General features: G+C 37.3%; 2 protein-coding genes across 3 annotated transcripts; one reads left to right on the top strand and one right to left on the bottom strand.

Annotated features, from left to right (window-relative positions):
- The first annotated feature begins 25078 nt into the window (after positions 1-25078).
- On the top strand, positions 25079-38515 carry LOC149798092 (alpha-N-acetylgalactosaminidase-like). Its single transcript, XM_089963185.1, has 9 exons — positions 25079-25171; positions 26986-27165; positions 27630-27804; positions 29763-29937; positions 30264-30358; positions 32156-32317; positions 33692-33889; positions 35999-36097; positions 37540-38515. Exons 2-9 carry the CDS (start codon positions 27017-27019, stop codon positions 37702-37704), a joined length of 1218 nt encoding a protein of 405 aa, XP_089819311.1. The 5' UTR covers positions 25079-25171; positions 26986-27016; the 3' UTR covers positions 37705-38515.
- Positions 38516-43640: 5125 nt separating this feature from the next.
- LOC149798093 (alpha-N-acetylgalactosaminidase-like) lies at positions 43641-89599 on the bottom strand. Of its 2 annotated transcripts, none has more exons than XM_089963182.1 (9): positions 89520-89599; positions 76481-76643; positions 73620-73794; positions 67988-68162; positions 61478-61572; positions 51529-51690; positions 49648-49845; positions 48832-48930; positions 43641-44967 (listed from the first exon to the last, which is right to left on the bottom strand). In XM_089963182.1, the coding sequence occupies exons 2-9, from the start codon at positions 76633-76635 to the stop codon at positions 44803-44805; spliced, it is 1224 nt and encodes a 407-aa protein (XP_089819308.1). In that variant the 5' UTR covers positions 76636-76643; positions 89520-89599; the 3' UTR covers positions 43641-44802. The 2 variants fall into 2 exon arrangements, with proteins under 2 accessions (XP_089819308.1, XP_089819309.1); XM_089963183.1 differs by lacking the exon at positions 89520-89599 and adding an exon at positions 89240-89376.
- Between the last annotated feature and the right edge of the window lie 14121 nt (positions 89600-103720).

The following is a 103720-nucleotide window of genomic DNA, read 5'->3' on the forward strand; positions in this document are numbered from 1 at the left end:
GAATACCGGGACAAACAAGGAGAAGTGCACACGACGTGCAAAGTGAAAGGACTGACTCTGAATCATCGTACCAGTCGTGTGGTCAACTTTGGGGTATTGAAAGAAGCCTTGCAATCGGGAGAGGATGGAAACTTTAAAGTGACCACTCACCAACCTAACAAGATTGTACGTTTACCCACTCACCACATCGTCAGTCGACCCTTGGAAAAAGTCTATCAAATTGTATACCAGAAGCGAGTGCGACTTCCCAATCACTTTACCTTACCGTACGGTCACGTCGGTATTGGTCTGTATATAAAAAGGAACCCTAGGCAAGATCGATAGTTCATTGGGACTACCAAGACCGAGCGAACAAGATGAATACTTTGAAAGAGACATCGTTCCAGTTTGGGGATTGTAAAAAAGTTGTATCTTCCTCTAGTGTGACTAATACTGGATGGATAAGACCCAGGCATTGCGACGGAAAATGTCCGGAAGGAAACTGCGATTGTCCATGTGGTTACCATTGTAATTGCGTAACGGAGTTTGCAGACGAGTGCGATTGTGAGCCTTGCGATGTGTACGATGCTGTACGTTGTGACCTGAGCGATGCCGTAAAGCATCATGGGAACTTTAGTGTCCCTACCCCTATCATGGAAAGCGATGCTGTGCGTGTCAAACCTGTGGGATGCGAAAGTGATGCCGCTCGTCCTCTTGGACATTTTACTGGGTTTCGTTTCAAAGGGGAATGTTCACCTTCACGTCTACCCCCCTACGGATGTCATCCAGCCCTGAGCAAACTCCTACCCATGTCACTCAACCCTCATCGAAACGAACCTGTGAAAAACGAATATTCGTTTCCTGTGCGTTTGTCGGAATACTGCGACTTTGAAAATCGTCTTCAATCGTTCAAAGGAAAATGGCCTAAGTATCTGGGAGGACCGACCCCCGAAGAATTAGCCAGAGCCGGATTTTTCTACTTGGGCGAAGGAGATAAAGTCAGGTGCTTCAGTTGCGATGTGACACTTCACCACTGGGAACCGCAAGATTCGGCCTACGTAGAACATGCTCGATGGTCACCGAATTGTCATTACTTACCTTTAGTGGGACCGAGACATTGAAGTAACTTCTTACCATAATAATCTGTTCATGAATACTTTACAAGAGAACATTCGTGCTTTGCCTGTGGAGTTGAGAGAACGCATTTACCGAGAGCTGGTCAAAATACAAGTGAAACGTAAAGAACAATTGCATCCGTTACGTCACCGGTGTTTGAACCACTGGTACCTTCAGGCTATACAAGGACTGATTGAGTTGAAAGTGTTCCATTGGACAGACATTGATCAACGACCTCCTGGTTATAAAAAGGAATGGTTTGGTATGGACGATTCTATCTACTACATTGTAAACGTACTGCATCGAATTCCAGAGGAAGAGTTAACGAATTACCAACATCTTTCACGCAATGTCAACTTAGTGAAAGAGGAAACTTCTGAACGAATTGTAATGTGTAGATTAGTGGTGAAACGATTTAGATTCGACAATGAATTAAAACCATGTTTGTGCAAACAGTACATTTCTTGTGTCAGACCAAAGAGGATTTAGTATGACCTATTCATGGATACTTTGCTAGAGAACATTCGTGCTTTGCCTGTGGAGTTGAGAGAACGCATTTACCGAGAGCTGGTGAAAATACAAGTCAAACGTAAAGAACAATTGCATCCGTTACGTCACCAGATCTTTAACCAATGGTACCTGAATGGTATAAGAGAACTGATTCGTCAGAAATTGTTTCAGTGGTCAGACCTTGTTCAACACTTTGAGTTAGTGAATGATCGAAATGTTCATGATTTTGGTTACTTCGAGATTCACCTACAGCAATACATTGAGGAAGACAAGTTAAAGGATTATCAACATATTTTACGTGGAATCTACTTAGAGGAAGAGGAAACTTCTAAACGAACTCTGAAGTTTCGGTTACAGTATGCAAGATTTAGATTCCCTACTGGAGAACGAAGATCTCTGGCTAGAAAGTACGTGTATTGTTTCCGAAACAAAGAGACTATAAAAACAGGCTGCCATGCCACGACTTATGTCACATGTCATCCAACAGATTCCGTGGAAGGAACTCAATGACCATATTCAAACCGTGGATCATTACCATCGATTATTACAAGAACTGTATCCATTCAATTTGGGACGACAAGTGGTGTGTGTCTTAGTGACTTGTTTTTTGGGATTTCGTTTACCAGCCGATTCTTTGTGGACTCTTTACGATCAGTACTTACCACCTCAATGGCCTTAAATGGTCACGAAAAACTCCTTTTGCTCAAAGCCTTGCGGTTTCATCTGGATACTTCTCGACCTCAACAGGAAAAAAAGATTCGTCAACTTTTAGCTACCCAAGACGTGTATGACGATGTGTGTGTAGCTTGTGACTTACACCCTCATTGGACAGATGTTCGTGACTGGAAAAAGGGGGGTTTTGAGGCTTGGACCCAAGAAGTGGCCCAGTATGCACAAGAGTTGTTCAAGGAAAAAAGTTACTTTTCAACCTGTGTTAGTGACGGTGCCAGAAGAACCCGTCACCGAGAACAACCACTCGCTTCAGGACAGGACTGTCATGGACATTCCTGAAAGGTCATTCCGGGAGGACACTTGTGTGACAATACCTCATGTAGAGACTGTAAGAACTTTACACACTGTCCCTAGGACATCTTGGTTACCCAAAACATGCTGTACAGACACTTGTTTATATTCCACTTTGATCGCTTTGCTGTGTTTTATATTCCTGTACATCACTATTTGGGTTGTATGTATTTTTGTCTTTCGTGTTCATATTTGAAACATTCAATAAACGTGTTCTGAAAAAGTATATAAACTCTTGTCTTGTTTGTTTTTCGTGTCACAAGTGACATTCCTCACACCATGGCTACCTCTGCTGTCTCTGCTCCCTCTTCCTCTACTGTCAAAGTCATCGACGAACACTTAGATCGTGCCAGTTGGGAGGCTTTGTATCTTCGCCATCCCTTTAACATGCTCATTGCTGGACCTAGCGGTTCTGGCAAAACCGAATTCGTCAAACGTTTGATCGAACATAAACATCATTTGATCGATCGGCCCCCTCAACGGATCGTGTGGTGTTACAAAGAGTGGCAATCGGCGTACAGCCTCTTGCGAGAAAGTCAAGGCGATTCCATCGTGTTTGTGGAAGGCATTCCTAAAGAAGACGACGGCATCGTCTCTGACTCCCGTCAAACCCATTTGGTCATTTTCGACGACATGTTAGGAGAAGACGAAGAAGAAATTAAATTGTGGTTCACGCGCAAAGGGCATCACCGTAATGCCAGTGTCATTTACATCACCCAAAATTTGTTTCAACAAAGTAAAGCCCATCGCACCATCAGTCTCAATGCGCATTACGTGGTCTTGTTTAAAAGCCCTCGAGATAAATCGCAAGTGCAAGTCTTAGCCAAACAGTTAGGAACGCCTTGGCTGACTCAGGCGTACGACGATGCCACTCAAACTCCACACGCCTATTTACTCGTCGATTTGAAACCTACCACTCCCGAGGATTTGCGATTTCGTACCCACTTGTTTCACCACTGGTGCCAAGACGGAGGGCCTGTCCTGTACACGTCTCCGTCCTCGACTTCATTTCACTCCCCATCAAAAAATCTATAAAAACCTCAGACCCTTTTTCGTCTGTCTCACACTCAGTGCGAACATGACGTCCCTTCAGTCGCATCTTCCTGTCAAATTGATTCGTGCCTTGTATGGCATCAGTCGAGAAAAAGATCCACAAACACGAGCTCGTGTCTTAGAAGCTAGTCTCAAAGAAGTCTTACGATGGTTCACGGTGACGGCACGTCAATTACTACAAGGGATCATTCAGATTCCTCATCAAACCAAACGCTTTTTCGATCGAAACAAAGTCGCTTTGGTCCAACTGGCCGATCCCCGCATCGACACTCAAACCAAAAAACAAATCATTTTGAAACCTGGAGGGAGCGGTACTCTAGGAGGGGTCATCATTCGCTCACTCTTAAGATGGGATCCTAATGCCCCCAAAGTTATCCCTAAGACAAAAGTTCAACGAAGCCCCAAGAAGAAAAAGACCAGGTCCCCAAAGAGAAGAACTTCTCCAGTGGCGGGACCCTCCTCTTACCAGACACCACCCCGAAAAAAGAAAAGAAGCCCCCAGAAAAAGAAACAGAGAAAAAGTCCTCAGAAAAAGAAAAGTCCACAGAAGAAAACTAGTCGCAAGAGAGGCACTGCGGCCAGGACGCAGCCTTACACTCGCAAACCACGACCTGCCACAGCGGTGACTGTGTCTCCGACAGCCTCACGTTTATCCACTTCTCCGTTGATGTCACCAGGAACTGAAGAGTACTTGGAGACGTTAATCACACCAAGAACTTCTCCGTTGATGACCCCAAAAAGAACTTCCCCAGTGGCAGGACCTTCCAATTTAGCGGCAGTGGCTGCTGCTCACAAATTACCTTCTCCCAAAATCAAAGTCCATGAAAGATCGGGCATGTTACAAAGTTTACTGGATTTGTCCAAGCAAGAACTGACTCGATTTAGTCCGTTACGTACCCCTGCACGACGTGTCATGCCTGTCATGAAGTTGATACGACGTAAAGACAATCAGTGGCGACGCGTTCCAGTATAAAAAAGGCCTGTGACCAAGTAGGGTATCAGTGTTCTTTTGGTGCTCCTAAAGACTCAAAGATGTCACCCTCCAGAAAACCCCAAGGAAAGAAAAGGAAAGGACTGCCACCACGTTTAGCCAAACATGGGGACCTGTTATCTGTCCTGTCCAAAGCTTCTCCACCCCTACGAAAAAAACTCATTCAAACGGCCTCCAAAGAGGTCATCGATACCGTGTGCGAATGTTGTTTGAACGTTTTGAAAGGCACGATCCCTTTGTCCAAACACCAGAAACAATGCTTAGGCAAACATCGTCACGTTCTTCGCCAAATGGTTCAAAAGAAAATTCCCATTCGTCAAAAAAAGAAGATGTTGGTCCAACGTGGAGGCATTTTGCCTCTCTTGTTAGGCCCCATACTGAAAGGAGTCTTGGGAACCATGTTGGGAGGACTGGTGGGAGCAAGATAAAAAGGCCTTCGAAAGTCCCAAGATCTCAGAATCGACCCCTGACAACCCATGGAAGGACGAAAACTAGCTTTAGTGCCTTACAAACGATGGATGGAATACCATCGGTGGCAAGAACAACGCACTCCGCATTTCCCTCCCAATCCCAATTTGAGCGAAATGTCCCAGTTACAACACGAATTGCAGTCCTTGATGGATCGCCAAGATTTGTCCGAAACAGAAAAATCGCAAAAGTACGGTCAACTCTTGCAACGACTGCAACTCTTTCACCAGAAAGCTTTAGACGAAACAGCTTTACCCACTCTAAAAGATTTTAAGACCTTGATGAAAAGTCCAGCACCATCACCAGTACCAGTACCAGTACCAGTGGTCAAGACAGAAAAAGGAAAAGAAGAAGAAGAAGAAGAAGGGTTTCAAACTCCACCAGAAAAAGTACGCAAGTTAACAACACCACCTACCTCCAGAATTGGATGGATTAAAAAGATGATGGCCACCCCTTCTTCCTCACAAGAGAAAAAGAAAGTGAAGACAGAAGTGAAACAAGAACCGATATCCCCCGCTCAGACATCCTCCTCCTCCTCTTCGACACCAATTGCCGGTCGCACACGCAAAGCATTGCAATCCAAGAAAATACCCCAAGAGAAAAAGAGTAGCATCCTCCAAGAGTGGGTGTCTTATTAAGACACCAATCAACACAAAAAAATGGAAAAAGTCTTAGCCAGCATTTACTACGATCCCTCACATCCTGCAGGTTACGCAGGAGTTCAAAAATTGTATCGTGCTGCCAAAACTCGACTGAAAAGTCTCCGTTTACCTCAAGTGCAACGATGGTTACAAGAACAAGCTACCTACACTTTACACAAACCCATTCGACGCAAGTTTGCCAGAAGTCGCACCCGAGTGGAAGGCATCGATCATCAATGGCAAGCCGATTTAGCCGATGTCTCTCATTTGGCCAGCTACAATCGCGGCTACAAATATTTGTTTTGTGTCATCGACGTCTTTTCCAAATTTGCCTGGGTCGTGCCCTTGACTTCCAAATCGAGCAGCGAGTTAGTGCGAGCCCTACAACGGGTGTTGAAACAAAGCGGTCGTCACCCTCTTCGATGGCAAACGGACAAAGGCACCGAATTTCTGAACCAAGCTTTCCAAAAAGAATTAAAGAAACGTGACATTCATTTTTTTACCACCGAGAATCCCGAAACCAAAGCCAGCATCGTGGAGCGTTTTCAACGCACTTTGAAAGAACGCATGTGGAAATATTTTACGCATCACCACACTCTGAAGTACATCGACATCTTACCGCACCTGGTGCAAGCGTACAACCAATCTTACCATCGAAGCATCGGACGTGCCCCGCAAGACGTGACTCCCGACAACGAAGTGCTGGTGTTCGAGCGTCTGTTCGGTACGTCCCCGACGAGGGCTGTCCCCAAGAAAAGTGGAGAGTTGACCGTAGGAGATTGGGTGCGCATTGGCAAAACCAAACGCACTTTCGACAAAGGTTACTTACCTAACTGGACGACCGAATTGTTTCGCGTCACTGGACGAGTGCATGGCCGTCATCCTGCCGTCTATAAATTGGAAGACATGAACGGAGAAGTGCTCAAAGGAACGTTTTATTTACCCGAGTTACAACGTGTCACCAAAAAAGAAGACGACGTGTACGACATCGAAAGCATTCTCGAACGCAGAACCCGTAAAGTGGGCAAACGACGTGTCAAAGAAGTCAAAGTACGTTGGAAAGGATATCCACCCAGTTTCGATTCTTGGATCGACGCTTCGCAAGTCATCGACTATAAAAAGAAGAAGTGACCATCATGCCCTTTCACACAGCAGACGCAGCTACGTCGACCACTCCTTCTTCCCCTAGTTCTTCTGTGCAAGATTTACAAAAACAACCCTTGTGGGTGTGGTGTGGAGAACGTGTGCCTAAAACGCAAATCGTCTTTTTCTGCCAAATCTTCGTGGTGTATTGTGTCATTGGGGCAGCCATCGCCAATTTGAGTTTGCAACAAGGAGACAAACAATTGTGGACCATTTTATTGAGCAGTTGCATCGGTTACCTGCTTCCCAATCCCTCCCTGAAATTCTCCTCGAACGGGAACCACTGGAACCTCGTGTCCAGTGCCAGTGTCAGTCACCAGTCCAACCACAACCAGAACCCCATTTTGGGCGGAGACACGCCTCTGACATCCAGTAATATCCCCTCGGACAGCCACAGAACTCTGGAATTATGAGTCACCAAAACCAATTTTACTTAACCTTACCCAGTGACAGTTCCATGGAGGTGTTTCCCCACAACACGTTGTGCTGTTACACGGCCAAATTACCTCAGGCCATCCCCTTAGATCACGAAGCCCATTGGGAAGTGGCTTTAGTAGAAATGATTCACCCGACCCAAGTCCTCAATGTCCTTCCCAATCAAAATTTTTTTCATGTGGAAGTTCATGACGAGCAAATGCAACAGTGGATGGATACCCATAGCAAATATGACAAGAAAACCCGTACACCAAATCTAAAGTCGACCAGCTATCACTTGTTCATTCCCCCAGGCTATTATTTTAGTGGTCAACATTTGGTCAGTACCATAGCCACCAGATTTAATGGCGTGTTTCTGAAAGCTTTGGAAAGTGTCAAAAAAAGTGTCACTCTGGAGTACCACAGAACAGCTCGTCGCTTCCTGATGAAATTTCCTGAGGGGTCCAAAATCATGTCTTTCTTATTTTGTCCTGAATTGTTTGACATGTTGGGCGGTGACATGGAGCTGAGGAAGAAAGTAGAACAAGAAAAAGGTGAATTACCAGTCATTTCTGACAACGATTCTTTTGCCAAGTATTTTCGTATCCCGGTAGAACTGAACCAAGGACTGAATTTGATGTTCATGTACTCTGATGTGGTGGAATACAACGTGGTGGGACACACCTCCGTGCCGTTACTGCGTGTCATTCCTTCCAAAGTGGATTCTGCCACAAACGCTGACGAGGAAGGTGGAAACACTTACCACGTCCACCGCGAATTTGTCCATCCTCACTATTTGCCGGTCAGCAAGTCGTATTTGGACACGGTCAACATTACTATAAAAGGAGATCTGGGACAAAATATTCCATTCACCAAAGGAAAAGTCACGGTGAAACTCCATTTTCGAAAACGGTTTTCTCACGATTCGTAAGTAAGTCATGTATCCAGTGTACCGAGGGGTTGCTCGACAGCGAGGACACGGTTTAGGAGACATACTGAAATCGGCCTTTCGTTCGGTGGCTCCGGTGTTGAAACCGATGGTGACACGCGGATTGCACGCCTTGAAAGATGCGGCACTGACGCAAGGCAAAGAATTTCTCCAAAATGTCATCATCGACAAACAAAACCCTAAAGAAGCCTTCATGAGGGCAGGCAAAAATGTCTTGCTGCAAACGGGTAAAGACATTTTGGGCCGACGAGAGACACCTATAAATGCCCTGCACGCTACCGAGTCAGGCATTCAGCAAGGACAAGGCAGAAAGAGACGACGAAGAAGAAAACACCCTTTCACCAGACTTCAAGCTAGAAAGGCCAAGAAAAGAAGAACCGTTCGAGACTTAGACGTTTTCGATTATTGAGAAAGAGACAAATAAATGATGCACCGAGAGTCCTGTGCCTGTTCCAAGACGGAACTGGATCTGTTTGCCATGCCCCCCACCATGATGACCATGCAAGAATCCCAGTGGGTGGAATTTCACCCCGTCTCCTCATTGACAGCCTCAGCTCCCGTCGAGTTTGAAATCAAAGGACAGCCCGAAGATTACATCGATCTGAATAGCAGTTACTTGTACTTGAAAGTCAAAGTTGTCGATGAGGACAATTCGACCCTAGAAGGCGATGAGGTAATAGCTCCCGTCAACAATTTCTTGCATTCCTTGTTTAGCGGTGTGGACTTGTACTTGAACAACAAACTAGTCAGCAGCAGCATGGATACTTACCCTTATCGAGCGTACCTGGAAAATCTCTTGACGTACGGAATAGACGCCAAGAATACTCATCTCAATGCTTGTGTGTTGTGGGAACCTGACGAAGCGGGCAAGTTTGACGCAACTGACAATGACGGCTATGAGGAAAGACGAAACAAAATCAAAAATGGGCAAAGTTTAGAACTGATGGATCGTTTACATCTGGACATGTGGTTGCAAGAGAAATATTTGCTGAACGGGGTGAATGTCCGCCTGAGACTGAATCGTAGCAGTGCCGCTTTCCATTTGATAGGTACTAGTGCTTGCAAAACTGTCATCGAAGAAGCCAGGCTCTACGTACGCCGTGTGGAAGTGTTACCTAAAGTGGGTAACGACATCAGTCAAACATTGAGCAGAACGACCGCCAAGTATCCCATACGACGCGTGGAAGTGAAAACGTTCACCATTCCCAAGGGACAGCGATCCATGATCGAAGATCATCTGTTCCAAGGACAGCTACCCAAACGTTTGATCCTTGGTATCGTCGAGAATACAGCCTTCAACGGAGATTTGGGTAAAAATCCTTTCTACTTTCAACACTTTGGCGTGTCCAAGATCGAAGTCAGTCGCGATGGCAAGACCTTGTGTACCCGACCTTTCGAACCTGACTTTCAGAAGAAGAATTACTTGAGATCGTACTTGTCCCTGTACGAAGCCACCGGCCAGTTAGGAACCAACACCAGTCACGGCATTACGTACGACGATTACACAGGAGGTTATGCTTTGTGTGCTTTCGATTTCACTCCAGACCAAGGCAGCGACGAGGGACATTTCCACCCTATAAAATCCGGCCAAATTCGTGTGGAAATTCAGTTTGCAAACCGAGACCCTGATGTAACGGTGAACGTCATCCTGTATGCCGAATTTGATAATACCATAGAAATCAATAGTTTGAGAGAAGTCATTCTAGATTACTAGAAGCCATGGAAGACTGTTATCCCTCTTTACCTAGTGGAGAAACTTTGGACATGGAATGTAAGGAGACTGTGGAAGAAGAAGAAGTGATCATGATGAAATCGAGATGGCCAGAACAAGAAGCCCATTTAGTCTCCTGTTTTGCCAAACACTTGGTCGATAAAATGACGGAATTGATCAAGAAAAATTGCTATGGATGTCAAAACGATCATCCCAGTCAAATTCAACACGATAAATGCCTAATGTTAAGTCAAGAAGAAAAATTGGACGAGTATCTGGACGAAGCTTGGAGTCTCATCTCGAACAAAGACGTGTTGCACCAGTGGTATAAAGACTTGCGTGAACATTCTTGTCCACCATTAACCACTCAAGAGATCCATCGTATCGAAGCTCTCCTGAATCAGAGTGAGGAAACAGAACGAATAACGGTTTATTCGTCAGACATTTTCAAGCAAAAAGTCAGGATCGAATTGACGACTTATTATTACCTGTGAAGAAGAAAACACAAAACAATGGATACCTGGGAACTTTATTACCTTTTGAACCACAGTTCGTATACGGCTTCTTGGAATCCTGTCGTCTGTGCTAAAGATGAACTCCCTCATCGCAAACCTAAAGACCATCAAGCTTACGTGATCAACACGGACGACAGTCATCTCCCAGGAACCCACTGGGTAGCCGTCTACTTTCCTCAAGAAGGATGTGTGGAATATTTCGATTCGTACGGATTGCCCCCTTTGGAAGACGATATCATCGACTTTATGAGAAGAAATGCTCAAACCACCCGATTCAATAATGTGAAATTACAAGGCACAGATTCCTTGGTGTGTGGACAGTACTGTGTGTATTTTCTGCATCATCGCAGCCTGGGCTATTCCTTAGAACATTTAGTGACTCATTTCGATCCTCGTTCTTCTGCTAGAAACGATGTGAAAGTAGATCGATGGTTTTGTGACCATTATGCTTATCTTTTGTCTCAAGCTAGGAAACGTAGTGTCCATCAATGGCCTAATGATTTCCAACAGTGGAAATCACAATTTCATTCACAACGTTGTCAGCCCTGTTTAAAGTAGATTGTCAATTGAGAAAAAAATGTTTGTGATTTGAAAAAATTGTTAGATGTTATATTGTTGGATTATTGTTAAAAAATGTTAGAGTTGTTGTTTAGTGTTAAGTGATTTTTGAATAAAAAATGTTGTGTTTTGAAAAAAATGCCTTTGTGGTTTGTTTAGCTATAAGAATGTTGGATTGATGCTCTTTGATTTCTTACTATCCCTCTCATGACACTCACTGAACGTTGCGGGTCGAAAACCGTGTGGGAGATGTTTTCCTTCACGTCCGCGCTTTCACTTTAAGAACCGGGGTTGTTTCCAGTCTAACCATCCATTGTCGACTCATCCTCCTACGAAGATGTGCTCCAAACTAGCTAAGCTCAACGAAGCCTACGTGAATTTGCATAGGGTCAGACACAGTCTGATACCGAAGCCAGAAGAAATAGAGAATGTGAGAATGTTAAAAATCACTGAAGACCTAATAGAAGAGCTCTTCAGAGAAGAAGTGAACAGGGAAAAAGAAGAATGGACAGAGAAGTACAGACTTCAGAGACAGCAGCAACAGCAGCAACAACAGCAGCAACAACAACAACAGCAGCAGCAACCTGAAGCTGACAGAGGCTTTGTCGATTGCCGTATCGACACCAAAGAGTTCTTCTTCTCTTTCCGAAGAAGCAGACCTATTGCCAGAAAGTCTATAATCAGAGGACATCGCATTCTTAGAAACTAAAAAAAGAATGCCATAGCAAACAAAAAAACAGCCCTTTTCAGGGCTACCCAATACTCTAGAAAAGAAATAACTATTAATTTGCCAATGTGTGTAGGTAGAGTAGTGTGAAAATAAACACTAACTCTTTATTAATAGTGGAAGTGTATGTGTTGGTGTGTTAGTGTTAGTAAGAGCTCAGAATAAGTTGGTGTGGATAGTAGATTAAAATGATATCTTTTCTTAGTGTTTGAGGTGTATATTTGGGGTTAGATTGGATTGATTTGAGTATGTGGATAGTTTATTGAAGTGATTTATAAAAAATTTTAAATAGTAATGAGTAGCATAAAAAGTGAGTGAGTGTTTCTTTTAGGTCCGCGCATTGTTGTTTTTTTGGTCATGATCTAGGTAAGATGAATTTTATGTTATTAGGGGGATGTTTTCCTTCACGTCCGCGCTTTCAGTATAAATTGAAACTCGTTCGGCAGTCCAGCTACCCTTGTTGATTGATCAACACCAAAAAATGAACACGAGACTTGAGAAACTGTTGGAGCTTCATGTGCATCTGGAATATGCCAGGCGCATATTAAATGAACTGGCCGCGGAAGCCATTGTCGAGGAGGGAAGGATAAGAGAGGAGGAAAGAAGAAACAAAGAAGAGGAGGAGAGAAGATATAAAGAAGAAGAAGAAGAAAGAAGATATAAAGAGGAAAGAAGAAACAAAGAAGAGGAGGAAAAGGAGAGAAGAAATTTCAAAATCCCAGAGAGCGAAAATTGGGATTCTGAAGCGACATATCCTGCTTCTGCTCTCTCCCCCCAAAAGGTAAAAAGTAACTGGGGGATAAGATGTGTATGTGGCGCCAGGCCTGGAAGGTGCCACCATTAACCAGGTGTCCATGAAGTTCCAAACAAAACAGCCCTTTTCAGGGCTACCCAATACTCTAGAAAAGAAATAACGATCAATTTGCCAATGTGTGTAGGTAGAGTAGTGTGAAAATAAACACTAACTCTTTATTAATAGTGGAAGTGTATGTGTTTGAGTGTTTGTGTTTGTGTTTGTAACTAATAAAGTAAGTTAGTGTGAATAGTAGATTATGGGTTTCTTTATTGTTTCTTAGCGTATGTGGAGAGTATAGTTTGGGTTTGATTATATGAAATGAGAAAAGTGGGGATGTTTTCCTTCACGTCCGCGCGTTGTTGGGTCATGATCTAGGTAAGATCCATTTTATGTTTTAGGGGGATGTTTTCCTTCACGTCTGCGCTTTTCGTATAAGAACCCACAGTATTCTTCGTTCAAACCATTCTACGGAATAACAGATACAAGATGGAAGTGTCGGCGTTGTTCAATGACTTAAGGAATGTTTACTTTTGGATGATGGATGGAGAGTACACTATTGAAAGGATAGAAAGAGAATGGAGGTTGAGAAAAAGTCTTGACTATGTCAATGAACTACAATTAGCGAGGAAGATGATAGAGGAGATGATAGAGGAAGAAGTTAAGAGATTGAGAGGATTGATTAAACCAGAGTATGTAAGAGTGGGGACTATAAAAGAGTCTATGGACAAAGTAAAAGCAGTGAGATGCTATTTAGAAGAACTAGAGAAATGGTCAGAGTGGAAGTTCGTGAAAAGGGGCATTGAACAACTAAAGAAAGCGGAAGAAAAGATGAAAAAGATAATAGAGGAAGAAGTGCAGAAAATTAAGGACAGGTGGGCAAAAGATAGAAAAGAACAAGAGAATAGAAAGAAAAAAGAAGAATATGAGAGACTGAACAATAACTGGTTAAAAATCCAACAGAAGTTCCGAGCCATGGGTCACCCGGACTGGATACCGGAAAATGAAAAGAAGAAGAAAAAAGGAATTTGGGGAAAGATTAGGGGCTGGATGAGAAGATGGAGGAAATAGAAGAAGAAGAAAGCCAAAGGCCCTTTTCAGGGCCAGTCATATTTCTCGAAAAGAGATAGCCTTTCCATTGCCTACCCCTTTTTTAAAAAAAATTTTTAAAAAAAATCCCATGTCAAATTCCCCTTGTACGTAGATTGTCCCACGATTTATTCCCATGTTAAATTCCCCTTGTACGTAGATTGTCCCACGATTTATTCCCATGTTAATTCCCCTTGTACGTAGATTGTCCCACGATTTTTCGCCATGTTAAATTTCCATTGTACGTAGATTGTCCCAAGGGGTTCTGTAATGCTAATTCCCATTGTACGTAGAGTATCCCCCTTAACTACTTAGGACTGCAGAATAAAAGGATACGTGACTACATACTGACGAATTACAACCTCTGCCTGGCTTAATTTGGCAATGTAACAAAGTTAGCTGGCTCACGAAATAGCAACATTTTCAATCTGAAATCGAGGACGAAAAAAATTAACATGAGTACACCGAGGCAAGTCTGTTAATCAAATCTAGGGCTGGCAAATCGTAAATTTGTTACAACACTCCTGAAAAACTAAATCTCTCTCATAAAACAGTGATCGCAATACGGTAGTACCAAAGTTTAAAATCACTCGTGACTACAATACGGAAGTAACTAAGGACATATTTGTTGTTGGAAAGTATTTTACAGACAGACAGATCAAATTCCTTTCTTAACTAGTACAAAACACTTGATAACAAGAACAAAACAGACCGCTCCAGTGGCCTCGGTGGTTAGAGTGTCCGCCACGGATGTGGGAGGTCGCGGGTTAGAAACCTGGCTCAGTCAGACCAAAGACTTATTATTTTTTTTTAAATGATACTAGCAGCTGCCTCGCTTGGCGCTCAGCATTAAGAAGTTAGTACAAAGACTGGTGGGCCAGTTGTCAGAATAATGTGAGTGGGTGAGACATGATGCCAAATGTCTGTGGTATGATGCATCAGTGCTAGACATCACTAGAAACTGCCATACTGCATACATCGCAGCACTACAAACCTTGTTTGTATGCGATTTCATTCCCCTTCTTTAATATGCAACTCCTTTTTTGTTTTAGATTGTTTGTGTGGTTGATAAGCAAAGTGTGTATTTCGTCCTCCTTTTAACTTCTACATTCTACACATGTTAATAATATCATTGGGCTGTTGGTCAATCAAAATGGCTTGTGGGTTAGTAGGTGTGCGGTATTTGATAGTAGATAACTGGGTATTGAAATGGTGTGGCGTGACGGATTGTTATGCCGTCACTGGAGTAGGTGTGGGGTGGAGTGCTTCCAATATTTTATTTAAATTATTATAGAAGTCCCACCCAGGCTCGATTTTGGTTGGAAGTTAACTTAGTGCATGATAGATGTAAAGCTCCGAGCCCCCAGTCACCAATGCCGACGGTTAAATGATTGATTATACAAAATAGTGAAATTCAACGAATAACAATTTAATGACAATTCAATAATCAAATGATTAAAATTTCCCAAGTACTCTCCTTCCGCTCGACCCTGTGATAGCCTATTGCATCATATGATTTGTAGTGTGAGATATCTTTCCACCTGTCCTTGTATTCTTCTCATCTGTGTATTCTTCTCTCCTATTCCTTCTCCTCTTCCTCCCGACTTTCTCCTAATTCCTTATCCTTCTCGACTTCTCTATATTTCTCCTCCTTTTCCACTTCCTCGTCTACTCTATACCGACAAGAATTGTCGACTCCGACTGCTCTGCTAGACTTACTTCCGTCTCCCCTCTTAGAGACTCGGGACTTATCTGAACCGGAAGGTCTGTCCCCCCCACCCAAAAAAAAAAAAAAATCTTCCTGTGAAAATATAAGAAAACGGTACAATCTTTTCCAAAGCCCTCTCATCTCACACTACACCCAGCCTATCATCAGATAACGGCTATTAAATTTCTTCGGTCACGCATTCCTTCACATCGAAATACTCAAACGTTCTTGTATGGTAAAACAACGTCGTAATAAAAGCACCGTATTAATTACTTCTCATACATACATCAATAAATTGCGTCATATCAGTACATATTCCTAATCCCGTTATGCTAAAAAATATCACAGCAGTCAGACGCATTTCTTTACATTACAACTCATATAAAGTACACAAATATTCAAATAGCCATGCCCTGATATATCCATACATCCATATTAACTAATCTTACGCACTTCAACCATTTTCCAAATTCACAATTCAAGCATGTGTAAATTTTAACATATCACATGAATAAACACACTAATTTACTATGAAATAACCTAATAGCACTAGTTTACTACTATGTAACCTAATAGCAACTTACAAAATTAATTCTGACCACAAGCTAACAATCTACATAATTCTCTGCATAATACTCAGATTCTTGTCTCAAATACGCATGTAAATTAAACACTACAAAGGTAAGTCTACATACTAAACGATCCTAGTAATTAAGTGTACATACTACACATAATTTACAATGCCGTAATATTCTGCGAAAATCGAGCAAATAACCTACTGACCTTTACGAAGTTTTGTCTTTCCTTAGAATCTCCTCTCTGAGTTTTACCGCCAAATTACGAGTGGCTCTCTCGGATTAACCCTATATTGCTCATCAATCTTCGTAGGCGAGACTAAATTTTCGCTTACTAGTTAGAATCTATAATTCGGATCGAAATTGTTATCACACCCTCCGTCTCCATTCTGATCGGATGTCTCTTTGATTCGAGCCAATCTATTTAGCGGACAATATCCTTCTCGCTATCTGTCCACGTGGAGACGGATTTAGAGTACGCACCGGTCCCTCGCGGTTCCTCTGATCTTAGTAATACATAGGTGGGAAGTCGCTCGATTTAACGGGTTTCAATTGCTAGTTAGAAGTTATAATTTGGATCGAAATTGTTATCACACCCTCCGTCTCCATTTCAATTGGTTGTCTCTTTGATTCGATCCAATCAACTTTGCGGAAAAAAATCCTTCTCGCTGTCTGTCCACGTGGAGACGGATTTAGAACACCTACCGGTCCCTCGCGGTTGCTCTGATCTTAGTAATACATAGGTGGAAAGTTGCTCGATTTAACGCCCGTGTCGAATTCAAGATGCCGGATCTTCTCTCTGGTCACGGTTACCTTGCGTAAGAAATTAACTCTAGTATGCGGCTATGTTCAGCCATCAAACATGGCTTGTACTAATACCTTAGTTTATACACGAGTTATCAAATGGGCTGAACAAACGTGACAAATGGTATATCACTGGGTTTAGGACAATAGGTCAACGAATATAGTTCAGTAAGTGTAGTTTTAACATTCAATTTCCTGTGATACCCAGAGAGCCCCATAATATTAATCAGAAGGATGTTTTTTTTTTAACATTACACTTCCCGTTTCTCATCAGACGGCCCCATAATGTTAATCCTATGAATAATTTTAACATTTCCCATCTTTTTCACAGACTGCCCCATAGAATTAAATGTATGGAGATTTTTAACATAGGATTTTCCATATTGTTCCCAGATTGCCCCATCAAATTACTCTTATGCACCCTTCAAATATCACATTTACCTACCATTGTCACTACAACCCCAGAACATGACCTAATGTTAAATTCCAATTGTTCCTATAACGGCCAATCAGGTTAAATCTATGTACATTTTTAACACTACATTGGACCTTCGGATTGTTCCTATAGCCACCCGTCAAATTAAATCTATGGACATCTAAATATTACATTCGACCTTGTCCACAAACATGGTGGCCTAATGTTAATTTTCCATTTTCGCCCAAATGGCTTCTTGTACAACTCCTGTTTTATTAAATTATTGACACAAGCAACAATCTGACACTTTCGCAGGCCTGGGCAATACTGGATAAAATGGAGATATAAACTGAAAGACCTATTATTCGAGAAGTCTCGAAATCAGCTAAATTAAGTAATATTTTATGTATTTGAATTCTACATCATTAGTGCCTGGATGACCAATAATATATAAAAAGCTGCTCGTACGGTCCACTTTGCTGTGTAAATATTTTGGCATTTCCGAAGATTTCGCCCCAAGAAACGAACATACGGCCATGTGCTGAATATCGTGAATGCATTTACACAATCACCTATAACTGTGACCAACATTTTATCAGATAATCCAATAGTAATAATAGCTGGAATCATAATCTATAATTATTTTGACTAAAGATATATATATATATATATATATATATATATATATATATATATATATATATATATATATATATATATATATATATATATATATATATATATATATATATATATATGTATGTATATATATGTATGTATATATATATGTATGTATATATATATATATATATATATATATATATATATATATATATATATATATATATATATATATATATATACTAATTAATTGGTATAAGACATATTTAGAATGTGTCCGGACATATTTAGCGACACCTTAATTTTATCTTCCAAAAAATATCTCAGGTGCCTGTTTGTCCAATCACTATGTAATTGAAGTAATTGTCTGGAATGTTTAAATGAAAATGCCAGGAGCTCCCATTCTCCCTCCTTCGTCTAAAACTATGTGATAAAGTTGTAAGGGTACTGTGCCTGTAGACTTAATAAGTTCTCTTAATTTACATGGAAAATTGTGGTATGTTATTACCTCAACCCACTGAATCGGATTTGAACTGATACACCGGTCTATCAAACTACCCTGGATTTAGAGTACACGTTTAATTTTAAGAAACGACAGGGCAAAAATTTTGAACCTGGTATGGACATGTGAGGAAATTTTAAAACAGGTTCACCAAAGTAAATAGTACTTTTTTGCCATAAATAAAGAATAAAAATAAATTCTCATTTTAAATAATATATTTTGTAAGATTGTTTTGTTTGATTACAGTGTCTTACAATGATAGGCACAATATTATATTTTCTGGCAATAATGAGAAAGCAAAGAGAAATTAACGCGAACATACAGTATCCAAGCATTTATACAAATCCAGGTAATCATATATATGAAGCAGAATTTGAAGAGACATGGAAAGCCATCAGGGTTTATTTTAAAATTCCCCTTTTATGGCCAGACTCACCTCATAAAAATTTGCATTGTCAAAATTCAATTCAATCAGCAAATGGAGTTTTTTAAATCCACAAACTTAACTGTTTTTAAATAATTTTGACTTTGAAATCTTTTTAATAATGCCGATATAAGGGAGTTATATCATTGATAACGTAAAATGTTTAAAGCCAAATTAAGAGAAAAATAGGAAATAACTATCCCACTGTTTTTGTTTTCAAAGGATGATTTCATTTAATCTCTAAGATCAGCGTGAATCCGATTTGCTAATCTGAAATACACTGCAGACAATTGGTTTGGTTTTGTAGGGTTTCAAGCCATTTTTCAGCACATGATACCTGGTGTATGAAGAACCAGGGAATTCCTCAGAAAGAACAACCCAGCCACGGGAAGCTACTGCCAGGCTTTCTCACAAACCCACGTTGGCCGAGCGAGACTTGAACCCACAGGAACAATGATGGGATCTGAATCTGAATCTAAATGTGTACAGTGCAGGGACAGTTATGGCATAAATCTGAATGTGTACAGTGCAGGGACAGTTATGGCATAAATCTGAATGTGTACAGTGCAGGGACAGTTACGGCATAAATCTGAATGTGTACAGTACAGGGCCAGTTACGGCATAAATCTGAATGTGTACAGTGCAGGGCCAGTTACAGCATAAATATGAATGTGTACAGTGCAGGGACAGTTACGGCATAAATCTGAATGTGTACAGCGCAGGGCCAGTTACGGCATAAATCTGAATGTGTACAGTGCAGGGCCAGTTACGTCATAAATCTGAATGTGTACAGTGCAGGACCAGTTACGGCGTAGATCTGAATGTGTACAGTGCAGGGACAGTTACGGCATAAATCTGAATGTGTACAGTGCAGGGACAGTTATGGCATAAATCTGAATGTGTACAGTGCAGGGACAGTTACGGCATAAATCTGAATGTGTACAGAACAGGGCCAGTTACGGCATAAATCTGAATGTGTACAGTGCAGGGCCAGTTACAGCATAAATATGAATGTGTACAGCGCAGGGACAGTTACGGCATAAATCTGAATGTGTACAGCGCAGGGCCAGTTACGGCATAAATCTGAATGTGTACAGCGCAGGGCCAGTTACGGCATAAATCTGAATGTGTACAGTGCAGGACCAGTTACGGCGTAGATCTGAATGTGTACAGCGCAGGGCCAGTTACGGCATAAATTGGAATGTGTACAGTACAGGGCCAGTTACGGCATAAATCTGAATGTGTACAGTGCAGGACAAGTTACGGCGTAGATCTGAATGTGTATAGCGCAGGGCCAGTTACGACATAAATCCGAATGTGTACAGTGCAGGGCCAGTTACGGCATAAATCTGAATGTGTACAGTGCAGGACCAGTTACGGCATAAATCTGAATGTATACAGTGCAGGGTCAGTTACGGCATACATCTGAATGTATACAGTACAGGGCCAGTTACGGCGTAGATCTGAATGTGTACAGTGCATGGCCAGTTACGGCATAAATCTGAATGCGTACAGTGCAAGGCCAATTACGGTATAAATCTGAATGTGTACAGCGCAGGGCCAGTTGCGGCATAAATCCGAATGTGTACAGTGCAGGGCCAGTTACGGCATAAATCTGAATGTGTACAGTGCAGGACCAGTTACGGCATAAATCTGAATGCGTACAGTGCAAGGCCAATTACGGCATAAATCTGAATGTGTACAGTGCAGGGCCAGTTATGGCATAAATTTTCATCGGACGAGAGAGCCAGCTAGAAAGTTAATAATATTGTTCAAGAGCTGTCTTGAAGCTGATTTCACGCACACAGCACTGTCACTCAGATGAGTCCAGTCAACAATTGTTTTCACGAAGAAAGAATTTCTAAATTGTTTTGTTCTACATTGCTCAACTTCAGATCATCTACTATTATTTAAGACTAGTTTTTTCTACAATGTTTATACTTTCAAAATTTAGAAAAAAAATGGCTTTAATCTGGCGTTTTTGTCTTAATGGTTTAAAAAATATATTTGGTATAAGAGTAGGCACTAACCCCTCGACTACTTTATAGAGATATGTCAAACGAACCCTACTGAGATGTGGGCAATCTGTAAAGGCGAGCGCCTTAAACTGCTCGGCCATCCGGGATTAGTAAATAAGAAAAAAATGCCATTGTCCATCAGAACTTTTTCCAATGTAATATTTTTACATGCTGATGACAGGAAAAACTAATCTTGATCTTGTTTGTCCAAGTACCCCCGGATACATTTGAGAAAAAAAAATCATTTAAAGGATTCTGAACCAAGACTCTCGGAGACTCTGACTTTGAAGTGAAACTCATCGACTGCGTTTGGAAACACATTTCTCTGAGACTTAAATAATCGTGATCCTACATAAACCACAAAGTGATGTTTTCACAAAGGATAATGATTCGTTTTCCCTTTTTTTTAAAAACGGCCTTATAGCTTGACGCAAAATACAATAGATAGCAAGCAATGAACATTATTATCGCAACATTTCCCAGCCATTTCTGCTGAATGTTGGCAATGTATGCATCTGCAGAAACGATTCAATGTGGTGAAAACACTCCTCCAACTGCATTTGGAAACTTCCTTATACAAGGGTGGAAGCGTTTTCCACCATACCGATCATTTATAATCCCATTATGGAATGTACATTTTCAGCGCCTTTTAGAATATTTATCTCTTGCAATCAATTCAAAAGTCTTCATACAAAAATCTAAACTGGTCTCACGCAAGCTGCAAGAATGTTAAGGCTAACCAAGGGACATAATCTCTTTCAGAGTGAACCGTAGCAAAGAAGAGCACCAAGTAATTATCCCTTCTGATACCTCTAATGATAGCCAAACTGCATCAAAATAATATCCGTATCAATCACCATTCTGGTTAGGTGGAGACAACCTTTATAGAGAGCTTCATCAGTTCCACGATTTCGAATTATCTCCCCTATATTGTAATAGGTTTGAAACACTGCCTCCTGTTCCTCAGTACATGTCCAATTGTCAAAAATAATTCAACAATGCTGCACCATGAGAAAGAGTATAAAAGCAATTGCATTTATCAATCGTTGGCAAATATGAACATCAAACAGTAAACCCAATGAAAGCTTGCTTTCTCCAGACAAAAAAAGACAGCAAGTGATGATCTCTGTGTATCTGTCAGTAAGCTCGTCTCTGGTCATGTTTAAAAAAACAAGCAAAGGCGACTCATTGTGTGATAAAAGTTACAAAATCGTCACTTTTGGGAAAACAATATTCACAAAAACACTCCTTATTTACATTTGTTAATGTGACTATTTCTTGATTCAATTCCTGCGTAGCTAGTATCCAATATAATCCTTCTTCTTCGTTTATAACAATATTGAGGGGAGCTGATCTACATGGTTCTTTAGCACAATATTGAGGGGAGCTAATCTATATGTTTGTTTTTTAAGCGCAATCTTGACGGGAACTAACCCAATGGTTTGCTAGAATGTGTTAGATCTAGCAGAACCTGAAATAACGCCTTGCTTATTTTCTTTACCGAAACATTCGCGATTATGACTGGAGTACTATCATGTACCGTTGTGGTTTCGCGTCTTGAAAACCCTTGCAGAACTTTTCTATTGGGTTGATTTCGAACATTCTTGGCTCTTAAAACTATGCCACTGATATTTATCATTAGACCATTAGAAAATGTCGCATTCTAAACCTAAACCATCTTGCAACAGAGAAATGTTTATGGTCGCACCCGACACTAAAGCCATAATGTAACAGAAGAACAAACGTTTCAGATACGAAATATATATTGAAACATAAGGAAAAACGTTTATCATCGCATCCGATACGAAAGCCATATTTTAACATAGGAAGAAACGTGTAGCCTCGCATCTGATACGAAAGCCATATTGCAACACAGGAACACGTTTATCATCTTAATGTGTCAGCTGCGTTATGAAAATTTATTTGTTCAATTTATGTGCAAATGAATCTCACAAAATTCAAAGTTAAGCAAACTGGAATAAATTACTCTATCAGAAGTACTAACGTAAAATCCACACTTCCTTGTAAAGAGTCAAGAGGAGATAGTTCGCAGATTCCATGGGATTTGTGATCCAAACGACAGCTTCTGATTTAAAGTACGTGCCTCAAATGTGTTGTTTTTTTAATTTATTTTTTGTGTTTTTTTTATTTTAGGTTTAGGGTAGGGTGGGGAGAAAGCACTAAGACACTGTATTGTTTGTTTTACCTGTAATATTTATCAAGTTATTTGAGATTATTTGGAAGTTTAGGATCAAAAGGATGTGCTATTATTACCTTCAACCATCAGGCAGCGCGTACATGGTAAACGATAATATTCAAACGTTTGACAATTAACAAATGTTCTATACACTTCAAGAATCGGTATATTTTATATATGGGACAGAAAATTACATCTGACTTATCTATATTAGTAACAGAAAGTGACACTTTAAAGAGCTTGAAAGACATTTCCTTCCTTTGTCAAATTTTAATGCATTTTTATTTACTTTTATTTCTTTTAAGGGGTGGGTGGGAGAAAGTTCAGTTTCTCGTGGATTATCTGCCCAAATGAGTAAGCCTAATATAATTTGCCTAAGCAAAGTTGCGTACAAAGCCAGTAAGGACTCCAGCTCATAAACATTACTGTACTAAGGAAAAGATGCGTACAAAACCCGTAAGGCCTCCCACTCACAAAAATTACTGAACCAAGGAAAAGATGCGTACAAAGCCAGTAAGGCCTCACACTCACAAACATTACTTTACTAAGCAAATATGCGTACAAATCCAGTAAGGCATCCCACTCACAAACATTAATGTACTAAGGAAAAGCTGCGTACAAAGCCAGTAAGGCCTCCCACTCATAAAAATTACTGTACTAAGGAAAAGCTGCGTACAAATCCAGTAAGGCCTCCCACTCATAAACATTACTGTACTAAGCAAAGGTACGTACAAAGTCAGTAAGGGCTCCCACTCATACACATTACTATACTAAGGAAAAGACGTGTACAAAGCCCATAAGGCCTCCCGCTCACAAACATTACTGTACCAACAAAAAGCTGCATACAAAGCCAGTACGGCCTCCCACTCATAAACATTTATGTACTTAGCAATTGTCTTTGAAACGTCGAGTCGACTGTCTAAACCAGTGATGAGTTCAATTTCTCTGGAAACCTACAGTTTCAGAAGAGCATCAGTTTCATACCTTAAGTAACATACTCATAATTGAGTGAATTTTGCGAGAAACTCTGGACATTTTGCTTTATCGATGCTGTAGGACCCATGTCTGGTTTATGTTCTCCTTTTTAATATTATTCTCCTTTGCATTATGAATACAATAATTGCCCCTCATCTCCATCCCTATCAGATCACCCATCAGCTTCATCCATATCAAACTGCCCATTCTATCAGATCGTCCCACAGCTTCATCCCTATCAGATCGCTCTTCCTATCAGATCGCCCCTCAGCTTCAGTCCTATCAGACTGCCCCTCAGCTTCAGTCCTATCAGATCGCTCTTCCTATCAGATCGCCCCTCAGCTTCAGTCCTATCAGATCGCCCCTCAGCTTCCTCCCTATCAGATCGCTCTTCCTATTAGATCGCCCATCCTATCAGATTGCCCCTCAGCTTCATCCCTATCAGATCGCCCCTCAGCTGTATCTCTATCAAACGATAAATAAGAAGAATATGAGATTGTTTTATCTAACTTTGTTTTTCTTCTCAAGTTTGTCATCTCATGATGACGTGGAACATCAGTATATGTGTCAACTCAGCATTATCACCAAGGACCAGTTTTTATAAGAAGTTAGGGTCGCGGACAGGGTAGAACAACCAGGATACATTCCAGGGACCCACAGCGGTCAGGAGGCCTACCACCGTCAAAATTTTTAATTTATATTGACCTACTGCAGAATTTTCCCTTGGGCCCACCAATCCTGTCCAAGGCCCTGACTTCACATTATTATTATTATTATTATTATTATTATTATTATTATTATTATTATTATTCTCATCGTCTTGTAATTATCGAAATTATACCAAGCACGCATTTAGAGACACCTTACTCCATACCTAAAAAGGGAAATCAGAAGAATAGAATATTTATACTGAAGAAATAAACTAGCGAGTTTGCACAGATTAATCTAAATATGTCACGTGTAAAGCATTTGCAGGTTAAGAGTACGCAGATCATGTGACTACTGACTGACCTAGAAAAACGTCTTTTGTAATTAACCGTTTGGAACAACTTAGCATTGTTTAAAATTAGACCTTGAAATTTTATCGGGAAATAGGCCAATGATACAATCGCGTGATTTGTCAGGTAAACTTGTACAAATGCCCGAGACTTTACCTGCTCATACATGAATAAAACATGTGAGATATTAAGTTTGGTCATGTGACCTCGGTACAATGCCCGAATCTCTACCTGCTCAACAACGGCATATAAAGGTAAGACGTCTAGGTACTCTTTAAAACACATCCCCTACATAAAAATATGAACAACCAACTTAATGAGCTAGATAGATCAGGAGAATAAACTAAAATATATGCGAGATTGGATTTGCAGTTTTAAATCAGATTCATAGATTGCACCTTGTATCAATCAGCTGTCTTTATCGGTATCAATACTACACTATCAGCATGTATTCGAGCTACCAGACATATCTCTGCTGTTGTTTGGTTTTAAACTAGTCCATTGCAAAACATGTCTAAATAGAATTGACATTTACTGAATTCAACACTTTGTGAGAAATGGGTATGACATATATATACCTAAGTTTTCATAGGGGATCATACCTTTAGTTAACACACGAGTTTCACAATCACCGATAATCTAAGGTAATGACAGTTATCGCATTATCCTTGTGTCCTAAAGCGAGGCTTATGAGATATGCCATATATTTGTTGTTGTTGTTGTAGGGTTTAACGCTATTTTTAGAGCATACGATAGGCTGGCTATACATGGCGGCCAGTACTAATGGTGGAGGAAGAACCCGGGAAAACACCAGAAGGAACCATCGACCCACAAGAAGCTACTGGCTACTTTTTTCACATACCCACATTGGCCAATCCGAGACTCGAACCCACGCACAGAGGTGATATGGCAGTGATTTGTAACGGAGAGCGCTTTAGACCACTCGGGACCCCTCCCCTCGTGCGTGTGTAATGAAGACGGGTAGAGGACCATTGTAGCCGTACAGTGAATATTGATAAACGAATCATATCCTTAACTTACATGAAAACTCTTTCGAAGAAAAAAAAATTGCTCTACGATACAATCACCTTACTGGCGCGCTGTGGGGTGGGGTGGGTGCAAAAAGCTTGGTATACATAGACCGAATTTGTCGAGAAGCATAATATGCAAAAGAAATACGCAAACGTAAAATAAATATCTGACCAAGTGAACTAAATGGATGATCATACGCAAACAGAAATCTGACCCACTTAACTTAAATGGATGATCATAAGCAAATAACGATCTGACCCAGTGAACTAAATGGACGATCATACACAAATAGAAATCTAACCCAGTGAACTATGGATGATCATACGCAAATAGAAATCTGACCCAGTGAACTATGGATGATCATACACAAATAGAAATCTAACCCAGTGAACTATGGATGATCATACGCAAATAGAAATCTGACCCACTTAACTTAAATGGACGATCATATGCAAATATAAATCTGACTCAGTGAATTTAATGGAGAGTCATCGCAAATAGAAATCTAACCCAGTGAACTATGGATGATCATACGCAAATAGAAATCTGACCCAGTAAACTAAATAGATAATCATAAGCAAATAGAAATCTGACCCAGTGAACTATATGGATAATCGTATGCAAATATATGCAATATGTAACATTTCACTGGTTCCTTTCGTCGAACTTCTCTTGAGAGTTATAATGTGTTTACACTGTTATCACCATTCTCGATACGCTCCTCGCCGAAATTCTCAGTCGAAAATGCTCCGATTGGAAATTGTAGAAAACGGTCTATTATGCGCTGTTACTATCATACGAGAGATAGATAGACAGACAGACAGATAGATAGATAGATAGATAGATGGATGGATGGATGGATGGATGGATGGATGGGTGGGTGGATGGATGGCTGGATGGATATTACGTCTTGTTTAAATAGCATATCACAAAACACACCGTAAATAAGAGCATATATTACCCATGATCAGCCTCGCTAGTCTGCGCCAGTAGATCTTACATAATGCGTAATCTGCGAATATTCTGTATATTTTAGGACTCCTTGCCCGTACTACCTTTTTCCAGCAATGCGACTCGCGATCCTTTTGTTATGTATTCTACCCATCATATGGGCTTTGAACAATGGATTGGCTAGAACTCCGCCTATGGGCTGGCTGTCATGGCAACGATTCAGGTGCAATACAAACTGCGAAGAAGACCCGGATAATTGCATAAGGTAATGAGTGGTGTTTCTATTTACCGTATGAGAAATAAATTGTATATGTTTTAAGCATAAAGTTAACGTAATCAATATATGTCTGACAAGTCCTGTTAAAGTCAGAGTATTTATTGCTTTTGTGCGGATTTGTGGCCAATATGTGGCTTTGCCGATTTCATCAGCATTTTAGTCCAAGTGAAAAATACTCCCCACTGAATTTATAACGCTGATATGGTTTATTGAGCCCTTTACGTATTTTTCGCCGGTTTATGATACATTACGTGTATAAAAATACAACTGTATGCAGCATTTTTAAAAAATAAATTCTGTACAAATATAGCAAAGAGAACACACTGTAAAAACAGAAAGATAATTCACCAACGCCTTTTAGTATTTTGGGAATACTCACTGAAAATTTATGATATCTTCTTGGGGGAAAAAAAATCTCCCGAATTAAGTATGTTAAAGTCTTTCATTCTCAGTGAGAAGCTGTACATGAGAATGGCAGAACTCTTGGTGAAGGAAGGATATCAGAAGGTGGGCTACGAATACGTCAATATTGACGATTGCTGGGCGGCGAAGGAAAGGGGCCCTGATGGAAGACTTATAGCTGACCCTGACAGATTCCCTAACGGAATTAAGGCTCTTGCTGACTATGTAAGTAGTGTCCGTGCGCATGCGTTTTAAAATGCCAGGCCTCACGATATTAAGATATGCTCACGCTCAAATGTCAGTCCACTCAAAATTCTGATATCTGACTGATCAGTGATTTGACCAGAGCAAATAAGACTGATCGACACTTTTAAGTCGAGTTTGATGTGTATAAAATGTGGTTATTACCTTAAAGCCAGGATTATGTAATCAGTCTATCCAGTTAAACACGCTCTGTTCCTTTATATTTTCTTTTTTGTCAAATTGCAAAACATTAAATTCTTTAGGCCTTGAATTACAACCGGATTATATTTACATCCACGAGTTGAATCTGAATCTTTTCACACAATTTGTACCAATCGTAATTAATACATTAAGTGTATTGAGTGTAAGACTTTAGGATTTACCACCAACATAGAATACATGCATTTAATGTCAGCCCGCAACCAACAAAATCCGGCGTAAGTTCGCCCATACCCACGCCTTCCCTTCATTTTCACTTTCTTTCACTCCAGTATCCTTCTTCTTCCCTGGCTGTAGACAGTTCAAGAATTTCAAGCAATTGTTGAAATAGTAATCATCAATTATTATATTTTCTTAAACTGAAATTCGTCGTTTTCTAAAATTCAATAATATTTTATGTGTTGAAGTCATCATGACGATGCTAACATTTTACTCTTTCCGTTCCAGGATCGCCGTTTTATAAGATTAGACTTTCTGATCTCGTAATTCCTGGGGACATTTTTTCTTTGATCGTTGATAATACGCTCCTAGTACAAAGTTGATAGTGAAAGATTGGTGCTATCAGATCACAATATTAAGATATGGGTGCAGTGCTCTCAGATCACAATATTAAGATAAGGGTGCGGTGATCTCAATTCACAATATTAAGATATGGATGCAGTGATCTCAGTTCACAATATTAAGATACGGATGCAGTGATCTCAGTTCACAATATTATGATACGGATGCAGTGATCTCAGTTCATAATATTAAGATATGGATGCAGTGATCTCAGTTCACAATATTAAGATACGGATGCAGTGATTTCAGTTCACAATATTATGATACGGATGCAGTGATCTCAGTTCATAATATTAAGATATGGATGCAGTGATCTCAATTCACAATATTAAGATATGGATGCAGTGATCTCATTTCACACTATTAAGATATCGATGCAGTGACCTCAGTTCACGTATTAAGCTGCAGATGCACTAATCTAAGATCACAGACTATGACATTTTGGCAGATCGAAACCTCGGCTCAAAGCTGACATTTCTTGGTTTATTAGTCGTGTCCATGGACAGGTGAACAATGCATCAGATTAAAGTGGCACTTTGAATTGACGATCCATGACGTTCGTTTAGATCTCTAGTAATTTCACATCCAATCCCATGTTTGTAAACTGCTAAACACGTTTCAGATCAGAGAAATCAGAACTATGACCAACGGTTTGAAATCTTGGACTGGCAGCAGCCTGATATGCTAGATCAGTAAACTAAACAGAAGAATAAGATACCTGATTAGCAAAATGTAAATTCTGTTATTGTATAGGTCACGTGACAGCTCTGTGCTTGTATAATCGACACTCTTCTGAGCAAGAAACTCGGGCTCAAGCGGAAAACTGCAACGTCGTGTACTTCATTTGGAACATACCTGCATGATTCGAATCCGGTATTTAATTGGAGAAACCTTAGTAATAAAAGTTCCGAAAAATTTATGAATTTAACTGGATTCTAGATAAAGTCACGTGATCACAGTATTTATATTTCGAGTTCATGTTCGAACTCAAAAGTTCGGATAGTTCAGAGTCAGGTTTATAATTCACAATGTCAGGTTCAGAATAAAATGTTTTACTAACATGTATCTTCTCTCCATAGTAATTTCACACGTTAACAAACGTGTTTATTGTTTATCTAGACCGTACTTGAGTATATCAAATTCATCAAACCGTCTTGCAGGTACATGGTCTAGGCTTGAAGCTTGGTATCTATGCAGACTTCGGTACAGAGACGTGCGGCGGGTACCCGGGTAGTAAGTTTTATTTGGAGCTGGACGCCCAGACCTTTGCCGAGTGGGGAGTTGATATGTTGAAACTTGACGGGTGTTACACTGACGTAGAAGACATGCAATATGGTCTCTCTCTCTCTCTCTCTCTCTCTCTCTCACACACACACACACACACACACCAAACGCTGTACAGAATATTTCCGAATCAGGGAGTCTAATTAGACCTTGTTCCCAATAAACCTGATAAGATCTCTCAAATATTGAACTCATATTGTTGTCATAAAATTTTTGACTTGAACATATACTATTTATTTCTTATTGAAGATTTAATAAATAGTTGTTGTTAGGTTTGTGCATGTGGCAAAACAAGATGGGTTTGCCTTTAACGTAATATCACAGCATATGACCCATTCCATGCACGGTAAAAATACTTTTTGTTTCCGACTTTTCAGGATATCCGGCCATGGGCTTCTATCTGAATAAGACAAACCGTCCTATACTATACTCCTGCAGCTGGCCTGCCTATGTGGTCGGTAGTGGGAAAGTGGTGAGCGAAATGAAGGGTTGGGAAGGTGTGAGAGATGTTCTTTCATGTATGGGGACAACAACATTACGAGAAAAATTTAAAAACTGCTGCTGAAATCGGATTTATTATTGTTTTCGTTAGGGTTATTTTAACAACAGGTTAATATGGTACCCTGTTCATCCGTGTGTTCGTGTAAGTTTTAGAGTGTGCTAACCTACAAATGTCAAACCACGCAAGATGGTGAAGTGGATGGGGGTGGAGTCACAAATCGACAAACCGCCTCTTGACTCGGGAATGGTAGTGATGGAATTGGAATAGTATTAAAAAATAACAGAAACACAGGGTCATTTAGCTGTGCTACATGTTAAAGCTATATCAATGTATTGTCTATCACGGTTACTGTTCAGTCAACTGATGATTTGACTAAATGATACAACGCAGCCTTGAAAAAAAATATGGCCTTATAAATTTTAAGTTTCATTTCATGATATATTCAAGTCAAAGAGAATGGGCGAGGGAACGTAAGCAAAACTGCACCTGCATTTCTTGAAATAAATCCATGAATTGTATTTTTCTTGACTCTGTCTTGAATCATGGTAGACAAAATTTATTCATAATCACACATGAAATGAAAGACGGACCATGTTCAATAAAGTTTCAACGCGATGAGAGATGGCTAAAACCTGTTTCAGTTTTCGATGAACCATGTCCGTATGTTTGATTAATAATGTGAGCATGCCCCTTTTTCATTTGAACCTAATTAACAAGCATGCCCCTTTTTCATTTGAATCTACTTACCCAGCATGCCCCCTTTCTCATTTGAGCCTAATTACCCAGCATGCCCCTTTTTCATTTGAACCTAATTACACAGCATGCCCCTTTTTCATTTGAACCTAATTACCCAGCCAGTGGCGTCACTCGGGTTGGTGTCACCCAGTGCGGTAGCTCATGGTGTCACCCCCATGGTCCTCCTTCCGTAACAGACCATACAGAATCCTTAGTAATGTCATTTTGGTGTCACCCCCTCTGATGGTGTCACCCGGTGCAGTCCGCACCCCCCGCATCCCCCTAGCGACGCCATTATGTGCCTGCTAGTCATGTATTCAACTATGATCGGTTATCTGCTTATGAAATCCGACTAGACCGAGCAGTGTGTGCTCTGTAAAATTTGAAATTTTTCATTTTGGTGTCACCCCTCTAAGATGGTGTCACCCGGTGCGGTCCGCACCCCCCCCCTGCGACGCCACTGTACCCAGCATGCCCCCTTTTTCATTTGAACCTAATTACACAGCATGCCCCTTTTTCATTGGAACCTAATTACACAGGGGGGCCCCCAGTGGCCGAGTGGTCTGAAGGGCTCTCCGTTACAGATCACTGCCATCTCACCTCTGTCTGCTTGGGTTCGAGTCTAGGATTCGGCCAATGTGGGTTATGTGAGAAAGCTTGCCAGTAGCTTCTCGTGGGTCGGTGGTTCTTCCCGGGGTTTTCCAGGGTTCTTCCTCCACCATTAATACTGGCCGCCATACATAGCCTATCATGTGCTGAAAAATGGCGTTAAACCCCACAATAACAACAACAATTACACAGCATGCCCCTTTTTCATTTGAACCTAATTACCCAGCATGTCCCCTTTCTCATTTTAGCCTAATTACCCAGCATGTTCCCTTTCTCATTTTAGCCTAATTACCTAGCATGTCCCTTTTCTAAGTTTAGCCTAATTACCCAACATGTCCCCTTTCTCATTTTATCCTAATTACCCAGCATGTCCCCTTTCTCATTTTAGCCTAATTACCCAGCATATCCCCTTTCTCATTTTAGCCGAACTACACACAAATCGCATCTACCTGTAACATTTGGAGAAATTATGATGACATCGATGATTCTTGGGATAGTGTGAAGAATATAATCAGTTTCTATGGCGATGACACCGGAAACTTCAGCTCTGTTGCTGGTCCTGGAAACTTCAATGATCCTGATATGGTATAAATCTAACATAACTTTTGATTCGTATACCACACTTATCATGAATGTTCCAAGTTTTAATTATCATTTTAATGAATCTCCTGGAACATTTAATAATTTCATTCATACATGTTAACTATGTTTCCATCAAATGTTACATTTAATAATATTATTGTATGTCTGTCTGATCACGTGACCGCTCCGGTAGCCTAGTGGTTAGAGTGTCTGCCCCGGATGCGGGAGGTCGTGGGTTCGAACCTCTGCCGAGTTATACCAAAGACTTCTAAAATGGTACTAACAGCTAACTCGCTTGGCGCTCAGCATTAAGAGGTTAGTGTTAGGACTGGTCGGCTTGGTGTCAGGATAATGTGACTGGGTGGGATATCATGCTACATGTCCGCGGCATGATGCCCCAGTGCTAGAGATCACTATAAACTGCCACACTGCAGACATCGTAGCGATAAGACTGGAAAATTGTTAAAGCTACGTTAAAAATTCAAGTCACCAAAAAAAAACAACAAAAAAACATCTGATCACTAATAATATGGCACAAACACGAATGTCTCTGACAACAACTGCTTCTGAAGTAAGCAGAGAATGTTGATGTGATGATTGTCGTCATATTTGGTTTAACAGCTCAATTCTATTTTGTGGAATTTTCAAATGAAAATGTCAGAACACGTAAAAATATGACAAAACCATAATCTTTCACGGTTCACACATGTACGCAGTCATCACTGTTTCTTGTTTTCTTTTTACTGTAATATGGAAAAACCCACAATTAATAAAATGTATATATTTTTAATAAAGTTTATTTGGTTTTATGTCAAATGTGATGCTAGATAGAATGTCAAGGCAGAGGACTAAGAAATTCATAAGGACTTAAAGTCCACACCTAATCCTCTCCTTGAGGAAAAATAACACTGTCCAAAGCACTCCGAAGCCCTAGCTATTAACAAAGTCAACACCTAAACCTCTACTTGAGGAAAAAAAAAACACTTTCCAAAGCATTCCAAAACCCTGGCTATTGACAAAAAAAGCATCGTAACATAGAATAACACGACAGAAAACTAAATAATCGTTCCAGTGTGCCCTGAATAACCATGACTCGACAGTCTTTATACATCACGTGACAAATGTCATCACTTCCTAATATGTGTATTTGAAAATTACTTTTCTTATAGCCTGCGCGTTAATCCTAGCATAGGCAAATTCATTACATGAGCTGACAGGATATTTTGTTTTTATTGGCGGGTTTTATTTTCCCTGCCAACGAATCAACGAGGATGACAACACGAAATACTGAGCAACTGAAATGGCTTCTTTTATTCTAATTAAACTTATTTGACATATCAAATAAAACCCTTCTTTTACCTGTCAAACTCATTACAGCTCATAATCGGAGACTACGGTTTAAGTTATGACCAGCAGCGTGTACAGATGGCCATGTGGGCGATACTGGGTGCTCCGCTCCTAATGTCCAACGATCTGGGTCACATCCGGGCTGAATCTAAAGAACTGCTGCAAAATTTCTACCTCCTTCGAATCAATCAGGACCCATATGGCATACAGGGCAAACGCATTTTGAAGGTAGTTGCTGCTGAATGACATTTACTACGAACTGCTTCCCTGGTGGCACCCCCGCTTTTAAATTACGCCACTACCTGCGCATACGTTTTCTGCATGATTCTTGCAGGAATGTTCGTCCCCTTTATAAACATAAAGCGCTTTCAAAGCATTTAGAGCTTAATACGTTTTGTGATCAATCTGCCCCTATATTTCGTCAAAACATTGAGAGAATAATGACATCGTCGACAATTCAAAACGAGGTCAACATTGAAGTCGAGCGGCGCATGCAGGTACAGTGATGCTTATCTGACGCCTCCATGGCAGCAGTTTGAAGTTTATTGTGTAAGGCGTATTTGTCCCTTACTTTTATTACCAGTGAGCAATAAAGGAATCAATATCATCGTACTTTATATCTTTATTTACATCGAAGGTTCTCAAGATAGGTATTTATTTAATATTTCGTGAGCTTATATGGACATGTAAATTGGTGGTACTATATTGCGAGATGATTGCCACTGTTGAGTAAAGACAAAGTTTTCGTCTCAATCAAATGTCAAATTTTACCATTATACGGATATGAAAATAAACATTTCTGTATGTAAAGAATGATAAGAGCAAAGTTGATTCTGACTTATTGTTATGCAATACTGTTGCAGAATACGATCTACGTTGATTCTGACTTATTGTTATGCAATACTGTTGTAGAATACGATCTAAGTTGATTCTGACTTATTGTTATGCAATACTGTTGTAGAATACGATCTAAGTTGATTCTGACGTATTGTTATTAAATACCGTTGTAGAATACGATCTAAGTTGATTCTGACTTATTGTTATGCAATACTGTTGTAGAATACGATCTAAGTTGATTCTGACTTATTGTTAAGCAATACTGTTGTACAATACGATCTAAGTTGATTCTGACTTATTGTTATGCAATACTGTTGTAGAATACGATCTAAGTTGATTCTGACTTATTGTTATGCAATACTGTTGTAGAATACGATCTAAGTTGATTCTGACTAATTGTTATGCAATACTGTTGCCTAATAAGAGCAAAGTTGATTTTGACCTATTGTTATGCAATAATATTGTCTAATAAGAGCGAAGTTGATTCTGACTTATTATTATACAATACTGTTGTCTAACAAAAGCAAAGTTGATTCTGACTTACTGTTATGCAATAATGTTGTAGAATACGATCTAAGTTGATTTTGACTTGCAGTAATGTTGTCTAACAAGAGCAAAGTTGATTCTGACTTATTGTTATGCAATAATGACTTATTATTATGCAATACTGTTGTCTAACAAGAGCAAAGTTGATTCTGACTTATTGTTATGCAATACTGTTGTAGAATACAATCTAAGTTGATTTTTACTTTTGCAGTAATGTTGTCTAACAACAGCAAAGTTGATTTTGACTAATTGTTATGCAATACTGTTGGCTTATAAGAGCAAAGTTGAATTTGACTTATCGTTATGCAATAATGTTGTCTAACAAGAGCAAAGCTGATTCTGACTTATTGTTATTCAATAATGTTGTCTAATAAGAGCAAAGTTGATTCTGACTTATTGTTATGCAATACTGTTGTCAAATAAAAGCAAATTTGATTTTGACTTATTGTTATGCAATACTGGTGTATATTAAAAGCAAAGTTGATTTTGACTTATTGTTATGCAATACTGTTGTCTAATAAGAGCTAAGTTGATTTTGACTTATTGTTACTCCATACTGTTGTCTAAGAACAAAGTTGATTTAGACTTATTGTTATGCAGTAATGTTGTCTAACAAGAGCAAAGTTGATTTTTACTAATTGTTATGCAATAATGTTGTATAATAAGAGCTAGGTTGATTCTGACTTATTGTTATGCAATACTGTTGTCTGATAAGAGCTAAGCTGATTCTGACTTACTGTTATGCAATACTGTTATACCTATGCTCATAGCTATGCACCACAGTATTATATGATGAGCATGAATTAAATGCAGTAGTGCAATAGAATACAGCATGTTTTAGTTGCAAACACAGTAGTCAAAATATTTACAGCCACACAATGCTCCGGCAGAGCTGGGTCTACATTTTATTCTCCTTACAATTTATATCACAGAAATAACTGCATCCATTTACAGGCAGGAAATATAGAGGTTTGGAAGAAACCCATGGGTTTGCAAGGCAAGGGAGCGGGCTATGCTGTGTTGAACCTCAATGGTGGTGGTGGCCCGGTGAAGGTGAGCTGAAGTTATAGGATAAGACTGTCTGCCCATTTCACCAAGATGGTGGGCAACCCAGCAGTTTCTCCTTTTGCTATTTATAGTGAGGCATATTGAGACAAAAATATATACATTATTAACGTACATACAGAAAACCTGTTTGTGTTAGCTCTGTTGATGTTTATTTATAATACAAAACTGAGATTCAAGTAATGTATTTGAACTGCAAAATGCCATATAAAATCGATAGCAAATTTTGTTTGAAATCCACCAATCAGCATATACCTGATGTTTGACCTCAACATCTTCATACACAAGATGCTAAAACTCAGCATCAAATAAAGTTGGCAAAAAAAGTGTCCTGGGATGGACATATCAAACACTGGTCAGGTTGATGACGGTTTCATCACGGAAGCTACTAATTGTATAGCACTGTGGTTATCCATATGCATCAATGAACATAGTAGCTCAGGGTGACCAAAAGACCTTGAATAAAATAATCCACAAACTAAGCCAAAAAAATCCCATATATTTTCCATATATGTTTTTAACATCTTCAATATTGCTTCATGCAAAATTTCAATACTCTTTCACATCCAGGAAAAAGTCTTCACTTTTCTTCTTTTCTCTCAAGTCCTTAAACTTTTATCAACACATGTTGCCAAATATAAATAATGCATCATTTATAATGACAATAATTTTAACTTGTGTTAACATGTAGCTTTTTCAAATTCATCTACAGGAAAAAGGAGAAAATCCAATGAAATTCAAAGAAATTCATATATGATCAAAACATTTGAAATTGCCTTTTATTGCACATATTTTAAGGAAAAAATCTGCTCACCAATTGTAGCCAAATTCAATCAAAGTCACAATTTTGTGAAGAATCTGCAGTTTGAAAAATCACCCTTGTCTTCAGTAGTTACCTTTCTCAATGATGGTAAAGCAGTGGCATGCTTAGGATTTCATACTATTGACCTGGATATTGATTGCCTCCCCCTGGATAAACTGGTAACGACAATGACAATACTGGTGGTGGTGGTGATGACAAAAATGATGGTGGTGGTGATTGTAAGAAGTGGTGATGATGATGACAATAAAGTTTTATTATTATTATTATTATTAATATTATTAGTTTGGTTACAATATTGTGGACTTTGCAATTGATACTGTAATGGCTGACCTCTATCTGCGTAGGTTCGAGTCTCGGATTCAGCCAATGTGGGTATGTGAGAAAGCTTGCCAGTAGCTTCTTGTGGGTCAGTGGTTCTTTCCGGGGTTTTCCCGGATTCTTCCTCCACCATTAATACTGGCCGCCATGTATATCCTATCATGTGCTGAAAAATGGCGTTAAACCCTACAACAACAACTGTAATGGCTAAATAGCGTACAAAATCTGTTCACATGGCTGTGTATTTATGATTGTGATGGTAGTGTTTCCTTCATTATTTTTTCTACAGGTTGATCTGCCATTTACCACACTTGGTCTCACAGAGAAAGAGGGTTACAATGTAACTGAGGGGTTCACAGGGAAGTTTGTTGGAGTGTTCTATGCGAAAGATGTCCAAACTGTATATGTGAACCCATCTGGAGTCTACCTTGGAATTGCATACTTTGACCCTTGACCTTTAGGTCTTATCCCTCACCTAAGACTTTAACCTTAAACTGACCTTGACTTTTGACCTCATGAATGAAACTGCTACAGTAATGATATGCATACACGTACATATTTTAATAATTGACATAAATAGGCCATTATATACCAATGGACTTGAAAATGTAACTAATCAATGCAAGCGATCATTTGCCCTGTATTTACACATAGATCAATTAAATTTGTTCTGCTTGACCAAAAAAATTCCAATTTTGCTGATATGTATATTATCAGTCTTTGAAAAAACTCACAATGTTAGTCATGGTAGAACATGGAATTTCAGGGTAATAATCTTAGACATGGCTTTGAACTAACTGTATATCGTATGTTTCTCAATGTATGTAGTATGTAGGTAGTATGAACAACTCACTATCACCTTCTGTCATTATTCCTCGTATCGAGCATTCTTTGCATTGTTTTTTATTCTACCATGAAGGTATTATTTATGTTTAATATTAACTCATCAAGCTGAGACATTCATTCTCATAAACTTCGTTCAGTCAATTTGTTTACAGATGGCATGATAGAGATCATAAATTGTAACGCTGGTACTTGTTTGAAATTGCTGAATCACTTACCTGTTCCTTGCCATCATTTTATAGAAATGTGATACAGACTTGAACTTCATACAGAGGTGGAATCAGTTGACAGTAAGTTGTAGATGTTACATTTATTTGCACAAATTATTTTACATTTTTATACATTTGTTTACTCTGTAACCCAATTCATTTGTAAATAATAAATATATTTGCAATAAATGAAACTATATATAGCAACTAAAATATATATTTCTAATCTCAACCATTTCATATATTGCTATGATTTAAATTAGATCTGAAGGCTTACAAATGTTGCTCATCTATCCTGATTAAGTCTTGTAGAAAATGATAAAGAGCTCAAAGAGGATCTAATATCACTCATCTAACTAGTCTGTCCAAGAGTTCCAAAGACATTAGTGGAACCACTGAACGGAAACATCTTTATGGGCACTATGATGTGTTTCTATCCTGAAACATCTTGGCTTACATCAGTTATTAACCAACTGTCAACATGGGTTGAGGAGAAGATGAAGTTATGGGATGCAAGTTAAAACTCTTGTGCATTAGCTGACAAAAGAAAGCAAGATTTCATCAGCTTAGATGTTTCTAATGTGTGTGACCATGTACTATGTTAAAATGTTATAGAATCAGGGAATGTTTAAAGTCTTTCCTGTTGGACCAAATAATGCAAGCAATTGTTGATAGTGCATCATCAGAAAAGGTATCAGTAGTCAGTGGAGCTCTACCCAAAATAGTCTTCTTTCTCATATTTATCAGTGACCTGCCAGGCTGCATTTTATCCAAGACTCAACTGTTTGGCATCCAGATATCCATACCATAAAGACTTCAAAGCACTCTGGGAAGCAACATAGGGGAATGTATATTCATCCAGATAAGTGTAATGTTTTCAGATTAACCAGGAACTGGAAGCCAGAACTGTTACTATACAGTCTCAAGGGCATAAACATGGAGGTTATCAACTCTGCTCAATATCTGGGTTGTAAATATTCAAGCAAATTGCTATGAAAAACCATATTGACAAGACAATGAAAAAGGTTAACAGCATGTTAGAAGTTTTCAAGGATATAACACATCATAAGCTCACAAACCAAGATATCTGCATATCTCGTACCAATCTGTCCCAGTCTGGTCTACTTTACTACTGTATGTAGTCCATGCACTAAGCAGAACAAGTATAAAGTGAGATGACTGGACAATTTTGCTGGGAGTCATGGAAATAAGGAGAATTAAATAACAGATTACAATGTTATACAACATCCCATCCCCAGAACACCTCACTCCTGTATCTTTGACAAGAAAGAATAAAACTATCCCAACACAAATGGCGGTCACCTGAATGTTTAAAACAACACTACAACATGTGTGTAAATCTGAGCCAACAAGTTCAAAGCTTCACCATTTTTCATCAGAGTAAATAAGATAGCAGCCAACAACACTAAAACAATACCAGCACCTCAAATAAAAAAACATGCCAAGACCAATCATTTAAACCTTGTTTTCCTTTGCATGCTCAAAATTCAAAGGAAGCTGATGCCACCAAAGTGTGAAGATGGTAACAAAAGGGAAAGTAAGTGGAGCCATTCTGTCATTTGTGCCTGCCTCATATACAGACCAACTTCATCTACTAAATTTGACAAAAAAGAAATAGTAATAATATTTTATAGGCTTGTTGTTCTTTTGCATTAAAAACACGCAGATAAAATTAAATGCACTTTCAGGAGTATTTTAATTTTTCAACAACAGTTGTACTCAAATGATGGATCAATTTCAATATTTATTACATTTAAATTGATTTACTAGGGTTTTTTATTATCCTTTTTTTCATTTTTAGTATTACTAGTGTATTGCTTTTCCTCACTTCTCTCCATCCTTACTTATCTCATGTATTGATTTAAGGCAGCAGGTGGAAATTTGATCTACCAGATGCCCTATTGATATGTGTGCATTGAAATGCTTTATAGTTCTTTTTCAAAGCGTTACAATAAACCACAAGTAAAAGCTTGTGTTTTATTACCAGATTACAGTGCTGATGTTGATTTAACAAATGCTAGTACCAGTAGCTTTGTTAATCTCCAGGAATGAAAGACAGTAAGAAAATGGGCTGGTGTCATCATCATATGTCACTAAGTTTTTGTTGGATCTTTAAATTCATGGTCTGGCACAACAACTAACACCAGAAAAGTGGGTTCCCCACAAAAACTGCAGACACTACAGTAATTATGCTCCTGGCTTTACTTATTTACTTTTTCCCCGGTTCTTCCTCCACCATTAATACTGGCCGCCATGTATAGCCTATCGTGTGCTGAAAAATGGCGTTCAACCCCACAACAACAACAATAACAACTTATTTACTTATCTCCATGAATTCTATGTCGATGAAACATTAATAATCAAGTGTGAATGCAGCTTCGCTCCAAGCAGATGTAATTGTTATGATAAACTATGATACTACACTAGCATGCTCTACTGCTATACTGTATTTTGAGATAAAGTCATAATTGACTAGATATCAGGACATAACCATGCTTGTCTGCTGTATTGTATATCAAGATAGTCATATTTGACCAGATATCAGGACATAACCATGATTGACTGTTGTATTGTATATCAAGATAAAGTCATAACTGACTAGATATCAGGACATAACCTTGTTTGTCTGCTGTATTGTATATCAAGATAAAGTCATAATTGACTAGATGTCAACATAACCATGCTTGTCTGCTGTATTGTATGTCAAGATAAAGTTATATATGACTAGATATCAGGACATAACCATGTCTGTCTGCTGTATTGTATATCTATATAAAGTCATAACTGACTAGATATCAAGACATAACCATGTTTTGTCTGCTGCATTGTATATCAAGATAAAGTCATAACTGACTAGATGTCAACATAACCATGCTTGTCTGCTGTATTGTATGTCAAGAGAAAGTCATATATGACTAGATATCAGGACATAACCATGTTTGTCTGCTGTATTGTATATCAAGATAAAGTCATAACTGACTAGATATCAGGACATAACCATGTTTTGTCTGCTGCATTGTATATCAAGATAAAGTCATAATTGACTAGATGTCAACATAACCATGCTTGTCTGCTGTATTGTATGTCAAGATAAAGTCATATATGACTCGATATCAGGACATAACCATGCTTGTCTGCTGTATTGTATAGCAAGATAAAGTCATAACTGACTAGATATCAGGACATAACCACGTTTTGTCTGCTGCATTGTATATCAAGATAAAGTCATAATTGACTAGACATCGGGACATAACCATGTTTGTCTGCTGTATTGTGTATCAAGATAGTCATAATTGACTAGATATCATTACATAACCATGCTTGTCTGCTGTATTGTACATCAACATAAAGTCATAACTGACTAGATATCAGGATATAACCATGTTTGTCTGCTGTATTGTATATCAAGATAAAGTCATAATTGACTAGATATCAGGACATAACCATGTTTGTCTGCTGTATTGTATATCAAGATAAAGTCATAATTCACTAGATATCAGGACATAACCATGTTTGTCTGCTGTACTGTATATCAAGATAGTCATAACTGACCAGATATCAGGACATAACCATGCCTGTCTGCTGTATTGTATATCAAGATAAAGTCATATTCGACCAGTATCAGTACATAACCATGCTTGTCTGTTGTATTGTATATCAAGATAAAGTGACAATTGACTAGATATCAGGACATAACCATGCTTGTCTGCTGTATTGTATATCAAGATAAAGTCATATTTGACCAGATATCAGAACATTATCATGCCTGACTGTTGTATTCTGTATCAAGATAGAGTCATATTTTACTAGATATCAGGACATGACCATGCTTGTCTGCTGTATTGTATATCAAGATAGTCAAATTTGACCAGATTTCAGGACACGACTATGCTTGCCTGCTGTATTGTATATCAAGATAAAGTCATAATTGACACAATATCAGGACATAACCATGTTTGTCTGCTGTACTGTATATCAAGATAAAGTGACAATTGACTAGATATCAGGACATAACCATGCTTGTCTGCTGTATTGTATATCAAGATAAAGTCATATTTGACCAGATATCAGGACATAACCATGCTTGACTGTTGTATTCTGTATCAAGATAGAGTCATATTTTGCTAGATATCAGGACATGACCATGCTTGTCTGCTGTATTGTATATCAAGATAGTCAAATCTGACCAGATTTCAGGACATGACCATGCTTGCCTGCTGTATTGTATATCAAGATAAAGTCATAATTGACACAATATCAGGACATAACCATGTTTGTCTGCTGTATTGTATATCAAGATAAAGTGACAATTGACTAGATATCAGGACATAACCATGCTTGTCTGCTGTATTGTATATCAAGATAAAGTCATATTTGACCAGATATCAGGAGATAACCATGCTTGACTGTTGTATTCTGTATCAAGATAAAGTCAAATTTTACCAGATACCAGGACATGACCATGCTTGCCTGCTGCATTGTATATCAAGCTAAAGTCATAACTCATTAGATTTCAGTCCATAAATATTCTTGCCAGATTCAGATGATTTACTTGTATTAAATGTGAATCTTTTAAACACAAGAAGCAGGTTACTGTGACTGACATTCTATGTGGTTGGTTCAAAAGAGGAACTATGATTACCCACACAGAAAACGTAAAAAAAATAACCAATTACTAAACCTTTCTAGAAATTGTATTTATGTCATTATCCTTTTTTAAAAAACAACCTTTCACTACATTGCATGCTGTAAGATACAACATAAACAATCTACGGATGGTTTAGAAATTTTTTTTAATGGAAAGTCACTATAACAGTAAAACTTGTCTTGAGAGTTGTTGTTGTTGTTGTTGTTGTGGGGTTTAACGCCATTTTTCAGCACACGATAGGCTATACATGGCGGCCAGTATTAATGGTGGAGGAAGAACCTGGGAAAACCCCGGAAAGAACCACCGACCCTCGAGAAGCTACTGGCAAGCTTTCTCACATACCCACATTGGCTGAATCTTAGACTCGAACCGCCACAGACAGAGGTGAGATGGCAGTGATCCGTAACGAAGAGCGCTTTAGACCACTCGGCCATTCGGGTTGTCTTGAGAGCAATTGCTTTAGCAAACAAAAAATCTCTCAAGGCAGGTGGTCTCACAGTAAAGATCACCAAATTCTTTTAACAAAACTGATCCATACATTAAGAATGATTGCCTGGTGGCCATGGGAATTGTTTCAAGTAATCTTTCTATATCAACTATATTAAGTACAAAGTTATTCTGCAACACAACAAAAACTTAAGTCTTGTATAAATACAATATAAAAATATATGGATAGAAAATCTTTTAATCAACATTGTTTCATAACTGTACCTACAAATGTGATGTAACTTCTGTGAGAATTAAATACCAGAAACTGCAATATAACATTTAAAATAAACCGATAGAACAAAAGCCCACATCCAAATAACATAAAAGTAAGTTAACAATCTGACTATTTAATGGACTAGCACATAACTAAATATGAATAAAAAAAGCAAACACCCACCCCCATATATATATATATATATATATATATATATATGGTTTCAAATCATCTCCAGAAAGGGATAGAATTTTGACCTAAAGCAATAAATGGTGCAAATATAAAAAGGTTACTATTTTCTTTTGAAGAATAAGAATTCATGAAACGTCACGGATTAACAACATCAACTATGCTGACAAGAAATAATCTATTCTGATGTGTACTGAAGTTAGAAGACTCACCCACTGTAAAAACAGCACAAGTCAACATACAGAAAAACTGAATGAAGTTAACACAGCTAGGATTTTATGGTCCTAATTGCATTTATCTGAGTCCAAAACAGGCAAATAGGGGTTTGACTTTATGCTTTTCATTTCTTGACTTCTACTAACTTTGTACTCCTCATAGTGGGTTAATTCCCCTTAAAGCTTTCATAACACCATTACCAAAAGTTCAAATCCTGACATTTGCAGAAAGTTTTTTCTTTTCTTCTTCATTTAACCATTGCTTTCCAAATGTAACTGACAATATCAAAGATGTATTGCTTAAGCTAGCAGATCTACCACTGTCACAGTAAATTTATCAATTCTTTTTTCAAATATCCAAATAATAGAAATGATTTTTAAAACAAAAAAGACCTCATAGTCAAGCAGTTTGTGCAAGCAGTGTTTAAAATGTCATCTGGGGTGCAGTTTGCCATCTCCTGCAATAAACAGTGAAGAGTGTGTGGTACCATATATAAGTTAAGTCTAATTGTAAACAATATTGCTCCTGATCTACCATCAAATAATGCCCCAGCAAATCAGGTTAAATGTTAGTTCTGCTGATTATTCATAACAAATTTCATTGACCTATATCTGCCAGCAGACGGCAGATCTGGGTTTTGTGCAGTTTGCAGCTGGACTTGTGTTATAAGCATCGTACCTTGGAATGAACATTTTTAAGAATAAAATGATGGGATGAAAATGCCTAAGGATCAAATGAAGCGAAACCTAAGTAGACACCAGATGGGTTAACCCACACTGTCTGCACACTGCTGGCATTGAAAACACCAAGGTATGTTCCTGAGAATACTTCTGTCACATTATAGCCCTCTTTTTCTGTAAGGCCTAGGGTTTCAAATGGAAGATCAATCTAAAATAAAAGAAATGTTGACAACTACAGTTACTCATTTACTTGCATAAAAGTATATAACAATGGATCAAATGTATGTATATAGATCAAATATATACTTACACATTATGATATAGATCAAGTATGTGACCACTCCAGAGGCGGGAGGTCGTGGGTTCGATACCCGGCCGAGTAATACCAAAGACTAAAAATGGTACTAACAGCTGCTTCGCCTGGCATTTAGCATTAAGAGGTTAGTGTCAGGACTGGTTGGCCTGGTGTCAGGATAATGTAACTGGGTGTGACATCATGGTACATGTCTTCGGCATAATGCCCAGTGTTAAACCACTATAAACTGTCACAATGCAGACATCGCAGTGATATGACTGATAAATTGTTAAAGTTACGTTAAAAATCCAAATCTCACACATATACACATCAAGTATGTACTTCAACAGTGTGATAAGATCATGTATATACTTAATACATAGATCAAATATATACTTCCACAATGATATAAAGTACATACTTCCACAATGATATAAAGTTTTACTTCCACAATGATATAGATTGAATATGTACTTCCACAATGATATAGATCAAGTATGTAATCCACATCATGATATAGATTGAATATGTACTTCCACAATGATATAAATCAAGTATGTAATCCACATCATGATATAGATTGAATATGTATTTCCACAATGATATAGATCAAGTATGTAATCCATATCATGATATTGATTAACTATAAACTTCCACAATATGATACAGATCAAGTATGAACTTCACAATATATGATAGATCAAGTATGAACCTCTATAATATGACTCAGGATTCCTGGATTATTACTTGTTGCTTTACGATTAAAAGATCATGAATGAAAAAAATTACTTAGCAAATAAAAAACAGGCCAATTAATTTGTGGCCAACATTTTATAATTAAAAAAATTCAATTTGTGAATATAAAAAAAATAAAGATGGTGGTCCAGTAAATATACAGAGCATATCAACCTACCTAACCCAAAATAATATTTAGTATCAAAGACTTATTTTTCTAAACATGGCTACAAGTTCTCAGGCATTAAATAACTTCTGAGATTGCACGGAACTGAAAATGAGCCATGACAAATTATTAAAACTTTACATAAGGAAGGCATTTTCATGCAAAAAGAATCATAAACTTTCTTCTATCCACTATTTCCTGTTTTAAGATATGGATTTGTTTGATTCTTGTCATCCAAGTTGGATGAGGTGAAAGCAGCAAAATATAGTCAAAGACATATAGTTTACCATTTTTAAATGGTTTTTCTTTTTATTCTTTTCTTTCTGCTAGATTTCATTTGTTTGAAGATTTTTTCCTGTCATTCTGATATATAGGAGCCAAACATTTACCTTGACTTATGTGTTTAGTGTTTGTTTTTATGGAGGCAAATTATCTTCCCCTGCTGAAGAGCTTGTTTAGCTCATTGGGAAACCGTTGTATATCTCATGATTTTTTCAAATGGAAATAAATTAAAATATATAACCTTTAGAACAATTCATAATTTTATGATACAAAAAAGCTTCAAGAACAAATTATCAACTTAAGTTCCTAAAATTTTGAAATTTTATATAAATTCCAAGTATCAGTACAATACTTCCTAAAGTAAATTTAAAGACTGATAAAAATTTGCATTTTCTCTTTCTGAGAGTAAAAGAGCATTACAAAGGAGAATTTCAATGGATCATACTTCAAAGGGACCAAGAGAATCTGGCAAATAAATCTTGTAACTCAAGTTAAATTTCAGTGGATCAAGCTTCAGAGGGACCAAAAGAATCTGGTAAAGAGATATTTTAGTTTAAGTTACATGGCACTCTACAGTTTCATATTTTGCATAGGGTTAGACTTTTAAAGAAAATGAATTTCCCAAGTTTTTTCACTTGTTATACTGACCATTTAAAAGAGAGCTTTTATATCTTAGGTATTGTTAAAACATCTTTTACTGTAAATTGGGTTATAAAGTACACAGCTTGGCCTTACATCAAATGTGCACTTATCAATATACTGCTAGCTCTGCTTTGTCATTTTCACTTCCTTGACTTCAAATGCAATGTTTGAAAAAGCAAGCAGATAACATATCTTACTTTTTATATATCTTGTAATTTATTCATTGCACTATCAAAAGCTGGCATTGCCCACTCTGGCAAAATTAACTTTCCCTATCTTAATAACTGTTAATGATTGTGTACTGTAGACTAATTCAGGCTGATTTTTCTTGTACATGGAAACAGCCATTTAGTTAGCTGTGCTATTAGATCATGTACAGTCTCCACATGTATAATATGTAAAGAAATGTCAGCCATAGTACATGATGGTAATATAGAGGTATTCCAATATTCTCAATACTGTGCATGTTGCAAATGCAAACAAATTCACATTACATCTGTTCCTCTGTCAGATGTACATAGTATCTGTAGAATGAGGTATAATATAAACATTTTGCTGGCTCCTGAAAACAAGTTTCAACAACCTCCAGCATGTGTAATGTCCAACAAACTGTACAAATTTTAAAGAACCAGTCAATAAGATCCAATTCTACAAATTTTAAAGAACTAGTCAATTTGATCCTACTGTACAAATTTTAAAACAACCAGTCAATAAAATTATACTCTACAAATTGTAAAGGGGGTGCTCACAGTTATTACGTACTTTTGAGAGAGTGACATATGTAAGGTGAAGTTGTTTGCATTTAAAACATGCACAATGGAGAGAATGTTGGCATACCTCTATGCTACATTAATGTAATGTGGATGATACTTCTTTGGATATTGTACTTTTGGAAATTTTACATGATTTAAGCACACTGCTAACTAAAATGACTGCTCCCTTGTGCTAAAAAATCAGTCTGAATTAGTCTAAAGTACACTATACATAGCAGCTATTAAAATAGGGAAAATGAATTTTGCCAGACTTGACAATACCAGCTTCTGAAAGTACAATGAATGAATTACCAAATATATAAAATGTAAAAAAAAGATAGCAGCTCTTTTTTATACAATTTACCTCTGAAGTTCAGGAAGTGAAAATGACCAAGTGGAGCTAGCACTTTATTGAAAGGTGCACATCTGGAGTAAGGCCAAGCTGTATACTCTATCACCCATATTACACACATCAATCATACACCAAAATAAAGGGAATTAAAGGTTCTTTTAATTATACCTAAGATATGTAAGGTCTTTTTTAAGTTTCCAGTATAACCAGTGACGAAGGCTGGAACATTCTTTTTCTTTAAAATTCTAACCCTATGCAAAATGTGAAACTGTAGAGCGCCACCCCTACAAATTTTAAAGAACCAGTCAAATGGATCCTACTATACAAATTTTAAAGAACCAGTCGATAAGATTCAATTATACAAATTTTAAAGATCCAGTCAATTGGATTCTTCTGTATAAATTTTAAACAACCAGTCAATAAGATTCTACTCTACAAATTTTAAAGATCCAGTCAATTGGATCCTACTGTTAAATTTTAAAGAACCAGTCAATAAGATTCTTCTCTACAAATTTTAAAGAACCAGTCACTTGAATCCTACTGTACAAATTTTAAACAACCAGTCAATAAAATTAAAAATTATACTCTACAAATTATAAAGAACTAGTCAAACGGATTCTACTGTACAAATTTTAAAACCAGTCAATAAAATTATACTTTACAAATTGTAAAGAACCAGTCAACTGGATCCTATTATACAAATTTTAAACCATCAGTCAATAAGATTCTACTCTACAAATTTTAAAGAACCAGTCAATTGGATCCTTTTATACAAACTTTCAACAACCAGTCCTGCAAATTGGTACCACAGTTATTTCACTATAAATATTGTATGGAGATGCACAAACCTTAGTTGGACCTCCTCCTGAAGAGAGATTCAGGATAGCATAGGCCTTGCTCTTTCCCTCTGGTGCCATTGGTTTGGTCCATATCTCTATATTTCCTATCTGTAAGGAAGGAATATTACACTTTTCAAGTTTGATTTGATGTTTTTTATATATACAAAATACAGCCTCTGTATGGAATGAACTCAAGGTAGTTGTCTATCTCATAGGTGCAAATTTTGTTATAATTAAAGTTTTCTCCAGTTTAATCCTATTTATAACAGAGTTAAAGCCCTTTGCTTTCTATGAGTGTATTTTTATGTTAAAGATGCATCTCTGCAATTTCTGATACCTACAATAGCTCAACAACAATGAAACATATTCTGTTGTTGTTGTTGTTATAGGGTTTAACGCCATTTTTCAGCACAAGATAGGCTATACATGGCGGCCAGTATTAATGGTGGAGGAAGAACCGGGAAAACCCCGGAAAGAACCACCGACCCACGAGAAGCTACCGGCAAGCTTTCTCACATATCCACATTTGCCGAGCCCGAGACTCGAACCCACGCAGACAGAGGTGAGATGGCAATGATCCGTGACGGACAGCGCTTTAGACCACTCAGCCACTCAGGGCCCCGAAACATATTCTGTAAAAATTCTATTCATTCATAAAACTGCGGCGCCTTTCTTTCTGCTCTATTATAAATTCTTTCCTTCCCCTGTAAACTCTCCTGCAGAGTTACAATCCTTGATGAACTTTCTAGTAGAGCAATCAACTTTGAGGTGAATCATATTCTATCTTTTTCTTAAGACCAAACAAATCATTCAAACACATCATACCTTTAAAATTCTTCTCCCCTGGATTCCAAGGTAATCTTGGTTGATCATTATAATTCTTGGGTTCTGGAGAAGATCCTTGGACTCTGGACGGATATTCCGCAGGTCATTGGACATAAAAAGTGGGGCAGCCATGATGGCCCATAAAGCCATCTGAACTTTCTCCTGGTCATAACTCAAGCCATAATTACCAAGTATGATCTAAAATGAAAAATGCATTGTCAGTGAAACAGCAATCAACACAAGGGTGAGAAATAAATCTAAATAAAATCAATATCTGATAATGCATGAAATCCATCAAACGCAAAGTATCCATATGACCGACATCATTTTCCCTCAGGATACTACCCCTTTTCATATTTTGGTCAGACTTAAGCAAACAGGTATGAATCCAGTGTAACTAATTAAAAGAATCGTTATTACTGCAACTGTCTTGTGGAAAAGACTGTCCCTTTGATATACTTTAAAGACACCATGTTGAATTGATGGATGTTCATTGACAAATAAATGATGCCCTATTTTATTGTAACGGTGTTGAAATTATATTGCTGACAATCCAAATACAAATCAAAGCTTTCTCAGAATCTGATCTGGACAATATTGTCAAATCATCAATATTTCATAATAAAAATAACAACTGATAGTTATGTATGTGTAATTTCTATAGGTGGCTGCAGAGGCTTTTGTAAAAGAGTGTAGAAAAGTGTGTTGACTTGTAAAATTGAGTAGGCAAAAATCTGTTTAATTTTTGGGAAACTAAATTGTGATGAAAATGACATTAATACCAACAAAAGGTAGAAAGAAAAAAACTCAACAGGCAAGAGTTCCATTTGACTGGTGATATTTCATGATATTACAATATCAGTAAAGCTATGTGTGAATTAATCTTGATGACAGTTCATATATATATGTGTGTGTGTGTGTGTGTGTGTGTGTGTAAATTTATCTTGACAACAGTTCAAATGTGTAGTAATAATTCAAGTCCGATTCAGCAATGCATCACAGAGGGATTGTTGTTGTTGTCAAGAAAGTAAGAGGAACTAACTTTAGAGAGATGTGAACACTGTCTGGTCAAATTTCTTTAACAAAGATTAATTTCCACGTCTGTTATGTTGTTGCTGTTGTTGTAGGGTTTAACGCCATTTTTCAGCACATGATAGGCTATACATGGTGGCCAGTATTAATGGTGGAGGAAGAACCTGGGAAAACCCCGGAAAGAACCACCGACCCATGAGAAGCTACTTGCAAGCTTTCTCACATACCCACATTGGTCGAATCCGAGACTCGAACCCATGCAGACAGGGGTGAGATGGCAGTGATCTGTAATGGAGAGCACATTAGACCACTCGGCCACTCTGGGCCCTGTCTGTTATGTAAAGCCGTTTCTATTTATTTGTTCTAGCTCATAAAGTACTCACCAGGACTCCTCATCAGGAAACCAAGTTGAGAGCTCTGAACTGAATATACTTGACAGAATTTGAGCCACATAATGACATCCGGTACCCACATAAGTAAATAAATCCACAGAATATACTTGACAGAATATGGTACAGGCATAAAGTGTATACAATGTAATCGCTACCAGCACTTGTTAATCATGATTTCACACGCAAGAGACCAAAAACACAAACTGGACCAAACGTTTTATCACTCGTTCTGCTGTAAACATGGAACCTATATAGGATGGTGTTGGCATGCTTGTTTTTTATTTCTACAGTCCCAGATTTGATTCCATGCTTCAGCACATTCAAGTAAGTCATTTCCCATCCAAGGCCAAAGGTAATAAATATTACCTAAAATATATAAACTCAAAAATTACAAAAAAATCTTAAATAAATAAAGTACAAACATAGAGTATGAAAGCAGAGAATCCAAAAGCTTTACCATGTCTGGGTCATTGAAATTACCAGGCCCTGCCACCACAGTGAAGTTGCCTTTGTCATTAGCATAGAAATCGATAATATTCTTTACACTGTCCCAAGAATCATCTATGTCATCGTAGTTTCTCCAGATGTTACAAAAGTTGGCAATTGTCTGATAGTCTGGCTGAAATAAGAAGAAAAAAACCAACACATGAACAGTGATGAACAACAACAACTGATGCTGTTGATGAGAATATTTCTATGGTGATATCATTTAAAAATTAATTTATTAAAGAAACATTACTTGAATCATTTCAGTTAGTCTGGTGTGAAGAAATCTCAAACATTTCAATAATCATAAACGTAATTTATGTTCATTTATTACTAATACTAATCAAATGTATAGAAGACCTCAAAAGACTTTTCTTACGTATTATTAATTCAAAGTAACATCTTTTATATAAAAATCAATATAGACATTCCGTTTGTCCACACCAAGCCTGAGATCTATATTGAACAAAATATAGACAATCCATTTGTCTACACCAAGTATGAGATCTATATTAAACATAATGCAGCAATCCATTTGTCTACACCAAGTCGGCGATAAATACTGAACATAATGCAGACAATCCCTTTGTCCACACTGACTCCGAGATCTATATTGAATATAATGCAGATAACCCATTTGTGTACACCAAGTATGAGATCTATATTAAACATAATGCAGACAATCCATTAGTCTACACCAAGTCTGAGATCTATATTAAACATAATGCAGACAATCCATTTGTCTACACCAAGTCTGAGATCTATATTAAACATAATGCAGACAATCCATTTGTCTACACCAAGTCTGAGATCTATATTAAACATAATGCAGACAATCCATTTGTCTACACCAAGTCTGAAATCTATATTAAAATAATACAGACGATCCATTTGTTGTTGTTGTTATTGTTGTTGTAGGGTTTAACGCCATTTTTCAGCACACGATAGGCTATACATGGCGGTCAAGGGTCAAAGTATGCAATTCCAAGGTAGACTCCAGATGGGTTCACATATACAGTTTGGACATCTTTCGCATAGAACACTCCAACAAACTTCCCTGTGAACCCCTCAGTTACATTGTAACCCTCTTTCTCTGTGAGACCAAGTGTGGTAAATGGCAGGTCAACCTGTAGAAAAAATAATGAAGGAAACACTACCATCACAATCATAAATACACAGCCATGTGAACAGATTTTGTACGCTATTTAGCCATTACAGTTGTTGTTGTAGGGTTTAACGCCATTTTTCAGCACATGATAGGATATACATGGCGGCCAGTATTAATGGTGGAGGAAGAATCCGGGAAAACCCCGGAAAGAACCACTGATCCACAAGAAGCTACTGGCAAGCTTTCTCACATACCCACATTGGCTGAATCCGAGACTCGAACCCACACAGACAGAGGTAAGATGGCAGTGATCCATAACGGACAGCACTTTTGACCACACGGCCAATCCATTTGTCCACACTGACTCTGAGATCTATATTGAATATAATGCAGACAATCCATTTGTCTACACCAAGTCTGAGATCTCTATTGAACATAATGCAGACAATCCATCTGTCCACACTGACTTTGAGATCTCTATTGAACATAATGCAGACAATCCCTTTGTCCACACTGACTCTGAGATCTATTTAGAACATAATGCAGACAATCCATTTGTCTACACCAAGTCTGAAATCTATATTAAAATAATACAGACAATCCATTTGTCCAGACTGACTCCGAGATCTATATTAAACATAATGCAGACAATCCATTTGTCTACACCAAGTCTGAGATCTATATTAAACATAATGCAGCAATCCATTTGTCTACACCAAGTCTGAGATCTATATTAAACATAATGCAGGCAATCCATTTGTCTACACCAAGTCTGAGATCTATATTAAACATAATGCAGACAATCCATCTGTCCACACTGACTCCAAGATCTATATTAAACATAATGCAGACAATTCATCTGTCCACACTGTCTCTCAGATCTATATTGGACATAATGCAGACAATCCATTTGTCTACACCAAGTCTGAGATCTATATTGAACATAACGCAGGCAATCCATTTGTCTACACGAAGTCTGAGATCTATGTTAAACATAATGCAGACAATCCATTAGTCTACACCAAGTCTGAGATCTATATTAACATAACGCAGGCAATCCATTTGTCTACACCAAGTCCGAGATCTATATTAAACATAATGCAGACAATCCATTTGTCTACACCAAGTCTGAGATCTATATTAAACATAATGCAGACAATCCATTAGTCTACAACAAGTCTGAGATCTATATTAAACATAATGCAGGCAAATCCATTTGTCTACACCAAGTCTGAGATCTATATTAAACATAATGCAGGCAATACATCTGTCTACACCAAGTCTGAGATCTATATTAAACATATGCAGACAATCCATTTGTCTACACCAAGTCTGAGATCTATATTAAACATAATACAGACAATCCATCTGTCCACACTGACTCCGAGATCTATATTAAACATAATGCAGACAATTCATCTGTCCACACTGACTCTGAGATCTATATTGGACATAATGCAGACAATCCATTTGTCTACACCAAGTCTGAGATCTATATTGAACATAACGCAGACAATCCATTTGTCTACACTAAGTCTGAGATCTATATTAAACATAATGCAGGCAATCCATTTGTCTACACCAAGTCTGAGATCTATATTAAACATAATGCAGACAATCCATTTGTCTACACCAAGTCTGAGATTTATATTAAACATAATGCAGGCAATCCATTTGTCTACACTAAGTCTGAGATCTATATTAAACATAATGCAGACAATCCATTTGTTCACAATGACTCCGAGATTTATAATGAATACACTGACTCTGAGATCTACACTGAACATGAGATGTTACTATTCTTCATAGCCACCACTCACTGGAGAATTTTCTTCAGTAAAGGCAAAGTTAAATTATAACAATCCATCGTATACACTGGTGTGGAATTTATCTCACACCAATACAATGATTGATTCTGTAAGACTTCTCCATCTATATGCCAATGCATATGAGAGATTCTGTGAGAATAATCTATCAACACACCAATGCATTTGGAGTTTCTGTGGATGTCTCCATTTCAATCAATGCATATCATGGATTCAGTGGAATTTCTCTATCATACACCAACGCAGCAGTAAGTAGTGTTGGCAATAAATTGTAGTAGCTTTTGCATAGATAACGATTTTGAAATACATATTAATTTTTTAGAAATTCTGAAATCATTTGAAAGAAAATAAAGAGTTCTGTTTAGAACAAAACATTTGCTATGCACAATTATTATTGTTCAAAGGCAGACAAAATGAATCATTTCAAAAATAAAATTTACAGAAAAATTGCAGACATTAATGACATCATTTGCATAATGATGACATCTAAAATAAGTGCACTCATTTGAAATATGTATATCCCACATCCTGCATGACCTTTTTCTCACATCTCACATTTAAACAAATTTAGATAAAACTCAATCCTACTCTAGGGTCAAATGCAAATCAGTATCAAATAACCCAGTATAAAATATTCTCAATCTTTCAACACAAATTACAGCTTTTAGTATCATTACTGATATCAACTATTTTCCATTATTTAATCTAAAAAGTGATACTAATTACAGCATATGAAACCACAGCTGTTCAATTTGTCATGTTCTTTAGCTTGTTATGTGTTGGTTCTACTAAAACACAAAAAGAAAATCAAATATACATAACAATTCCCCCCATAAAAAAAAGAAAGTTTTATATAATATAGCTTTCTGTTTTACCACAGATTAATTATATGAGGTTTTAAAAGAAATAACAGAGGAACTCTTATGAATTATACATGAATTAATATATTTCTATACACAGAAAAGTGCATCTACTATTAAATTATCTTTTCCCTTGATGTGCCTGACGTCAATATTATATTCCTGTTATAACAAACTCTACCTTAACAGTCTTTGATTTTTATTTTTCATCTTGCCGATGAAAGTAAGGGGGTTGTGATCACTAAACACAATAATCGAAGAAGGAGCTAACTAATGTAAACTTCAAAATGTTGTAATGCCAATATCAAAGGCAAACATTCCTTCTCAATTGCGAATAATTTCTTTGGTGTGTATTTAATTTCTTACAAAAATAGCACACTGGATGATGAAAACCATTTCTGTCTTCTTGAATCAATACTGCTCCAAACCCAACATTACTTGCATCAACAGACAGTTTAAATGATTGGTTAAAATTTGGAGCTGTAAGAACTGATGCGCTTTTAAGTATGGCTTTTAACTTATCAAAAGCCTCCTGACTTTTTTCAATCCAAAGAAACTTGTTTTTCTTGCTAAATAATTTTGTCAGGGGTTCAGCAGTTATGGGAAAATTGGAACAAAATTTCTGTTAGTATCCAGCCACACATTATGGTCAACAAGTATTGGTTACCTGACTTAGTCTTAGGTAAGGGACCAACACAATCGACCATTATTCTGCAAAATGGTTCGTCAAATGCTGGAATAGGTTGCAGGTGAGCCTTAGGTATCTTCTGATTGGGTTTTCCTACCAAGTAACAAGTATCATAAGATCTGCAGTATTTACAAACATCACTTTTAATTTTTGTCCAACAGAAGCAATTCAAGATCTTGTGATAAGTCTAATTAATCCCTAAATGACAAGCTTCATAAGCCAGACTAAGAATATCCTGTTTTGGTGGCGCTATACAGTTTCGCATTTTGCATAGGGTTAGGATTTTAAAGAAAAAGAATGTCCCCGGCTTTCCTCACTGGTTATACTGGCTATTTAAAACAGACCTTGTATATCTTAGGTCTAATGCAAAGAACCTTTAATTCCCTTTATTTTGGTGTATGATTGATGGGTGTACTATGGGTTATAGAGTATACAGCTTGGCCTTACTTCAAATGTACACCTTTCAAAAAAGTGCTAGCTCTACTTGGTCATTTTCACTTCCTGAACTTCAGAGGTAAATTGTATAAAAAAGAGCCGATAACTTTTTTTACATTTTACATATTTGGTATTTCATTCATTGCACTTTCAGAAGCTGGTATTGTCTAGTCTGGCAAAATTCATTTTCCCTATTTTAATAGCTGCTATGTATAGTGTACTTTAGACTAATTCAGACTGATTTTTTAACACAAGGGAGCAGTCATTTTAGTTAGCAGTGTGCTTAAATCATGTAAAATTTCCAAAAGTGCAATATCCAAAAGAAATATCATCCACATTACATTAATGTAGCATAGAGATATGCAAACATTCTCTCCACTGTGCATGTTTTAAATGCGAACTACTTCACCTTACACACGTCACCCTCTCAAAAGTACATATTATCTGGTGAGCGCCACCTTTATTGAATTTTGGAACTACAATTTGATAGTTAACTGACCACTCGTCACCAGCAGGTACCTCAGGAGGTCTCAATTTTCTCATAAGAATTCCATTTTTAATGAAATAACAAACAGGTACTTCAGTGACTTCAGTTTCACTAATGGCCCTTTGAAACAAACAGGAGATCTCAGATCTTTTTCCTGTTCGATGACAAGTGATTGTCATTTGTCACTCTGATTAGAATAAAGAGAATGAGTCGTTAAAAGAGGATCACTGTGATCAATACCTCCTGATTGATCCAAACAAGGAGTGAAAGTGACCTCATCAAAAACCTGACCAATACATGTGTTTAGCTAAAGGAACACTTTCCTGATCAACATCATTCTCAAGAGCATTCTTTGCTATAGCTCTAGTAACTGCAAAAGCTGGGTATAAATCAGGGAATTCTTTTTCAATAGGATCGACTTTCTGATCCAAACAAGGTTTGTCAGTTACAGTTGGATTAACCACAACCTTATCTCCAGCTAGGTCATTGCCTAGTAATAAATGAATGTCCTCAACGGGTAAAGTAGAACTTACTCCAACTCTCACAGGTCCTGAGACTAAGTCTGATGACAAATTGACACAATGGAAAGGAACATTAACAAAGCCGCACTCTACTCCCTGAATAAGAACACTTTCATTAGAAGAAGACTTCTCAGAAAAAGGACAAGCACCCAAATTTTCTTTGGTAGATTTAGGTTCTTACAAAACTCAACAAGAAAAAAGTGAAAACAACAACCTTTGTAAGATTTAATAAATAATTTATTTCCCTAGAAAAACAAGGGAAAAATAAGAAAAAGAACATATGGTTCTATGAATCAGATCCAAAAATAATCCAAGAATAATAAAAAAGTCCTAGTAATAAAAAGTCCTAATGAAAATAAGTTCAAAAACATCAACAAAATAAACTTTATTAAATTACATATATATATACCTCTTATAAGTCTGGTCTAACTACAAACAACATAGATCCAGATCTCCTGTCACATAATGTACCCATAGATTAGGGTTTATGTTGTTTGTTCTTCTAATTGTCATGAAACTGTGTATAGTGAAATACCTTTGTATAATATATAAACATAAATATAAATGTTTTTTGTTGCATGTACAGCTTTACCAGGGGATGTATAATTTTAACTGTAACTATTTAAAATACGGAGTTAAGTTTATCCACTGGTTCACATACAAAGTGCAAGCACTGAGAAACCAGATTATCTCAAGTTCTCTGGCCATGGATTTGACTCCAACCAGGGAAATGACAGCCCATATTCTTCCTACTGCCACAATACAGATGAGTTTGTCAGGAATCTGTCCACTTTATGGAAGCAATCTTCATGTGTATTAGTATGTGAAACTGAAAATGTATTCTTCCATTCTATCCATTTTATATGACAAATTTGCTTAATGTATTGGATGTTTCATAATTAATTATAAATGTTCTACAGTCAGACCCATGTCACATAACACCATCATATAACACCATGTTACTAGCGAGAATATTGTTGACTTCAACTTATCCATTTTTATAGCTGAACAGACACATTTAATTCAATCATAGGTTGCATGAGTAGTGTTCGAGTTCTCATAATTCAGGGTAATTATTCTTCCTGAAGACTAATTCATGTACCAACATGGTTATTATAACAATAAATCTCTTAAGTGGCTCTTATGAAATAAATGAAAGAAGTTACTTCATGTGTGTTTATGTGCACTGTATATCACTGCATTCATACTTAACCGTGTTTCATGTATTACATGGTTCAGTGATTGTATTTTCAGCCATTCACAGCAAGTCACCAAACTCTGAGTTATGTGTAACCTGAATTCTGCATTTGATGGTGATGCTATTCAAAGGACAGTTGTGGTTTCCTCAAGGTGAGGGGCCAAAAGTTCTGGTTCAATGTCACTATATGTGTGAAAGTTAATCATACATCCAATAAACTTTATGGCTGCAGAATCAGAAACATCTCCTGTCTTTTGACTAGATGCCACCAGATAAATAACATCATTTCTGAATCAATCTAATTCAAAGTAACTAGATGTGTGAAAATCTAATTCAAAGTAACTCGATGTGTGAAAATTTAATTCACTGTCAATATTTGTGTGAAAATCTAATTCAATGTCAATATTTGTGTGAAAATCTAATTCAATGTCAATATATTTATGAAAATCTAATTTGATGTCAATATATTTGTGAAAATCTGATCCAATGTCAATATCTGTGTGAAAATATAATTCAATGTCATAATATATGTGAAAATCTATTTCGGTGTCAATATTAGTGTGAAAATCTAATTCAGTGTCAATATTTGTGTGAAAATCTAATTCAATATCAATATATGTGTGAAAATCTAATTCAATGTCAATATATTTGAGAAAATCTAATTCAATTACGTGTCGGCTTTGTTTTGATCAACAACTTAGGGAAATGTTTGTTGCATTAAAAAATCAATTAAAAGAGACCTGTGTTGTTTTATCACTTTGAATATGTCTTTTGTATCAAATCAACCAAGGGAGGTACAAAGACAAAATTAAAAGGCATGCAAATCTGAGCATAAGTATTTGTTGTTGTTGTTGTTGGGTTTAACGCCATTTTTCAGCACATGATAGGCCATACATGGCGGCCACTATTAATGGTGGAGGAAGAACCCGGGAAAACCTCGGAAAGAACCACCGACCCACGAGAAGCTACTGGCAAGCTTTCTCACATACCCACATTTGCTGAATCTGAGACTCGAACCTGCGCGGACAGAGGTGAGATGGCAGTGATCCGTAACAGAGAGCGCTTTAGACCACTCGGCCACTCGGGGCCCCCATAAGTATTTGTGGTCACTACCGTTTAATATCAAAATTCATTTTATTTGACCAATCGTAAATGGTTTCACATTTTTATACGGTGGCTGGAGATACAAAATGTTGACCATGTAAAGATCATACAGCTGAGAAATCTGCGGGATTTTGCTCTGAGGCAAATCATGAAGTAATTAAAAAAAATTAACCGATTTTTTCAAAATGTTGAAGTTATATTTGTCAAGTGTGTCACAAATGGCAAGTATTATCGTGTTCAAATTTACATTGTTTTAAATTTGTAGACCCATTAAATTCATGTTGGTAATGATTAACCCTTGTGATTTTTTTCATTTTACTTCTACCACAATCAAATCTATCGTTTGTTCGTTCGACAATGTTTCTTGAAGAGAGTGTTGATCTTTTGTATTAAAAAAACCCATATAATTTGGACCAAACAATAAAACTAGAATGTATCCAATTCAACACACAAATTAGTGATGTAGTACACAGTGTGTGAAGTGGTACACATGTTAAGCAAATGGAAACCATGTGGAATAGTTTTTGATGATCTCCTCAATATACTGTAATTTATCCTAAAATTAATGTTGCTCTATGAGTAAAAAATAAAGTACACTGTTATGAAGAGATATTTGTTCACAGTTAATCTCAGCACGATTATAAACTGAGTATTCAACACTATAACCTGCCAACCCACCCACCACCCCTTTTGCCTTTATGTTGATCCCTTTATTGGTTTTTGCTTTTTTTATAGGTCCCTTGATAACTCGCGCCTCACTTATAGTATGGTCGATGTGCTTGGACCTCGATGTGTGTGAGTTATCGAGGGAGAGGTGTAGCTAGATGTGCAAAAAATCTAATTCAATGTAAAATCAAATTCAAAGTAACAATAAGTGTGAAAAACTAATTCAAAGTAACTATATGTGTGAAAATTAATCATAAATCCATCATACTTGTTGATGAACCATATATCAATTATACTTGTTTATGAATTTCAGGCACTGATCATATCTGCATAGACCCAGATCTGCTTTTGTATTTGTATTACACAATGGAAGATCTGGGTTCATACTGTTTCAAATTGATCTGACTTAAAAGTAAGTATATACGGTATGGCTTTGTGTTTTAACAATGGTACGACATTTTATTTTAACAATGGTGGCTTTCTATTTTAATCATGGTATGACTTTTTATTTTAATATATAATTGAAAATATATACAAACAGGATTCCATTTCAGAAAATCCAAGATGTACTTAATGAGCTTACTGAGAAATGCAATATTTGTAATTTGGGGAATAAATCTCATGATTTTGTTTGATCTGAACATCTGCCTTTTCCATCATATGTTAGAAAAAGACTGTATGTGTAAATAATAATCATTTTGGACTCCCCACCAATCCCCTAAAATCTATGGTTACCATTACATAATAATACCTTTACTGACTTCACAACAATTTAATGATATCATCACCAACAACTACTTAAGCAAAACTCTGAGGCTCCTGAAACCAAATTATTTTAACATTTTTCATTAGAAGTAATTCTATTCATTAGAAATAACATTAAAATCAAAGTAGAGGTATTTCATTGATTGTTCCTTTTTAAAAGACAACACTTCTAAAAGATTTGCATCAAGATTTCTGTACAAGGCATTCTTCCAAATCTCAAAACCATTTCATGTCCTTAGCTTTATGAAAAGTGCTAACCTACCCCCGGAGTTGAATCAAAGATATAAGCTGGCCAGCTGCAGGAATATAAAATGGGTCTCCCTGTTTTGTTCAAGAAAAATCCCATCGCAGGGTAGCCTGAAAAATATAAAAAGAAAATTCCCATCAGAGGGTAGCCTGAAGAATACAAAAGAAAAATCATATCGCAGGGTAGCCTGAAGAATACAAGAAAAATCCCATCACAGGGTAGCCTGAAGAATACAAGAAAAATCACATTGCAGGGTAGTCTGAAGAATACAAGAAAAATCACACTGCAGCATCACCTGAAGAATACAAGAAGAAATAATCCCATCACAAAGTGGACTGAAGATTAAAAAATGAAATATCCCATCACATGTAAGCCTGAAGAATACAACAAAAAAAATCTAATGGCAGGGTAGCCTGAAGAACACAAAAAGAAAAATCCAATTGCAAAGTAGCCTGAAGAATACGAAAAGGAAAATCCCATCGCAGGGTAGCCTGAAGAATACAAAAAGGAAAATTCAATTGCAGGTTAGCCTGAAGAATACAAAAATAAAAATCCCATCGCAGCAGAGCCTGAAGAATAAAAAAAGAAAATTCCTATCACAGGGTAGACTGAAGAATACTGAAAGAAAAATCCAATTGGAGGGTAGCCTCAAGAATATGAAAAGAAAAATCCCATTGTAAGGGTAGCCTGAAGAATACAAAAAGAAAAATCCAATTGGAGGGTAGCCTGAAGAATACGAAAAGAAAAATCCCACTGTAAGGGTAGCCTGAAGAATACAAAAAGAAAAATCCAATTGCAGAGTAGCCTGAAGAATACAATTGGAGGGTAGCCTGAAGAATACGAAAAGAAAAATCCCACTGTAAGGGTAGCCTGAAGAATACAAAAAGAAAAATCCAACTGCAGAGTAGCCTGAAGAATACAAAAGGAAAATTCCATCGTAGGGTAGCCTGAAGGATACAAAAGAAAAATCCCATCGCAGGGTAGCCTGAAGAATACAAAAAGGAAAATTCAATTGCAGGTTAGCCTGAAGAATACAAAAATAAAAATCCCATCGCAGCAGAGCCTGAAGAATAAAAAAAGAAAATTCCTATCACAGGGTAGACTGAAGAATACTAAAAGAAAAATCCAACTGGAGGGTAGCCTCAAGAATATGAAAAGAAAAATCCCATTGTAAGGGTAGCCTGAAGAATACAAAAAGAAAAATCCAATTGGAGGGTAGCCTGAAGAATAAGAAAAGAAAAATCCCATTGTAAGGGTAGCCTGAAGAATACAAAAAGAAAAATCCAATTGCAGAGTAGCCTGAAGAATACAATTGGAGGGTAGCCTGAAGAATACGAAAAGAAAAATCCCATTGTAAGGGTAGCCTGAAGAATACAAAAAGAAAAATCCAATTGCAGAGTAGCCTGAAGAATACAAAAGGAAAATCCCATCGCAGGGTAGCCTGAAGGATACAAAAGAAAAATCCCATCGCAGGGTAGACTGAAGAATACAAAAAGAAAAATCCAATTGGAGGGTAGCCTGAAGAATACAAAAAGAAAAATCCCATTGTAAGGGTAGCCTGAAAAAGAAAAATCCAATGGCAGGGTAGCCCGAAGAATACAAAAGGAAAAATCCAATGGCACAGTAGCCTGAAGAATACAAAAAGAAAAATCCAATGGCAGTGTAGCCTGAAGAATACAAAAAGAAATATTCAATGGCAGCGTAGCCTGAAGAATGCAAAAAGAAAAATCCCATCACAGGGTAACCTGAAGAATACAAAAAGAAAAATCCAATGGCAGGGTAGCCTGAAGAATACAAAAGGAAAAATCCAATGGCACGGTAGCCTGAAGAATACAATAAGAAAAATCCCATTGCAGTGTAGCCTGAAGAATACAAAAAGAAATATTCAATGGCAGGGTAGCCTGAAGAATGCAAAAAGAAAAATGCCATCGCAGTGTAGCCTGAATAATACAAAAAGAAAAATCCCATAGCAGCGTAGCCTGGAGAATACAAAAAGAAAAATCCAATGGCAGGTTAGCCTGAAGAATACAAAAAGAAAAATCCCATTGCAGTGTAGCCTGAAGAATACAAAAAGAAATATTCAATAGCCTGAAGAATACAAAAAGAAAAATCCAATTGGAGGGTAGCCTCAAGAATATGAAAAGAAAAATCCAACTGGAGGGTAGCCTGAAGAATACAAAAGAAAAATTCCATCGCAATGTAGCCTGAAGAATACAAAAGAAAAATCCCATCGCAATGTAGCCTGAAGAATACAAAAAGAAAAATCCCATTGCAGTGTAGCCTGAAGAATACAACAAAAAAGAAAATAATGGTTGGTTGGTTGTTGTGGGGTTTAACGCCATTTTTCAGCACACGATAGGCCATATATGGCGGCCAGTATTAATGGTGGAGGAAGAACCCGGGAAAACCCCGGAAAGAACCACCGACCCACGAGAAGCTACTGGCATGCTTTCTCACATATCTACATTGGCTGAATCTGAGACTCGAACCGGCGCAGACAGAGGTGAGATGGCAGTGATCCGTAACGGCGAACGCTTTAGACCACTCGGCCACTCGGGGCCCCCAGGAAATAATGGCAGGGAAGCCTGAAACATCAGATGATAATGATTTGCTGTATATTTCATAGTAAGAAGCTGAAACATATCAGTGTTATCAACACAGTGGCCATACTGCTTTTATTGTATCTGTCTAAAAAGCGGTACTTTTTGTGTAAGTAAAATCAGATAAGAATTTGAGCCCAGGCAAGTTCTCATTTTTTGTCTTCTAATCTTGAAGAGCACATTCCACAAATAGCTGGACAGTCAATATTATATTAAATGAATAGTATGAATGTGCTGTAAAACTGATTTGAGATACAGGTCTCCCTCAATATAACACCCTTCATTCTAAATTATAATACAATTCTTGTTATCAGGCAAGAATGTTAATGCATCCCATTTCATTAATTAAAATCATATGCATCATTATAAGGCAGTCTCAGTGTAAGGCAGTATACTATGTCTTCAATGCACAGTGTTAATATGAAGGAGTACTGCATAATAGACTTCATTATAAGGCAGTCTCAGTGTAAGGCAGTATACTCTGTCTTCCATGCACAGTGTTAATATGAAGGAGTACTGCATAATAGACTTCATTATAAGGCAGTCTCAGTGTAAGGCAGTATACTCTGTCTTCCTTGCACAGTGTTAATATGAAGGAGTACTGCATAATAGACTTCATTATAAGACAGTCTCAGTGTAAGGCAGTATACTCTGTCTTCCATGCACAGTGTTAATATGAGGGAGTACAGCATAATAGACTTCATTATAATGCAGTCTCAGTTTAAGGCAGTATACTCTGTCTTCCATGCAGTGTTAATATGAGGGAGTACTGCATAATAGACTTCATTATAATGCAGTCTCAGTGTAAAGCAGTATACTGAGATCCATGCACAGTGTTAATATGAGGGAGTACTGCATAATAGACTTCATTATAATGTAGTCTCAGTGTAAGGCAGTATACTCAGATCCATGCACAGTGTTAATATGAGGGAGTACTGCATAATAGACTTCATTATAATACTCAGTGTAAGGCAGTATACTCTGTCTTCCATGCACAGTTAATGAGGGAGTACTGCATAATAGACTTCATTATAATGCAGTCTCACTATAAATTGGTATACTCTATATCCATAAATGCTGTCCATAGGAGTTGTATAGTAAGACTACCTTATAATAAAGTACATAATACAGTATTCCTCATTATAACACTGTGTGTGTAACTAATCTGGATTTTTAACGTAGCTTTTAACCATTTTTCAATCATACCACCATGATGTCTGCAGTGTGGCAGCTTTATAGTGATGTCTAGCACTGGGGCATCATGCCACAGACATGTGGCATCTGTCCCACCCAGTCACATTATCCTGACACCAAGCTGACCAGTCCTAACATCAACCTCTTAATGCTGAGTACCTAGTAAGGAAGCTGCTAGTACCATTTTTTTAAAAGGCTTTAGTATGACTCGGCCAGTGTTTGAACCCACGACCTCCCACATCCAAGGCAGACACTCAAACCACTTAGGCTACTGGATCGGTCTATAATAATGTATATTAGGGAGTTACGTATCATGTACTTTGTTATAATGTAGTATTATGTATCATGTACTTTGTTATAATGTAGTATTATGTATCATGTACTTTGTTATAATGTAGTATTATGTATCATGTACTTTGTTATAATGTAGTATTATGTATCATGTACTTTGTTATAATGTAGTATCACCATAAGCTAGTATACCCAGTTCATATATACAGTGTTATAATGAGAGAGTACTTCAGTATTTAACTGATCATAAGGTAGTCTCACTATACGTTGGTATACTGTCTCCCATATACATCATTACAGTAAGGGAGTAATGTAAAATGTACTTTATCAAAGGAGATCACACTATAGGACAGTATACTCTGGTTTCCACTGACAGCATTATATTGAGGAGTACAGTTTAATGTGCTTTATTATAAGGTGTCTCACTATAGGCTGGTATACCGTCTCCCATATATATCATTATAATGAGTACAGTATAATGTACTTTATTAAATGGTGGTCTCACTATACAACTTTCACGGATAGCTATTTTAAGGTGGTCTCACTATACAATTCTCACGGATAGCTATTTTATGGTGGTCTCACTATACAACTCTCACAGACTGGTATTATATGGTGGTCTCACTATACAACTCTCACAGACAGCTATTATATGGTGGTCTCACTATACAACTCTCATGGACAGTTATTATATGGTGGTCTCACTATACAACTCTCATGGAAAGCTATTATATGGTGGTCTCACTATACAACTCTCAGAGAAAGCTATTTTATGGTTGTCTCACTATACAACTCTCACAGACAGCTATTATATGGTGGTCTCACTATACAACTCTCACAGACAGCTATTATATGGTGGTCTCACTATACAACTCTCATGGAAAGCTATTTTATGGTGGTCTCACTATACAACTCTCACGGACAGCTATTTTATGGTGGTCTCACTATACAACTCTCACAGACAGCTATTATATGGTGGTCTCACTATACAACTCTCACAGACAGCTATTTTATGGTGGTCTCACTATACAACTCTCACAGACAGCTATTTTATGGTGGTCTCACTATACAACTCTCACAGACAGCTATTATATGGTGGTCTCACTATACAACTCTCATGGACAGCATTATGAGGGTTTGCTGTAATCTTTTACAAATGAATAATTTAGCCTGTGGTTGATGGTTTACTCAATCTACCAAGTTTATGAACTACAACAGCTCAGTTGCTACATCACTGGACTTGTAATCCATGGGTTGCAGATTTGACACCTGCCAAAGTCAACCAGGGTTTGGCTGCCTCATCACATCATTGGGAAAGGCACATAGCTGATTCCTTCTATATTATGCATTGAAAGTGCCATTAAAATGCAACCACACCAAACAAATAAATGAAGCCACACAAATAACTGGAGTCAAGTATATGTTATAAAAGCTGCAAGAACTTAATTATTGTAAAAATTGATGCAAAACACATTTTTTTAAAAAATGTCTTATGTATATTTAATTTAATTGTTTGTTTGCTAGTTTTAATTTTTTTACTCCATTACATGTTATTGTAACGAAATTTTGTTTACTGGACTTGATTTTTCAAAATTATTTATTTCACTGATGTAAATACCTAATAACAGAAACATTGTATCTAGTTGCTGACCTTAAAATCAGAGTAAGAATCATTAAGTTGAGTCAGGGTCATACCTGAACAATGTGACATGAGGCACATGTTAATCTGTAAACAAACTTCTATTTTTTCCTGAAGGATGAACTCTTGACCCACATCCAGGAATCTATTTTGCATTTTATTTCATCTTATAACTGATGTTGTGATAAGAATTCTATCAGTTGTGACTTAACACTTGAGACGTCAAGTTGGTTTATGTTGTGTCCAGTTTGGAGCTGAATTTTTATTTTCTTCAAATTATTAAATTCAAGTGATTGTTTTCCCTGGAAATAAAAAAGTGCTCTAAATTAATTCTTGGGCAAAGACATTTACCAGAATTTATATGGAATTCAACAACTGGAATTATAATATATTCTGTGATTCAACAAGAGACTGTTGACACATCCGTACAATGCTGACTATTGCATATGTCATCGCCTTCCATCTTGGATTTTCACTGGAATTTGAACTGTGATTAACTTACAGCTTTTCACTGATAGGACTTGTGTTTATTCTTGGATTACATTTGGATTTAATTGGCAATGCCGTAAGTTTTCTTTTTTCTTATCATTTTTACTTTGTAGTCTAGAAATAAATTATTTGTTAAATTTTACAAAGCTTGTTGTCTTCACTATTTTCTGTTACTTATTTTACTCGTAACAAATGAACTAAACACACTTTAATTCCACCTGTGCTAACAAGCAAACTTTTGTAAGGAATGGATTTTGTGTCAAAACCATCAGAAAATTGGATCTTCAATGATTACAGAAAGATTTTCTTTACCATATGCCATATCAGCGGTATCAGAATAACATCCATCAAGTTTCAGCATGTCAATGCCCCAATCAGCAAACGTCTCGGCATCAAGTTGTAGGTAGAACTCGCTACCTGGGTATCCCCCACATGTCTTTGTACCAAAATCCTCGTATATGCCCAGCTTTAGACCCTTGGAATGAACCTGCAATGTAATATACTCACTCTATTCTAGAAATGAAAATCTGGCATCAAAATTCTCCCCTCCATTTGAACAAAAATGTGATTTCTAAACATGGGGGAATTTAACAAAGAAAGAAAGGTTTGTCATGTTAATGCATTGAATCATTTTCAGTCATTTGAATGAATTTTGGAATCAATTAACAAGAAATCAATTAAAAAGAATCCTAAAATTGGACAAGAATGGACTCTGGATATATTGGCTGCAATAAATGTCCCTTACAGTCAGCACTAACTGATTATTCCAAAACATGAGACTTAAATCAGGAAAGCAATTTAACTGAATGGCTAATATATTAAATTATGTACTGGACAAAATCAAGTATCTAATTACAACATCTTCTTGTTCTATACAAATTCATTTCAAATCCTCATACTTCTGTTTTTACTTTTAAAGCCAGTGTTTGTAACAATTCTATAAAGTTCTCATTTACGAAAACAAGGCTGTGAAAAATCTTACCCACATTTAAGATTTTCATACAAAAGCACAAAAAAATCCATGCATTATTTTCTTAACAATTTATTTATAATTCAGGATCAGTGACTTAAATTTGTACTTGTCCATCACAATTTTCAACATCTCCCAGGCCAGACAAAAATTCCTTTCTTGCCACAAAAGAAAAGACTTTACTTTGCAATCTTGGTTGGATTTCCATGAATAATTCTATCAATCATAAACTTCAAGAGAACATAAAATATCAGTGAAAGTAGCAAGGGCATTAAATTTTAGTAATGTTTTATCTTCACTAAATTTTGTTATGTAAAGATTTGAAAAATGAATACTTTAACAACTACAAGTTCATACAGGTCTTTGTTACCAGTGGTATGTATTAGTAGCCATATGATACAAAAGACATAACACCGATGAGTCAAAAGATGGTTTGCTTTGGTCTGTAATACCGATGAGTCAAAAGATGGTTTGCTTTGGTATTTTGATAAAAAGACATAACACCGATGAGTCAAAAGATGGTTTGCTTTAGTATTTTGATAAAATGACATAACACCGATGAGTCAAAAGATGGTTTGCTTTGGTCTTTTGATACAAAAGACATAAGACCAATGAGTCAAAAGATGGTTTGCTTTGGTATCTTGATACAAAAGACGTAATACCAATGAGTCAAAAGATGGTTTGCTTTGCTATTTTGATACAAAAGACATAATACTGAGGAGTCAAAGATGGTTTGCTTTGGTATTTTCCTGCACAGCAACTCAAGTATTAGTAGATTAATGAAGTAAAGATCCATGCCCAAGGACATGCCATTATAGCTGACCTGAGCTGATCTAATGGTAGGATTTGAAATTTTGAAATTACATCCTTTCTGACACAAGTCTACATCACTGAATTTCACCAAGATTATCAACAAACTGACTTGTCATTGTCACTTTAAAGAAACAATGTCACTGATGATTTATCTATAAAATTGTAACAACCCTCAAAGTCTGCAGCAATTCACATAATATATACTTTTATAATCCCTTGTATCACAGGGCTCGAAATTAAGACAAATTTCTTTGTAGCCAGAAGGACTAGTATACTGAGAAATTTACTAGTCCTGCCAAATCTTTACTAGTCCTGTCCACTAAACAATGTCACACACTTGTTTTGAGATTAACAACAATTTTATTTCATAAATAGCATTATCATATGAAATACAGAAGTACAGAAGTATAAATCCTGCTTCAAATCATCAATCAGTCAATTCACATTTCTTGTCTCTCAAGATAACCTGGATCCAATTTCAGAAAGGGAACCAGGTGTCCTTTCTCGTCCTCTACCTGCACTCAGGGTCCATATGGGGTTTGTTCTTGTCTCCTTACCCATCTCAGTAAAACATTGCAGTGCAATGGTGATCACCTTCAGGATCCCTTCTGCCTTCTCTACAATATCAATTGCCGGGAACGATTATTTAATCTCTCCTCCTTTGTGAATTTTAATATATACAATTTCCTCCTCCTAAATTGGAGTTTCAGTACAACCGTCACACACTACTGCAAGAAACATTGTTTCATTCACACCTTTGACAAATTTCTGCATTTCATTTTAACCATGTAGTGAGTAAATGTAACAACCTGTTTATCATTCTTGTAAGTCTCTCAAACATCAACTCTTTTCATCTCATCCATCTAACATACTGATATAAAATCAGTGATGGGTCTTTTGTTCTTTATGATACATGTGCATTTTAAACAAATTAATGCGCTGGTCAAACACATTCCGATTTAAACTTTCCAAGATCCTCCCAGCGGTTGAGTCTTCTGGTGGTATCTGCATAGCTGCTTTTCTCTCTGAACTCTCTGTGTTGCCCACATCTTTCAGTAATGTTTACCGATTCAATTTTAAAGTTCGAACAACCGGCAACAAAACTGGATGTTTTCTCTGTGTTTGTTTTTGTGAATTCTGTACACCAGTTAGACTGCATAACGTTCTTTTCCTGATCATAATTCATTCATTCCCTCTCTTTTGTCCATGTCTTCTGAAACATTCGATTATGCTTTTTCCTATCGTAAGAATTATTTCTGTCTTTCATGTCATTGTCATTAAACTTTTGCTTTTTTTCCGGTGGCTAAACACTTTCTATAAAACGCCACATTTTGCGTTTTATGAGGGAATTGTGCGTCATGTTAGAATATGCGATGTTACTGTATAGCTGATGTGAATTAGTTATAGTGAGAAAAGGAATGGCAGTGTCCTTTATATCAGAAAGTCAGAGCAAGAAACACATTTTAAAACGCGTGCCTTTGCTCCAACTTCCATTAAAATGAAATGGCCTGTCCCTAATAAAGACTTGATTTCAGCGCATGTTCTGCAGGATCAAAGCAGTGGCTATTGTAAACACTGTTATAAAATATTAGCATCAGAAGACAAGGTTAGTTTCAGCTTGGAAAAGGTGTGTTCCCATTGAACAAATCCATCTGACTCGTTGCGTTGTATTTAACAATTCCAATTACAGTCTCATCATTAATAGCTTAAGTTTGGTAATTTTTCCTAATTAATCGGGCCTCAATGTATTGCTGAAATTAATAATAAGGTGGAAAATTTTCAAATCTTAGATGCCCATGCTCAGAGATTTTAATTCCCATCAAATATACGGCATTCTGCTTGGATATCTTCACGTGTATCCAATTATTTGTTCATTCTTGTAAGGGAAAAAATGTAAAAACTATTCTAATCGTCATAGAAAACGTTGTTGTATGGAAAGGATGTGTCAAGGAAGTAATCGTATTAAATTGATCTAATTCTTATAATTATTTTGATGCAAATGTAAAGTATGCAGTTTTCTGATTGTGACTTTGGAGTGTTTGGCAAGCGAGCCAAATTTTTTTTTACAAAATTACACAAGCAAACATGCAAACTAATTTCTCTGAATAGTTTTTGCCATGTTCTTTTGTGTGGTTTACCCCTTTGTAGTTTGTCACTGTGGTCGATTAAATAAAGTGTGATACGACGTCATTTTTCATTTAATTTGGTATCAGATTAATTAGGATCAATTACCCAAGTCCTGTTGTTAATGACAGGACCATAATTGGCACTGTTAAGCAAATTACACAAAATCGGATGGCTTCTAATGCATGTTTTTGAGCCAGAAATTGACTTCATCTAATCATGCTAATATTTTATGACTCTGTTTACAATGGTCATTGCTTTGATTCTATAGAACATCTTTATTAGGGAATGGCAAAAACCAAATGCTGACTATTGATAACCGAAACTTACTAGCCCGTCGGACTGTTAACATTATGAAAGTTACTAGTCCGACAGGAAATCTACTAGCCTCGGGTTAGCGGACTACCACTAATTTCAAGCCCTGTGTCATGATAAAGTGATTACACTTTATAGCTGTGTCTTGCATTGCTGCTCAAATCAGTTTTGATATGACAGGTTCAACCACCAAACACAATAAAAAATTGTTTTCTTTTCACTGTAAGTAAGTTGCTAAATTGTCATTAATATTCTGAAACTAAAAGTTTATTAAAATCTAATGACGCATTAAATATTTTGATATACAGTTGTTAGAAACTATATAGACCATGGCACATATCTAATCTATTATTTTTACAGGAACTATAATATTCACCATGGCTGTGATCCAATTTATTATTGCTTTTTAGAGGAAATGCAGGATTAACACATTAACCCCTAAAGGTTTTTGTCGTTTTTGCCTGAAATTAGAGTAGGAATCACATTTTGAAAGCTATTTCTGAATACATCCTAATATATCAACTTCCAGGTGATTTTCCAATAACCTAATGTCTAACTGTGTTAGAAACATCGTTTTTCATCAGCTATTTCACTCATGCATGAGTAGAAGGGTAAAAGTTGGAGTTCTTTTTTTATGCTTAATGGTCCATCATTTTCATATTGAGACCACTTTTATTCCAAATGCCCATCTTATCCTACTTTTTGCAAAGGTACACCTGTCTGTTTGCAGTTCATACCAGTCTGCCTTACATCTGAGACCAAAAGGTCTAAAATCCAAACACAAAATCAGATTCCGACCATGGGCAAATTTTGGTTGTAAAAAATCAGGTCCAAAAAATGAGGTTTTTCCCTCTTTATTTTGTAGTGTGTGTGTGTGATTTGGATTTTTAACGTAGCTTAACAATATTTCAGTCTTATCGCTACGATGTCTGCAGTGTGGCGGTTGATTGTGATGTCTGGCACTGGTGCATCATGTCACAGGCATGTAGCATGATGTCCCACAAAGTCCCATTCTCCTGACACCAGGCCAACCAGTCCTAACACTAACCTCTTAATGCTGAGCGCCAAGTGAGGTAGCTGTTAGTACCATTTTTTCAAGTCTTTGGTATGACTTGGCCGGGGATCGAACCCACAACCTCTCGCATCTGAGGCAGATGCTCTAACCACTAGGCCACCGGAGCAGTCATTTTGTAGGGCAACTAGAACTTCCAAATTATTTGGTATCATTGTAGAGCTACCTCTGCCTACCTTTCTATAATACCACCCACTTTAGTGTATCTTACATGACCTTAATGCTACAGAGCTCGGCAGTAGGCTATTTCCTCCTGCCACACGTCACCAGGGGTTAATGAGTTAATAAAAAGTAGCATTTTTACAAATTCAAAACAGGATAAAAATTCACCCTTTTTTATAGACTTTTGTCTTTACAAACTTCTCACAAGGCATTTTCACAAAACTGGAAACATTCAAGACTGTAATTTCAGATAAGGGCTGTTCAATTAAAACATACATGGGACCCTGGGAAGGCACTTTTTAAGTGGGATAATCACCCATAGATGCAATTTAGAATTTTCTTATCATTTTAATATGAACTCTGTGAAATCAAAGTACCATGGCATATTTTTTTTTAAAAACTGCCTTCCCTGGGTACCATGTATGTTTAAATGGAACAGCCCTAAATAGATCTTCACCATTCTGACCATCATCACATTCTACACTTACATAGTCAGCCAGGTACTTGATACCATGTGGAAATCTGTCTGGGTCAGCTTGGAGTCTTCCATCTGGTCCTCTCTCCATCGCCATCCAACAGTCATCTATATTGACATACTTGTAACCAAACTTGGCATATCCGTCATTCACCAGATGGTCAGCCATTTGCATATATAGTTTTTCACTATGAAGATAAAAGGATACAATGTACCTTGATGATATGTATATTTAATTTACATTGTTTGTTAGTTTTTTTTGTAACTCACTACAGTGTATATAGTATGGGTTATATAAAACTGTATCTGACCTTATCCAATATCAGTGAGTTTTATTAACAACATTGTTTTATTTTTTCTCTGAGTGAAGATCATTTAAGTTCCGCCAAGTAAAGGGCATCTATATTTTTTTCACATAACCAGACCTGGACAATGTGATGTCTCTCACATGTTTTGGTAACAGACCTTTTAACTAATACTTTGATTATTCTAGAACAATGAACTTTTACCTACATCTGGGTTTTCTTGTTATGTCTTATTATTTTTATACAAATCATATGTGCATTAATACTGGAGCAAAATATTTTATATTAATGTTGTGCAGTAGGTTTGAATTGGGTGAAATTATTTTAATTCAAATTATTCATCTCTACAATCCTCTAAAATAATATTCTTTGACATGGAGACTTGGATTTATAGTGATATTCAAAAAAGGATATATTATTGGATTATATTACTGTGATTCACCAAAAGACTGTTGGCACATCATCACAACAAAGACCAATACGTGCAGATCAACACTTTCAGCATTCAATTTTTTGAATACCAAGAAAGTTTATTTTGGACTTTATTCATTTGGACTTGTGCTATAAATTCTAGGATTATTTGGGATTTAATTCACAAAACCCTAAGTTAGTATTATACTTTCACTTTGCATTCTAGGGATAGAGAGTATATGTTTAGTTTTACAAAACATTTTGGTTCTCATCTTTTTTATTACTTATTTTATGCATTTAATGAAAATTCTCACTGGAAAATAAATTAATTGAAAAACCCTGCTCAACCAATGTTGGTTTACACATAATACTAAATAGGGAAATCTTGCCCAATGTCACCAGACCTGTGCTTGTTTGTAATTAATGGGGATATGCTTAATTCTTTGTAGAGATTATTCTTTGATATTTGACCAGTATGGTCTACACTTAACACTAATGAAGAAGGCTACTTTATTATCTATTATAACTGAATTATACATAAGCACAATACAACTGGTAAAATGCCATGCATTAGAGACACAAAACAGTTGATCTGGGCTGGGTACCAGAAAGATTTGAACCTAGAACACACTGATTATCAGTCTGAAACATAAACCACTAAGCCACTGTGGTTTTGTTTATTCTCAGTCAGAAAAGCTTTTACTTGATTTGCTGCAGCTTGATTCATCTCTTTCTGACACTTGGAAATATATAACCTTTTTGATACATAACGTTTTGTCCAAATATGTTTAACATGATAAAATCTGTACCATACATACTCACTTACCGGTTCAATCCAACTGCAAACAGCACTTACCCAGATCAAGGTCTATGTTGTTTGTTAGGACCAATCAGTAGAACAAACAACACTGACCCTGATATATAATGCCATGTTAGGTTCTATGTTGTCTGAAGTTTGACTTGACTTATCAATCAGTATATATAGTTAGTAATTTGAAAGACTTGAGTTTCAGATGATAAATCAAACATACATAGATCTGGTGTGCAACAATAGATGCAACAATAGATTGGTGTCTATGTTGTCTGCAGTTGGGCCCAATGTTTATATATATGATATTAGCTCACAAACACTAATGATCATATAAACTCACTCATAAATCGAGACAAACTGTAAAACATAGACCCTGATCTGCCAACACAATGTGCCTGCATATCAGTGCTGATGTTTCTTGTTCTACATATTACTCCAAACACACTGATTAGACCCAGACATGCTACAGCACACTGGGGTCTCTGTAGCTGACTTGTAAGCGAATATATACAGTAATGAAATGAGGTAATTTAATCCTATTCCTATCTTTCTATGTGCAATTTTTTTCTAGCAAAATTATAATTTACAGCATAAGAAGAATACCATTACAATAATTTACCCACCTACTCTACATGTCACGAGTCATGAAGGCAAAGGAGATAATTACGGCATAATTTAGATGATAAAGGCATCTGTCTGCATAAGTATTCTAATCCTATTTCTGGCCTGACTGGACTATTTCAGTACTTTGTAAAAGGATTTTAATATTCTCTTTCATTCAAGTATTATTTCCCCAATTCTTACATTATCAAAATAACAAAATATATTATCAGGACATTTTAAATCCTTCAAAACAGCATTCTATTTATGTACCAAATATGTGATCAGACAGACAGACAGTCAAATCTTAAATCTTGATTTTAAAACCGTTTCATCTGAAAATCTCTTCGTCCACAGTTAGGAGATGACTCGCACAATATGAGGATATGTAACCCAATAATGACACGTTTAGTGTAATATTCAAAACATAAGGATATGTATACTGACATGTTTAGTGTAATATTCAAAACATAAGGATATGTATACTGACATGTTAAGTGTAATATTCAAAACATAAGGATATGTATACTGACATGTTTAATGTAATATTCAAAACATAAGGATGAACAGAAGAATGCTGCAACAAATTTATTTTTCATGTCCATCTTGAAACCTTGTGTTCTGTTTGTTACCTTCAACCAAATCTGCACATTTATTGCTTGATCAAGACTGACAAAGATTTTTTTTGGAACAGTGAAACAAATTAACAGTGTTCTTAATCAAGTATAAACTCATTACTAATGATACCTTATGCAGTTGTAAGGGTCATCCTTACAGTCTGTATTGCATCTAAATCGTTGCCATGACAACCATCCCATAGGTGGTGTCCTTGCAAGTCCATTGTTTAAAGCCAACACCAATGGCAAAAGGCCAAGAATTCTAAGGCTCCAAGATGCTATCATTCTGCTACCTAAAATAAAAAAAACAACATATGATCAATGGAGATAAAATTCTTTTTCAGACCTTATAACATACTCCCTGATTCTGACATTAAAATATGTATGCACTATGACTACAGTAACAAAACATCAGTTATAAGTGCTCAAATAATTTTTTTTTAGACACAGGCTGGTAATTTAATTAAGCTCATAAACTCTGACTGAAATTCCTCAAGCCCTGACTTCAATTTCCATGTCCAAAATTTCCCTTTTTAATATTGTCACACAACGTTGCAATAGCTACAATTCGAACATAAATTCAACAGGGGTCAAAGGGGTTTGAAGGTAACACAAGTGTTATTTGTGTTCATCACTACACTCAATTAAGACTGGATGGTCCAGGTGTTCAAATTACTCTGCTGGATTCTCTGGGTGAATCCTAGTCAGAACCAAGCTTACGTTTGTCGATGTGTTGTTTGCAGTATATGCAAAGTATTAATAGCAACACACACCCATCTTCTTTTCATCTTTTTTTCGCTGGCATGCTTCACAAAGTAAACCTCCATCAACCAAGAGTTATGAAATTTATTTTTCTTGGGCTTTGCCAATTGCCAATTGCTTCCTAAATCAGCTTCAAAAATAAATTATACTTTAAAACTATTCTGACAACTGAAATGATCATACTTTGCAAAGAAATGTTCCAGCTCACAGTTCACACACTCGCCAAAAATATAATACATATGGATTAAACATTCTCAGTCAAGGCAATATGTAACAACTTTTGTTCTTGTACACACACCTAGCATCTCTTTGATTTACCTTCTTATGTTATGTGTTTAGGCTCTAACAAACAGTAACTAAGAAAGTGTGAAAACAAGCTTTGAGAAATTCAACAAATAATTCATTTCCCTGGAAAAACACTGTAAAAATGAAAAAATAATAACTTACGGTTTTAAGAAATCAAATCCAGAAGTAATCCAAGAATAATCCACGAACTGAAGTTTATAAATCCTAGAAACAAAATGTTCTAATGAATTCAAGTTCGAGTCCCAATGAAAAATCCAAAATGGAAGGCGATGAGATATACTGTAGTCAGTATAGTGCTGTAGTTTCTATAGTACTTTGTTATTCCATAGACAATAATATTCCAGTGTTTAAATTTCCAAATAAAATTTCAAGAAATGTTGTCCAAGAAGTCTGTATGAGCACTCAAATATTTCCAGGAAAAAGAATTAATAATTCCAAAAAATAAAAGTTTGGCTCAAAACTGGTCACAAACAAACACTTTCCAGTATAAAAGCCCAAATGACTAAATTCTCTATAAACATCGGTATTAAACATGACTACTGCGCAATTCTGGTAAAACCAGAATTTCTAAATAGAGGCTGTTTACATCTAAAGTCACTTATTACCTGTATGACTTTGACAAAAACCAATCATTTTACTCATAGAAAAGGATAAAAATAGAAAGTTGTTTACTTAAATCTCAATCAAGATCAGGAACTAGTTCAGCAAAACGATACAAAGTTCTATTTTTAGTTGTTTTTGACTAAACAGTCAGGTCAAACTAATTTCTGGAAAATATCAAATTCCAGTAAACAAAATTACACTACAATAAAACAAAAAAATCAAAACCTACAGACAATTAAATAAAATCAAATATTACATTACAACCTATAATGGGCTGTTCCACTTTCTGATCCTACCTATGCAAATTAGCACAATGGGCTCACCCACTGCAGCTTTCAAACAGATCTCACTAACTACTGTTAGCCAATTAAATATGGGAAATTGTTGTTTATACCTGACCTCATTGCCTTTAATTGCTGCTATTTAAACTGCTACAATTATGACTGTTTACTGTTTATACATGCAACATGTTCCAAACATGACTGTTTACCATTTATACATGTAACATGTTCCAATCATGACTGTTTACCATTTATACCTGCAACATCTTCCAATCATTGATGTTTACCATTTATACATGTAACATGTTCCAATCATGACTGTTTACTGTTTATACATGTAACATGTTCCAATCATGACTGTTTACTGTTTATACATGTAACATGTTCCAATCATGACTGTTTACCATTTATACATTCAACATGTTCCAATCATGACTGTTTACTGTTTATACATGTAACATGTTCCAATCATGACTGTTTACCATTTATACATGCAACATGTTCCAATTATGACTGTTTACTATTTATACATCTAACATGTTCCAATCATTGATGTTTACCATTTATACCTGCAACATGTTCCAATCATGACTGTTTACCATTTATACATGTAACATGTTCCAATCATGACTGTTTACTGTTTATACATGTAACATGTTCCAATCATGACTGTTTACCATTTATACATGCAACATGTTCCAATCATGACTGTTTACTGTTTATACATGTAACATGTTCCAATCATGACTGTTTACCATTTATACATGCAACATGTTCCAATTATGACTGTTTACTGTTTATACATCTAACATGTTCCAATCATTGATGTTTACCATTTATACCTGCAACATGTTCCAATCATGACTGTTTACTGTTTATACATGTAACATGTTCCAATCATGACTGTTTACCATTTATACATGCAACATGTTCCAATCATGACTGTTTACTGTTTATACATGTAACATGTTCCAATCATGACTGTTTACCATTTATACATGCAACATGTTCCAATTATGACTGTTTACTATTTATACATCTAACATGTTCCAATCATTGATGTTTACCATTTATACCTGCAACATGTTCCAATCATGACTGTTTACCATTTATACATGTAACATGTTCCAATTATGACTGTTTACCATTTATACATGCAACATGTTCCAATCATTGATGTTTACCATTTATACATGTAACATGTTCCAATCATGACTGTTAAACATTTATGCATGTAACATGTTCCAATCATGATTGTTTACTGTTTATACATGTAACATGTTCCAATCATGACTGTTTACCATTTATACATGCACCATGTTCCAATAATGACTGTTTACTGTTCATACATGCAACATGTTCCAATCATGACTGTTTACTGTTTATACATGCAACATGTTCCAATCATTGATGTTTACCATTTATACATGCACCATGTTCCAATCATGACTGTTTACTGTTTATACATGTAACATGTTCCAATCATGATTGTTTACCATTTATACATGTAACATGTTCCAATCATGACTGTTTACTGTTTATACATGCAACATGTTCCAATCATGACTGTTTACTGTTTATACATGCAACATGTTCCAATCATGACTGTTTACCATTTATACATGTAACATGTTCCAATCATGACTGTTTACCATTTATACATGCACCATGTTCCAATCATGACTGTTTACTGTTCATACATGCAACATGTTCCAATCATGACTGTTTACTGTTTATACATGCAACATGTTCCAATCATTGATGTTTACCATTTATACATGCACCATGTTCCAATCATGACTGTTTACTGTTTATACATGTAACATGTTCCAATCATGATTGTTTACCATTTATACATGTAACATGTTCCAATCATGACTGTTTACTGTTTATACATGCAACATGTTCCAATCATGACTGTTTACTGTTTATACATGCAACATGTTCCAATCATGATTGTTTACTGTTTATACATGCAACATGTTCCAATTATGACTGTTTACTGTTTATACATGCAACATGTTCCAATCATGACTGTTTACTGTTTATACATGCAACATGTTCCAATCATGACTGTTTACTGTTTATACATGCAACATGTTCCAATCATGACTGTTTACTGTTTATACATGCAACATGTTCCAATCATTGATGTTTACCATTTATACATGTAACATGTTCCAATCATGACTGTTAAACATTTATGCATGTAACATGTTCCAATCATGACTGTTTACTGTTTATACATGCAACATGTTCCAATCATGACTGTTTACTGTTCATACATGCAACATGTTCCAATCATTGATGTTTACCATTTATACATGTAACATGTTCCAATCATGACTGTTAAACATTTATGCATGCAACATGTTCCAATCATTGATATTTACCATTTATACATGCAACATGTTCCAATCATTGACGTTTACCATTTATACATGGAACATGTTCCAATCATGACTGTTTACTGTTTATACATGTAACATGTTCCAATCATTGATGTTTACCATTTATACATGTAACATGTTCCAATTATGACTGTTTACTATTTATACATGCAACATGTTCCAATCATTGATGTTTACCATTTATACATGCAACATGTTCCAATCATTGATGTTTACCATTTATACATGTAACATGTTCCAATCACTGATGTTTACCATTTATACATGCAACATGTTCCAATCATGACTGTTTACTGTTTATACATGTAACATGTTCCAATCATTGATGTTTACCATTTATACATGCAACATGTTCCAATCATGACTGTTTACTGTTTATACATGTAACATGTTCCAATCATGACTGTTTACCATTTATACATGCAACATGTTCCAATCATTGACGTTTACCATTTAGACATGGAACATGTTCCAATCATGACTGTTTACTGTTTATACATGTAACATGTTCCAATCATTGATGTTTACCATTTATACATGCAACATGTTCCAATCATGACTGTTTACTGTTTACTGTTTATACATGTAACATGTTCCAATCATGACTGTTTACTGTTTATACATGTAACATGTTCCAATCATGATTGTTTAACATTTATACATGTAACATATTCCAATCATGACTGTTTACTGTTTATACATGTAACATGTTCCAATCATAACTGTTTACCATTTATACATGCAACATGTTCCAATCATGGCTGTTTACCATTTATACGTGTAACATGTTCTAATCATGACTGTTTACTGTTTATATATGTAACATGTTCCAATCATGACTGTTTACTGTTTATACGTGTAACATGTTCCAATCTTGATTGTTTACCGTTTATACATGCAACTTGTTCCAATCATGACTATTTAACATTTATGCATGGAAGATGTTCCAATCATGACGGTTTACTGTTTATACATGTAACATGTTCCAATCATGACGGTTTACTGTTTATACATGCCATATGTTCCAATCATGACGGTTTACTGTTTATACATGTAACATGTTCCAATCATGACTGGTTTACTGTTTATACATGCAACATGTTCCAATCATGACTGGTTTACTGTTTATACATGCAACATGTTCCAATCATGACTGGTTTACTGTTTATATATGTAACATGTTCCAATCATGACGGTTTACTGTTTATACATGCCATATGTTCCAATCATGATGGTTTACTGTTTATACATGTAACATGTTCCAATCATGACTGGTTTACTGTTTATACATGCAACATGTTCCAATCATGACTGGTTTACTGTTTATACATGCAACATGTTCCAATCATGACTGGTTTACTGTTTATACATGGAACATGTTCCAATCATTGACGTTTACCATTTATACATGGAACATGTTCCAATCATGACTGTTTACTGTTTATACATGTAACATGTTCCAATCATTGATGTTTACCATTTATACATGCAACATGTTCCAATCATGACTGGTTACTGTTTATACATGTAACATGTTCCAATCATGACTGTTTACCATTTATACATGCAACATGTTCCAATTACGACTGTTTACTATTTATACATCTAACATGTTCCAATCATTGATGTTTACCATTTATACCTGCAACATGTTCCAATCATGACTGTTTACCATTTATACATGTAACATGTTCCAATCATGACTGTTTACCATTTATACATGTAACATGTTCCAATCATGACTGTTTACTGTTTATACATGTAACATGTTCCAATCATGACTGTTTACCATTTATACATGTAACATGTTCCAATCATGACTGTTTACCATTTATACATGCAACATGTTCCAATCATGACTGTTTACCATTTATACATGTAACATGTTCCAATCATGACTGTTTACCATTTATACATGTAACATGTTCCAATCATGACTGTTTACCATTTATACATGTAACATGTTCCAATCATGACTGTTTACTGTTTATACATGTAACATGTTCCAATCATTGATGTTTACCATTTATACATGCAACATGTTCCAATCATGACTGTTTACTGTTTACTGTTTATACATGTAACATGTTCCAATCATGACTGTTTACTGTTTATACATGTAACATGTTCCAATCATGATTGTTTAACATTTATACATGTAACATGTTCCAATCATGACTGTTTACTGTTTATACATGTAACATGTTCCAATCATAACTGTTTACCATTTATACATGCAACATGTTCCAATCATGGCTGTTTACCATTTATACGTGTAACATGTTCTAATCATGACTGTTTACTGTTTATATATGTAACATGTTCCAATCATGACTGTTTACTGTTTATACGTGTAACATGTTCCAATCTTGATTGTTTACCGTTTATACATGCAACTTGTTCCAATCATGACTATTTAACATTTATGCATGGAAGATGTTCCAATCATGACGGTTTACTGTTTATACATGTAACATGTTCCAATCATGACGGTTTACTGTTTATACATGCCATATGTTCCAATCATGACGGTTTACTGTTTATACATGTAACATGTTCCAATCATGACTGGTTTACTGTTTATACATGCAACATGTTCCAATCATGACTGGTTTACTGTTTATACATGCAACATGTTCCAATCATGACTGGTTTACTGTTTATACATGTAACATGTTCCAATCATGACGGTTTACTGTTTATACATGCCATATGTTCCAATCATGACGGTTTACTGTTTATACATGTAACATGTTCCAATCATGACTGGTTTACTGTTTATACATGCAACATGTTCCAATCATGACTGGTTTACTGTTTATACATGCAACATGTTCCAATCATGACTGGTTTACTGTTTATACATGCCATATGTGATGGGCATATACTAAAAGTCATGGAATTCTGTTTTTGTTTTTGTTTATCTTTGAAGATTATTGAAAATTGCATTTTCTTGAAACAGGACCATGTCAGGGGGTTTGGGAGGTCAAAATTTTATTTTTAGCATGACACGATATGCTTTAATTTGATTAAAATCAGATCTCAATTTCAGATAAGATAGTGGAGATCTGATTTAGATTGTGCTCAAGTTTTTGCAGTATTTCAACATCTTGAAAGTGCATTTATGCATTTCACCACCATGATAAAAGTTCGCTCTGGCAAATTAATTTTTTTGGCAAGCATGACATGCACCTCACTTAAAATACAGGACAGGCCCAATCTATATATAGAGGAGCCCTAGGCATCAGGCTATCTGATGTTTTGAGCGCTTGATATTGTTAATTATTAAATAAACAGTTTGTGTTTCTTATAAAAAATCATAATTTTGAACCTTAATGTACTTGAAATTGGCTATTAAATTTTTTTTAAAAACCTGGAAAAACTTTAGGGTCTTTCTTTGACCATATGCTATGAAAATAAAGTTGGGACTTATTTTCAGTGAAGAAAACCTGAGGCAAAATTGTGTGTGTGTGTCTGTGTGTGTGTAGATATATATATATATATATATATATATATATATATATATATATATATATATATATATATATATATATCATTCTGCTATATTGATAATAGCATCAGATCTTGCATTATATAAACACCAGTTTGCCATTTTATAGCACAATGTGATATAAACCAACAAGCTTTCCTCTACCAATTATTTTCTGACATTAGTGGCCATTACTGGGAATGACCATAAAGCAAAATAATCAACAGTCCATGGCCTGTCCCTAAAAATATTGTATTTTGACCCATACACAGCTAATGAAGATAATTATGTCTAACTTCTCTTTTATCGATATACTGCATCGAATCATTCCAATAACTTAGTTACTGTCAGAAATCCCTCAATCAATGACCTATCAAACCAATGGCTTTTGAACTCCTATGCAAACAGCTGCAGATCATACACCATTTAATTGTAATTTGTACAGTCGTTCTCTGTCATGGTTAGCATGTCTGAAAATAAGTTTGGGTGAAGAACTTGGTCTAAACCTGATGAATTTGAAGCTACATAAACAAGGCTGCCTAATTATTAGTGATGGGAATCAGTCAAAATTTCATAATCAATAATTGGTTCCACTTGACCAACTGATAAGTGATTATAATCGGTTACTAAGAGCAAATTTTAATTTTTGTTTGTTATACAGTTTTATCTTGGCTTAAGAGTTCAAAATGTTAATAAATGTACAGGAGTAATGACATGTATACTGTAACCTTTCTGTTATTTTTGTTCAACAACTGAAAGCAACTTTCTATGGCTGATCAGTTTTATGTAACAGAAAAACTGTTGCCCCCAAAATCCTTTCATTCCTGTATCTATCATTTAAAGTACAGAAAAACATGGTATTCTTGTCATTAATTACAAATACTGCAAAGGTCTTATTTACATCTAACCTGAAACAAACCATCAAAATGTGTTTAAATTTATTAACTCAACAGTGTAACAGCATAGTCAGGTAATCCTGACTACCATTATAGGCTCCTAATTATGAAAGTTTGGACGAATCTGATACGATTTTATATTTGTCAGCTGTGAAGGGAATAAATAAATCAGATTAACTGATGTGGATTTGAACTCCTATACAGCTTACCATTTACAATGGAGTTTTACTAACCTTTGTGTTTTGCATGCAACTAAAAAGAAGTAGTCTCCCTTTACAAAGTCAATTAATGAGATTCACAATTATCTTATTGGTTTGTTCAACCAAACGATGATCGATCATAATCAATAATCGGAACAACAATACTAATTATATGATCTGACCCAGCAACAGTCAAACTGCATTACTATAATAAATTTCATACACCTGTTGCATCTTCTCATGACCCCTGTAGTAATCAATAAGAACATGTGATGTATTTACCTGTGCTTTAAATAAAGAAAGCCAATGCAAATGTTAAACAACAGATAAAACTAAATAAAACAGATTCATCATTCAAATTTGCTGAGAACAGCATAGTGGAAAAAGAAACCCAGCTACCCCTCCCCCTCCTACACCTCAACCTTGCACATCCTTCAATACACCCGATACTCAAAAAAAGGAAGAAAAATTCAACTCATGAACTAAAAATAAAGAAGAAATGTAATGTGTTAAATGTCTCAATTGACAAAATGGAGGTTCTCTCAAAAAGAGAATTTTCAGACAAGATGATCTCTGTCATGTGCAAACAAATTTATGATAATTGATGAATGAAAGGGGATGCATCCCAGGGGCTCGTATTTTGGCTTAAATAATAATAATAATAATAATAATGTGTACTATTGTAATATACAGACAGTACTGTTCTATATTTATAGATTAACAAAGCAAGTGAACCATCTCAACCAAGCATCACTAAGGTATGGGATGGAGATCAACACTGAACAGACCAAGCTAATGACAAATAACCTGTGTGGCATCCAAAAGGAAATAGGAGTGAATGGACAGAAGCTTTGCACAGTGAAAAGCTTCAAGTAGCTAGGTGCTATCACCTCTGCTGAAGGTTCAAATTGGAGGTTCTTTCCAGGATTGTGTAGATAACAGCTGCACTGGCTAGAATCAAGCCTATTTGGAAGGATAGCAACATTACACTTGGATCCAAGATGAAGCTTATGTTCTAACTCGTTATGTCCATATTCCTGTATGTATGTGAGACATGGACCCTGATAGCAAAGCTAGGAGGAGAATATACACCTTAGAGATGAGATGTCATCAAAGGTCGTCTCATACTTAGGTCATGTTTCTAACTAAGATGGCATGGTCATGTCTCATACTCATCCGGAATGTCAAAGACAATCCTAGAGGGCACAGTTATAGGAATGAGAAAATGAGGCAGATGGAAGAAATGGGAAGTTAATATCAGAGAGGAGACAGGCATGGATTTTGCAATCACCGAGAGCAGTGTGTGTGAGTATGTGATTAGGATTTTTAACATAGCTTTAACAATATTTCAGTCATATCGCTATGACGTCTGCAGTGTGGCAGTTGATAGTGATGTCTAGCTGTAGGGCAATATGCCGCAGACATGTAGCTTGATGTCCCACCAAGTCACATTATCCTGATACCAGGTCGACCAGTCCTAACACTAACCTCTTAATGCTGAGCATCTAGCGAGACAGCCGTTAGTACATTTTTGTAAGTCTTTGGTATGACTCGGCTGGGGTTAACACCCGCGACCTCCTGCTTCTGAGGTGGATGCTCTAACCACTAGGCCAATGAAGTGGTCACCCAGAGAGCAGTGCATAACAGGGCAAAATGGAAATAAAGTCATCAGTGGCACCCCTATGGCCAGGCAGGTCATGGGAGAAATTAATGAAAAGGAAATAAGCAAGAAATAAAAAAATATGAGGTGGTACCGTCCATGGCCACAACCACTGGCAACCACCACCAACCACACACACACCGATAATATATATATATATATATATATATATATATATATATATATATATATATATATATATATACACACATATACATAGAGATTTGAACCCAGTTCTGTGGGTAAATGGCACCCTTCACCTTGCCTGCACACTGGAGCCCAAAACCCAAAATTATTCCCTCAGGACTAAGCACACATCACCAAAAAATGATGTTACTCAATTGGCGTTATATGCACTCGTGTGTAGCAAACACACTTGCATGATGACCTAGTAATTAATCCTCATATATCTACACAGTCATTCTGGATTCCAATGAAAGAAATCAAGGTATATAGAATTAATTATAGAGAATTATAAATATATGCCGGACAGAAAAAAAAGTGCTATCCGTGGATTCTTGTAGAAGAAAGCTTGATAATAGTATTCAGAATTAATACTTTAAAACAAATAATACTATCATACAGGTTAGAGAATTTTTAATTTGTACTCTACGGAGATTCGAACCCAGGTCTGATGGTTTACATGAGAATTAATTACTAGGTCATCATGCAAGTGTGTCTGCTACACACGAGTGCATATAACACCAATTAAGTAACATCATTTTTTGGTGTTGTGTGCTCAGTCGCAAAAGAATACTGTGCAGGCAAAGCAATGGGTGCCTTTTAACCTGTATTCTCTAACCTTAATGATAATAATTATTTGTATTAAAATATTAATTCTGCCTACTATTATCAAGCATTCTTCTATAGGAATACAGGTATAGCACTTTCTATTCTGTCTGGTGTATAATTTTAATTCTCTACATATATATATAATCTGAAAATCCCAAATGATTCTGAATATTTGCATGTTTTTAGAACAGGTTTGTATACAGTCCTTATATTGTAATATGAATGGTCCTAATGACAAGACAAACCAGTTTCTAACCAACATCAGTTCTTCGACCTAGAAAAGCAACAACCTGAGTTTGTATAATGTGGCCACCTTGTCACACTGCTGCAACTAGAATCAGAACAACCAAGGCCTGACATACATTACGAACCCAGGTGCAGTGTAGCAGCAATCACTACTGTGAGACTGACATACATGTACAACCAGATCCACATAAACTCTGAAGTTAGTTACTAAAATACACTCAAACACAGTCAAATAAGATTACTTATTTCAGTTATCTATTGTTACAGATGAATTATAAGACTATTTGAGTGACTTTATTGTCTCATTTAGTGGCTTATATATTATGTGAAATTTGTTTGAAAACAATGTTTGAACTGATTCAGAAGTTTGCCAGTCAAAATTTTATCATGAATCTAATGGATGTTTTAATGATTATGAAAAAAGAATTGAACATATCGTAACAACACTTTACAGCTGAAAATCAGACTCTGTGTAAAATTAAGTCTCATTATAAAATTTCTTCACCTATTATAGGATAATTAATTTTCACATTTTGTTCATGTAATACAATTTCGCAGACAAGTTTGCATAATAATGCATTTTAAAGGTGGTCTGTGGTTGCTTGTGGTACACCAACAAGCAGGTTTCCACTTTTTTCTGACATTAATGTGTGTGTGTGATTTAGATTTGTAACGTAGCTTTAAAAAAAACTGAGTTATATTGCTACAATGTGACAGTTTATAGTAATGTCTAGCACTGGGGCATAATGCCGCAGACAATTGTAGCATGATGTCACACCCAGTCACATTATCCCGACACCAGGCTGACCCGTCCTAACACTAACCTCTTAATGCTGAATGCCAAGCAAGGCAGCTGTTAGTACCATTTTTGTAAGTCTTTGGTATGACTCGGCCAGGGATCGAACCCACGACCTCCCGCATCCAAAGCGGACGCTCTAACCACTAGTCCACCGGTGCGGTATAGACAATAATGGTAACAGAACCAGAAATGTCAGAAAAAAGAAAAAAGTGGGGACCTACTTGTTTGTCTATTGTTTGTCGTAAATACAGGTTCAGGGTCAATAAAGACCTTTACCAAAAAGCCCCATGGCCAAAACGAACTATATAATGCTTAAATTTCGCATAGTTTTTGTCATTGTTAAATAAGCTTCTAATTTAGAGGCCAATTTAACAATGACAAAAATATGCGAAATTTTATTATTATTATTATTATTATTATTATTAAAGTTATTAAAGCAGTACTTTTTAACAAATGCCTTTTCCGTCCTGGTCCTTTCTGACCCGTTATCGGCCTTTCTGGACTGGGCTTTCTGGACCGGGCCTTTTCAGTACCGGTCCTTTCTGACCCGACACCGCAAATAAAATGGACCTCGAGGCGGCGTGTACAATGGCTTCATCAAAAGAGTCTATCTTACGTAATAATGCAAAAAAATCATACAACGTATTAAATAAATGAATAATTATAAATGGGTCAGTAAATATCAAAGTTTAAATATAGCTGTCACAGACAAGACATGCCTACCTCAGGTCTAACTGAAACCTCTCTGCTTCTTCACGTACGGTTGTTCTGTTATAGTCACATGATATATCATATGATACGTCATAAGAGCTGTGTCGTGGTATTGTTTAGCAATAATAAATTATATCCTAGAATGTTGGCTTTTCATAAGTCTGGATTCATGGTTGATTACCAAACCCTTATTACAGAAAAAACAAGGATGATTACGTGTATTATTCTGAAAAATAATAATAGCATGATGGCATCATCACGCATTTTAATAGTAGAAGTAATAATAATAATAATAATAATAATAACTATTATTATTATTATTATTTTATTGCTTCAATAAAATTCACTGCAGAAGTCTCCAACTCAAACCACGTTTTCCTGGACACAGCAACCAAACTGGTAAAAAATTAATCTCCAAGCAAATCAACATTAACTTCACCAGAATCAACCGGGGCCCCGGATCACTGCCATCTCACATCTGTCTGCGTGGGTTCGAGTCCAAGGCTCGGCTAGCGTGGGTACTTGGGGAAAGCCTGCCAGTAGCTTCTCGTGGGTAGGTGGTTCTTCCCTGGGTTTTCCAGGGTTCTTCCTCCACCAGTTATACTGGCGCCATGTATAGCCTATCTTGTGCTGAAAATTGGCGTTAAACCCTAGAACAACAACAACAACAACAACCAGAATCAACCTCCCAAATCTGTGTTGAGACTGATGGACGATATCAACATCATCACGGGTGAAAGGGCTGATTTATCGTCCTATACAGACAGGGTCGGCGCTACCATATAGGCAAACTAGGGCGCTGATTTCAGGGGGCTTTTTATTTTTAAAATTAAAAATTTATTGTTTATAAATTTTGAAATTGATATTTTCCGGGGGGGGGGGGGCGCCAGAATCTAACCTTGCCTAGGGCGCCAGATAGTCTGGCCGGGTCTGGCGCCGGCCCTGTATACAGGTACCTACTCTCAAAACCAACCGATAGACACCAGTATCTTCTCCCAACTAGTTGTCATCCAAAACACTGCATTCGGAACATCCCATATAGCTAGGCACTGAGGATACGCAGACTATGTTCCAACGATGAAACATTCCCAAAAAGACCTGAAGAGATATCTGATTAACCAAGGTTACGACAAAGACCTGATAGCGGAGGCAACCCAAAGAGCTAAGTAATCGAACTGTTATGACCTACTAAAATACAGAGAGAAAGAAAGGTTGTTCGGATACCATTTATCATGACTTACCGTATCCAGACTAACCCAAAGTAGGTAAAATCATCCGGAAACACTGGCCCATTGTGACACACTGAAGTTAATCCTCCCAACAAAGCAGTTGTAACCTTCCGAAGACCAAAAAACCCTGAAAGATATCATAGTCAGGGCGAAGCTAACGCCAATCACTAACCAAGACCACCCTAGTAAAACTGGCCCCTTTGGCGATAAAAGGTGCAAAATCTGTTAACATATGATAGGGACCAGGACATTTTCTAGCACAGTGACTTGAGAAAAATTAAACACACATGGTCCAAACAAAACGTGCAAAACACAGAATGTCATTTATCTCATCACATGTAAGATCTGTAGCCTTTAGTATGTCGGAGAAACTAAAAAGTTTCACAAAAGAATCAGTATTCACAAATCTGATTGGATGACAGAGAAGCTGTACAGAAGTCAAGTTGCAGAACGCTTCTCTTCCCGTGGCCATACATTTTGAGATGTAACACTTATTGCAATTGCTTACAGCGCCAACTGGAGTTCCGAAACCAGGAAAGAAAAGGAATCTTATAGGATTCGTCACTTTAGAACGTTGAAACCATCAGGTTTAAACCACAAGACTAGAAAAAGACAGCCACGCGCAAATAAACTCATCACCTTTTTGCAGCCAGCACATTTTATTTAAATAATTATTTAAATTTGCTTATCAGTCCTCCAATAACTTACAATTACTACTAAAATCCATCCAGAACATAATTTGCGGTTACCCATATTTACATTTTTAAAAATACGTATGGCGATATGGTTCATCGCTTTCTAAGTTAATATAAAATATTTTTCAGCATCAGCATCAACCCGAAGCCAACTAGTTGAAACATCAAAATTTTCAAGTTTTTATTTCTGTAGAAATAGTCATGTAAAAGTTTGTAACCTCAATGCTTTTTGTTTTCTGTTAGTCTTGTCTGTGTTTTGTTTTGCCTTTCAAAAAGACTCATTTAGAGTCCAAAGCGCTTATGCTAGTTAGAAACTAGTTCTGCGCTGTTCCTTGTCAGTTTATTGCATTTATCTTAATTACACACACGATCCCTTGCTGAATCCAGTGCACTTGTAAGGACTGATATTCGCCATATGGGTTGTATTTTATATACAGAGGATCTCAAATGGGTAATGATTTAGTTGCCTCGCAAAAGCTGGACATAATTCAACGAGTTTCATACATTTAATATGAAATCATTACCTATTTGAGATTATTTTTATTAGATAGTACATGTATTTATTCCAGTGGATATTATTTAGATAGAAAGAAGAACGAATAGTTTCGTTCATTCTGACAGACAATGCACTTTTAATTTGTTGTGCGTAAAAATAGTCCCAAACAAAGCCGAACTAGTATTAAAAGTAGAATAAACTTTTCTTGCAAAATATAAGTCAAGAAGAAGCGTCCTTACGAATAAATAACATTTTACACAGACAAAATCATTTTGCAACACAGAATGTCCAATGCGAGAGATGTCGCATTCTTTGATAAAAATAGTAAGAGGGGCTGATATACAGACAATGGAAAAATACATTACAGAACCACCTAGACCTGAGTACCGACAAGGAGAATTCCAGTAAAAAGGGTCTTGTGCCTGTATAGGGACAATGGGACTTGCCATTAATATACGGACAATAGGAATGGAACAGGTAAGGTGACGTCACAGTACTGAAGATTGGTAACAATGTAGCAAGGGGCTGACCTCAATCAGTGCGGTTCGTAGGTGGTCACTTTAAAGTTTCCGTCCTATGCAGATTCTTTCAATACGTCAAAGTTCACCACTCGACTGTTGCGATAATTGAGATTCAATCTTTTCACTTCACACTCCGTGTGCACTTCTCCTTCTGGGTCCCGGTATTCGTAGCCGTATTTTTTCGGACCGCCACTAGAAAAACTTAGAATCTTGTCGTCAGGGTGTTCGTCTGTCCCGGCTCCTAAACGGGACTTTAACCCAGGCGATCGATGCAGATGCAACTGTCATTGTCCAAGTACAGGCCGCGATCACCTAACAGTTCTAAAGCTTCGTACAATTTTAAGCGAGCATGGGCTGTCACGTAGGCCCCAATGATGACATTTCCAAATTCGTCGGCTTCTACAAAGTCCGGTTCTTCTTCGAAATTGACTAAGATCAAGTCCTCACGAACGACGCCCACGAGTTTCATCTATTTGGTTTTGTCGTGAATCATCGGAAAGTAACGGGAAGGTTCTATCAAATACTATGTCTTGGGTAAACACGGTCGTTGTGCCATTTCAACCCACAAGCAATTGAACATCACTTTGGCAAACAATCGCCTTCCTTCTTTTTTCTCCACGTGGTCTAAAGTGATGCCTTCCTGCTCCCATTATTTCTCGCTGAATTTCTTTTGGTCTTCGGGAGTCTGGCAACAGGAAGGATATCCTCTAGCATTTTGTTTCAGTTTCAATAAGGCATTCACGTAGTCTGCGAAAATATCTTTCTGAGTCTCGTCGCGCTTGTGTTATTTTTCTGCCTTGGGAAAGTGGTAAATTTCGTATACTTCTAGCTATTGGTATCCCAGGTCCAGAGCTTTAAACAATTTCACGCTGACCCATGTTCCCATCAAGGTGCGTTCTTCCTGGGTGTGCTGACAAGGCCGGTCCTGGTTGCACGTTTCAGCACAAGTACGACACAAGGGAAACATCAGTTTTCCTTGGCAATGGAGAGGTAAAACGGGATGGTACAAGTCCGAATGAGGCAAGACTTTGCACTTGATCAATCCTTCGTATTGTCGAATGTTGTCCAGGTCTATGTGTTCCGTCAGCAATTGTGTGTGACCTGCGGGAAAGCGACAATATTTACTAACTATAGGATACATTGAACACACGTCCAAGTATTTAATTTCTTCCCCTTTCTCCTCGTCGGTTTGGTACAGCAAACAGGTGGCATTTGTCCGTCCTCCGTACAAACTGTCCAGCAGGTTCAGTGGGTCCACCAACTTGTAACTTTCTACGATCGTTTAAGCTCGGGATCGATTTTCAAACGGTGATCGTACTCGTGTTCCCACATTTCCAGTACTTGGTATCCTTGCTTTTGTAATTTCAAGTGCCGCTGGCACGTGGCTTGGTACAGGTCTTCCATTTTCTATTGTAAAAACTGATTTTTAGTGTCACGTTGAGGGTAGCAGAGGGGACATCCGTGAAATAAACATCCGTTAAACTCGTACACGATGTTGGTTATTGTTTTAAAGTCGCTGCCATCCACCGAATACGGTCCGATGGTCTTTTCGCCTCCTCCGTTTCGGGCATGTTGGATCCATTTGTCTTCCTTGTCGCACAAGTAATGTAACAGTTTAGGGCTTTGACCGACTATTGACGTTTGAAAAAGTTAGTTGTTTGAGGACTGACGACAGCCAGGGTGTTTTCGGGCATGAATCGTTGGCGGTACACTAAAGAACACGCTTTGGCAATGGTGCAGGCTTCTTTCAAAGGATTGATCCCTCCGTGTTCCATAAATAATTCTGGAAATTTTCCACAGCAACGCCGTAAAATGTCCACGTCGGAACGACAATACTTTAGCATTTCTTCCTGAAAGTCGAATTGGTTCGAGGCGTGTGCCTGGTACCAAGCGTAGAAAGCTTCTCGTTGTTCCATGCGCATGTTGTCGGGTTCGTAGTCGTGAGCTTAAAGCAAATGGGATAGAGCCCCGTGTTGATTGGCTTCCGTATTGAAGAAGTGCGGAAAATAACCTTTGGTCATTTCTTTCATTCCAAACGGTTTAGGCATTCGACTAAAAGGCATAGCCAAGTAGCTCATCAATCTTTAATCTGTAACTGACCCACTTGCATGGACATGATTTTGACTCTGTTCAAAATCACTTTAGGACGTTCGGTACTTTGTTCCGGATAGTATCTGAGAATAAATTGCCCATCATATCCCGAGAAATTGTGCGCCATCATCATGGCATGGCGATGACAATCTCCGTAACGTTCGATGTCCTCTTGGCTCCACGTTTCGTCGATGGGGTTTAAGATTCATCAGGCGAATTTGGCTAGTGTGTTCGGTCCCCGAATGATTTTTTTTCACGTCCTCTAGGAATCTTTGCTGCAGTGAGGGCAATGAATAAATATAGGCTATTGGATGCACTTCTTGCACGCTCGATGAGCCATACAGAAATTAGGAATGTAAATGCCAGTCTTTTGCATTCACTCGAAATCGAAAAAGATGTAATTGCCTTTCTTCTGGTTATTGTCTTCTATTTGATGCTTGGAATGATATTTTTGAATGTAGAATTCGTGTTCCAAGTCCACGATTTGGTGACAAATGTGACATCGTTTCTTTCCTGAACATACGTGTAACTTGGTACTGTTGGTAAGTATGCCTTGTCCACAAGTGGGGCACAATCTCAGGAGTTGACAAGCACTTCTCTGTTGTGAACCTTGCGTCTTGAGATGTTGTTGGTAACAGGCAGGGCTGACAAAAGTGCATTGAGAAGCAGGGCAATGCGTTCGTGGTTGTCCTTCATCTAGACAGGGCTTAGAGGTCAAACATCCCTCACATTCCGATCCACAATGCTTGTGTTACTCTCGGTTGTTATAACCATGGTCTTATTTCTCACAATAATAACTGTATCTCGGGAATGCGGTGATACCGGTAATGGTATCAACATATTTATCGTGATGATAGACGTGTATGTATTTTCCGTCTTTGAAACATTTGCCTCGAAACAACAAAGGTCCACTCACTTCTTACACTTTCAAGGTGTAACGTGTAGCCAAAAGTCTTGACATTTCTTCATTTCAGGAATGCCACAGGATGTGTCTTTGGATAGCTCCGCTTGGTGTAACAGGAGTTCTGCTTCTCTTCGTTGTTTGGCACGGTTCGATTTTTGAATAGTTTACCAAGCTTTTTTTCCATTCTACCGTGTCGTTCTTGTCGGCATACGTTCGTCCCACCAAGATGGCACGAGCTAAGCACATCTGGTCTTGAGTGTTGTTAATTTGGACGAGGCTACGCTTGATGTTACGAAGGTCGTCTACCAATAACACTTTTCTGTGTTGTCCGATCCCTTTGGGGAGAGAAACGTGTGGCTTTTCCATCGGTGATGTGAAATTTGTCGTTGGATTGTTGCACGTGTTGAATCTTGTCGATGAAAGTGAAGAAATTAAAAAACAGAGAGTTGAAGTATGACACAGAAGAAGTCCATGAACTTTTTAAAGTGTTGTATTGCGAATTGGATTGTAAAATTTGTACCAGAACAGACCAGATAGACAACGTAAGTCTCTCTTGGTTTTGATCTTTTAGAATATGGACTTACACTCACGCATTCACTCACACACATATATCATGCGGCAAAAATAGGAATTTTGAGTTTTAATTTATGTTAGCAAAATGAATAATATCTCTTTTCGAGAGAAGTGGGTGGCCCTGGAAAGGACCGTTGGGTATTTGTTTTGTTTTTTTATATATATAAAAACTCAGTAACGGAACGTAATCCGCTTTTACTACCTTAAGCCTTTGTCACGGCTAAGGCCTACTTCTGGACTGGCTCATGTCGAGGATTTGGTGGAAATCACTAGTTTTGGCATCTCAGGCGTAGCAGGTGTGTTGACAGGGTTTGACTGTTTGGTCCGGGAAGGTCTTTTTCTTATGGGGTGCATTAATGAAGTCTGATACATTTGTTTCAGACTTCTTAACTCTGCTAAAATATCTAAGAGTACCGTCACCGTTTGCTTTTCACCGTCCTCCTTCATTCTTAGACCTTGTTTCTCCTCTGCTTAATCTTCCTGTCGTTTCCTTCTTGCATCTTGCATCATGGACAATTATCAGGATCACTGATACGACCGTTTGGAAAATAATTGGAGAGACAAGGCTGGCTGAAGAGAGTCCTTATCTGTGGACCAGAAGTCAGAAGAAGAAGTTTGAGGAAGAGAAGAAGACATATGCGATGCCCTCTATGTTAACGGAATGATGTTAACATAAACCCAAAGGCCCTTTTCAGGGCCACTCATATGCTTCGAAAAGATTTGCTTCTTGCCTAAAAATTTTTTAGTCAGTTGTATAGTTGTTGGTGTTTGTATGTTGTATGTTTTATGTGTTATATATGTCTATGTCCAGCCAAAACGTTCTAGGGTTTAATCCCGACTTTTGGTCCCAGTTGAGGTCAGCCCCTTGCTACACTGTTACCAATCTTCAGTACTGTGACGTCACCTTACCTGTTACATTCCTATTGTCCGTATATTAATGGTAAGTCCCATTGTCCCGATACAAGACCAAGACCTTTTTGACTGGGATTTTCCTTGTCCGGATAAATTATTGACCTTATACATGCCCAGGGGGTTCTGTAATGTATTTTCTCATTGTCCGTATATCGTCCCCTATTACGACTGATACAGTTACCCGTTAGACCGTTAGAGTGCAGTAGACGATCCATGTTGACGTAACCTAAACTGTCACTTTCACATCTAAACATTACACTGTTACAATATTCATATGAAATACGGTTTCCTGGATGCAGAAATTCCCATATTTACTGTAATATATTTGTGACCGGATATTTGCAGTACTTGACTTGGAACAGTAGACTATAGAATATGTAAACAAATTTCATATATTCGGAATTGCATCACATATTTACCGCGTACAAATATGCAGTGGTTGGATAAACGTTTATCAGCTTGGAGATCGGTTTATGTCCACATTCTTCTGTGAACAGAGCGGTATGTTTATTTATTTCTATAAGTTAACATTCAAACCACGCTTGTATATAGGGTTGATTCCATGTTAAAAGCATACCACACCTTTCACCCCCAACCCCGCTATCATCTGTGCAATACCCTCAATGTTACTTGTCGTTGTTGTTATTCTTGTCTTGGAGATTTAGCAATTTTTCATGTCATATGTTATACGTGACATAACAAGCCACTGTGGTAGTAAACTGGCCATATTCAGACAGACGAAATCATTTTTTCCCGAATTCCTTTCGTGACTCGAATCGAAAAATGGCCTCTAAAATGTTTATTGAAAACAAATTATTCCAGAAGACGGGGTTGAACATTTTTCCCACGATGGTAGGCAATCGCTAAAGAGAATACTGCATAATAATTTCATGAGCTAATTTGAACACAAAGTGATATGTGTACATGTTATAATATCAAAATTATGAAACTGCACACACTATAGGCGAAGTGTACCTGATATATATATATATATATATATATATATATATATATATATATATATATATATATATATATATATATATATATATATATATATATATATATATATATATCGAGTGAGAGAGAACAATACTTTTTTGTACGAGATGTTGATTTAAACGTTAAAGCTAAAGTTGAGAATGAATTTCTTTTTTGCTAGCCTTCGAAAATACAATTTCCATTTTGTGGGTGAAAATCATAAAGTAATCACGTACAGTAATAACGTTGGAAAGTGACGACAGTAGTGAAGGGGGACGATTCAGGGACAATGGGACTTATCATTAAAAACACCCCTGGGACGATATAGGGACTATGTAAATTTAACATGGGGAAAATCGTGGGACGATATAGGGACAAGGGAAATTAACATGGGGAAAAATCGTGGGACGATATAGGGACAAGGGGAATTAACATGGGGAATAAATCGTGGGACTGTCTAGGGACAAGGGAAATTTAACATGGGAGAAAAAAGCAATTCTAGGGACAAGGGGAATTGAACATGAGTAGTGAAGGGGGATACTATACGTACAATGGGAATTAGCATTACAGACCCCCCTTGGGAACATATACGTACAAGGGAAATTTAACATGGCGAAAAATCGTGGGTCAATATACGTACAAGGGAATTTAACATGGGAATAAATCGTGGGTTAATATACGTACAAGGGGAATTTAACATGGGAATAAATCGTGGGTCAATATACGTACAAGGGGAATTTAACATGGGATTTTTTTATTTTTTTTAAAAAATTTAAAAAAAGGGGTAGGCAATTGAAAGGCTATCTCTTTGGGTTTATGTTAATGTATTCATTAACATAAATGGCACCGCATTGGTCTTCTCCTTGTCCTTAGTCTGCGTCTCACTGTTGGCCCGTAAATTAGCACTCTTTTCAGGCATCCTTGTCTTTCAACGTAGATCCTACGTATCCACAGGCTGGTGTTTGTCCTGTGGACAATGGTCCACTTCGATCGGACATACATGAGCATGTCCGTCCTGAACATCATCGTTGACACAAGCGTTGAAGAGTGCACATCGGTCCACATGTTGAGGCGCCGAGAACAGGTGAATCAATGCAGTGAACTGCGTTTATTTATAGGTAGAGGAAGGATTGAAACGGATTGAGTTCATTCACCAATCCGAACACGCGTTACAAAATTCAGTCAGCTCGCATCCAATCCGAAGAGAGCAGTCTGTGACGTCAGTTGGTCTATATAGATTCGCTAGCGCTTGTGTGCAGTCAATCTATACGACAGTGATTCAACATGACGGAAATTCAGAAAACGATTCATCGGGGTGCACCAACAGGGGAGACTGCCCAAGGGAACCCGGACTTACTTTCAGAAGAGATGAATTGGGATTTTGTCGATTTTCTCTCCTCGCAAGAATTTGTTCCGGAACCTGCGTTACCTTCTTCATTACCGCAAGTGGAGAATTTTAGACAGAGACAGAAAGAAGAATTGGAGAAATTTATACAACGACAAAAGGAAGCGGAACAAGCTTTTCTCTTACAGCAACAGCAGCAAGAAGAAGAGGTAAGAAAAAAACAACAGCAACAACAGCAAGAAGAAGTAGCAGCAAAGAAACAAGAGGGTGAAAATCAAACGGTCACGGTACTGTTGGACATTTTAGCGGAGTTAAGAAGTCTGAAACAAATGTATCAGACTTCTTTATCACGACCGAAGAGAATACGACCTTCCCGAGCTAAACACGTCAACCCTGTGACTAAGCCTACCGTACCACCCTTAGTGATTTCAACCCAATCATCATCATCAACATTACGCAGTCCAGAAGTAGGCCTTGGCCGTGGCAAAGGCTCAAGGCAGTTAAAGTTGATTGTTTAAACTCACCCCTGCACCATAAAGAAAAAAGGCCCTTTTCAGGGCCACTCACATTTCTCGAAAAGAAATACAATTTCAATTTGCCAATAACTCAAAAAAAAAAAAAAAAAAACCACCCATTTTACCCTTATAGTACGTGTCTGTGTATGAGTGCGTGAGTGTAGCTTCTTATTTTAAAATCAAAACTCAAAGACACTTACCTTGTATCATTAATTTATTCTTTTCTCCATTTTTTTACAATCCAATTCACAATTCATAACACAACACTTTAATTTAAAGTTCATTGATTTCTTCTGTCTCCTTGTTTAGTCTCTCTGTTTTTTAAATTTCTTCACCGTCACACTCTTTTCCTCTTCTTCTTCTTCCTCCTCGCTTTCTTCCCTTCTTTTTTACTCCTGTTTCTTTTTCTTCACCTGTCTTCTTTCTTCCTCAGAAGAATCCCTCTCTTCCTCTGAAGAATCCCTCTCTTCTTCTGAAGAATTCCTCTTTTCTTCTGATTCCTCTTGTTTCTTTTTTGGGCAATCTGGAGACCAATGTCCTTTTTCTTTACAATAATAACAGGTATCTTGACTTTTGTCTTTTTTAGCCCCTGTTTTTGTTCTTTTTTGACGGTCTGGACACTCTGAAGACCAATACCCTTTCTTCTGACAGATATAGCAAGTATCTTGACTTTTATCTCGAAAGGAAGGAGAGTAGTCCGTGGGCTGGTCTGAAGAGAATTTTCTAATGACCCCTCGCAAAGCTCTGACGAAACGTTCGATTTGGTTAGTCTCTTCCATCGTTGTGTTCGGCTTGAGAGTGAAATGAATAGTGAAAGGACAAGACACACACCCTTTTATATACGCTGGTCTGCTATGACTATAAATTAGTCTATGGTGTTTAAACTTGAGTCATTTGACGTTTTGCACTCAAGATGAAACGATCCCATTCATTCGAGAAGAAAGAAGAAGAAGAAAGTAAGAGGCAGAAACGTGATCTATCGCCTCGTACCAGGGCTGAAATCTTGGCACAAATTCATGCCAGTGATTTTGAAGAGGACATGAGTGAACATGAATCCAAACCCTCTAAACTAAGTTCACCACCCTTAGTCAACCCTGAAAAATACTATTCCATTCGAGAGACGGAAAAGCGCTCCTCTAGAAAATTTAGAACCACGGCTTCCAAATACACAATGAAGTTTAAAGATTTCAAGGCTGAAGTGCCGTTAGAGAAAGCAGAAGTGTTTATCACTGGGGTGTGGGATTCTTTGCTCACCTCACTCAAACGACAATGTCAACCCAAAGAAGACGATCGCTTGAGACTTTCCATACAACACGACGGTTTGAAATCCCCTGTTTGGATCGAGTTTAGCACCCCTGCAGAATTGACCGCTTCCAAAGTCATGGACAAGATTCAACACGTGCAACAATCTAATGACCAGTTTGACATCACCGATGGAAAAGCCACATTGGACATGACCCACGTCTCTCCTCCTCAAGGTACCGGACGCAAAAAGATGTTATTGGTGAACGAGCTTCGCAGCATTAAGCGTAGCCTTGTCCAAATTCACAATCCTCATGACCAGATGTGTTTAGCCCGTGCCATCGTGGTGGGACGAACCTATGCCAACAAGAACGACACGGTAGAATGGAAAAGAACCTGGAACACTATTCAACGTTCCTATCGAGCCAAACAACGAAGTGAAGCAGAACTCCTGTTGCAACAAGCTGGCCTGTCCAAGGACACACCCTGTGGCATTCCTGAGATGCAAAAATTGCAAGATGCCCTAGCTCCACGATACACCTTGAAAGTGTACCCTCAAGAAATGCGCGGGCCTCTGTTGTTTCGAGGGCAAGATTTTAAGGACGGAAAATACATTCATGTTTATTATCACGATGACCATTTCGATACCATTACCAGTATCACCGGATTCCTGGGATACGGTTATTCCTGTGAGAAATGTGACCATGGTTATAATAATCGAGAGCAACACAAGCATTGTGGATTGAAATGCTCAGGATGTTTGGCCTCTTCACCCTGTCTGAGCGAAGAACCAGTGCCTTGTTCAACTTGTCTGCGCACGTTTGTCAGCCCTACCTGTTACCATCAACATCTGAAAACGCAAGGTTCACAGAAGAAATGCGCTTGTCAACTCCTGAGATTGTGCTCTACGTGTGAACAAGTCATACGTACCAATAATACCAAGGCACACGTATGTTCAGGAAAGAAAAAATGTCACATTTGTCACCACATCGTGGACTTGGAACACCAATGCTACGTGCAAAAATACCAACCCCCGCCAGAGAAAGAGGATGGTCACAAGAAGAAAGGCAATTTCATCTTTTTCGATTTCGAATGCATGCAAGAGACCGGCATTCACATTCCTAATTTCTGCGTGGCTCATCGAGCGTGCGAGAAGTGCATTCAAGAACCTATTTTCAGTCATTGCCCTCACTGCAGCAAGATTCCTGGAGGACGTGAAAAAATCTTTCGGGGACCGAACACGTTAGCCGATTTTGCCCAATGGGTCTTAGACCCCATCGACAAGACGTGGAGCCAAGAGGACATCGAACTTTACGGAGATTGTCATCGTCATGCCACGGTGATGGCTCACAATTTCTCCGGATACGATGGACAGTTTCTTTTGAGGTACTATACGGAACAAGGCACCGAACGTCCTAAAGTGACTTTGAACGGAGCCAAAATCATTTTCATGCAAGTGGGACAAGTACAGTTTAAAGATTCGATGAGCTATTTGGCCATGCCTTTGAGTCGAATGCCTAAAACGTTTGGAATGACAGAAATGGCTAAAGGGTACTTTCCACACTTTTTCAATACGGAAGCCAATCAACACGCCGTTCTACCCCATTTGCCTGAGGCTCACTATTACGACCCCGACAACATGCGTACCGAACAACGAGAAGCTTTCTACGCTTGGTACCAGGCTCACGCCTCGGACCCTTTCGACTTTCAGGAAGAAATGTTAAAGTATTGTCGTTCCGACGTGGACATTTTACGACGTTGCTGTGGAAAATTTCGAGAACTGTTCATGGAACACGGAGGGGTCGATCCTTTGAAAGAAGCTTGCACCATTGCCAAAGCGTGTTCCTTAGTGTACCGCCAACGATTCATGCCTGAAAACACCGTAGCAGTCATCAGTCCTCAAACGACCCACTATGTCAAGCTTCAATACTCGGTCAAAGCCATACGCTGGTTACATTACTTGTGCGACAAGGAAGACAAGTGGATTCAGCATGCCCGCAACGGAGGGGGCGAAAAGACCATCGGAACGCATTCGGTCGATGGCTGGGACTTAGAAAACCCCAAGATCGTGTACGAGTTTAACGGCTGCTTATTTCACGGATGTCCCGTCTGTCACCCTGATCGTAGCACTAAAAATCAGTTTTTACAACGAACCATGGAAGACTTGTACCAGGCCACTTGTCAGCGGCGCCTAAAGTTAGAACAGGAAGGATACCAAGTGGTGGAAATGTGGGAACACGAGTACGATCACCGTTTGAAAACCGATCCCGAATTTAAACGCCTCGTGGAAAGTTACCAGTTCATGGACCCGCTGAACCCGAGGGATAGTTTGTACGGAGGAAGGACCAATGCCACCTGTTTGCTGTACCAAGCCGACGAAGAGAAAGGAGAAGAAATAAAATACTTGGACGTGTGTTCGCTGTATCCCTACGTGTGCAAATATTGTCGCTTTCCTGTAGGGCACCCGCAATTCTTGACGGAACACATCGACCTGAAAAACATTCGACAATACGAAGGCTTGATCAAGTGTAAAGTTTTGCCTCCCACGAACCTATACCATCCCGTCTTACCTCACCATTGTCAAGGCAAACTGATGTTTCCATTGTGCCGTACTTGTGCCGAAACGTGCAACCAAGACCAACCTTGTCAGCACACCCAGGAAGAACGGGCCTTGACGGGAACCTGGGTCAGCGTAGAATTGTTCAAAGC

Source organism: Sinohyriopsis cumingii, chromosome 6 (genome assembly GCF_028554795.1).
Source record: "Sinohyriopsis cumingii isolate HCF-2022 chromosome 6, ASM2855479v2, whole genome shotgun sequence".
Taxonomy (NCBI): Eukaryota; Metazoa; Mollusca; class Bivalvia; order Unionida; family Unionidae; genus Sinohyriopsis; species Sinohyriopsis cumingii.

Bases quoted from the DNA above. Each gene is read 5' to 3' on its own strand.
- LOC149798092 (XM_089963185.1), top strand. From the start codon at position 27,017: ATGCGACTCGCGATCCTTTTGTTATGTATTCTACCCATCATATGGGCT. The intron at 29,938-30,263 runs GTCTCTCTCTCT...CCGACTTTTCAG, and splicing joins CGTAGAAGACATGCAATATG to GATATCCGGCCATGGGCTTC. The intron at 33,890-35,998 runs GTAGTTGCTGCT...ATCCATTTACAG, and splicing joins AGGGCAAACGCATTTTGAAG to GCAGGAAATATAGAGGTTTG.
- LOC149798093 (XM_089963182.1), bottom strand. From the start codon at position 76,635: ATGATAGCATCTTGGAGCCTTAGAATTCTTGGCCTTTTGCCATTGGTG. The intron at 73,795-76,480 runs GTATCATTAGTA...TTATCTTCATAG, and splicing joins GACCCTTACAACTGCATAAG to TGAAAAACTATATATGCAAA. The intron at 49,846-51,528 runs GTAAAGCTTTTG...TTTTCATTTTAG, and splicing joins ATTTCAATGACCCAGACATG to ATCATACTTGGTAATTATGG.